The sequence below is a fragment of the Cucurbita pepo genome, chromosome 2 (genome assembly GCF_057944985.1).
Source record: "Cucurbita pepo subsp. pepo isolate OVF chromosome 2, ASM5794498v1, whole genome shotgun sequence".
In the NCBI taxonomy this organism is placed as follows: Eukaryota; Viridiplantae; Streptophyta; class Magnoliopsida; order Cucurbitales; family Cucurbitaceae; genus Cucurbita; species Cucurbita pepo.
In genome coordinates, this window is record NC_141799.1 from 10,471,157 (window position 1) to 10,612,390 (window position 141,234).

The 141,234-nt window shown below is 37.5% G+C and overlaps 12 protein-coding genes, 2 long non-coding RNA genes and 1 pseudogene across 19 annotated transcripts; 6 read left to right on the plus strand and 9 right to left on the minus strand.

Moving 5' to 3' along the window:
• Positions 1-693: 693 nt before the first annotated feature.
• On the plus strand, positions 694-2,019 carry LOC111787966 (peroxiredoxin Q, chloroplastic). The gene is made up of 4 exons (XM_023668083.2): positions 694-1,026; positions 1,103-1,240; positions 1,306-1,395; positions 1,634-2,019. The coding sequence occupies exons 1-4, from the start codon at positions 835-837 to the stop codon at positions 1,850-1,852; spliced, it is 639 nt and encodes a 212-aa protein (XP_023523851.2). The 5' UTR covers positions 694-834; the 3' UTR covers positions 1,853-2,019.
• A 13,530-nt stretch (positions 2,020-15,549) lies between these two features.
• Positions 15,550-26,960, plus strand: LOC111787932 (uncharacterized). Of its 3 annotated transcripts, XM_087121431.1 has the most exons (10): positions 15,551-15,808; positions 15,994-16,891; positions 17,043-17,356; positions 20,514-21,647; positions 21,739-21,894; positions 22,021-22,474; positions 22,579-22,649; positions 22,779-22,901; positions 26,352-26,679; positions 26,710-26,960. In XM_087121431.1, the coding sequence occupies exons 2-10, from the start codon at positions 16,012-16,014 to the stop codon at positions 26,715-26,717; spliced, it is 3,468 nt and encodes a 1,155-aa protein (XP_086977557.1). In that variant the 5' UTR covers positions 15,551-15,808; positions 15,994-16,011; the 3' UTR covers positions 26,718-26,960. The 3 variants fall into 3 exon arrangements, with proteins under 3 accessions (XP_086977559.1, XP_086977557.1, XP_086977558.1); XM_087121433.1 differs by lacking the exon at positions 26,710-26,960 and adding an exon at positions 26,046-26,106 and having other exon boundaries at positions 15,550-16,891; positions 26,352-26,490; XM_087121432.1 differs by having other exon boundaries at positions 15,551-16,891; positions 17,235-17,356.
• Positions 26,961-29,487: 2,527 nt separating this feature from the next.
• On the plus strand, positions 29,488-55,448 carry LOC111787936 (plastid division protein CDP1, chloroplastic). The gene is made up of 12 exons (XM_023668039.2): positions 29,488-30,105; positions 33,099-33,212; positions 39,336-39,473; positions 39,842-39,946; positions 40,046-40,168; positions 44,293-44,661; positions 44,850-44,945; positions 45,072-45,197; positions 46,759-46,824; positions 46,925-47,677; positions 49,549-49,739; positions 55,143-55,448. The coding sequence occupies exons 1-12, from the start codon at positions 29,749-29,751 to the stop codon at positions 55,225-55,227; spliced, it is 2,523 nt and encodes an 840-aa protein (XP_023523807.2). The 5' UTR covers positions 29,488-29,748; the 3' UTR covers positions 55,228-55,448.
• A 1,965-nt stretch (positions 55,449-57,413) lies between these two features.
• On the minus strand, positions 57,414-62,816 carry LOC111787953 (alpha/beta-Hydrolases superfamily protein). The gene is made up of 7 exons (XM_087121438.1): positions 62,437-62,816; positions 60,827-61,158; positions 58,670-58,781; positions 58,472-58,565; positions 58,204-58,381; positions 58,049-58,118; positions 57,414-57,966 (listed from the first exon to the last, which is right to left on the minus strand). The coding sequence occupies exons 1-7, from the start codon at positions 62,662-62,664 to the stop codon at positions 57,655-57,657; spliced, it is 1,326 nt and encodes a 441-aa protein (XP_086977564.1). The 5' UTR covers positions 62,665-62,816; the 3' UTR covers positions 57,414-57,654.
• Positions 62,817-64,278: 1,462 nt separating this feature from the next.
• LOC111787964 (Class I peptide chain release factor) lies at positions 64,279-69,266 on the plus strand. The gene is made up of 6 exons (XM_023668078.2): positions 64,279-64,868; positions 64,959-65,034; positions 65,137-65,267; positions 65,389-65,459; positions 66,570-66,651; positions 69,009-69,266. Exons 1-6 carry the CDS (start codon positions 64,536-64,538, stop codon positions 69,027-69,029), a joined length of 714 nt encoding a protein of 237 aa, XP_023523846.2. The 5' UTR covers positions 64,279-64,535; the 3' UTR covers positions 69,030-69,266.
• A 1,160-nt stretch (positions 69,267-70,426) lies between these two features.
• LOC111786678 (chlorophyll a-b binding protein CP26, chloroplastic) lies at positions 70,427-72,063 on the minus strand. Its single transcript, XM_023666906.2, has 6 exons — positions 71,769-72,063; positions 71,455-71,539; positions 71,319-71,369; positions 71,120-71,240; positions 70,899-71,033; positions 70,427-70,828 (listed from the first exon to the last, which is right to left on the minus strand). The coding sequence occupies exons 1-6, from the start codon at positions 71,989-71,991 to the stop codon at positions 70,568-70,570; spliced, it is 876 nt and encodes a 291-aa protein (XP_023522674.2). The 5' UTR covers positions 71,992-72,063; the 3' UTR covers positions 70,427-70,567.
• A 673-nt stretch (positions 72,064-72,736) lies between these two features.
• On the minus strand, positions 72,737-73,270 carry LOC111788423 (pectinesterase inhibitor pseudogene; annotated as a pseudogene).
• A 2,226-nt stretch (positions 73,271-75,496) lies between these two features.
• Positions 75,497-85,204, minus strand: LOC111787942 (CLP protease regulatory subunit CLPX3, mitochondrial). 3 transcript variants are annotated; one of them, XM_023668046.2, is made up of 15 exons: positions 84,007-85,168; positions 83,570-83,631; positions 83,372-83,472; positions 83,177-83,256; positions 80,998-81,048; positions 80,036-80,110; positions 79,875-79,952; positions 78,084-78,140; positions 77,382-77,452; positions 77,193-77,292; positions 76,930-77,034; positions 76,489-76,551; positions 76,255-76,377; positions 76,014-76,172; positions 75,497-75,841 (listed from the first exon to the last, which is right to left on the minus strand). In XM_023668046.2, exons 1-15 carry the CDS (start codon positions 84,916-84,918, stop codon positions 75,773-75,775), a joined length of 2,106 nt encoding a protein of 701 aa, XP_023523814.2. In that variant the 5' UTR covers positions 84,919-85,168; the 3' UTR covers positions 75,497-75,772. The 3 variants fall into 3 exon arrangements, 2 of the variants coding, with proteins under 2 accessions (XP_023523814.2, XP_086977622.1); XR_015419917.1 differs by lacking the exon at positions 75,497-75,841 and having other exon boundaries at positions 76,033-76,172; positions 76,255-76,358; positions 84,007-85,198; XM_087121496.1 differs by lacking the exons at positions 75,497-75,841; positions 76,014-76,172; positions 76,255-76,377 and having other exon boundaries at positions 76,490-76,626; positions 84,007-85,204.
• A 14,727-nt stretch (positions 85,205-99,931) lies between these two features.
• On the minus strand, positions 99,932-103,012 carry LOC147793642 (uncharacterized). Its single transcript, XM_087121371.1, has 3 exons — positions 101,738-103,012; positions 101,470-101,599; positions 99,932-100,251 (listed from the first exon to the last, which is right to left on the minus strand). Exons 1-3 carry the CDS (start codon positions 103,010-103,012, stop codon positions 99,932-99,934), a joined length of 1,725 nt encoding a protein of 574 aa, XP_086977497.1.
• A 5,941-nt stretch (positions 103,013-108,953) lies between these two features.
• Positions 108,954-110,849, minus strand: LOC111787959 (protein BEARSKIN2-like). Its single transcript, XM_023668072.2, has 3 exons — positions 110,581-110,849; positions 109,853-110,130; positions 108,954-109,773 (listed from the first exon to the last, which is right to left on the minus strand). The coding sequence occupies exons 1-3, from the start codon at positions 110,744-110,746 to the stop codon at positions 109,174-109,176; spliced, it is 1,044 nt and encodes a 347-aa protein (XP_023523840.2). The 5' UTR covers positions 110,747-110,849; the 3' UTR covers positions 108,954-109,173.
• A 6,788-nt stretch (positions 110,850-117,637) lies between these two features.
• On the minus strand, positions 117,638-118,381 carry LOC111787970 (22.0 kDa class IV heat shock protein-like). The gene has a single exon (XM_023668087.2). The coding sequence runs from the start codon at positions 118,299-118,301 to the stop codon at positions 117,747-117,749; it is 555 nt and encodes a 184-aa protein (XP_023523855.2). The 5' UTR covers positions 118,302-118,381; the 3' UTR covers positions 117,638-117,746.
• Positions 118,382-120,129: 1,748 nt separating this feature from the next.
• Positions 120,130-122,422, minus strand: LOC111787955 (Galactosyltransferase family protein). Its single transcript, XM_023668066.2, has 9 exons — positions 122,284-122,422; positions 121,993-122,187; positions 121,845-121,909; positions 121,586-121,755; positions 121,245-121,502; positions 120,946-121,033; positions 120,662-120,787; positions 120,478-120,587; positions 120,130-120,409 (listed from the first exon to the last, which is right to left on the minus strand). The coding sequence occupies exons 1-9, from the start codon at positions 122,338-122,340 to the stop codon at positions 120,261-120,263; spliced, it is 1,218 nt and encodes a 405-aa protein (XP_023523834.1). The 5' UTR covers positions 122,341-122,422; the 3' UTR covers positions 120,130-120,260.
• Positions 121,683-124,054, plus strand: LOC111787973 (uncharacterized). The gene is made up of 2 exons (XR_002814073.2): positions 121,683-121,824; positions 122,019-124,054. It is a non-coding gene; the product is annotated as an uncharacterized LOC111787973 (long non-coding RNA).
• A 7,452-nt stretch (positions 124,055-131,506) lies between these two features.
• Positions 131,507-134,182, plus strand: LOC147793643 (uncharacterized). The gene is made up of 3 exons (XR_015420062.1): positions 131,507-131,565; positions 131,914-132,104; positions 134,024-134,182. It is a non-coding gene; the product is annotated as an uncharacterized LOC147793643 (long non-coding RNA).
• A 2,154-nt stretch (positions 134,183-136,336) lies between these two features.
• LOC111787962 (uncharacterized) lies at positions 136,337-139,375 on the minus strand. 2 transcript variants are annotated; one of them, XM_087120940.1, is made up of 6 exons: positions 139,144-139,375; positions 138,946-139,078; positions 138,673-138,829; positions 138,490-138,526; positions 137,900-138,200; positions 136,337-137,814 (listed from the first exon to the last, which is right to left on the minus strand). In XM_087120940.1, exons 1-6 carry the CDS (start codon positions 139,306-139,308, stop codon positions 137,774-137,776), a joined length of 834 nt encoding a protein of 277 aa, XP_086977066.1. In that variant the 5' UTR covers positions 139,309-139,375; the 3' UTR covers positions 136,337-137,773. The 2 variants fall into 2 exon arrangements, with proteins under 2 accessions (XP_086977066.1, XP_023523843.2); XM_023668075.2 differs by having other exon boundaries at positions 138,673-138,853; positions 139,144-139,374.
• Between the last annotated feature and the right edge of the window lie 1,859 nt (positions 139,376-141,234).

A 141,234-nucleotide genomic window follows, 5' to 3' on the forward strand; every position in this document is an offset into this window, starting at 1 on the left:
AAGTTGGCCAAGAATTATTCATCTTCTAACCAACTCTTGGTTGGAATCAATTCGTTAAGTTGGCTTTCTTTGTGAAAGTTTGAAAAGATACTAAAAGAACCTCTAGCTTTGCAAAAATTAAGTCATGTTAACGCTTATCAAACACACTTCCAAGCTTGTAAGGGGTGTATTCATATGATCACATAAATCGACTAACTTAAACTACCAAATTCAAACTATTAAGATTGAGTTGAGTTAAAAAAATAAAATTAGATCGGTTTGCAAGTTGACATATTTTAGTTGGATCAATCCACCCACTCCCGCTAACACAAAATAAGGTTACAAATCCAATCCAATAACTTTTTTTAATTATTATAAATATTGAAAATATTTAATGTTCGTAATCAATACTAATAATAAATGTCATGACACGTGAATGTTTAATATTTTAATTTTATAAAATATAGTTATTAATATAATGTATTAATAATAAGTATGTTTTTTAATAGTTTTAAAAAAATTCCTCTCCCAATGTGAAAATCGACCCAACCAACCAAAATTTTTGAATGGGTGAATCAACCTAACCGTACACGGGTGGGTCCGGTGGACGACCGTGGAATCCAAAAGGGACCCGATCCAGCTATCTATACTCCCCACTCCGCCTCCACCCATCATTATTTTCAGCAATTTTCAATAAAAAAAAAAAAAAAAAAAAAAAAAAAGACTCCAAGCTTCTGGCCGTGTCTACGCAGCTGCCATGTGTAGCGTCTTCTTCATCCACCGCCAAGATAAGATGCAATAGGCAGAAACAGGGGATTTTGAGAGCACATTTTCTCAGAATTTGACCCTTCAAAAATGGCTTCTCTCCCTAACCCAGTAGCACATTTTCTTGTCCCCTCTCTATCTCCCAAAACCCCATCTTCCATTAAACTCCCATTTCTCCCCAAATCCTCCAATTCCCAGTTTCTGGGACCCCAAATTTGTGTTCGCATTTCCCCTACCTCTGTTCCTTCTTCTTCCTCCTTCAAATTCGCCATCTCTTCTAAGGTACATCGCTCTCCTTTGTGGATTTTTGGTTCATCATTTGGTTTTTGTGCTTAGATTTTGGGTGTTTGTTGGGTAGGTGAATAAGGGCCAAGCCCCTCCTGCGTTCACCCTGAAAGACCAGGACGGGCGGAATGTGAGCCTCTCTAAATTCAAAGGGAAGCCTGTGGTTGTCTACTTCTACCCTGCCGATGAGACTCCTGGCTGCACCAAGCAGGTACCATTCCTCTTCTCTAAAATGGGATTTCCCTTTCCTTAATCCAAAACCAACAAATTCTGCAGGCTTGTGCTTTCAGAGATTCTTATGACAAGTTCAAGAAAGCAGGAGCTGAGGTTGTCGGCATTAGCGGCGATGATTCATCTTCACACAAGGTAATTACACAACCCCTTTTCGAAATTTGAACAGCTCAAGTAGATATGGTTTCTTTGGGCTTTTTCGGACTTCCCCTTTAGGCTTTAAAACAGCTATGGAAAGGTTTTCACGCCCTTACAAAGGTGTTTCGTTCTCCTCTCTAACCAATGTGGAAAGGTTTTCACGCCCTTACAAAGGTGTTTCGTTCTCCTCTCTAACCAATGTGGGATTCTCACATTGACACGGTTGAAAATGTAGGCTTTTGCAAAGAAATACAGACTTCCATTTACATTGCTGAGTGATGAGGGTAACAAAGTGAGGAAAGAATGGGGAGTTCCTACCGATCTTTTTGGAACATTGCCTGGAAGACAGACTTATGTTCTTGATAAGAATGGGATTGTGCAGCTCATTTATAATAACCAATTCCAACCCGAAAAGCATATTGGCGAGACCCTCAAATTACTTCAAAGCCTTTAAATCTATGTATTCCTTGTAGAATTAGGAACGTGCTATTTATTGGGATCGGACGATAATCTTGTTCTTGTTGAGATCAATTGAAATGGTTGTGTATCGAAGAACTCTCGATAGATTATTGTTGGTACTCTTTGTTCCGGTTTCTTTTATTATTATTGTTTGTTGAACAAGTCGTGTAAAGTTAATTGTTTAATGAACTTGATATGGAATTACTACGTAGGAGTAATATTCGGATTATTTTGTTGATCGAATATCCCAAGGCAAGAACACTTGATTGGAATCACTCCAAACAAGATCAATCATGTCTAGCTTGAATTATGTTGATCAAATATCTTAGGCAAGAACACTTGTTTGAGATTCGAATCTAGCTTGAATGATTTTTCTTGATCAAATATCTTTAAGGCAAGAACACTGGTTTGAAATTCGAATTACTCCAAGCTTGAATGATTTTTGTTGATCAAATATCTCAAGTCAAGAACTTTCAGATTTGAATATCTCCTTCGTTCTACCCCATTTTTCAAGAAACTTAGTAATTGACTTAAAGAAAGTAAAAATGCTCTAGCCTCAAAATAAAACTCTCGACCTTCCATTTATATAGCTTTAAATCCATTTATATAGCTTCAAAATTAAACTCGGGACCTTTTAACCTTCTACTAGAATTGAGAAAGATATAGAAACAATCATAAATATTCACTTTTTGTTTACGTTGGAGGCTTGGTTGTGTTGGGTAACATAGGAAGTAAGCTCTCTTAAAGTAATATTTGATTTATGATAATTTTGAACAAGTCACTCCAAATCCAAATCCAAGTCTTCGAACATGTATACAAAGTATACAAAATACATAATGTAATTCTTACGTATAAATAAAATGTAAACTTTTGACAATTGTTTTACCAGTGCTATAAGTTAAAAAAACATCGAAGTCAATTGTTTGTTCAATATGCTCGTAGCTAACATTATTCATTGGAAGCATGTCATAAAAAAGTTCTAGAAGGTTTGTGAAACTAGCATCTAACCAATCATTAAAAGTTTTAAGTACATACAATGCAACCATGGTAATATCTCAATATATTTTGTACAATGTAGTATTTGCCTTTTGGATATTGTGAGAATTTTTTTTATCTTTTCTTGATGCAAAAATATCGTTGTTGTCCTCTTTTCTGATATATGTGCTCTTATATAAGTTGGTTGCTTCCAACATAAGAGCATCATCGATGTCTTTTTCAACCTTATCCTCCTCACGTCCTTCTCCATGATGATACCAAAATATTATATGTAAGGTCCATTCGTGTTCATGTACGTTTTGAATATCATAATTTCTAATATTCCTATCTTTTTTACATGGACATAAAAATTTATTTGCATATGCCTTTCTTTGCTTCACTTCTTGTAGCACATGCCCTATGGCCTTCACACCATAATGGTGGGACCTACCCTTTCATAAAATATTAACTTTGGTCTCTAATTTTAGTACGTAGAGTTGAATGTGTAGTATTTCTCCATATCCCGTGCATGTGCACAAGTTAGTGTACACTCATGTATACGTACCCCCTGACATTAAGCTCTACACATGGCTCATGCATGCACACATAGACCTACTAGGCGAGCTTGTGTACGTTCATCTTGGACTTGCCTATGGGCTAGCATACACTCACGTTGTTGGAAGCATGGAAGGAAAAAAGTATGCATAATATCATGGTATACATAATATCGTAGTGTACTCATCCGTATGAATCATAATAGGGAAGTATCTCGATGCACATGACAAGTCTCATAGTTTCAAATCATGGTGCACACTTATAATACAAATCATACCTCCATTCTTTTTCACGGTATAACGTTCCTATGAGACATGCATACATATACTGATATATCTTTTGTGGTTAACATACATAGCTTCTCAATGTCTCATAGATATAGTGTGAACATGCTAACATAATATACATGACTTGACATATGGAGGTTCATGCATCATCAAAACACTCATATCATAACATTGTTCATATCATAGCATAACTTATATCATATCGTAAATCATCACATAACATAACATATATCATACATCATACATCATAAAAGTATAACATATATCATTCATCCAAAAAATATTTGACTTTCACCTTAGAGACCTACATTCAATTCCCGACAATAGAAACCTTGTATCATTTTGAAAGATATTTGGATTTTATTATTAATCTATCTACTTTGTATTTTGGATATCTATATAACCAACCAGACGTTTAGAGGCATTAAGAACAAAGAAACATCCATTGTCGTCTCGCGGTTATAGGATATTTGAATTTTATCCTTAATCCATTTCGTTTATATTTTTTATATCTCTATAATCATCGAGAAGTTTAGAGGCATTGTAGACAAGGAAACATCCATTGTCATCCAGCAGTTAGGATATCTGGTTTTCATCCAGGATAATTGAACGGTTCAATTCCCTGCCATTTATATTTTGGATATATGTATAACCATCGAGGGACATCTGTATAATAATCGAGAAGTTCAGAGGTGTTAATGACAAAGAAACATTCATTGTCGTCCAATGGTTAGGATATTTGGCTTTCACTTAGGAGACTTGGGTTCAATTCCTCGCAATGGAAAATTTGGTACCATTTTAAAGGAAATTTCAATTTTATCTTTAATCCTTATCGCTTATATTTTAGATATCTAATTAACCATCGAGAAGTATAGAGGTGTTGATGACAAAGAAACATCCATTGTCGTCCAGCGGATAGGATATCTGGCTTTCACCCAAGAGACCCGGGTTCAATTCCCGGCAATGGAAAAACTTGGTAACATTGTACCATCTTAGAATATATGGGTTTTATCTTTAATACATATCGTCTATATTTTGGATCGATGTATAACCATCGAGAAGTTTAGAAGTGTTGATTGTCCGGTTAGGATATTTGACTTTTACCCATTAGACCCGAGTTCAGTTCTCGGCAATGGAAAATTTGGTACTATTCTATCATTTTATAGGATATTTGAATTTTATCTTTAATCCATATCGTTTATATTTTTGGATGTCTGTATAACCATCGAGAAGTTTAAAGGTGTTGATGCCAAAATAACATCCATTATCGTCCTTCCCTTAGGATATCTCGCTTTCACCCAAGAGACCCGGGTTCATATCTGTATAACAATTGAGAAGTTTAGAGGTGTTAATGGTACAAAAATATCCATTGTTGTATAGTGGTTAAGATATTTGCCTTTCATTTAGTAGACTTGGGTTCAATTCTTGGCAATGAAAAACTTGGTGCCATTTTATAGGATATTTGAATTTTATTTTTTAATTCATATCGTTTATATTTTGGATATCTGTATAACCATTGAGAAGTTTAGAGGTGTTGATAACAAAAAAACATCCATTGTCGTCCAGCGGTTAGGATATCTAGCTTTCACCTAAGAGACTTGGGTTCAATTCTTGGCAATGAAAAGCTTGGTACCATCCTACCATTTTATTAGGATATTTGAATTTTATTTTTAATCCATATCGTTTATATTTTGGATATTTATATAACCATCGAGAAGTTTAGAGGTGTTGATGACAAAAAAACATTCATTGTCATCTAGCGGTTAGGATATCTGGCTTTCACCCCGGAGACCTGGGTTCAATTCATGGCAATGGAAAGCTTTATATAACCATGAGAAGTTTAGAGGTGTTGAGGACAAAAAAAACATCCATTGTCGTCCAGCGGTTAGGATATCTAGCTTTCACCAAGGAGACTTGGGTTCAATTCTCGATAATGGAAAATATAGCTTTCACGAGAAGTTTAGATGTCTTAATGATAAAGAAACATCATTGTCGCATTTAGGATCTCTCCTTCACCTAGGAGACTGGAAAACTTGATACCATTTTATAGAATAGTTGAATTTTATCTTTAATCCTTTATATTTTGGATTTTATCTGGTACCATTTGAATGAGTCATATTGTACCATTCATAGGATATGAAAAGAAAACTTGTTACCATTTGGTAGGATATTTAAATTTTATCGTTAATTCATATCGTTTTTATTTTAAATATCTGTATAACCATCGAGAAGTTTAGAGACATTGAAGGCAAAGAAACATCCATTGTCGATTTTTATTTCAATTTTGAATTTCGTAGGTCTAGCAAAAAGATATACAATAGTATCTTTGCATTGTGTTTGGCTCAATCCTTTTAGTAAAAGATTGGAACTAGTTTAGTTTAATTGAAAGTTCATTAAAAGAATGAAGGGTAATCACTAGATTACAAAATATCTACGGGCCTCAATTCGAATTTGATTGTCTTCCATACTTCACAAGCAGCAGCTAGTTCAGGACGCCATTTACTAGCCTCATGAATAATTCCATTATCCTCAAGAGAAAGGTCACATCCCTCATTACGAGCTTGTACACATGCTTCTGGTCGGTTAGCTACGACACCTAGTGCATTACCCCAAGGGTGCCCCAAAGTTCCTCCGCCGAATTGTAGTTTAGAATCATCTAAAAAAATCTTGGTAAGTAGGCATATGCCAAATGTGAATACCACCAGAAGCCACTGGCAGAACACCTGGTAAAGAAACCCAATCTTGAGTGAAATAAATACTGCGGCTTTGATATTTTTCAACAAAATCATCACGTTGTAAATCAACAAAGCCTAAAGTAATCTCTCTTTCCTCTTCAAGTTTACCTACTACGGTACCAGCGTGAATATGGTCTTCACCAGACAGAAGTAACACTTTAGCTAGTACACGGAAGTGCATACCATGATTCTTCTGTCTATCAATAACGGCATGCATTGCACGGTGAATGTGAAAAAGTAGACCATTATCTCAGCAATGATGAGACAAGCTAGTATTTGCAGTGAATCCACCTGTTAAGTAGTCATGCATTACGATAGGAACTCCCAATTCTCAAGCAAACATAGCCATTTTCATCATTTCTTCGCATGTACCCGCAGTAGCATTCCCTTGATTTCACTTGTTTCAGCCTATGATTTATAAATGGCTTCTGAACAAAATAGGAAACCGTCTCTCCAACGCATAAATTGTTGGAAATTCATGTTTTCATCATCTTTGGTAAAATCAAGTCCACCACGTAGACATTCATAAACTCTTAGCGGATAATCCCAATTTTGGTTTAATAGTACATCCAAATAGAGGGCGATCATACTTGTTCAATTTATCTCTTTCAACTAGGATACTATGAGGCGGACCTTCGAAAGTTTTAATATAAGCAGTAGGGATTCACAAATCCTCCATACGTAGAGCACGCAAAGCCTTGAATCCAAATACATCACCCACAATGGAAGTAAACATGTTAGTAACAGAACCTTATTCGAAAAGGTCTAGGGGATAAGCTACATAAGCAATATATTGATTTTCTTCTCCACAAATGGGCTTGATTCCATTGCATCGTCCTTTGTAATGATCAAGACTGGTAAGTCCATCGATCCACACAATTTCCCATATACCAGTAGAAGATTCAATAGCTACAGCGGGCCCTACTTCCTCGAATGGAACTCCCGGTTGAGGAGTTACTCGGTATGCTGCCAAGATATCAGTATCTTTGGTCTCATATTCAGGAGTATAGTAAGTCAATTTATAATTTTTAACATAACTTTGAATCCAACACTTGCTTTAGTCTCTATTTGTAGTGACACAAGTCCCTCCTACACATCATGAATTAAGAACTCTCGCAACAACAACTTCTATGTATGATGCAACTCAATTCTTTTTTGAAAAAAAGTTTGTAATTTAATATTTTGCTCAAAATATTGAAAAAAGAAATTATTGTTGACATTGATATATGTTGTATATGTAAATCCTAAATATGAAAATATGCGGAATTTTGATGGAAGAAGAAAAGAAAGAAAGAAAGGGTATAGGTAGAAAAAAGAAAAAAACTAATAGATTAGACCTAAATGGATATGCTAGATAAGAAATAAGGACCAATGAAATGAAAAAATGGCTCATAAATAGAGTGCACGTTCGAATTCCATAGATAATGACAATATAGATGGTAATGTATATAATGATAGACAAATTAAATACTTTCTAATGGGATAAGTCAACAACGGGATTTGATTCCAGTTGACCGTACCAACGAAATAGAATGCGAACTCTCATGCCATTTTTTATTGAAAATTGACTCATTCAAATGGGATAAGATAGTTGTAAGCGGAGGAGAAGTGATTTTTGAAGAGAATAAGTGATGGGATTGTGGGAAAAGTAATAAAGAAGCTAGACTTGATACCCTCGAATGGGATGCTAACCATACAAAATGAAGCAAATATGACAAACGTGAAAGAATTTGAGGAAGAGGTGGTAGCAGAAGAAGTGGAAGTTAGTATATCTTCCGGTGAGTCATTTGAAGCAAATTCTTCAACATTTGAAGAAATCACACCAAAAGGGAGGAACAAAATTGCAACATTATGGATGAAAGATTATTTGAGCAAGGAGAATTTTCTGAAGATCCGACTACCTTTGAAGAAGCTGTTCTATTAACCCAACAATTTAGTTATTTTAACCTCAACTACAGATCCGACTACCTTTGAAGAAACTGTCAAAGTTCAAAATAGAGAGCTGCAATAGACTTGGAGATAAAAGTCATCGAAAGAAATGAGACTTGAGAGTTGACAAATTTGGTTAAAGGAATGAAGAACAGTAAAGTGAGTTTTCAAAACTAAACTCAACGAAGTATTAACAAGTACAAGGATAGGTTGGTGGCAAAAGGGTACGTACAACAATATTATATAGACTGTACCGGGGTGCTTGCACCTGTGGCTAGGTGGGATACTATTCAAATGCAACAAAAATGAAGTAGTTAACAAGTACAAGGATAGGTTGGTGGTAAAAGCGTACGTACAACAGCATGATATAGACTATATCGGGGTGCTTGCACATGTGGCTAGGTGGGATACTATTCGAATGATAATTACTTACGTAGCTCGAAATAGTTGGAGCATGTATCAACTTAACATGAAAAGTGCTTTCTTGTATGGAGAGTTAAATGAAACAGTGTTTGTTGAGCAACTACAAGGTTATGAGGAAAAAGAGGTGAAGAGTACAAGGTGTACAAATTGAAGAAGATATTATATGGCCTTAAACAAGCCGAGCATGCATGGTACAATACAAATAGAAGATGGAGGTAAAATTTTGATGGTTAGTCTACATGTTAACGATCAAATTTTTACTGGCAATGATGAGAGCATGTTTGTTAAGTGTTAAGAACGAGAAACACAAGTAGGATCGAAAGTATGATCTTCATTAATGTTCATGACTAGGATACAAGTCGCCAACTGAATCCTAGAAATAAGATAAAATATACTGCTAACCAAATTTTGAAAATAAAATAAAAACATATTATTGACAAAATTGGATAAAATATAGTATTAACCAACTCCTAAAAATAAGTGAAAAAATATTAACGCTAAGATATATTCCATAACTAATTACACTTATACCACAAAATATATTCCTCAAATATCTTTATATCTTAATACTCCCCTTCAAGTTGGAGAGTGTATGCCAATCACACCTAACCTTTTAGAAAATCAAATTGTTGTCGTCTGTCGTCCCCAAGCTTGAGTGAAAACATCTCCCAATTTCATTTTAGCGAAACATAACACAGTTTGATGATTCCAGCTTGTAACTTTTCTCGAACTATATGGCAATCTATTTCAATGTGCTTTGTATATTGGTGAAAAACTGGATTGGCTGCTATATGTAATAATGTTGTTTGATTATCATACTACAATAATGCGGATAGCGGAATTTTCAAGTTTTGAAGAATGTATCTCACCAAGTTAACTCTAAACAAGTATTTGCCATAGCTTGATACTCGGCTTTTGCTAATGATCTGGACACATTGGTTTGCTCTTTAGACTCCCAAAAAATAAATTGAATTTCCAAGGAAAATGCATAACCCAGAAATAGACTGTTTGAAAGTTGGACAATCACCCCAGTCAAAATCGCAATATGCTTGTAGTCTCAAGTTGTTTTTAGATGGTAATAGAAGTCCTTAGCAAGGAGTACGTTTGATGTATCTCAGAACTCGAAGAGCTTCCTCTCAATGTAGTTTTCTTGGTTCATGCATAAATTGACCGTCTGTATTTACTTGGATCATTCAACTTCTCTCATTCTCTTAAAGAAAGTCTCAGATTTTGCTCCATAGGAAATTTTTCTGGAGCGCTTCTATAAAATCTGTGTCTCGAAGAATATCTAGAGCATACTTCCTTTGAGACATAAAAATTCCTTTTCTAGATCGAGAAAATTCAGTGCATAGGAAATATTTCAAATTTTCTAAATCTTTGATAATGAATTTCTCGAGTAAACTAGTCTTGAGATGTTGAATTTCTTTGAGATCATTGTTTTTCAACAAAATATCATCAACATAGTAAATAAAGAGTGTAACAACCCAGTTCCACCACTAGCAGATATTGTCCTCTTTGGGCTTTCCCTCAAGGCTTTAAAACGCGTCTACTAGGGGAAGGTTTCCACCCATTATAAATGGTGGTTTGTTCTCCTCCCCAACCAATGTGGGACATCACAATCCACCCCCATTTGGGGCCCAGCGTCCTTACTGGCACATCGCCTCGTGTCTACCCCCCTTCGAGGAACAGCGAGACTCATGCCTAACCCCTTCGGGGAACAGCGAGAAGGCTGGCACATCGTCCGATGTCTGGCTCTGATACCATTTGTAACAACCCGAATCCACCGCTAGCCGATGTTGTCCTCTTTGGGCTTCCCCTCAAGGCTTTAAAATCCGTCTACTAGGAGAAGGTTTCTACACCATTATAAATGGTGGTTTGTTCTCCTTCCCAACTAATGTGGGACATCACAAAGAGTAATCTGTTTTGGACTGAGTATAGCTTGCATTTTGTATAGTGGTAGAGAAAACGAAAAACCAATTGCGAGAAGCCTGGTTTAACCCATAAAGAGATTTATGTAGCCGACATACTGTATTCTCCCATGTCGGTGAAGACCTAGTGGTAAAGACATGTAAACATTCTCGTCTAGATTACTATGGAGAAACGCATTTTGAGCATCCAACTGATGAGTGAACCATTTTCGAGCAGCAGCAATAGTGAGTAAGCAACAAAGTGTAGTAAGTTTCGTTGAAGGAGAAAATGTCTTTTTATAATCAATACCTTCAACCTGAGTGTATCCCTTTGATACCAACCGAGCTTTATAAAGTTCAACAAAACTATCAGAGTTGTATTTAATCTTATACACCCAACGACAACCAATAATTTTATGACCAGGTAGTAGAGGAACGAGACACCAAGTATAATTACATTCCAAAACAAGCAGCTAATCAACGACTTCTCTGTCTCCTACTCTCCTCTCTCACCGAGAAGCCATTGTTGTTGTCGTTGGTCTCTCCACTGCACGTGACGTTTGGCTCACGTTGGAAACTACGTTCAACCATCATTCGAAAGCTCATGAACTAAGACTCAAGGATGACTTGGAGCTAATGAAACGTGGCACAAAACTTGTTTCTGAGTATGCCCGTACCCTCAAAACAATTTGTGACCAACTTCATGCCATTGGCAGACCCGTCGAGGACATTGGTAAAGTGTACTGGTTCCTTCATGGACTCGGTACTGATTTTTTTTAACTTTTTCTACTGCTCAAATAACTCTCACCCCTCTCCCCTGTTCTGTAGATTTGGTCTCTAGAGCTGAAAGTCTTGAGTTGTTCCAACGCTCCCTTGAGTCTTCTGACTCTACGCCTACAATATTCGCAGCCACTAATCGTGGTCGCACCCATGGAAGTCACCCTGCTTCCTTTAGCGACCAACGAGGTTGTTCTCATTTTCACAAAAATAATTCTTTCAACCGAGGACAAACCCACTTGGGTTAGGGTCGTCGTCTACCTCGTTGCCAAATATGCCGCACAGAGGGCCATTATTCTAACCACTGCAACCAACGATAAATTCGGCCTGATTCTGCTCATGCTCATCTTGCTGAAGCATTCAACACGTCATTGTTGGACTCGAGGCAACTGATTGGTTTTTGGATACTAGGGTTCGACCCATATGACCGTCTATCCATCTATTTTGGATTAGACTAAAAATTACACGAGTACGGACTCTGTAATCGTAGGAAACGGTGCATCCCCTACCATTACCCACATTGGTACTCTTCCTCCTGTTCCAAATATTCATTTATGAGATGTATTGGTTGTCCCTCATCTCACTAAAAATTTTCTTTCAATTAGTAAATTAACATATCTGTTACATTTACTAATAATCTTCTTACTATCCAGAATCGTGAAACCATGAAGGGTGGTGGCAATTGGTAAAAGGGATAGAGGACTATATGTGCTGGAGCGCGACAACTCTACCTTTATTTCTGTTCTTCGAAACAAATCTTTACATGCTTCATATGATTTATGGCATGCTCCCATAGGTCATGTGAATTATTCTATTACTTCTTTTTAAATAAAAAAAGGTATCTTTCTCTTGCATCTTTATTGCCTTATCCATAGTACTTGTCAGCTTGTGAAAAGTCATCAATTGTCTTATTCCCGTGATGAATGTAGGTCGTCTCATGTGTTATATCTTATTCATTGTGATCTTTGAGATCTTTCCCCTGTCAAATCCAATTCGGGTTTCTTTACCATGTTATTTTTATTGATGATTATTTTCGATTCACTTGGCTTTACCCATTAAAATTTAAAATATGATTTCTTTGATATTTTTCTTCAATTTTAAAAATTTATGGAAATCAATATTCTGCTTGTATCAAGGTTTTTCAAAGCGATGGAGGTGTCGAATATACTAGCACTTGTTTCAAAACTCACTTATTTCTGGCATCCACCATCAACTCTCTTGTTCATATACACCCGCTCAAAATGGTCGTACTGAGAGAAAACATCGTCATGTGACTGAAACTGGCTCGACCCTTCTCTTTCACTCCAATCTTTCTCCTCGTTTCTGGGTTGACGCCTTCAACATTGCAATTTATATTATCAACCGGTTGCCTACTCCACTTCTTGTAGGTAAGTCACCTCTTGAACTCCTTTATGGCTACTCTCCGCATTATGACAATTTTCATCCATTTGGTTGTCGTTTTTATCCTCGCTTGCATGATTATATGCCTAACAAGCTTTCTCCCCGCATTATTCCTAGCATTTTTTTGGGTTATAGTCCTGCTCATAAAGGGTTTCGTTGTCTTGATCCCACCACCACTAAGCTATACATCACCCGCCACGCTCAATTTGCTGAAACTCACTTTCCTGTTGTCCCTAGCTCCAAGGCCCAACCTCTTTCCTATCTTCATATTTCAAATTTCTTGGAACCGCATCTTTACCATATTGATTCATCCCTCCTACCACTACTTCACTGCACATTTCTCGATCTAGCTCATTCCCATGTAATATTTGTTTGACCTTGTGGATGAGAGTCTGTGCAGGTTGATACTTCTCTTCCAGGTTCCTCTTTGCCACCCTCGACTTCTGATTCGGCCTCTATTGAACCTACTGTTGATTCCTCCTCTTCTTTTGGCTCTCATCCTATGATCACAGAGCCAAAGTTGGTATCTTCAAGACTCGCCATCCAACAAATCTTGGTATTTTATTCTCATCTGACCTTCTTTTTGCTCTTCTTGCATCCACTGAGCCAAAAGAATTCAAATCTGAGGCTAAGAATCATGCTTGGTTGCTGCTATGGGTGAAGAAATTCGAGCTTTAGAACAAAATGACACTTGGATTTGGTTCCTCACCTTGCCAACACCAACATTGTAGGTTATAAATGGGTGTTTCACATTAAATATTTATCTAATGGATCTGTTAAGCATTTCAAGGCTCGTCTTGTTACCAAAAGTTATACTCAGGTTTTCTAGTCTTGACTACACTAACACTTTCAGTCTGGTTATCAAAGCTACCACTGTTCGTGTTGTGCTTTCTATTGCGGTCACAAATAAATGGTCTCTTTAGCAACTTGATGTGAAGAATGTTTTCCTCAATGACACTCTTATTGAACATGTTCATATGGAACAACCCTGGGTATATTGATCCTCGATTTCCCACTCATATCTGTCTATTAAAGAAAGCCCTCTATGGCTTAGAGCATGCTCCTTACGCCTGGTTTCAATGCTTGTTCACACTTGGTTTTTCTTGCAGTCGCGCTGACTCGTCCCTTTTGTCTTTCATCAGCAATATAACCTTATCTTTCTGCTTATTTATGTTGATGACATTATTGTTAACAACAACAATTCATCTCTTATTGACAACTTTACTCGCAAGTTTATTCTGAGTTTGCTACCAAGGATTTGGGTTCTCTCCATTACTTTCTTGATCTTGAAGCTTCCCCACTCCTGATGATCTTTTTCTTAGTCAATTAAAATATGTTTGGGATATTCTTACTCGTGCTCAGTTGCTCAATAGCAAACCAGTCCACACCCCCATGGTTGTTTCTCAACACCTGACTCCTGATGATTCTCCTTTCTCTGATCCTACTCTCTATCGATCTCTTGTTGATGCCTTTCAATACTTGACCATTACGCGTCCAGATATTGCCCATGCTATCAATTCTATCAGTCAATTTTTGCATACCTCTGCTGCAGATCACTTTCTTGCTGTCAAACCTATTCTTCGCTATGTCAAGGGAACACTCCACTTTGGTCTTACCTTTCATGTATCCATTGTTCATAGTGCGCTACTTATTCGAATGTTGATTGGGGCTGCTTGTCCCGATACTCGTTGTTCTACATCCGGCTATTCTATTTATCTTGGTAATAATCTCGATTCTTGGAGTGCCAAAAAGCAATCTACTGTCTCATGCTCCAGCTGTGAATCTGTGTATCGTTCTCTTGCCACGACTGCTACTGAACTTCTTATGTAACAACAAAAGTGCTATTTTTTTTTAGCTCTAATCCCGTTTCTCCCAAGCGGGCCTAACATGTTGAACTAGATTATCATTTCCTTCGGGGACTTGTTATCGCTGGCAAACTTCGCACACAGTATGTACCTTCCCATCTCCAAGTTGCTGACATCTTCACAAAAAATGTTTCTCGACCTCTCTTTGAATTTTTCAGATCCAAATTTCACGTTCGTTCAAATCTGACGTTTAGGTTGGGGAGGGGGGGATGTTAATGATATTTAGACTTGAATTATGGTTTACGACATGTATCATATTTCACACTGGCAAATATTGCTATTACAGCTTATCATAGGTGTCATATTTGCTCTCTTATTATAGATTAATATCTTGTGTCTATTTATTATTCTTTCTATTTATTGTTCTCTATATCATTTGTAATTTAATATAATTCTCTATTATGCAAACGATTATAAATAGAGAACTTTCTGAAAATAAAATTTATTTTATATTTTAAAATTTGATTTTATGCATATTTTATTCTTTAAAATTATAAAATTGAGGTTAAACTAAAAAAAAAAAAAAAAAAAAAAAAAAAAAAAAAAAAAAAAACTTCAAATCCACGTACAACCGTTATTAAGAGATAAAAATAAATCTTACAATTGTAGGTACTTCCACTCCTTATAAACTAATTTGTAAAAAAAAAGAATAAAAACCAAAAAAATAAATGACAAAATTAAGAATATAATTACAAATTTATTAGGAATATTTTGTTTAATGTCTGAATATTCTAATTAGATGTCTTCGTGTTAGTCTCCTTGTCATTATTATGTCATAATAAAATGGAAATATTAAATCTAAAAATTTAAAACTGGAGACAAATAATAAACAATAAAATACATTAACAAAATTGTTCATACCGTGTTTGCCCAGGATGTATTACTTTTTCACGGTTTCACAGATCCGGTGGCTACACGGAAGTCCGAGCCTCTTTGTTTACTGATCCGGCGGTGGCAGAGAAGCCTTCTTCGCATCTGCGGTTGTAATTCAATCGATTCTATGAGCGATTCTGCTTCTACACAATAGTCGCCCTTCCTCGAACGCGGAATTCTAGTATCCTTTGTCTTTGTCGTCGTAATCGTTATGTAATTTCCAGGTATACCCACGTGGAACGAGATTAATCTTGTTTGGCCTTTGTTGGAACACTGTTTTTTATTTTTTTAAAAAGTAAAATCTTGCATTCTGGCTTTTGGAATTGTTCTTTGTAATCTGGAAATTGAGTTAGGGTTTGTGGTGTTTGTTTAAACCTTTTCTGTTGGAAATTCTGGGCACTTTGGGTAGTTCGGCATTGAAATAGGTATGAAGGGGCAGTCTAACCGCCTCCAGAATATGGACCCTCCTGATGATTGGGTTAATGGTTCGTGGACTGTGGATTGCATCTGTGGCGTCAATTTTGATGATGGGGAAGAAATGGTTAATTGCGATGAATGTGGCGTTTGGGTGCACACAAGGTGTTCGCGTTACGTGAAGGGAGATGATATTTTTGTTTGCGACAAATGTAAGAGGAAGAACGAGAGGAATGACTGTGAGGAGACCGAGGTTGCGCAGTTATTGGTTGAACTTCCTACCAAAACCATGAGCATGGAGAGTACATATGTCTGTAATGGCCCATCCCAACGTCCGTTTAGGCTTTGGACAGACATACCGATTGAGGAAAGAGTTCATGTTCATGGCGTTCCAGGTGGTGACCCTGCTTTATTCAGCGGGTTGTCATCGTTATTTACTCCACAGCTGTGGAACTGCACTGGGTATGTTCCAAAGAAATTTAATTTTCAGTACCGGGAGTTCCCCTGTTGGGATGAGGACCAGAGCGATAATACAAATAATGGGAAAAATGAGAATCCTGCTGACAAAGGTGCTGGTGTTCTTTTTTCTTTGTCTAAGGACAATGTATTGGCTACCCCTGTGGCAGCTTTGATTGGTGTGAGAAGCAAATCTGGGGATGTTTTATGTGACAGGAATGGGCTTTTGAGTGGAAAACATGGTGTAAGTGAAGATTTGGATAGGTGTCCTGACAATGGTGTGAGGGAGAGAAGCTTTCTTCGACCTCTGCTACATTCTGGTAAGTGCAAAACGGAAGACTACTTGGTATCAAAAGATCAATCTGGGAAGATGAAGTCTACGCCCTCTGATAAGGTGACAAACTTGAAAAAGAGAATTGATCATGCTTCTAAGATCGGTAATTCATCTTCATACTTCTGAATTGATATCTTAAATTATTATGTGGGAAGTGTGTGCAATTTTCACATCAGGGACAAATTTTTTTTTTTCTCACTCTCTTTTATTATAACTGGTGTTTACATCGATGAATGATGAAAAACAATTGGCAGACAGAGATCAGAAGCATGCGAGGGGCAATAGTGAAAATCCTAGGAACAAGAGTTCAAGGGAAATGGTGGATCGAGAATTATCAAATGCATATCATGTAGCAAATAAAAATAATGATAACCATAGAGACAGTTGTGAGCTCTCTCCTGGTGTCGTATCTTCTGAGATATCTAAAAACAACAGCGCCATTGCAGTTGGACCGAAGGACGAAAATGGAGTGCAAGTTTCTCTGACGGTTGAGAATTCCACCAAAATTGAGGATGATGGACCGCCCCTCTTTGCAAAGAAAGATGTTGGAAACATTGTCGTGAAACAGGTACGTCGGTCTTTTCTATAAGTATTTATATTGCATTTCCTGGTTTTATTTTGGAAGCATAGCATTAGTGGCATATGTGTTCTTCCACATGAGGCACAAACTTCAAATTAAATCTTCTTTTGCTTATAAGTAATTTTTTACCAAAAGGATGGTTGGAAATTTGCTGTAAGCATCTCATGCGACTCTTTTAAACGAAAGATACTCTAAAGTGATTCTCTCGGAATGAGCTCAAATGTTGTTAAAAATTGAATAAAATTCAATGATGAGTTCTACTGGTGGAAGCAAATTTCAATAAGACTTTTTTTAGAAAAATTTAATCTAACTAATTTATTATTATTATTTTTAATAAGAAACTAGAGACTTTCATTCAAGGAGGCAAAAGAGCCAAAACAAAATAATCTAAGGGACAAAGGGATGAGACATCCTCTCTCCCAAAGTTGAAAGAAGATGCCTTATATGAGAGTACTCTCAAGATTCTATCCTTCCAAAGAAGCCACAAAATAACCCTAACAAGATTCCTTCAAAGCACTTTAGCTTTTCCCTTCCAAAACCATCCCGACAAAACTTCACCAAACCACACCTCCAAACACTGAGACACCCTGCAACAAAAAAAATCTTGCCAAAGAAATTATTGACTGAATTATTGTCTTCTTAAGTTTTTAGGTTGGTTGGTGATTAAACATGGTATCCAAGTAGGAGATGTTGAGTTCAAACCGTGATGTCATTTCCTCCTCAATTAATGTTGATTTTCACTTGTTGAGCCTCTGAATTTATTTTCAAGCTCATAAGTGAAAGAGAGAGTTTACATGTTGATAAATTAAATTTACTATACCCATCAAGTTAAGTTTTTGGATTGATTGGGGATTTAACACCTTTGATATTCTTCCGCCACCATAAGTTGATCAAAGATAAACTTCCAATTTTGTTGGTATGTTTGAACAATAATGTGCTTACCCAACATATAAGGCCTCCATGATAGTGGTCATAAGCTCCCTTTCATAGGCTATTTTATTCCGATGCAAAGGTGGAAGAGCATAGCTAAAAAATGCTTTAGGTCGTGACTCTTGTATCAAGATGACTCCCACCCCAAACTCTATACATCAGCTTCCACAACAATCTCCTTTTAGAAATCAGGCAACTGAAGCACATGAATGGAAACCATTACCTTTTTCAAATAAAGAAAGCCTTTGTGCTTCTTCTTTCCAGGCAAAACGATCCTTCTTCAATGGTTGCGTCAGGGGAAAGCAATGGTACCATAGTTCTTCACGAACTAGCTGCAATAGCCTATCAATCCCAAGAAGCCCCTTAATTCTTTCAAATTCTGAGGCAAAGGTAATTTTTCCATAGCAGACACCTTGGATGGATCAACAGGAACCCCTGAGCCAAGACAATATGCCCCAAATATTTGATTTGTTGCAATGCAGATTGACACTTCTTTTGATTAGCAATCAACTGATGCTCTTGAAGTACGGATAAAACTTTTGTCAAGTGTTTCACACACTCGTTCATCGAAGAATTGTGCATCAAAATTTCGTAAGAAAACACCGTACAGTACATTTTTTTTTTTTTTTTTTTTTTTTAAATAGGGACATAATACCAATTTCATCCATGCTTGAAAGGTTGTTAGTGCATTTCTCAACCCAAAAGGCATCACTAAGAAGTCTTAATGACCCTCCTAAGTTCGAAAAGCTGACTTCAAGAAATTTTCTGCTATCAACCCAACTTCAGATCAATCTTCAATTATGTACATGAAGTTCTTCTAGCAAATCATCAATCATTGGAATCAGAAATTTGTTCAGTAATGTGACTTTATTCCAAGCCCTATAATCCACTTCCGACTTCCATCTTTTTTTGTTTACTAATAAAATTGGGCTAGAAAATGTACTATTACTCAGTTGAATTATCCCAGCCACCTACATTTCCTCAACTAACCTTTCAATCATCTTTTTGGAATTGGGTTATCTATGGGGATGAACATTGCCTAGAGCAGTTGAACCCGACACCAATTCAATTCCATGATCCTTTTTCTCTCACGAGCAGTTGTCTCGGGAATGGCTGAAATACTGAAGCATAAGCTTGAAGCACTGGCCGTAGGTACACGTGACCATGGTTCTTCAACACCCAACTTCCATAACACATTTAGTTGTACAAGAAACCCTTGTTTTTCTAACTTTAACGATTTCATCAAGAATTTTAATGTTACCTGCAAATGCACCAACGTGGGATCCCCATTTTAGAAGGATATTATTTGTAAGATTTACCTAGCATGAAAATTTTTTTCTTCAGATTTTAATGATTCATTGTGATATCCCCCAACGTTGCAAGCCAAAAAAATTGGCAAAAGTCCCTACGCTGTAGTTGTTTCTCCCATTGTCAACACCACTTGCTTACAGATCTTATTTCCACGCACGGAAGCCTCAGTTCCTAGCATCACACTGTATCCCTCTGTTTCACCCCAAGGTTGTGGAATAAAATTTTGTTTCTCCACCATCGAATGCAAAGCCGATTTTGCTACCTTATCCTTTTCTTCATCTTCAATTTCTTTATCAGTCATCCCCAAATTTTACATAGCCACTTCCTTGACACCCTCTTCCTCAAAATCGTGGATCACGATCACCTGTATTTTTTTTTTTTTCTTGCAGCGATGCTCAGGTGTAAAGTGTTCTTCCTAATGAAATCATAGCCCTTCCACTCGACGGCTTTGACGCTTGGACTCTGTTAAGCTTGAACGGTGGTGTTTCTGATCTTCCTATCCCTCCCTGTTTAAATCTGACACCCAGATAGATTTGGTTAATGGAAATTGTACATCATGGAAACAGCCCCATACTTAATGGACTTTACACTAACATCGTGGCTTGGGCTTCCATACTTTGGATTCAAGGCAACTTTCTTCTGAATGCTGTAGCTTTTCTTCAATTTTATGGACCATCTACATTTGTAACATCAACCCAATAGGTGGCCCAATCCGTATCTCCATTTTGATATCCTCATGCAAGCGGTTGATGAATTTACCCTCTAGAATATGTCATCCAGCAAGGTCAACACATGCTGAATACTTCAAGAATGTGTTGGGGGGGGGGGGGGGGGGTGGGATCGTGTTCTTTCTGTGTTTCTTTTCAATCTTTGGCAACTCTTAATCTTACTTATTCAACTGCAGGGAGGTGGTACAGCTCTTGACCATTCGGATGATGGAGGATTTTCTAGGACCATTGTCAAGCCTTCTGTTGGAAGCTTAGCTAGCACTAAACTTGAAAGCAAGGATGATAAGATTCATGATGATGTTAATTGCGGCAATTCAATTGATTCATCCCATACAGATGCCAAATTCAAAATAGATAAGCAACTTGATGTATCTGGAGGAGCCTTAAACTTCCAGGCTTCGGCACATTCGGATGCTACAGAGATGCAGAAACGTAATGATCGTATGCCTGAAAGTAATAAGGTGAATTCTGGTAGTGTATCGTGCGGTTTGCAAGTGGGTAGCCATAAGGCAGAAAAAAGTTTTGAAGGTGCTAGCAATTATCATCTTGAAGAGGCTGATGAACAACGTAGTAATCCATGTGTATTTAAACAGGAGTGGGATTGTCCAGAAGGCAGCACAACAGTACATATTAATTCTTTGAAACCTCAAAATGTCTCTGAATTTGGTGATGAAAAGCCATCAAAATCTAGTGGAATGGCTTTACACCAACATGTATTACCTAGTCAACACAAAACGACACTATGTGTTGGAAAATCTTCCCCTGCATCGTCAAATGTTATAATTTCTAAACCATCCATGTCCAATGATTTAACACCTGAAGATTCTGAAAACCTAGAAGGTACTGCTGCCAAACATGAGGCAGTGTCCGGAAGTTGTGGTGGTAGTAGGAAAGAATATTCTTCAAATGGCGTTGACAGAGTTGAAGAAAGGGATAAACTGCCTAGGAGAAGAATTAAAGAGCATCCAAAAGAGTGCTTAAATGCCGCTGCCAATTCATTATACTCAGTTAGGGACTTGCAAGATCCTATTTCAAAAAGAAACACATTGCACGTAAAAGATTCTGTTGTGCTCTCAACGGTTAAGACACCTTTGGCACATAATGCACCAGATAGTCCAGGCTACAGTGAGTCCATTGAGTCGCATCTCAATCATAAGGGTTTAACTTCACAGAACAAGGTTTCAAACTCATGTTTACCACAAAGAGGTGACAAGCCTAACCATCCTCCATCTAAGGTCAATCAGCGTCATGCAACAGCGATGTGTCCTCCATCAACTACAAATCCACCTGCTGTGCTGAGTGATGAAGAGGTTTTTAAAAATTTTCATTTTCTTCTCGTGAATTGTGTTAATAGGCTTTTGATATAATTTTTGCATATATAACTTTTGTGGCTTTTGGCAGCTTGCCTTTCTTTTGCATCAGGAGCTCAATAGCTCACCTAGAGTACCTCGTGTGCCACGATTGCGTCAGACAGGCAGCTCACCACAGTTGGGTTCTTCAAATGCAACAAGCTTGCTAATAAAACGCAGTTCTTCTAGGGGAAGAGACTATGCATCGGTAAAATATATGTCAATATCTCACTCCTATGAATATTATGTGTACCATTTAGAGCTCTATTTTTAGATATGCAGATGTGTTGGTTCTAAGAGTTTTCTGTAAAATATTTGTGGTTATATTTTGTAGGCTTCTAGAATGAAAAACAGAGATGCCTTGAGAGACACATTTCGGAGTTCCCGTGAGCCTGATGACGATGTTAAAAGAACTGATGAAATTCTGTCTTCCCCTGATCAAAGAAGGCAAGAGACGAGTAATCCTGCAGAAGCATCTAAGAAGGAAGAGAGTGGATCTCCTACAAGATTGAATGCACATAAAAGAGGTCTTCTTTCAACTTATGCTACAAATACTGCAAGTAATTCCGCAGAAGCATCTAAGAGGGAAGAAAATGGATCTCCTTCAAGATTGAATTCTCTTAAAAAAGGTCTTTCAGCCTATGCTACAAATACTGCAAGTAGTGGCCCATCTTCATCAATGGAAGCAAATGATCATAATAATTCATCCATACATCATTCACCAAGGAACACATCTGATGATGACACAGGCACGGTTGGAGAAGGCCCTGTTCATCCAACTTTACCTGGTACGTGTCAACTGAACTATAAGTATGAAAATTTTCTTATAAAATTTACTAATTTTAAAATTTTGAACATCTTTGCCTTGCGTTCTCATCTTATTTCTATGTAGGCTTAATCAATGAAATTATGAGCCAAGGAAGGCGTATGACCTATGAAGAACTATGTAATGCTGTTTTGCCTGTACGGTTTCTTCTGATGTGCAGATTTTTTTTTTTTAATATTTATATGTATGCCTCTCGATTCACTTTTTGTTTGATGTATTATAGAATATTCATTTTTCCTTTTTCGGTGCAATTGCTTTCTTTGCAGCACTGGCATAACCTGAGGAAGCACAACGGAGAGCGCTATGCTTATTCGAGTCATTCACAAGCTGTTCTTGATTGTTTGAGGAACCGACATGAGTGGGCTAGACTGGTTGACCGTGGTCCAAAGGTATGCCTGTGATTTGTATTTGAGCCATTGCTGTGTCTGCAACAGTGTTTCAATAAGAAAAGTTTACAATCCTCTAGTTTTATAAATGGGAATAGAATGGTATGATGCTACATGTCTCAACTTCAAGAACCTTCGCAGAAATGCTGAGCTTACATATTTTTTTTAAACAAAAACAACTCTTCATAATTTACACTGATTAAATTAAATGATTACAAAGATTCACTTTAGGCTTACCACCCTCAAATACTAACCATGGCATAGAAAAAAATTCATTTGCTGAAAAAGTAACGAAATTAGCAAAAACTACCCAAACTTATAATTATGTTATTTTCTAAGAAACTGAACTTGCGAGAGAGTTGATTACGTCGAGCGACTAATTCCTTCTTTTTTCCTAATAAACTGAACATATATTGATGAAAGAAGCCCTTACAAAAAGGATAATGAGATATTCCCACAGAATCAAAGGGTTACAGAAAATGATTCCATATTCCTTAAGATGTGCACAAGATCATAATCACAATATCTCTAAATAGGGTGCACCCCGTGGAAGAAAACATTTTTACAAGGTCCCAAAAATCCTCCAGAATAATCTCTGCCCCTTTAAGAACTGTTTGGTTTCTCTCAAACCATAGTCACAAAAGATTATCGCACATTGGACCAAAAGAACAAGCACTTGGCCCTCGAAAGGGAACCATCCAACAACTGAGAAAGAACGACTTCACATACTTTTGAGAAGCACCTGTTTGAGGCATAGGAATGAAGGAGCTTAGACTGACTAGTAACTGTGGTAGGGCAATGGAAAAAAGGTTATGATTGCTCTCCAAATTACTTTTATTTGTGTTTTTGAGGTACATGAGGGCAATGGAAGGGGTATGATCATCTCCCATATGCATCCTAGACAAGCACCTTCATTATTGTCCTCACCATTTCCGCATTTAAGTTGCTGTGAATGTGTGATCGTGGTGACATACGCTGTTGAAGAAGAAGAAAAAGAAGAAAAGGAGAGAAAGAGTTGGAAGAGGAGAATAAAAGAAGAAAAGAAAAAAGGCTCTTACATTTTCTAGGACCAAATGAGCGCTAGCTGCACTTTACATTCCTCCCCCTATTTTATCCTTTTTTTTAAATAAAAAAATCTCTTAGTTTTCAAAATTACTTGAGTTAATTTTTATTTAAATACTAAATTGTTTGGTTTAATATTTCGTGTTTTAAAAATCGAGAATTTCTAAATCTATAATGGATATAGACATTTTATTATTATTTTATTGAGTGCGCCAGTTGGAAAATACATTCTCATTGCTTCTCACCTTGAGGCAGTTTAGAGACTTGTTGCCCCTTGGGGTGCATGTTGTGCTTTGAAAACACTTTCTTCAGACTTGATGTGTACCAGTCATAGGAAACTGCGGAAACCAGTAGAATAGGGAGCTTCTTTTCGATTGGATTACAAGAGTTCAATTTTTCTTGAATAAAGATCCAAAGGAACGTTTTCACCTTTTTAGGGACCTTGATCTGGTATCACATTTTTCAAGGAATGATATCTATATACAAAGCATCTCATTGGTGTTCTGTTTCTAATTTGTTTGCTAATTATTCTTCTAGTAATATTTGTATGAATTGGGATGAGATTATTTTCCTCACTAGGTTTTAAGCTCAAGTTTGCTCATGTTGTTTTTTACCTTCACTTTTGTATTCATTATTTCTATGAGAAGTTTGTATCTTATTCAAAACTAAAAATGAAAAAAAAAAAAGAAATCTTTCGTTTGAGGTGTGGAGTGAGAGAGCTCACTGTCAAGTAACCACTGCTATGGAGTGTTCACTGTCTAGAATCCGCTTGGAAAACTTTTTTGATTAAGCTACATTATTAAGCCTTTGGAAGGTAGATTTGAGAGGGCAACTAACGATCCTGTCATCCTCTTGCTTCTCTCTATTACCCATCTTGGCTACATACCATTTCTTTATCCAAAAGCAATATTTAGCTATTAAACCCCACGTGCTTGTGTAGCAGAAAAAGGTCCATTGTGATGTGGAATCCACTTTTTAGCTTCTTCCTTCTGAGTTCACAATTTCCATAGCAAGGTTTTTCTTCTTTTTAGCATTATTCATGTTAGTGGAAGAAGCAGGAGTTCTTGTCATCCTCATTGGAGCATTTTGACTTGGTTTCCATTTCCTCTCTTCTTTCAAAATCACGACAGCCATTTGGGCTTTAGGATCCTTCTTTCAACTTCCGTTAATGAGTTCCATAGCCCACTCCTTTTCGTCGAGCCCCTTGGCCTTCTCTCTGAGCCATTTAGACTTGCTTTTTTGTTTCCACCATCTCTCTTTTTTCAGCTTCGCATCAATGATCTATAATTTGGGTCCTCCTTAACCTCCTCTAAAGAGAGCCCTTCAGCTAATAGAAGTTGAAGGATATTTTCCTTTGACCTTTATCTAAAAGCCAGGCCAATTCAAGGATCTTGGAAAGAAACTCCTGGTACTAACCCAGAAATGGACGATTCATCAGATATTGTACTTTTAGTCTTTCCAATGTGTTTAATATTCCAAGATGGGCAAGCCAAATGCAATTCTCACTTTTCTTGAGCTTTTTGTTTAACCAAGTGTCAAATTGTTTTTTTTTTTTTTTTGTTCTTTTTTGGCAACCACCCATTCAAAGACAGAATGAAGCCCCCTTTGGTTGAGCATCAGAAGAATCTTTCCTTTTTGTGAAATTGGAACCAAAGAAATAACATTATCTTTTTGTACTATAGAAGTTCCTCTCTCTGTAGCTACTCACGAGAAAGAGTGGAACTTCTAGAGTAGCTGCCCACGATGCTACCTTCTCTTCTTTTTCGTGATTTATTCTCAGCAGTCTTTGCTCTAGTTGCTATTCTCTTTCTGTGATTCCTTATAGGCTAGGGTTTTCCTTCCCCTCCCCCATATACAGAAAAAATGGTGAAGTCTGTATGTTAGTATAAAAGTTGAGTCTAATTAACAGTGGGTGGGTGGTATGTTGCTCGTGAGATTAGCATACTCGTGGTTTGAAACAACAAACCTATTTACCAAATGTAGCCTCAACCTTGCAACTCCAACGTACTAAAACGCTTCAAGCCTGTTCTTGTTCATTTTTTCTCCATTCTACTTTCACATTGAAGGTAGATCAATTGTGATTAGGTGGTTCACGGAGATCCAAAGGAATAACTTTCTGAATATCTACGAGACCTCAAATAAATTTGTAAGTGCTAACCTTGTATTGAAATTAAGTTGACTCGGTTCACATGAAAATCAGCTTGCTTTGGGAATTTATATTGCTTGTATGGGTGTTGAATTAGGTTCTGATATGTAGATCAGGGAAGTCTTATAATCTTATATTTGAAAAATCGTTTAGGTGCTGCTGTTTAGTTGCCATTCATAACAGAAAGCTTTATTCAGTTAACTACTCCAACTGTTATCTAATTCTGAGACATTTTTGAATGCCAGACAAATTCAAGTAGGAAAAGGCGGAAATTCGATGTTGAAGAATCTGAGGATAGCGAATACGGTAAAGGTAGACCTGTAAAGGTTGTTGAAAATAAAGGCCTCGAGTCTCATAAAGAAGAGTTTCCAAAACGCAAGAGGAACACTCGAAAACGAAGATTAGCTCTTCAAGGGAAAGGTATAAAGGATATTAGGAAAAGACGCAAGACAGAGATGTTTACTGATGACGATGTCGGGCTGCTTTCCGATTCAAGTGATGGAAGCATGTTAAGTGAGGACGAGCTGCAGGATGTTGATGAATGTTCAGAAAGAAGAGAAGGTTCAGGTTCAGGTTCAGGTTCAGGTTCAGGTTCAAGTTCAGATGAGTAGTTTGCACGGTATTCGTTATCCAGATTGTGGATGTAATTTATTGTATCCTAGTTAGAACATGCCAAATTCAAGGAAGTAGGGTGCAGCCTTTGTCACATAGCTTCTGTAGTGTATAACTTTTATCATAGTTAGGTACATCTTAGATTAGATTTGTGAATGTTGTAACTTGTGCATATATGTATTGAGATCTAACATTGTACGTGTATTAAATTTATTGAAGTATCAGCCTATTCCTCTTCCAAATTTGGTCATCAAATAATAGGTTACATCTAAGTTTGAGTTTTATTTTCAATTTATCCTTTTAATTGCTTTTAATAATTTTCTATATTTTTAGATTGAAGTCTATTTAGTTTCTAAACATTAAAAAGCCGAAGATGGATCCAACAAGATCAACAAGTCAAGAGTTGATCTAACCATTAATGTACACTGGAGAGTAAGTTGTCCAAATGCCTATATTTTCTATGTCACATTTCATTAGAAGTTACTTGTGAACAAATTAGCACGCCTACCTACACAAGTGAAGTAATGTCATCAAAGAGAATGACTTCGATGATTGGTGACAATATAATTTGTACACATCTTCTATTATTCATTACTTTAATGAATTGAAGCAACAAAAAGATGAATATCCTATCATTACAAGTGAAGTAGTGACACTTTCAAGACATCTATGGATGACAAGTTTCGTGTGAAGTAGTTTCCTTGTTTGATCTCGATTGACGTAGTGTCCATTGCGACAACTAAAATAAGTATTGTGGAAGAAAAAATGATAGAGATGTAGAAGCAGATCAACACATGGTCAAAAGTCACAACAAAGAGAAGATCGTTGTGGAGGAAGATCAATGGCAACATTGAATTATGAGTCCAATAACATCAAGACATGATCATGAATTCGATAAAAGCTCAGTACATTGGACTTATTCATACCTCCTCCTTGTATTCCAAATTGTCTACTAAGAGGATCATGTGTGAACACTGGCACTCGAGGAATTTGAGACAATTGGTAGTTGGAAGCAATCCGAAAGAGAGTTCCTATTTCCCTTCTACACCACAAGATACATCGTTAGCATATTTATACTCACCATCACCAACAATGGACAATGAAAAAGTGAACCCATCGTCAACATGCAAAGATTCTCTCACTGAACTATTAGTGGTTGATATGTGCATTTAAGGTATGCAATGGATTATGTACAATGTTCAAGATATAACGTCTCATATATTTGAAGAACTAAAAAATCATTTACACGTCATAGAGCGAAGTCTAGCAAGTCAAGGAGACAAATAAATTCTAAAAAAAAAAAAAAAAAAAAAAAGTGAAATTATTAAAAGAGGTGGAAAAGGTTGATGATCCCAAATATTGTAAGGGTCATCAATTTATGAGTCATCTAGTAGAAAGATGTTTCGTTCTAGAAAAGATAATTATAAAGTTAGCCAAAGAAGAGAAACTTGAGCTAGAATTGGATGAAATAACTTAGTCAAATCATGTGACGATAACAACTCTACATGCACTAAAGAACGCTCTAATTTGCATCATGATAAATGACTGTGTCTAGTCCGATTTGAAACCTTTGAACCTATAGTTGTTTGGTTTGAACATAAGGTCTCAGAACCTATAGTTGTTTTGTTTGGTTTGGAATTCATTAAAATGACATTGTTATTAATAGTAAAGCGGAAAATAGATAATGTGAATTTAAATAAAATAAAAATAACGTTATGATCTAACCTAAGGACTACTAAAACCAGCATGAATGTAATTGTCCTAACTCTAATTTCATAGTCTTGAGTGACACAAGACTTGAGTATTTAAGAAATACCTAGTAAATAACCCCACTGTCGGGGTCGAAAAATATAATTACATGCAATACGGTGGAATCTATCATTTCATAAAAACATCATGGCATGGTTCTAGACTTCGCTTTACAGTCCAGACAAGTTTGGATGTGTAATACTTCTCTACATACGACGCACACACTCGCACGTGGACTTATCAGGCAGGCCTGTACACGTACCCTCTAGGCCTACCTCATCACGCTAGCGTATGCTCACACTACCTGACTTCCTCATGACTTGTCATATCATAACGAGCCTACAAGATATGTATTCATAATACTTGTCAAATCTTTCATCCTGAACCTATCTGACTTCCTCATGACTTGTTTGCATGAAGTGAACGTGTTAACATAGTTTACATAGCGTGGAATAGGAAGTTTATGCATCATACACGCATCATTGAATTATAATATAGTTTTACAACATGATATAATCATATACATATTGTATAATATGACAGAATTATTTCTAACATGTCATAGCATAATTTATAACATGACATAGCATAACATCACATAACACATGCTAAAAATTAGAATCCAGATACATCCCGGGATCAGAAAGCATGCATCATTATACATCGAAACTCTTTTAAGACGATAAAAATTAAATCGCAATTAATTACAAATGACCTATAAAAAGCTTATTTTTGGATATTTTAGAAATTTAAAATATTTAATATGATTATTGTGAATGTTAAAATTATTTCTAAACAGATTCATAATTATTGAAAATGTTTATATAAATAATTTTTATAATACAAACTTAATTTTGAGTAATTTAAAATATGTTTAAATTTTAATATAATAAAAATAATTTGACCAACCTTAAAATCGAATCGCTTGCGACAGTTAAACAAGAATAATGATAATAATAATAAAAAAAAAAACGTGAGCGATAAAAAAGAAAAAAAGCAAAAAAGAAAAGAAATGAGTAGATACCAAAAGAAAAAGAACAAATAAACTGAAAAGAGAAAGGGTTGCAGAAAAGCGAAAGGGAAATTTCCACAGTGAAGAACAGAGCAGATCAGCTATAATGAACACAATGCAGTGTTGGGGCTCTAATCTATTCCCAATTGATGCGAAAGGCATATGTTTCTTACAATTTCCCTCACCATAGACATATTCAACTGCGAGATTATGAGCTTTGATTCGTCCGTAAGCATTGTTTTGGCTGTGTGACAGATGCAGATTGAATTATGGCTTTATCCTGTGCTTTTCCCACAATTCCTTCTTCCTTTTGCTTTCTTTGCTTGTTTCATTCCAACAAATCGAGCAATGGGTTTCATCAAGAGACCAAGATTTGCAAGGGATTTGGCGGAGTGACAGCCCCTGCGAGCTCTGGCGGAATTCGAGGTGGTGATGGGGATTTCATTGGTTCGTGTTCGAGGCAAGCGGCTGGTTTTCTTATCACTCGCCAGAGCTCTTGGAATTGGAGATTGAATGCTGTTAGCATTGACTCGGCAACCAACTCCCGAGCTCGTATCTCCACTCTTCACGACAAAGGCCACAATGGCGCCGCCGCCACACTTGAATTCCACGTTACTTGTTACCAGGTGATTCTCTAGGCATCTCGCCTGCCCTCTCTTTGGCTTAATGATCTCACTGCTTATTTTACGTTGATGCATAACAAAGGCTTTTGAGCTTTGTTATGATCTATCCTGTTTGCATTGATGACGCGGCCCTGCTTGAAAATATTGGAAGCATAAATGTAGGAATTTGGTTCAACTTTTTTGTCTGGTTAATTTGTCACGCTGCCTGTTTTTCATCTTTATTTTTTGTTTTTGATGCAGTGAGTTAGTTTAATAGTTTTGGTTGAATTCCTTTAGTTTTTCAAATTTTGTTGTCAAATTCTTTATAAATAGAGGGCTAGTCTCTTCTATTGAACAATTCGAAATCCTTTGGGTTATATTTCTATGAGAATTATCTCGTTTATTATTTAGGCTAAATCAGTTTCCTTTTCAGTATAGTGTTTAGCAACGAATGCTAGATGGTGATGGATACATCCTTTGATCTTTTGTTGTTTGGCCGTAGTTTTAGTTTTTGGAGATTGTTGGAGGATAAATTTCTGTTCATCACACTAATCATACTTAACTCACAGTTCACATTGAAATCCAAACGATTCCTACAAGTATTTTTTTTTAAGAAAAGTCCAGATTTGCTACTTACCTTTCGGTCGATGTTCGGGGCCTCGATTCTCGAACTTTCGGTACTCGGATTACTCCAATTTGATAGCTTTGTTAGGGTGTCTAATTTCTAGAACCATCAAGAATTTCATGAGAACGGGTCTCGAAGGGGGTTAATTTTGAGAACCAAGAGGAAATATGAAGTTGAGCTGAAATCGGTCACTTCAATGTCTTCTTCCTCATAAAGCAAATAGACGAGCGCACCATCTGAAAATCAGCCTCTCCAACTCATTTCAAAGTGTTTCTTCCCTTGATTTCTTCATGGAACTTAAAGATGGTACATCAAGGAAGAGAAGGGGACAAACATCTTACCTTTTCGTGCAATGTAGCTCAAGTTATAGGCCTTCATAGTCGATAGAAAATCTGTTTCCTCGCCGAAGTAAACCGACTGGAATTTCTTATTGGTTGGAATGATTTGGATACTTTCAGGCCACAATTTCTTCACACTTCTTCCTTATATTCCCCTCAAGCTTACAAATTTATTTTGAAGGGATGACTTCACGTGATCGTGGCTAATTTTGGAGTCAAAACCTCGGTTTGCAAGTCAACCAAGACGCAGAAACTCGATCCTCTTGGGCAGCTTGATCTAGGCCTCATTAGGTTTCGTTTTCTTCATAAAAAACGTTCAACTTAATCCCCTAAGACTAATGAAATGCTTAATTTTGAACCAGAGGAACCATAGGTAAGAAATTCAAATTTACCCCCAAATCTTACCTGAAAAACGATTTCCTTCGATTGGCATGCTCTTGAGGTTGTTCTTCAACGTCTCCTATGCAAATACTCCTTGAGGGTGTAGGAACTGAATGGGATAGGTTAGAAATGCAGAATTCGTGTGTAACCTCGGATTGGGAATTCAAGTTTTTTCTTAAACTCGTTAATGAAAGACTGTATAGGGTAAACATGTTAGAGACACTTTCACCCCTCGATTTCTTCACCAAAGTTGTCGGCAATCTTCTTTAGAAGGTGTAGAACAAGTTCATAGGGAAATAGTGGATTATAGCTTCCGAATTTAGAAGAAATCCAAGAGGGAGAGATCCAAAAACAAAACTCTTAAACTTGTGATTGGAGGCTTGCCAACTCATGTTTCTTGCTCCAAATGACCCCCCATACTTCATAATTTATAGAGGGAGCTTAAACCGACATTGAAACATTTAGAACCGCCTCAAATTTGAAGTTCAATTTTCTAAAATTTTTGACGGAAATATCTTCTTCGATCAAGGGCTCGTTGACCTTCATTTTGAATGGCAGCCGTTGGATATGATGATTTCTGTGTCTTCTAGAACATATCAAAATTCGGGGAAGATCAACGGTTGGATTTTGAGATATCCTCGATTTTATGCAGGCTGCCCTTACGGTTGTAAATCTGGTATTTTTGAACAATGTCATTTTCGTAAATATTTCAAAGTTCAGGGGTATTTTAGTAATTTGCCACTTTTTAAAAATTATTTCGTTATTCTTTTCAGAAAAATACAAACTTTTTCTAAAGTTTTTTTGGTTGTTTCCCCTGAAATTCCTTCTTGGTAAGGAATTAAAAATCCGGAAAGTTCCTTAAAAGTTATAAAAATGGCATTTTTGCCATTTATACTTACTTTTTCCTTTCCAATCCTTTTCCAAAGACCTTAAGTCCTCGTGAAACCTTCTTAGGGCATTGAATTTACCTCCTTGGGTCTCTTAGATTCTCCATAGGTCATTTAGTCTTCTCGTGGGTTAACTTAACTTATTCAGGGCATTACAATAATAAACCACATTGTGTTAGCTTAATGGTCAACAAAGACCATAAAAATAATAAAAGGCTTATAGGGAATAGATTCAAGCCACGATGACTACTTACCTAGGATTTAATATTCTATGAGGTTTCTTGTCAACAAATTCTAGATGCTATTCAGTCGTCCTTTGGGAATATTTGAGGTGTGTGCAAGTTAGCTTAGACACTCACAAGTATAAAAATAAGTCTTGAAAAATATGAAAGAAAACTTTACCATCCTTAATTCATTGGTTGAATGATACAAGGATTGATAAGTGAAAACTAGCTTCTCTTGCAATCACTAAACGTAATGGGTGATCTTGAGTTAGCAAATAGAACATCTCTCAAGGTCTGGACCTTTCAAACGATAGGGCGACTTGTATCTTTCTTTTTTTCTTTTTTTTTTTTGTAAATATCTCATCCTTGCTCTTTGCTATATTGCTCACTCTTAACCGTGTTTTGATAAACTGATGAATTATGTTTGATATGTGCCTTTTTATTTTCTTTAGTCTTACAAGTTTATGTTTTAATGACTTGAACAAGCCGTGATTACATTGTCAGCTCACCTTTTTATGATATATTTTCAATTAGTTATATGATACAAACGTTCATTGTGCAGCTTATTGGTGTCCCAGAAAAATCGGAAAAAGATGAGATTGTTAAATCGGTGATGGAATTAAGAAATGTTGAAATCGAAGAAGGTTACTCCGTTGATGCCATTGCATCTCGCCAGGTTGGGACTTTATGTTGACTGGTTGAAGTACATGTTGATTCTTTTCTTTGCCAACATTTGGTTTAGAGTTGAACGGTTTTCTAGTTATCATGGCTAGTAGTTTCATATGAATGAAAACACTTTTGAATATTTGCTAGACTTATATCTGCCGTATTCACAAGAAGGTGGATGCTAGGTCTGTGGGATATCATTGACATTAGCCTTATGTACAAGATATTGTTAGGATTTTATCTGAGTGATTGAGAAGTTTCTTGCTTTCAATGATTTTGGAATATCAATCGGCTTTTATTGGCAGGTCGTCAAATTTTGGATGCCTCCCCTTCACTCAATGAGCTCTTAGATGTTTGATTGAAAAAGAAGAAAAAAAGGGGTGGTCATTGAACTTGATATGGAGAAAGCTTTTGATAAATTTGATTGGGACTTTCTAGATGAAATTTTGAAAGTTAAGTGTTCTGGCTTAAAATGGAGAAGTTGGATTAGAAGTTGTACCGTGGAGATTTTTCTCTATCATCATTAGTGGAAAGGCAATCCTCTTTTACCTTTCCTTTTCATCTTGGTAGCCAATTGCCTTAGTGAATTATTAATGTATGGTGCATCAAAGAATTTGGTTAGAGGCTTCTAATGGGTAGGGATAGCCTTCATATAAACTGTTTGCAATTGCTTGTGACACAATTTTTTCTCCTCCCAAAGAGGAAAACAATAAGCTAAATTATAAAAAAATATGTTTGAACTTTGCATTTTGTTTAGTTGCAATGTTACCATTGACCATCCATAAATGTATTGAAACTACTATTGAAGTAGAAAATTCGTTAGGATGTTGGGCAAAAAGTTGATAGAATGAAATACGTTCTTTTAGACTTAATACAAGCTAATGTTCTAGTCACCAGACGTTGTTCTAGGTTACCACCAAGAGACACCAAGTTGATTCTCTGTCCAACATTCTAATGGATTTCTATTGCAAGTGTATATTTAAACGTTTATGAAAGATCTAGAATGCTGTTACAACTTTTGAAAAAAGGAGGAGTATTTTTTAAACAAAAGGCAAATTTCACTGGTGTTTTTTTTTAATAACTTTATCCAATCTTTTTAACTTGGTTTACCTCTTTGAAGAAGCATCTAGGCTGAACATCAATTGTCAAAATTCTGAATTTGTAAGGGTGAATTGTGATGAGTCTTGGTTGGAACACGGGGCTGGAAAGTCTTATTGTGGGGTGGGAAATTTCTCTAACACCTATCTGGGGCTTCCTCTTTATGAAAATTTTAATTCCTCTTGGCATGCAATTTTTTTTTTTTCTTTAGTAAAAAGCAATTTGACTGATGTATGATATTTACAAAAGGATGGTAAATCCACATGATGATTACAAAAGGCATTCCCAATTTGATAAAAAGGATGCATAACTATGTGAAACGTAGACAATTTACATCAAGAAATTGATTAATAAACAACGTGATAAAATAACCCATAAAATGTGAGCTATTTGTACAAGAACACCCTTTGGTTTTTTTCCTTCCATAATGCCCAAAAGAAGGCACGGATTATATACATCCACAACATAGCCTTCACATCCCTCTAGGGGTGTCCCGTCTGAATAATGGTGAGAAAGACCTCCACATCACAAGGGATTGTCAAATACCTTCCAAATTGAGAAAGTAGAAAGAAAACTTCTAAATTGGCTGCATTTCTTTATTTCTAAAGGTGGTAGACTATCATTAATGTAACTCTTTCCATTGCCCAATTATTATGTCTCTCTTCAAATTGCTGAGCAGATTCCTCTTTCTTTCTCTCTTATACGTTGGTTTGGATGTTCCTTGGTTGAACTATTGCAATTTCCAGTACACTTGTTTTTTCATAAGAAATTTAGGGAGGATTTTGGGACCATTCGTTTGTAAGTTTTGATCCTCCCTTGGTTGGTACTTTTAATGTGCCGTTTGGCCTTCCTCGAGAGGAAGAAAAAAATGTTCATGTTACTGCTGGTTTTGATTAGAAGAGATGAATTGTTGTTTGGAGATGGTAAGAGAATTTCTCTTAAAACAGGGGGAGTTGAAGCATTCTACACCTATTTCTTCTACTCAGATTCAGGAAGTTGTTTCGTCACAGGATGTTATGGTGAAAACCAAGCAAAAATTAAAAAGTTATGTGGAAGTGATCAGGCAGGATTCTAGCTTTCTTCAAAGTTATGATCGTTTGAAAGCAGTGCCTATTGTGATTTCCTTAGGTTTTTTCTTTTTTGGGTGAGGAAAGAGAGAAAAGAGGTGGTTTTGTACTTTAAATCCATTTTGGTGGTTTCTAGGATGCTTGCTCACTACTCTTGGAAGGATTTGTAGATCACATTACAAAGTTATTTCCAGTCCGAAATTTCAATTAATCCATTTCTGGATGACAAGACTTTGATAAAGATTGATGGTGATTTCTTTGATTTGAATTTGATGGAAAGTGGGGTCTTTTTTGGTGATCTTCATTTGAAAATTGACCGTTGGAAGCATTCTGATACAATGCCACTACAAATGTACACACATTACACTCATGGCAAAAAAAAGCAGCCATGTATGGAGTCCACTGACGATGACATGTAAAAGAAGAATAATTGAAGGTTGACGAATTCAAACTATCTTTTGTTGTTGGTTGAATTTTTCTTCGTGCATTTTTTCAGTTTCCGTATTGTAAGAAGTCCACTCTCATTTATATTTTTAGTTATTTCCTTTGTTTTAGAAGGATGATCCTTCATGGTTGGGTCATTGTTCCATTGGTGTAACAAGTAATGTTGGTCATTGTTCCCAGGTCTCCACTTTCATAGTTATTTATTTTGTTTTAGGAGAATAATCCTCCATGATTGAGTCATGGTTTTATTGATGTATCAATGATTGTTATACAACTTGTATAATTAGTCATAAACATCAATGAAGAGGGTAGCAAAAGATTCTCAATTTAGTCTGGAGTACTTTTAACTTAGAGGTTTCCCTCTATTTGAGCCTTACAACTCAAATTAGGTCTAAAGAAGAGTTCTACCTCTTCACCCACACAAACACCTTCTACCTCCACTTATGAGAGACCCATAACTCGATCTTGGACTTGGACCTATAACAAATTCCCATCTAGAATTTATAGGGAGGATGGATCTCTATGAAGAATTTACCTTTGATATATTGGAAATAACCATTCTTTGAAGCTATAGGGCAACATTTTGGTGGTTGATCTGTATTTCCTCCCAAACACTTAACTTTATTGATTGCTTGGCTGCTGTAATTGAAGTTGAGGAAAACATTTGTGGCTTCATCCCAGCAGAAATTGATGTCAAGGATAGAAATATAAATTTTTTTCCCTCCGTTTTTTGTTGATATAGTTTCTACCCTCCAAGCAAGATATTTTTTTCCCTCCCTAGTGCAGGTACACCCAATCTCTCTCTCTCATCGCTAGAGATTATCCTCTCAAATACAATATTTGACACTACTTCAGGAAAAACAGAATGAAACAAAGGCAGAAAAAGTCATCCCGATTTCGGTGACCCTCACACCAACAACCATCAAAATTCTGGCACCATGGTTGAAAGAACACCACATGTACTTCATTGCAGTCTCATCACGGGAAAAAAAAAAAAAAAAAAAATCCACTACAGCCAAGAAACAGTGCAAACTGATTGGGGAGATTGCTGGCCTCCTCTCAAACATCAATTATGATAAATCCAGCAATTCCTAATCGGGTGGCCAAAACCTTTTCCGATTATCATCTCTTGGAATGTCAAAGGCTCGAGAGACTAGTAGAAGAGAGCCCTCATCAAAACCTTCCTCCTCAAATCAAATTTGATCATTCTTCCAGAAATAAAATTGAATTCTATTGATTGTTAAATCCCTTTGGAGTGCTAGACATAATGGTTGGAAATCTTTGGATGCCTCCGCAACATCGGGGGATCTTAATGATGTGGAATGACCCAGCTATGATCATCTCTGAAGTCACTGAAGGTCCACCATAACCACACATATTCCTTTGGCTAACGGTTACATTCTTTTGGATATCAAGGATCTATGGCCCCTGTAGATACCAAGAAAGACCCCTCTATTGGTAGGAATTACTGGACCTCTCTGCCTTTTCACAAGAAATTGGCATTTGGCCGGTGATTTCAGTATCTTCCAATGGGCACATGGAAAATCAACAGAAAAGTCACCAAAGGCATGAAACATTTTATTAATTTCATAAGAAAAGATAAACTCATTGATCATCCCCTTAGTAATGGTCTTTATACTCGGTCGAACAATAGATCCCCACCCACCTCGACAAATCAATGATGCTCATCGATTGATTTCTGGCTACTGAATGTCTCCTAGAAAAATTTGGTAATGCTGGTGTCTGAAGACTAAATAGAGGTACATTGGATGATTATCCATTGTACTTTCCATGGGCCCCTCGCTCTTTCTTTTTGAGAATATGGTTGGATCACATTGAATTTTTGCCCACGATAGAATACTGGTGGAAGAACACACCTTTCTGTGGCAGGTCGGGACATAGATTCATTAGTTCAACACGCACGTAAGAAGCTCATGAAAGTTGAACTCATTTTGTTGGCAGCAAAGGAAGAGCAATCTTGGAGACAAAAGTTCAAAAAAAGATAACTTGAAGAGGGTGACATAAACTCCAGATTTTTCCATCACATCATGGCCTCAAAGAAACAAAATAGTACCACATGAAAATTCTATCGACACAAAGACGAAGTTAAGTTAACGAAGATGAGATTGTCTCAGAATTCATGTCCTTTTACATATCATTATGTACAAAGGACGATATCTTCACCAAAGTTCCCCACGATCTTGATTGGAGCCTTGTTTGTGCAGTGTGCATATAGTTATAATTTATGGATTCTTATAAAAAAAAAAAAAAAATTTATGGATAAAGATTCTCAATATCGTTGGATGACACCTTACTTTTCCTAGGGAGGTAAAAGAATTATTGGATGTGATTTTAACGTATCACCCCTTCAAGAATGAAAAACTATGCCATGGACAAATCTCGTCGTAGCTTTCTTTTGGAATCTATAGAAAGAAAGAAATCAAAGAGTAATCATGGAGAAGACACCGACTTATACTAGACTCTTCGACAATGTCATTTACCATATCATTTCTTGGTGTAAATTGTTTGATATTTTTACTTCCTATAGTCATGCATCCCTCATTATAAATTGGGAAGGTCTTTTGTAAGCATTATTGATAACACATCTTTTTTGTAAATTTCAAATATAATGAAATTGTCTCTTATATATATATATATATATAAAAGACTTCATTGGATGAGTTTCTCTTGTTTGTAAATTCCATAGCATCAATGAAATTGTTTCCTTTCTAAAAAGGAAAATAGAACTTTTGAAATCTTCTTTGAGGAAAGATGAAGAGATTTGTTATGGAATGCTCTCTTTTTACTCTCATCATAGGAATTTTGGTTTATTGACAATGCGACCCTCATTGATCTTCCTCTTTCTAATGATTCTTGGTCTAGCTTTTTGGAAAATTTCTTTATTCTGTCTTTGATGGACTGATTTTTAGTAGCAGCCCCTGCCTTGAATATTGTCGAGATCCTCAGCCACCCTCCTACAGAGAATGCAATATAGCGGCCCAATCAAACTGGATAGCTTCCTCAATACTCAATCAAGTTGACTCTTTTGTGGATAACCTGGCACACATAAAGTTTAAATTTTTTGGAGATATGTTTTAGGAATTCCTATAGATGGCCGTATAGAAAAATGTGGAATGCACCTCCTTAGATGGCACGAAGTGAGGGACGTTTGGGGAGTACTGATTGAAAGAAGAATTACAAAATCCATCCTCATTCAACTTTTATTCCTACCAAATTTTTCTCTCTCATCGAGACATGTGGAGTTACCAGAAATCCCTTCTTTTTTAGAGAAGAATTGTATATGAAAGGTGGAGGATAATATTATAACTTATGAAAGAACAGGGAAATTTTTGAAACAAATGACAAAGTTTAGGAGCTTTTTTTTTAATAATTTAGTCTTTATTTTTTCACCTGCTAGTCCTTTTATAATTGAGGGGCCATATTAAGTTGTACTTCATCATTTTATAAAACAGGAGAAAAGCGTTCTCTTCATATTTATATAATGTTATTTTGGGATATTGCAGGATCTTTTAATGGATGTGAGAGATAAGCTTCTGTTTGAACCACATTATGCTGGTAATATGAAGGAAAACATCCCACCTAAGTCTTCCATTCGAATTCCTTGGGCTTGGTTGCCAGGTGCTCTTTGCCTTCTTCAAGAGGTAGTTCAACATGCATAGTACTCACCTTTTCGGGAAATTCATGTTATACCCTTTTAATTTAATTTTATTTTTTTTATAACATTTCGTAGCTTAAACATTTCCAGGTTCAGTTGTTAAATTATAGCTTGCATTTAGAGTAATTTTATTTTTGCGCCTAAAGTTTGATTCTCTTGTTTCTTAAGCATGCAACCTCTTTTTAATATTTCTTATGCTAATGTTGGTTGAATTTTTAAAAAGCTGAAGCACTTTCTTGTTGATTTTAGTATGAAGGGAGTTCTATCTTTTCCTTTTATTCATCTTGGAGTGAGACGAATTGAAACAGATGAAAGATGAGTAATGTAATTTTTATTTCTTCCCTATTTGTGTAGGTTGGACAAGCAAAAATAGTGCTCGACATTGGAAAGACAGTTATTCAATGTCCATTGGCTAAGCCTTATATGCACGATATACTGCTTTCCATGGTATTAGCAGAGGTATGTTGTTATGGACAGTAGGCCAAGACTCCTGGAACACCCCATTCTTATTTTAGTCTTGTTATACTTCCTATTCTTATATTAGGTGCTTTCTTGAAGTGTGCAATTGCAAAGATTGGTTTTGAGAAGAACACGGTGTCTCAAGGTTTTGAAGCTCTGGCACGTGCTCAATATCTACTAAGAGGTCAAACATCTCTTCGGAAACTAAAATTGTTATCTCAGGTGAAAGTCCAGTTCTTTTATTATGTCAATTTTTTATTCTAATAAACTGTTAGGAAATTTAATGCTCCACCTATTATGCATGTAGACTCTTGAACCTTGACTTGGCCGACCACCGTTTTTTCTCTGTGATGGTATATTTTCTTTTCCCCTTGGGGGTTTCTAGCTTGTGTATATAATATCTAGAGTGTTTTTGAGAAGAAATCCAACTTTTGTTGAATTAGTGAACAGTTCTGAAGTACAATACATAGCAATAAAATTTGATAATTTTGAAAACGAATAGGGATTTCGAGCAATGTAAAGGTCACTCTCACTCTTCAGTTTTCTTTCATTTATGGTCTCTCTCCTTTGTTGCTCAGTGTGTAAGAATTAGTTTTCACTTTGGATTATGGATTTATCATTCGAGTATTTGTTAAGTTTAGAACAAGTATTCTTGTATATAGATTAAAAATGGTATGTTCATTATTGAAGAAAAGGGGAGGAATATTCAGCTTCTTCTCTATCTATCCATAATTAGTATTTTTTGTATTTGGAATAATAGTTTTGTTATTGTAGAAAAGAGGTAGATCGTTTGCGAGAATAAGTACCTTTTTAATTTCATATTTGAACCGTGTTTTTAGATTGAAAATGATAGGTGCATTACTGAGGAAGGTTAAATTGACATTACTTTGAGTTGGTTACCTACTAATGCTTTGCTCACCCAAGGCTCCCAATAGGCCAATACTAACATTTTCGTGGTCTGTACAAGATATTGTTAAAGAATGCAAAAGAATTTTTTTTAAGAGAACTTTTTCATTGATAAGTGAAAAGTTACAATAGTAAAACCCAAGTTAAGTCTATTTATCCGAAATGAACTAAGTAACAAAATTTCAAAAGACCATCAACCTCCCACCCACAACAACCAACTCAACCTAGATTACAAAAGGACTCCCATGAGTACATATTTCAAATAAAGAACTATTGCATAAATATAAAGCAAGAATGCGCCATGAAGCTGACACTTGTTTCATGAAAGAAAATCTCTTTTTCCGTAATATGCTTTTATCTTACAAAATTATCGAACTTTTTTCCTTCCAAATGTCTCATAAAAAGTCTTTATTGAATCAATCCACAATACATTCTTTTGCCTACCTTCTGCATCCATTTCATTCTGGTAGAGAAAATAAATATTTTAGCTTACTGATATAAATTGTGAGGCCCCTAATTATAGAAGTGTATGTTAGGAGGGCAAAGATGGAAATATTCACTTCATCAGTTAATGCCCGTTGTTAGTATTTATATTTTGGATGGTACTTTTGTCGAGGCTCATGTTTTGTTGTTAGTTTGTCATACCAGTCTGGATATGAAAAGGGAGAGACCCACCCTCTCGAAAGGTTGTTGAAACTTGGAATCTCATTCTTTATTGATTAACTATATCATTGTAAGAAGGATCCTTACAAAGTTGTATAAGAGAAATCATCCCGGGTAAGATGAGGAGCATGTCACAATGCATACTTGAAGAACGAATGGAGAGTTGGAGAAAAGTATGTAATCAGTTTGTGATAAGATCCCAGAGCTAGAAAAATTTATGGGCGAAAATGAATAGAAATATTAGGAGGCTCTTCCCAAGTATGGAGGACCACCGACAGACAACAAATGATAATTAAAAGGTTTTAGCTACTGAAGTATGAATACAATTCTCTACATAAAGAGGGACCTAGGACAAAAAATAGACACTTGAGGCAGAATGGGGATCATACATGAATTCAAAAGGGTTGATGTATTAGTGCTTGACGGAGACCAGCTGAATGATTGACTCTTTTGAGCAAAGTGACGTTTTGATATACATCAGTTATCAGAGGCAGAGAAGGAGACAGTAACAACAATCAATTTTATTGGAGTTGCACTTCATTGGTTCCATTGGGCTGAGAGAAGGAACCCATTTGAAGACTAGAGAGACCTGAAGAGAAGGTTATTGAACCGCTTCTGGCCGTCGCAAGAGGCTCCGTATGTTCTTGCTTCCTAGCCAATCGACAAGAGAGCACAATTGCTGACTTTTGGGCATGTTTTGATGCATTGTTTGGGCCTTTTTACCATTTTTCCAAGGAAGTAATGGAGGAAATGTTTCTAAAGGGTTGGAGGATGAAATTTGTACTGAAGTAGTATGCTTCAAACCCCTACGCTTAGAGGCCATGATGAAGGTGACAAAGGATAAGAACATGCCCATATGGCCAAATTTGGGATGGGCTCAAGTAAGTTACTTAAACCAAACAATTCTAGTACTACGTTGATGAGTAGCACAAAGAACATGCAAAAATAAACTTTAATGATGGTGATTGTTGTGCGTTCCATTCTCACGATAACATTGGCTAGCCCTCAACCTACCCAGTATAGGCAACTGTCTTACAAGTGCCTAACTGATACACAACTGTAGTCACAAAAAAAGAAAGGTGTTACCAATGCAATGAGAAGTTCTTTGTAGGTAAAAAATGTGAAAGCAAGGAATTGAGATTTCTAGTTGCGAGTGACGAAATAGCATCTGAGGAATTGTGCTGAGTAGAAGGAAATTTGGATAGAGATTTATTTGACAACGGAATGGAAGGTGAAGGTTAGAGGAACAAGGTGGTGGAGTTTTCTACCCTGGGAATGGTGAAGGTGAGAGGAACAATCAAGCATGAAGAAGTCGTCATCCTTGTAGACTGTGGGGCTACCAATAACTTAATCTTTGACAGTGGTCGAGAAACTCAAGTTACTACTAACTTTGAGGTGATCATGGGCACAAGAACCGCGGTAAGGGGGAAAGGAATATATAAGGGAATGAAATAAAAAAAAAAAATTGAGTTTGAGATGCCAAGAGTGAAATTTGTAAAAATAATTTTAAAATTACAAAGCCTCTTAAATACAAAATTGGCATTTAGGACAATTACAGGAGTTAAAACGAATGCCTAGAAATAGCTGAAACTAAGGGTAATCCTGAGACTCCTGATTTGCGTTGTCACCATGGCTAGCAAGAATGCTTTTGTCACTCCCTTCGTACATTTAGGTTATTCGGAAAAAAAAAGCATGAAGCCTGGGTGAATGTTAGAATACTCAATAAGTAGTCTCTTTGGTGTGGTTGGAGCTGCAATCATTTGTAAAATTATGATACTGAATACATGTGGATCTTGACAAATTTACAAGAATGTGTTTTGATACATATGGGGCATTAACAGAAATCATAGCTACATTCTAACTCATTTATACTAACGTGTTTTGGTACATACGAGACGTTTAACTGAAATCATGGCAACATTCAGTCTAACTCATTTACACTAATGTGTTCGGTATAGTTGAACAATTGACTTATCCAAGACTACCAACTATGGTGCCTATGAGGGTCAATCCTGTAAAGTCAAACTCCATTGGAGATTAGTTGGCGATCCTCCAGTGGTGCTAGGTCCCTCCCAACATAGTACCTCATGAACAGTGTTATGTGCCATTATGGTGACTATGCGGGTCAATTCTGTAAGGTCAGCCACCATGGGAAGTTAGCCGTGACCTTCTATACATACCGATTAAACCTCAAACACGATGTGCTGACAATGTAAATACCTTAGTTGTACTGTCCTTTATTGTTGTATTACATTCTTTATTTCAGTTATTCTTATACACATACGGATTAAGCCTTAAACACGATGTGCTGACAATAGATCCTAATAGTGCAATGGAGTCGATGGACTGGTTCACTTGAACTTACAAACAACATTTTAAAACAACCTCAGATAGCATTATTAGCATTTACGAAAATTCATGAAAACTTGGCTGTCTTTTCTAAAAATTTGAAAAACCTGCAATTAGTTTTTATTTTATCTTATTGAAATATTTTTCATATTTCTCATATGAAAAATGTGTGGTAGGATTGTAACCAGGAAATTTTCAAGATGTTTTGGGATGTAAAACAATTTAGGGATGTCATGTTCTTACCATTTTAGTTTTATTATGCATTCCAAGTTTTTGTTTCCCCTCTATATTGTTTTTGTTACTTCATGATTAAAATGTTACATTTTCTAAATTTTATAGATGGTTGATCTGCTATGTCATTTGGTTTTTAACATTTTTCCTATAAAAAAACAACCAAAACAAAGACTTTTTGCTTGTCCTGGTTTCAGATTGAAGAATCTTTGGAGGAACTTGCACCTGCTTGCACACTGGAGTTGTTGGGAATGCCAAGCTTACCCACCAATACTGAACGGAGAGCTGGAGCAATTGCAGCGTTACGTGAATTGCTGAGACAAGGTCTTGATGTGGAAACATCGTGTCAGGTTCAAGATTGGCCGTGCTTCTTAAGCCAAGCTCTTGGTAGGCTAATGACAGCAGAATTGGTTGATCTTCTTCCATGGGATGAATTAGCTCTTATAAGAAAGAACAAGAAATCAATTGAGTCACAGAATCAAAGGGTTGTGGTTGATTTTAATTGCTTCTATATGGCTTTCAAAGCTCATCTTGCCCTTGGGTTTTCAAGCAGGCAGACAGACTTGGTAATTTCATTTGAGCATCTGATCAACCCATAGCTTAATAGTGAAGTTCTGTTTATTTGCACATATGCATACCACTTTTCTCAAAATATTTTTGCATTAAGATGATTGAATAACAGTCATTAAAAACATAAGAGCGGATTTCTATATTTCCTTTAATCACTACTATTGTTTATGCTATTCTTTTGTAGATTGAAAAAGCAAAAACTATTTGTGAATGTCTGATAGCATCAGAGGGAGTCGATCTGAAACTTGAGGAGGCTTTTTGTGCTTTTCTTCTTGGTCAGGTAAATTGTCTTTAATATTACATGTGCACTTCGATAAAATAATTCCATGTTATTTACCTGTCTGAAACTGCTGAAATTTGATTATTTAGACTAAAGTCATTCAAATGTTGGATATTATGTTTCCAGTGCAGTGATTCTGAGGTTTTTGAAAAGCTTCATCAGTCTACTTTGAATTCAAAACCAACTATGCCTACTCGATTGTCAAATTCAGGAATGGAGAAAAAGAATGCCGAGAACACATATCAATCATTGGTAAATTTTCTCTTTTTGTCCATTTGATTTAGTTGAATTTTAGGAAGAAGTTAAACTATTGTATTTCTTATATATTTTGAATCAAATATATAAAAACTAAAAAAATCATGTTAAAAAAATGGAGAGAGAAAGGGGAGAAGAGAGGGATAGGTAGAGGTGTGGTGAGGAAGAGAGAAGAGAGAGTAGTTGTAGGGTTCACAACGGGCGGAGTTAATAAATCAATGGTCATCTTCCTCTCGAATGCGATAAGGAGGGATGTTACTCCTTCCTTGCGTTCTCCCCTTCTAGCGAGGACTTGCATTGGCAACTCCGGAAGGTGAGGAATAAAACCTCTTTTCTCTCTAAAAACTCTCAGGAAACCCCCCTCCCTTCTCCATTCTCGCGAAGAAATGAATAGACAAAGCTCAGCATGGCTCTCACGCGCATCCTTCATCTCCACACCCACCGAATATCATGCGTAAGGGGACCAAAAGGACAAGGTGCAGGTTTGCCACTCTGTTATGAGAGCACACCTTTGCTCTCGCACAAATTCCTCCATTTTCCTTCTTTCCTTCATGTGCAAGGAACTGAAAATGTTCGACGCTGCATTCATTGGCATATCTGATGCACAAATATCACAATTTAGCAAATACCTTGTAAGTTCAAATGCACAGACTTCCAACGCTTAAATACCACATGCCGAGTTTACGAATAATAAGCTTGAATGGATGCCCTTTTGGATGCATAGACATTTCGTTGAGGGTTTCAATAGGTTAGTTTCAAGTACCAAATAACTTGTTTTCGCAAGTTATCAGCGATCCATCCTTGATGAGAGCTGAAATCATTCTGAAGATGTTGGCTGGATCAGGGAATCGTATTTGAGTTACGAGACTTGAAACACATGAACATAATGATGAAGAGGAAAACAAAAGCAAGATGAGAGACAAATTGCTACCATCTGAGGGTCGAGATTTGTTAACTGAATATGATAATATGATACTGTGTTTGGATTTCCTGAAAGGCTTCAACCAAAAGGGGGGCTGATCACCATATTGTGTTGAAGATCGATTTCCCTTCAAACCATGAGGACTATTTATGAAGGTTTATCAAACCATATGGATGATTTATGAGATGTCTTCAAACCATGAGGGCACAATTCTAACTTCTAAATCTTTAGGGACTAAATTTGAACTTTCTCCAAACCATGAGGACCAAATACAATTAACCTACAAGGAAACATTCCCAAATATAAAGCCCTAGTTTACAGCTTGATTTTCTACACTTGTCAATAGTTTGCTTGTCTATGACCAATGCACTCGAAACCTCATATTTTTCTATGTGTATACACTTGAGTTGGAAATAGAAGTGCTACAGTTAAGCTATTCTTATAAATCGTTCGTTTCAAACTTGATGTGGTTGAAATACGAACTTTGGGAACTTTGACATACATAATATTTGATAGTAGCGTGGAGGCATATTCACTTTTCTGTTATTGTGCAATTCGTGTCCAGGATACTCCTTGATCTGCTTTTCTTGATGTTTATAATATTTTTATTTCTAAAAGGCTGTTGAACTTGAACAGGAAATATGGCTAAAGGATACTGTCCTTGGTGTCTTTAAAGATACGCGGGATTGCTCTCTGACGTTGGTGAGATTCATATCATTAGATCAGATGAATTAACACTTCTCTTAATCAGAAAGTATACTGAACATGGTAGTGGAAACTTCGTTTTTCTATGTTTGTGCAGACTAGATTTTTCCGCAGCGAGAAGAAAACGGAAGCAAAGAAGAAAATTAACCATTCTCATCAGAGTATAGTTCACACAAATAACAGGCCCATATCCTCTTCTTCTGTATCAGAGTGGAGGGATGTTGAGGACTCCTTTCCTAATTTGAGTACCTCACAAAATCTTGGGAACATGGTTAGACGGTTAACACCTACTAACTTGCCAAGTCAATTAGGAACGGACAAAAAAACAATTGATGCCAACTCATCATCAGTTCAATTGAAAAGGGACCTTCGCATAAACAAATGGAAAATTTCAGAATTATGGCTGGTCAGGGGCAGTCTTGTCAAGAACATGAAAGTTCTTTTTGTAGTTGGATGTATCAGTTTTGCTTGCTTCAGGCTAACGAGCATGATGATAAAGATGAATCTTGTTCCTACATGGACCCCACATAAAACAAGCCTGAATACCAGCTCTCTTTTCAGCGATGAGGCTTTGTCTACAGATAATGTTATAGCTCCAAATATGAAGAGGATTTCAAATCTTAGTAGTCTTAAAAAGCTATTGTTGAAGTTAATGAGGAAGGGGAGGATTTTATCAGGCAGAAGTGATGTACCATTATTATCTGCAATTACAGCTCCACTCAAGCTGATGTCGATTGAAGAAGCTGAAGCACTTGTGAACCAATGGCAAAAGATCAAAGCTGAAGCTTTGGGACCTAACTATGAAATATATAGACTTCCTGAAATTCTCGATGGAACAATGCTTTTCCAGGTAAAGAGCATTGAAATTTGAGCTGCTTTCATCACAATCTAAGGATCAATATTTCTTGTACATGAGAAACTGAAACTTTACTAACTACATACGTAGTCAAGAAAAAGACTAATATCAACCATTGAAGTCAGCTAACAATGAAAAAAAATACTAAATATCTGTGAAGAAAAATAAAAGTAATAAGGAAAACGCTTTTTGGAATAGCAACAGACGTCAATGTGAGAAAACTGTTACAGTATGTGTGAACATTGCAGCTTGGTAGTCTTTTATCCTTAACTATAAGTTTACTATTGTTGGTTTAGGGCTTCCATGTACGCCTATATTTTATTAGGAACTCTTTCAGATCTATTTTTCAGAGTTTGTGTAGTCTTTAGGTTTTGACTCTGTGAATTTTGATTAGATTTTGTGTTTCTACACCCGTGACTGACCAATGGTCCTCCAAGAGCTTGCAGTGATATCTAATGTGGTTAATATGAGGACTCAATCCATCTATGGTTCATCGGATTGTCACTAAAAATGTCTCTCTATGGCAATCTCTAGGAGAAAGTGTATATGGAGCAACCACTTAGGTTTGTTGCTCATGGGGAGAATTATAAAGTGTGTTGCCTTTGAATTAGTTCATTTCAATATTTGGGGTCCTTTCTCAGTTTATAACTACTCTCATGTGACTTGATTTTATTTGATGAAGATTTGTTCTTGGTTACTTCCTGACCTTTGTAATTTTCATACTAAATGAGAAGTCCGTTTAATGTTTCCCTTCCCGTTCTGAGAAGCGAATATGCTGGTAGGTATTTTTCTAAAGCACTTAGGTCGTACTTGTGTAAGCATGAAATTCTTCGTCTATCATCTTGTGTCAATACTCCATCCCAAAATAGAGTTCTTGAACGAAAGAATAGACGATTCCTTGAAACGGCAAGAGCATTATCCTTTCACATGCATGTTCCAAAGCAGTTTTGGGTTGATGCAATTTCATTGCTTGCTTCTTGATTAATCACGTCTTCAATTGTTCTTTAGGATGACATTCCTTATCATATTCTATTTCAAATAAAACCTTTGTTCCCTAGTTTGTCAAAAATATTTGGTTGTACTTATTTTGTTCGAGATGTACGCCCTAATCTTACAAAATTAGACTGCAAATATTTGTAGCGTTTTATTATACTATTCTCATGTTTAGAAAAAGTATAGGTTTTATTGTTCTAGTTTGGATAGAAATCTTGTAAAACATTCCTTTAGGGGCCTTCCCCTCAACAACTACCAATGGTGAGATTCATAGTCAATAATACCATCAGATGAAGGCTTGAAAAACATTCCTTTAGGTGCCTAACTATACATCCTCCAAAAATTGAATGTGTCTTTCATCTTCTTGCTCAACCTTGACAAAGCCTTCACCAACTATCTTTGCTTCCAGTTCGAATTTCTAAATGAATGGCCACGAGCTCTTGCCACTCTTCTGACTTCTTTTTTAGTGAACTGTCTTTACTCTGTTCTCATTTTTTTTTTTTTTTTCCGTTTAACTTTGCATCTTAGAACTTCAGACTCGAGAAGGAATCTCCAAACCCATTTTGCAACCTAGATTGTGTTTCTTTATATGTTTCAGGCTGAGGTCTTCCTTTTCAATTAGCAGCTGGGACTATGCTCCATTTTTGTCGATGAAGTTCTGCCTCTCCCCCATTAGTGTCCCAGAAAAAATAATTTTCTTATGTTTAAATATCGATAGTATATGTATTTAGCCTTATTAATGAAAATAACATCTGCGTGCATATGAAAAAGAGGCGTGTGGAAAAGTTGCTAATTTTTTTAAATAAGATTTATTGGCAATGTCTTTTGTTGATGGGTGTTTAATATAGTGTTACTTTCTTTTTGGTTTACAGTGGCAAGCTCTAGCTGATGCTGCAAAAGCTAAATCATGCTATTGGAAATTTGTTTTGCTGCAATCGTCTGTCCTACGAGCTCAACCTTTGTCAGATAAGTTTGGAGCAACGACGTTAGAAATTGAGGTTCATCTAGAGGAGGCAGCTGAGCTTGTCAATGAAGCTGAACCAAAGAACCCAAACTATTATAGGTACATTCTTATGCTACGCGATTAGACTTTTTGTTTCATTTTTTCAACAAGAAACTAAATTTTCATTGGTAATAGGGAAGAGAAACAAGGTAAAAAGCAAAAAGAATCTCAGTCACTATTTTTTCTTCGGTGAGTGGAGAGACGAAACACTCTTTTTTTTTTTTTTTTTTTTGAAAAAAACACTTTTCTATTACTTCTTTGTTTTATGTCTTTTTCTGCATCTTCACAATAGAAAAACCAATCTATTTATAAGCATTCACATGCTCTTCTAAAACTGAAATAATAAGAACTAATTATAGCCATAAAAACGTCATTATCTCCTATAACAACTCTTGGCCTTTCATCTACAAGACTCTTGACTTTTCATTCTTCCTCTAGCTTCTGGATTTAAAACCCACTAAAGAAAATAACATTTAATGTTTATTCAACAAAACTCTCTCATAAACTTAAATGCTTCTACCATCCGTCATGCCAATCATCTTCTTGTATTTGTCGAAAAGTACTTTCGGTAGCGGTTTTGTAAAAATATCCGCAACTTGATCCTGACTTGCCACATGCAGCAATTCCACACTTCCTTCACATAATCTCGGATAAAGTGAAAACGAACGTCAATATCTTTGCTTCTTTCATGGTTCACTGGGTTATTTGCCAACTCAATTGCTGATTTGTTGTCAACTTGAATCACGGTTGCACCCAGTTGTTTTAGCTCCATCTTGCTCAACAAATTTCTAAGCCATATCGCGTGACATACACACTAAGATGCTGCCACATATTCAGCTTCACACGTCGAGAGCGTCACGGTCGGTTGTTTCTTTAAAAGCCAAGTAAATGTTGTGTTGCCCATAAAGAATACATAACCCGATGTACTTTTTCGGTCGTCTGTTTCCGCACCAATCGCTATCAGAGTAACCAACCAACTTGTAATCTTCTGCTTTCGAGTAGAACAACCCAAGTGACATTGTTCCTTGGATGTACCGTAGCACTCGCTTCAACGCCTTCCAATGTGAATAAATTGGCTCCTCCATGAACCGACTTATAATGTCGACATTTAATGAAAGATCTGGCCTTGTGCATGTAAGATAGTGAAGGCTTCCTACCAAACCCCAGTACCTATTTCCATCTACTCGTTCTCCTTCATCGTACGTTGAGAGTTTTGCACCTGGTTCCATTGGTATTGATGCCGGATTGCAATTTTTCATCTTGTACTTCTTCAAAATCTCTTTTGCATATGTCTCCTGTGATATAAAAATACTCGTCTCTCCTTGTTTAACCTTCAAACCAAGAAAAAACTTCAACAAGCCCAAATCTGTCATCTCAAATTCTTGTGTCATTGTGCCCTTAAACTCTTCTATCATCTCATGATTGTTACCCAAAAAAATGAGGTCATCGACATAAAGAGCAACAAATATCACATTACCTCCACTCTTCTTTGTGTAAAGTGCATGCCCGTAGGGACATTGCTTGTACCCGTTCTCCTTGAAATATGTATCGATACGAGTATTCCATGCTCGCAGTGCTTGCTTCAACCTGTAGAGTGCCTTCTTCAATTTTAGTACCTTCTTCTCTTCTCCAATTTTCATGTACCCAGGTGGTTGTTCAAGGTAGACTTCTTCTTCAAGCACACCATTCAAGAATGCTGACTTGACATCCATTTGAAAAATCGGTCATTTGAATTGAGCCATTTGGGAAATGAGCAATCGGATTGTCTCCATTCTTGCAACGGGAGCAAACACTTCGTCATAGTCAATTCTCGACTTTTGTTTGTATCCCTTCGCAACAAGTCACGCCTTGTACCGTCTATCTTGCCTTGAGCATTCATCTTTTTCTTCAACACCCACTTCACACCAATGGGCTGACTTCCTGTAATTTTGTTAACTCCCATGTATTGTTGCGATCAATCACTTTAATCTCCTCATCCATGGCAGTTTGCCACTTCTTGTCTCACACCGTCTCTTCAAAACTGATATTTTCAGCAAATGAGGTACACCTTGTATGTCTTCTGGCAGATGCTGAAAATCTCAGCTTTGAAGAGGCGGTGCGAAACAAGAAGTGGCAAACTGCCATGGATGAGGAGATCAAAGTGATTCATCACAACAATACATGGGAGTTAACAGAATTACCAGAAAGAAATCAGCCCATTGGTGTGAAGTGAGCGTTCATGAAAAAGATGAATGTTCAAGGCAAGATAGAGCGATACAAGACACGACTTGTTGCGAAGGGATACAAGCAAAAGGCGGGAATCGACTATGACGAAGTGTTTGCTCCCGTTGCAAGAATGGAGACAATCCAATTTCTCATTTCCCAAGCGGCTCAATTCAAATGGCCGATTTTTCAAATGGATGTCAAGTCGACATTCTTGAATGGTGTACTTGAAGAAGAAGTATACATCGAACAACCACCCTGGTACATGAAAATTGGAGAAGAGAAGAAGGTACTAAAATTGAAGAAGGCGCTTTACAGGTTGAAGCAAGCACCTCGAGCATGGAATACTCGTATCGATATATATTTCAAGGAGAACGGGTACATGCAATGTCCCTACGAGCATGCACTTTACACAAAGAAGAATGGAGGTAATGTGATATTTGTTGCTCTTTATGTCGATGACCTCATTTTTTTGGGTAACAATGATGAGATGATTGAAGAGTTTAAGGGCACAATGACACGAGAATTTGAGATGACAGATTTGGGCTTGTTGAAGTTTTTCTTTGGTTTGGAGGTTAAACAAAGAGAGACGGGTATTTTTATATCACAGGAGACATATGCAAAAAGATTTTGAAGAAGTACAAGATGACAAATTGCAACCCAAAGTATCAATACCAATGGATTCAAGTGCAAAACTCTCAAAGTACGATGAAGGAGAACGAGTAGATGCAAATAGGTACTGTAGTTTGGTAGGAAGCCTTCGCTATCATGCACAAGGCCAAGGCTAGATCTTTCACTAAGTATCGGCATTATAAGTCAGTTCATGGAGGTGCCGATTTATTCACATTGGAAGGCGTTGAAGCGAGTCCCTACGGCACATCCAAGGAATGGTGTCACTTGGGTTGTTCTACTCGAAAGTAGAAGATTACAAGTTGGTTGGTTACTCTGACAGCGATTGTGCGGAGACATAGACGATCGAAAAAGTACATCGGGTTATGTATTCTTTATGGGCAACACAACATTTTCTTGGCTTTCAAAGAAATAACCGATCGTGACGTGTGAAGCTGAATATGTGGCAGCATCTTGGTGTGTATGTCACGCAGTATGGCTTAGAAATTTGTTGAGCAAGATGGAGCTAAAGCAACTAGGTGCAACCGTGATTCAAGTTGACCACAAATCAGTAATTGAGTTGGCAAATATCCCAGTGAACCAACACATTGACCTTCGTTTTCACTTTATCCGAGATCATGAAGGAAGGAAGTGTGGAATTGCTGCATGTGGCAAGTCAGGATCAAGTTGCGGGTATTTTTACAAAACCGCTACCGAAAGTACTTTTTGACAAATACAGGAAGATGATTGGCATGACGGATGGTAGAAGCATTTAAGTTTATGGGGGAGTTTTGTTGAATAAACATTGAATGTTATTTTCTTTAGTGGGGTTTAAATTTAGAAGCTAGTGGAAATGTGATAGGCCAAGAGTTGTTATAGGAGATAATGACGTTTTTATGGCTATAATTAGTTTTTATTATCAGTTTTAGAATTGGATGTGAATGTTTATAAATAGATTGTAGAGAAAAATACATAAAACAGAGATGTAATAGAAAAGTGTTTTTTCATAAAAATAGAGTGTTTTGTCTCTCCACTCACAGAAGAAAAGTAGTGTGACTGAAATTCTTTTTGAGAGGCGTTAAACTTAGCTAGGTTGAACTTCTCGCTCCAAATATGAATTTATGTATGTTCTTGAACCAAACTTCATAAATAGTAGTTTTAATAGCATTGACCCATAATAATCGTGCCACTGGATATTGAATTGTTGGAAAAAGAGATACCAACAATTGAACACATAAGAACAGTTAAAGATGTGACTTTGATCCTCGAAAGCCTTAAAACAGAGAGCACAAATTGAGGGCTGTAACAAAAAACAAGACAGCTTCTTTTGTAAAAATTCTACTGCATTCTGCCCTTTATATAGCATAATCCACACTAAAACATTGACCTTCTTGGGGCTTTTTGTCTTTCAAATTGCAAGAAGATGTAGGAAAATGATTGGTCATATATTTAACAGAATAAAAGCCTGAAAGGGGCAATTTTCCAAAGATTCTCGTCCTCCCTTACAATTCTTTGAATTCATCATCCTTCAAATTGCAACAAGGTATGATCTTCCAAGAACAATTTGCAGCATCCCATCATTCTGTAACCGGACAACCAGGTGTAGAAACCACATTAAAAGGCAAGGAAACCTTAACTCTAGAGTAGAATTCCAACATCACTCATCATGCCAAACTTGAATTTGATTACCATTACCAATTCTGGAAAGACAGATGTTCGGCCAATTTACAAAGATTAGAAATGTTGACCCAAGGGTTGTGGTAACAAATATTTCTCTTACCAATAGTATGCCTTCGGAAAGAATCAAGAACATGGATACTTGCAATTACCTACTGGCAGAGGGTGGATGACTCATGGAAAATCTCCATCCCTATTTTGCAAGAAGAGCAGAATTTTCTCATGAAAAGAAAAAAAAGGAAGAGCTGAATTCTTGGCCTTCAAACCACAATTCAGAGTCCACCATCTGTCATTATTTTTAGAACCAGATTTTATCTGACAAGACGTTTCGGCTTGCCATCTTCGTTGCCCGCCCATACAAAATCTTATATGTTTCTCAATCATAGGAATACAAAAAGTGTCAAAATAAATTTGTCAAGTTAGACCTGGAAAAAATGGAACTGGATAAGGTTAATCTTCCTTTTCTAGAAAGCTTGCCAGTTTCTTCATCACCTTTTCAGAAAAGGTTAGGCATTTATAATTTTGAAATTTGGCGTATGAAACCCTTTTGGATGAATAGCTGCATCAGTTGAGAGAATAAAGGGTTTTTGGCTTTTGATCGACTGAAAACGTGCATGTGATCTTAAGTAAAAAGGTTTTCGAATGGAAAAAACTCAGTCTGGAAATGTTGTGTTGTTGAAAAGTAGAGATAAAAATAGTAAAGAGAAGGGGATTCAAACATGTTTTTGCCCCATTGAATGGAATTGCAACCTTCACTTGTCATCTCTTTTAATTGATATAGTTGATTGGTTTTAACTTTTATAGGCCTCAGGTAATAGTGACAATCATTCCACCTTGGTTGGATTCGTTTTCAATTTTCACTTTTTTTTCTGCTGTGTTTTATAGGTCTATCTGAACGACTAGCAATATTCATGTTTTCATTGTTTTCTCTTTTTCTGTCACTAAAAACTCTTGTTCATCCTTGGTCGCTTGCAGCAACTATAAAGTTCGTTACGTGGTAAAGAGGCAGCAGGATGGTTCTTGGAAGTTCTATGAAAGTGACATTCTAGTACCAACTTAGTAGGGACATTCATTGGTTAAGACACAAATAGAGGAATTTTTGCTCATTTGGTCTCGGGAGAAAATAAAAACGAAAAAGATGTAAAGTTCTACTCAGATAAATGTGCAGTAACACTGTGCCCAGAGGGGTTCTAATATTTTATGGATCTATGCCTCTGGAGTTTCTGGTTGTAAAGTATTTGATTCATTGGTCGTTAATAACATTCATGATTACTTGACTCAGTATTTTGTACACATTTGGTTTGACATGAAATGATGGAAGAACTTTATATCAACTTTTTCTCCATTTGTATAGAACAATTTTTTTTTTTTTTTTTTTTTTAGAGACAATTTCATTGATAAGTGAAATTTACGAGAGGGATATATAATCCATGATTACAAAAGACCTTCCCAATTTGCAACGAGGGAGGTATAACTGTAGGAAGTAAAAATATCAGACCGTTTACACCAAGATATAATTTGGTAAACAACATTGTCGAAAAGTTTTGTGTAGGTCTGTGTCGTTTCTGCAAATATTCTCTTATTTTTTTCTTTCTACATATTCCAAAAGAAAGTCATGATGAGGTTTTCCCATAATAGGGCTTTTGCGTTCTTAAAAGGGTGGTACGTTAAGCCATATCCAAAAATCCTTTACCTTAGGAAATGTGAGATGTCTTCTGAATATATTAAGAATTGTGTATATGTGCATTGCATAAACAAGTGACTTTGTGATTCGATTTCTTTCTTACATAGTGGACACCAATTTAGAGAGAATGATGTAAGGCATTCTTTTTTTTGAAGATTTTCACTTGTGCTGATGGCTTTATGCTTATTGTTAACTTATGACGATGATATAGAGCAAAAATATGGAGATTATATGTTAAATTATTAACTTTGAATTAAGCGTATTGTTAAATTATGTGTTGGTTTAAAAATATGACTAAACTATAAATTTTTCTATGAACTTAGCTTTAGTAATGTAAACGAATATTGTTGAAATTTTTTTTTGGTAAAGTTCAAAATTGGGTTCTGATAATGTGTATTTGCATTCTTCTTATAATATTTTCTTTTTTTTAAAAGAACCTTCACATTGTGTCTTTTCTTCATGAACTAAATTCATATATTTGAAAGGAGAACTAAATTGAAATCAAATGGAAATAAATAATATTTTAGCCATGGATCCAAATTACAATTAAAGTATGCTTGTGATGCAAATACTTTTATCTCAATTAAAACAAGAAATCAACCATAACAATTTAAAGATCCTATTTTATAAATTCTATAAATAAATTATTATGCAAACTTACAATTCTACGGACCAAAATAAATATTACAGGTAAAGCTTCATGGTTAATCTCACGATGATCTAACATACATCATATATGGCGGACATTAGACATAGAGTCATGCATTTCTTTAAGCTTTTCATTCACAATCAAGTTAATTACGTAGGCGCAACACCTCATGTGTGATATTTCTCATTATCAACTGTAATAGAGAAAACCTTATGGATCCCTCGTTCCAATAAACAACTCTCAATAATCTTGTTAATAATGTCTTTCCTATGGTTAGCAACTTGGCAAAATTAAGAATTTTTTTTATGAAATTCAATTCGAAATCAATAAAGTGTGTAGTGATTACCATATAGTTAATGTTTTGCAACAATGTTCATACATAAGTGGTGAGACAAACCCTCTTGGAATAATTGACTAAAAAGTATTTCTTTTTATATTTTTTTATTTGAGATAGAGTTAAAATATATTTCTAGCCACACATAGGATCAAACTTACCTAGGACATGCAGTACTATAAAACAATCTCGCACACCCATCTTCTACAAATTTAAATGACAACTCGTCCATAATTATAATTTTCGTACCTGATACTCTTTGACTAAATAATCACTCAACTTACTAAATAATCACTCAACTTATCATTTAACCATTATAATAAAATATTTTAGGGGCTGTAATGTGAAGTCTATTAAGGCCCAAACACTCACCAACCATTAAATAAATAAGGGCGCAAGGCATCGCTTTACTCCCTTTCTTTTACTCCTAATGAGGTATAAAAAAAAACTTAATTCATGGAACGTTTTGGGCTTATTTTCTATAATTTTCCAAACATAATAAAACAACCCTATTTACCCATTAGACAACCATGCAAAGCCGAAGGAACCATACTACATTTGCCCATATACAAACATGCAAAGCCAAAGGTACTATATTACAGGCAATCATCTATTTAGTCAGAATATGTGGTACAAAAGACATAATCATTGGCAATTGTTTGACCTAAGAATTGCGAATTTTTCCCTTTACAACAATTAAATAATATCAAACTATGACTGACATTTTGAATGATAAACCAACTTGGTTGCAGAAAAAGCTGGGATTTGGCTATACAAACAGAGATATACCTATATGATCTTGTGGACGCGGAAAAACTTGTTATAAAGCATGAAGCTGAGCCAGCCATGGAAGGAGCTTTTCATGCACTAATTCAGGCCTATCATCATGAGGGCAATGTCCTACGCCTTTCAACACACAAAGACTGACATTTGGAGCTTCCATAGATAACTTGGAGAAGTACTTCCCAACAGGACCATCAAGTGGCGTGAATGGATCTTCATCTCCCCATAAAATCAAAACAGGCACGGAAATTTTTGGCATTAGTTGCACAGGGCTCGGCCCTGGTGGCCCCGTTATGATCGAAACGAATGCATCAAGTGCCCCTTCGTCATTGGCTGGTTCTAATATTATCTATATTTATCAGTTCAAACAAGATTAGAATAACATTACTCAGAGGAAGAAGAGAGGTAAGTTGGGAAGAAAGAAAGCCTACATCTATCAGAACTTCATCCACATTTTCCTTGTTTCCATATACGGACGACAAAATGTTCCTCAAGCTATCTCTGCAGAGAAATATTATACCTTCTCTAATTTTATCCTCTATTTAGCAACATGAAAAGGAAGAGTTGACTATAAGTAAACCAATACCTCTTCTTCACACGCTCAAACAGAGCTGAAGCAATTCTCCGTTGGTTCAATAAGAAATCGACCAGCCAAAGCAAAGGTAATAATAGTTTGATCCTCCAATCGTCAACAATTGCTTTATTGTTCATGCCACCAGCACAGTTTAAGAGCACAAGTCCTCGAACTAGATTGCGACTAGAATCTGATCTCATAGGAAAACATATCTATATCACCTTCACAAATTGAGACTACTTTCTAAAGACTTGTATTTGTAAATGTTGGCTTCACACACCTGAAGCAGCAATCACACAAGCAAGGCTTCCCACTGAGTTACCCACTAGCACAGTTGGTCTCTTAATGATGTCTTTCACAAAATCCAATATCAACTGTCAGCAAAGAAAGGGGCAACATTAGCGAGTTCCCGTTGATCAATAACTGGTCATTAACTAATACAACTAAATTCCAAATTGAAGCTTCCATTTAAACATACATCAGCCCATGTTTCCATGGTATATGCAAAGCCGGCAGGCTTATCAGATGCACCAAAGCCAAGAAGGTCGATGGCATAGACAGTTGAGTATTGAGACAATGCGCTAAAATTCCTGAAGAAATCTCCAAATAAAACATCAGGACCTGGGGACATGCATGTCAAGAACAACAAATCTCTGAATAAAGGCATGCTGACTGTTTGATGTATGAGCCAGAAGATCACTGGACTTCTCTGTGAATAAAGCGATCCAATGACAATCCACTACACGGACGAAAGGTTTTCACTCGTATAGCACAACAAATCGCCAGAGTTTATTGGACTATGGGGAGAGTAAGAACAAAATCTTAAGGAAAAAGGATAACTCCAGAAATTATTAAAAAAAAAAAAAAAAAAGTGAGAATGTGTAAAGAAAACTTTTAAATAAATTAAGAGAGAAAAAGAAAAGACCATAAAAAGATTTGGAATCTGAAAGTAGGGCTAACTATAATTTGATGATACTAAGTATTAGTTAATCAATGATTCACAATCCAACAATCAAAATTTAAATTAATTATGTAACATTATCAATAACTAATTTAGTCAATTTAGTCAGAAATGGTTACCCACGTTCTTGTTTCAGTTCAACAATCCATGGGTTACCAAGAGAGAAAACATATAGAATGCACAACATTCCATCTGCTGGCTTCCTTTTATCTCTTTCTCTAGACCCAATTCACAAGTGAGTTCTCTTTTCTTCATTTTTTTATTTGTTCTATAAGGTTTCATTTTATGTTGGATGGTGTTTCTCTCGAAAATATGGAGTTATGTAGTTGTAGCTTGGGCAAGAAGTTCTTCCCTTTCCTTCTTTTGAACAATTCTTTCAAACAATGAGTTTTTCAAGATAGAAGCTTAGTCTGGAAGCCGTTTCTTCTTCATCTTTATTCATCTTAGATAACTCTTTTGGCTTGAAAAACTTGAGTTGACTTCATGCACTATCTGCTAAATGCTCGCTTCTTCATGCCAAATATGATTTTGGGATTAGCATGTTAGTATAAAAAAAAAAAAAAAAGGAACGAATCTTTTTGGTCAGGTTCTTGAATGCATCTCCATCAATACTTTGGGCAATGCACATGAGGAATGTTGTACTGGTTCCTGTTGGTATTAGTAAACGATCTCCCACACAGCCCACCACTAAACGGAAGACCACCCCCCTTGGCCCCACTACTTAAGACATAAGAGAAAGGAGAAAAAAGCGAAGACTTGGTCTCCAAACAAGACAAAAATCAGGCGAGACATGGCACTTTCAGAAAACGGATAGGAGAGGAGTTAACAAACACAAGACACATTGCGGTGGGGGCAAAACCCAACTAACCCCACCAAAGGGCATGCCTAAAGGGAATGATGAAGAATACAACATGTCACCAGAACAAGATAACCCCCTCCCTCCACCCAATCTCATCATGGAAGGATAAAGAACAAAAGGACAACGTACTTGGTTTGCCATCCCAACAGAATTTCCCTTGATAAATGAATGATATAGACCCTCAGCGATTGGACACTCCTATTGCACCTCTACGATCAAAGAAGGGAACGCAACCACCATAGATGGAGGACCAAAAGTACCCAACACCGGCTGTTTAAAAGAAACATTGACTGTTCTTAAAGGCTTATTCGAACAACGAACTTCCAGCAACTAGCCACAACAACCTCACTCAGACTACTGTCCGAGCAACAAATTTAAAGAGCCTCACTCCTCATTTAACAAAGGCTCCAAATTCAACATCCAAATTCTTTGTCGCCAAGACTCATTTTCTGAGTAATTAACGATTGAAGGATTGGACCCCACATCCTCCTCGCCTAGAAACGAAAATGAAGGATTGAATTCCCATTCTGATCTAGCTCAAAGAATCTGTCAGCTTCTGGAACACAATCACCACCAACAACCTGTTCTTGACTCATCTGCCAACCCAAAAATTAGACCACTTGGTCCATTAGGGACAAACCCCTTAATAACTTTTTTCTTTTCTTTTATCGATGTACAAATGGTCCCCTTCAGAATGATTAAATTGGGTGCCACTACTTAAAGCAATCCTTTAATATTGAGTGCCAGATATGTGAGAAATATATAACATCTATTTAATGTTTAAAAGTAAATAAGTTGGAGAGAAAAATATGAACCTGCGCCAATGAGGAATAGAAGCTCCAAATCCATGAACTAAAAGGACGACAGGAGGATCTACACTTGATTGACGTTGCTGTTGAGAAGGTTGATAATGTGAAACGAAATAGTTTATGGAGTACTGGTTCCATTGCCACTTGTTGGATCTCTCCCGTATTTCTTGCACCTCCAGAGCAGCCCCAACGCCCACAGATGCTGAGGACGTTGCAGAAATCACTGCTGCACTAGCAGATGGATTCTTACTGAGACCAAAAAACCTACCAGCTCTGTTGCTGTATCTGACAAAACGGTTCCTCTTTTTTTGAATTATTTGCTGCAAATTCACATGCACCTGCAACCAAACGAAGCCTGAATGTGGTCCCGTTACTCTTATCCCCATTTATATGAACAAATTTTATCTGTGCTGCTTGCTACTCGCTAGTTTATTTGTTCATTTATTGTTATTGTTATTATTCAGAGGACAATGGCTGTGGGGAGGTTTTGATATGAGAGTTATTAAAAATAACCTTATTTAGAATAGATAAAGATTTTTTACCCAATCCTTAAAGAATAAAAAAAAAAACTGAAATTCTGCTATCATCTACAAGTAAAATGACTTTTAACCCTTAAAAGTTGCAAAATAACATACTTTTCTCAACCCCAAAGGAAAACCTTATATCCTCCGACTTGAAAAAGAAGAAAACTAGGATTTTGCATGTGTCATTGAGGGTGAAAATTACATTTTAATTCTCCTCTTCAAACTCTAGTGTTACCATCATGTTGGATTTTCTTCTTCTCCATCTCTCACACATCTCTCCCAATCAATCTATGCAAAAAAATCCATGATATCACTTGTGAGAGGAAAAACCATTGCTGAAGATGGATTGAAACTTGAAAAAAAAAAAAAAAAAAAAATTGAAATTATTGCAGAAGACAGAGTTTGCGAGAGATATGAATAACATTCAGTGGATTGTGAACTGAAATTCTGGCCGATACGTGTGCAGAAAGTCGGGTCGTTACATAAACTGGATTCAAGAGGCATCTTTCTTTTACATCAAAAATTGCATTTAGAAGTTGGTTGGGAGTTCTTTTTCATCTTAGAGATCATTTAGGAGTGTGAGTTTCTCTGCATTATTGGTATGGATAAATTTTTGTAACTATCTTGAATAGTTGGATTGAACGTAATGTAACTCCTAATTCTATGATCATGAGTTAAGTTCATTATTTCAAGATTGACTCAAATATACTAGAAGATATTATGATGAAGTCTCTACCAAATGTTTCCGAGTTTGCATATCAGGTAATAGTCCACCTAAAAGCCCGTTCAGCTGAAGGGGATGATGTAATGTAACACTTCTCTTGTACTATTTTTCCTCTCACTGTTGTCTAGTATAATATTTCCCTTTCTTTAATATGTTTTCTCACCCAGCTCCACTATGCTGACCACTGATCCGTTCTCCCCCCTCTCTGCCTCTCATTCTCTCTAAGTAGCCTAATTCCTTCAACTATTCGGAAACGGGATAGCACACTTAGCAGGAGGGACCAAAGAACGAACACAAAAGGGAATAAGAACAGTTCATTAAGCGTAAGAACCTACAAAATTCATGAAAGACATGGACAATGTACTCACCTGAGCGCGTCGAACTGATTCCGGCGAAGCAGGTGAAGTATCGAGAACTCCGAAACTCGACTGAGAGAGGGAAACTCCGGCGGGGAAGTTGGAAGGTTGTTTAAAGAGGGGCCTGTGGATTACAATGGAGGTGGAGGTGGAGCTTGAATGAGCGTGAGAAGCATCGATGGAGCCGAACTGAGAGAGAAAGGAATGAGCGGAGACGGTTCCCAGCGTTGCAGCAAACATCGGAATGTTGAGAGTTGAGAATCGGCGTGGAGCGAAGGGGATGGCGATTAGGCATGCATTCAGATTGGATTTCACAGTGCTGCTTTGCTGCAAACCAAATGGGATCGATCATTTTTTGGGTGACCCAAACACATACACGTATCTTTTCTTTTTTTTTTTTTCATAGTTTTGTTTCCATTATCGTTCACATGAACTTTATTTATTTATTTATTTATTTATTTATTTAATAGTAATATGTATTTTTGCCCGTTACATATCAGCCTAGCTTTAGCCCGTTACATATGGGGATCTCAACCGAGCAACTTTAGTCGTTACGTATCGTCGTTCCGCCTCACAATTTTAAAAACCAGTCTTATAAGGAATCCTCTTGATTTTAAAACCACTATCTTACGAGGAATGTTTCATTCCGCTCACTAACCGATATGGGAACCCAACTTTAGTCGTTCCCCTTTCCAATCGATGTGAGAGCCCAGCTTTAGCTCGTTACATAAGTCGTGTCATAATCATGTACATAAATCATTTTAAATGTCATAATTAGGTGTTAAACAAGGTTTCATGTCATTTGCAGTTATAGAATCATAACATCCCTTAAATTGTTTATTAGGACAATTTTGTCATTTTTCATCGTAACTTTGGTTTATGTCTTAATCGTGCATTTTCATTCATAACCTTATAAATTGGTCTGACGTAGATTTTGAGTCATTTGGGTTCATTTAGACCATAAAACATCAAAGGACATATCAGAGACATTTTGGTCATTTTACCTGTTAGTCTATGCTTTAAACATGTTCGTATGTCCTTCAGATTCAACGTGTATCATTATCATTATTCCATGATATTAAGCCATAATTCAAATTTTCGTGCATACTAGATGTCATTAGGTGGGACATTTTCTTCGTTTGAATTAAGATGACGCGCCAAAATTCTTACCTCTAATGTCTGAAAAATAATGTCCTCCAACCTCCTATGGTGGTCTTTTGAGGTTCATGAAACATGGAGTTGAAGGAGCAAACTTGCAAAAAACCACAAAGACGTTTGAGCTTTGGACAAGGAGAATTTGGAGCAATTCTCATTAACGTGTAAGTTTTTTTTTAACGATTTAGGGAAATTCAAACTTAAGTCTTTATTTTCAACGTCCTTAAATATTATTCCTTTAGGTTTGTTGAAATAAGAGGAATCTTTACAAAGGAGTCGAGAGCTAAGGAAGTCTAAAACGTTTTACTCAATAAGAGGGTAATTCTGCACAAAGGTTGACCCAAAATTCGTAGCCTTTAACCTTTAAATTTGAGCACCACACACAAACTCTCGATCTTGGGCGCCGTTTGCCTACAATATATCATGAACACAAGCCATCATGAGATCGACATTGCCAATAGGCTCTTTACGAGACAACTAAAATACTTTCAGTTCAAAGGTTGATTCCAAATTTATATAACCATATTTTGAAAACCTAAAATTCATGACTAAGAATTCAAATATTTACTCCCGTTAGTTTCCAAAACCTAAAAAGCTAGAACTATTGTGCCTAAATCTTGTTTGCTCAAGCTTTCTAAGTTTATTGTCTCTCAATAAATTTCAACCAATTTCTAACTATTTATGTACTAATTTCCGTTATCAGGGTGTTTCTCGCCCAAATTCTGCGATTCTTTCATTTTGATCGAAAACCTACACAGAAGCTGCAACAGGCAAAATCAATCGGGAGTCCATAGCAGCATATCTCATAGCAGGAAGCCATGATTTTCCATAACAATGACTTCAAGCCACAACTTGTTCATAACCATGATTAAAAACGACCCAATTTTGAAAACCACATTATCGTTGTGAAAAACAAAAAAACCCAATTGGAGAAATTCGTTTTGTGAATTGTGAAAATGGCAACCGCAAATATGCTCTGGAAATCCGCCAAGATTCTTAGTATTCCTGTTCCAATAGCAAGCAACGGTAGATGGGGAAGGATTGGCTGTACATTTCGAATTCACCAATTCGAGGGCTCTTTCTTCTCCAACTCACTGCGTTCCAATTGCAGCTCTAGCAGCGCAAATTCAGTATGGAAAGGAAAAGAGTATTTGATTTTGTCCGACGAAGAGCTGATGAGACAGTGCGAAATGGACACGTTTAAGGCCTCAGGTCCCGGTGGTCAGCACCGCAACAAGCGCGAGTCCGCTGTCCGTTTGAAGCACATTCCCACCGGTATCACTGCTCAGGTTTATATTTGTCTGATAAATATAATCAAGTTCAATTATATACTTCAGCTTCTTAGCTCTCAAGTTAATCTTTGGCCCTTTATTTCCAAGGCTGTCGAGGATCGATCACAGCATAAGAATCGAGCGAGTGCTTTAGCTCGCCTACGCGCTCAATTGGCCCTAAAAGGTGGCTGGATTGTACATGCTTGTTTGTTTTTTAATTTCATTTTCCGTAAGGTTGGTTCTCCTGATGAATGATATATGCCATGCGTTGTTGTATTGAGCTCAGTCAGGAACCCTGTGGATCTTGAAGATTATTCGCCTCCGCCAGAGCTTCTCCAAATTCTCCCTCTGAAGTCCACTATCAGGCCACCGGGATGTGGCCCTCAAATTGGTCCTAACAATTCTAAATTTCTTCCGGTTACTCTCTATTTTCTTTCTGTCTATGTTTTTGTTTACATGTGGGTGTGTGTTTATAATTTGATTTTCTTGATATAAGAGAAGGATATGAAGGTGATAACCCAAATTACCTGTTTGGCAGGGCATGCAAGCTTTATTGGATCTAATTTACACACTTGATGGTTCTATATCAGACACAGCTAAGTATATAGGGTATGTTTGCTATTCATTCATGTGTTGGCCTTTGTTTCTTATTACTTTATTTCCACCATAACTAAGCATCCACAGTCGAATGTAGAGAATGGGAGTCGTTCAATTCTGTGAGGAGATTGGGATTTTATCAAGAAACTGAGAGAGCTGATGTATGGATGTTTGTGGTTGATAGGAAGATGAGTGGAAGGGAGTTCATTGCGAGGTTTATGATTTTTATAGGAATGAACAAGAATGATAATTTTATCAAGGGCATGAGGGAAAGGAGTTTAGACCTCCGGAAGGTGTTGGAGGATATTTTTCTCACGAAGTGTCTTGTTGGAGGCAAAGTCTTGCCTTAGGATTTGATGTAATAGCCCAAGTTTACCACTAGCAGATATTGTCCTCTTTGGGCTTTCCCTTTTAGACTTCCCCTCAAGGTTTTTAAAACGCGTCTTCTAGGGAGAGATTTCCACACTCTTGAAAGGGTGTTTCGTTCTCCTCGCCTACTAAGGAAGTGAACCAAATTTGGTTTTTGAGAGAGCTTTTGGAGTTTGATTACTGGTTCTGATGGTTGTTCATCATTTTCTATTAACATACTTCGGATTATATTAAAACTAATTGAGAGTTATTTGTGAGTTTGACAAGGTAGATGTCAACTTGACCAACGATGAAAACTATATTCATTTCATACCCAAAGGACTTAACTTATTGGAATAGCAACTGTAGAACAATTAATCCTTATTTTATGGGAATGTCAGCTTGTTTATGTATTGAATATTTTCTCATTGACATTCCATGAGCGAATAAATCACATAATAGTTACACAAATTTGGCACTATTTTTAGCTGTCAACATAGATGATATTAAAAGATGATCCGTAGTTAAGATATAAACCTGGTTTCCACTATTTCAAAAAGAGATAAACGTGTGACAGTATTAACATTAATAGCAAAGTAATAGATATGTACGAGACATTAAGCATATGTAGTCCGATTAATTGATGCAGGTGGAACAGTTGAATTACAATTTAGATAAATAGTTAAAAGATAAATTTTATGTTTCCCGTTTCTAATATGTTAATGATATAGATTAGCTGCACGCTAATAGTTTTATTAATTTTGAATATTTTAGGTTAACCACTGGTGCTGTATCAAGGTTAATCCTATCCGACGATTCTCTTAGAATGGCTGTAAATGATATCAGGATATCCAAGGTAACACCATCCTATTTTTGAGAAACTATGTCACATCTCTGCATAATTATTTAATTTCCTTTTATGAAAGTCGGTTTCTTATCGAAAACATTATTTCCTTACTAAATTGTGCTTGAGAAGTCAAATTCTTGGAATATTTAGTGTGTTCGTGTTCCTTCCAATTTATCGGATGTTCTCGAAGGGACAATCTGTTTTCATGTTTTGAAATGTTAAGGTAGATGTCAGCTTGTTGAGAGAGCCAGCTTGGTACTCTAATTTTAATTTGTAAACATCACAATACATAGCTAATTAATTATGTGGCATCCACTTCAAAACTCAATATAGAAGTGGTAACTTATTTTGCTTCTGTAAGTCGTCCTGCACCTCTGGTTCTAACCCTACATGCCAGACTAGAGAAAGGTGGTAGTTGTCTTTTGCAAAACTTTTGGCTGCTTGGCTCAAATTAAATGTCTACAAGTGTTATTGTTCTATTAGTATAGTTATATTTTCCGTAAATATATTAGTTGTCTTGTCCTTTTTTGTCTTTTTACTTTCTCCGACTTAGGTTAACCTCGTATATAAATCTCTTAGTGAATGGAATAGAATATTCTAATTCGCTCGAACTTTTAGCATTTACATGATATCAGAGAATTACATCAATTAGTTACTAAAAGAATCTAAGCCAAAAGGACTTTAGACCCCCCCATGCTCTCCACTCTATCCTCCTTTCCAACCCCAATCCTTCATTAAGATCAGTTTGTAAGTATGGTGTTGAGTAGTACTTCTGCCATGAAAGAGAGAAGTTGTTGTGTCAATAGTAAGTACTTCACAGCCTATGGTTCAAAGATGATAAGTTTTTTATCAAAGAATGAAGAGCAATCTGTCTATACATACCCTTATTTGTTGGTTTGAAAGTTCACTTGATGATCTTTTGCAACTTCCGATGTCGATGCATTTCTTAAAACAATTCCGAGACAGCAGTGGTACAATCCGTCAGTTGAAACTTTGAGTGCATTATCTGGCCTCCTTCTGGAGGAAGAAAGCTTTTGCAAGCTCCAGTGGGTTTTATCAAGAAAGGATGACTTATTTTCTAGGAGATGATTAAGGACTTTCTTGTGTATTATGAAGTTAGCATCAATATTTCGAATCAGACAGCAGCTAAAAAAATCAAGTGTCCTACCAATAGATATGCATGTGTGCGATGAAGTTCTCATATGGAAAGCAAACAATAAAGCTGTCTCTAAACTGTTACTAGCTTCTACAAGATCTTCACCTCTTTGTGGAAATGAATTTTTGGTTGCAAAAGAAAAGGAAGTGGCTAGTGTTGATTGGAGTTCTTTTATGGTAATATCACGTTTAAATCCCCATGATGATTGAAATGATATCAAAAAGGCAATTGAAAAAAAAAAAAAAAAAAAAAAAAAAAACTAGGCTACTTTTGTGATAAATCCGTTCATGGCTGATGAGGCTCTTTGCAAATGGAAGATGGCATACGTTTAGGTGGTTATTGGGACATAAGGAAAATTGATGAATTGAAATCCTTTTCATATCAAGTTTGAATATTGGTCTTTCAAGAAGCATAGGAAGTCAGAATTTAGGATGGGTTATGGATGAACTTTCATGATACCAATTGATAATTCGGTGACGATTCATGATAATAGTCGAAAGGTTGATTCCCAAACATTACTCATTGTGCTATTAGTAGCCTTCCCACTTATTATCTCTCTCTCTCTTTCTGTGTTCATTATTCCAAGCAAAGTGTACAAAATAGTAGAGAGGCTCTACAAGAAATTTCTCTGACAAGGGAGCAAACTGGGTTGAGTTTTCACCTTGTTATATGGGAAAAGCTTCTCCATCCCATTGAACAATGTCGTCTAGGGTTGTTTCCCTTTGATGGAAAAGAAAAAAGCTTTGACAGCAAAGTGGACTTAGAGATATTATCATGAGAGATGCCCTATGGAGGAAGCTTATATGGTGTAAGTATGGGACACTCTCTGCCTCTCCCCGTCCCTCGATCATTTCTGCCACAAGACCATGGCAAGGCCCATACTTTGTTTGGGAACGACCTTTGGTTATCGAATATATGATTAGCTAGCAAGTTTCCTCCTCTATAGACTCGCTAGGCGAAAATTGGTTACTGTAAAGGAGACCTGAGAACCGGACAGAAGCCTTTGGAACCTTCACTTTGGTAGAAATCTCAAAGATGAAGATGCTTGTGAATGGCCGGAATTGATTAATATGCAGCAGCAGTTTACTCTTTTTCTTGGCAATGAATGGCCAACCCAGATGGGTTTTATACATCAAAATCTCTATTGACATATTTTTCATATTTTTGAATAGGGTATCATAAATATAATAATGAATTTTGAGATTTACAGGGTATGAAGCCACTGAAGTAGAAAAGGGGAAGCTCAAGGACTGTATCGGGTGGTGGGTACTCCATGAAGCAACTTCATTTCCGGAGATTCATCGTTGAGTTGAGTTAAAAAGATGTAAGTTTGTTGTATTTATATTGATAGGTTAGATGTGATTTGATGATAAATGAGGAAATATGAAATTTTTATGAGAGGACAAAGATGATGGTGTGTATGTAATTAAAGCATCAATCAATCTGCCGAAACACATTCCTATTACTACACACTATCTTAAAGTGTGGAGAAAACTCCTGTTTCTTGCAAATCTCAAGTTTTTGGTGCTTTCCAGACCTGGAACATTAATTTTTTACCATGCTAAAGTTTATAGATCATTATCCTGAACATTCAATTCACTGAACCAGATACACATTTTTTTACTTCTCTACAGATATTTGGTGTTCGACTAGAAGTTCTTGTGCTCTCAACTTGCTTGACCTATTGGCTATTTTTGGAAATTTTCATAGCCATTTTTTCGTAAAATCTAGACCTCGGCATTTCAAACCTTGCCTCCACCTGTAACCTCTCAAAATCATCATCTAGCAGATATTGTCCTCTTTGAACTTTTTCTTTCGGGTTTTCCCTTAAGGTTTTTTAAATGTGTCTGTCATGGGGGAGGTTTCAACACCTTTATAAAGAATGCTTTTCCAATCGATATGGGATCTCACAATCTACCTCCTTCGAGGCCTAGTGGTGTGCCAACAATGATACTAAGCCCCGAATGAGGTGGACACCAGGTGGTGTGCCAGCAAGGACGCTGGGCGTGAAAGGAGGGTGGATTTTGAGATCCTACATCGATTGGGAAGGAACGAATGCTAGCGAGGATGCTGGTCCCAAAGGGGGTGGATTGTGAGATCTCGCATCGATTGGAGAGAGGAACGAAACATTTTTTTTATAAGGGTGTGAAAATTTCTCCCTAACAAACATGTTTTTCAAAAGGGGAATCTCGATAGGAAAAACTTAGAGAGAACAATATCTACTAGAGGCGGACTTGGACTTGGGTTGTTACGTTACTTCCCGTGTATCTCCTGAAAATCTCTCTCTCCTTCATTAATAATTAAACAATATCATTTCATCCCTATACTTTAAGTTTTATTACATTTTTCATCTATCTTCTTTTAAATATTTAACTTTAAACTGTATATATTCTAAGGTTAGTTCATAAAACAAGTTTGTATGGTTCATATTAGTTTTTTCTTCATAATTCTAGAAAAGTATTTACATGATATCTTTTATTGTATGAAAAATATGGTTATTATTCAATTGAACGACTAATTTAAGAATCATGAAAAGTACATAGGCTACTTAAATGTATATATTAAGGTTGAATTGCGTGGAAAATAGAGGAATTATGCACCAACCCACAGTTTACACACACAATTAAGTTGACAGAAAATTTGATATCAAACTCTTGTTCATAGCTCTTTTAAATGCACTGAGAGTGAGTGGTCAGAGGCTACAAATAGTCTCAATACAAATTTACAAACACATTCAACACTTCCATTCAATACTCAAACTTGCAGTGTTCAAAGAGTTGGAACTCTCTCTGCATTCCCAGAAATGACTGTGAGCAAATTGTTTGCAAAAGGATCGCTCAAATGCTTCGCCAAATTCTCCACCGGCCCTTCTCCGGTCACGTAGGCCTGGAAGTAAAACCCCAGCATTGCAAACATTGCCAATCTTCCATTCTTGATCTCCTTCACCTTCAAGATCGCTGCCTGGTCCGGGTCGTCTGCCAGCCCCAACGGGTCGAACGGACCGCCCGGGTGGAGCTTGTCCTCAAAGTTCTACACAAAACCATCATTCAGCTCAAATACTTCATACCCTTTTCATAATTTTTCATCATTCAGAACGTACCAAGCCATTGATGATTCTGTAGTACTCTGCACCACCGACAAGAACAACCTCTGCAGCGACCGCGACAATGAGGTTGATCGGAATGTTGTTTCCAAAGTAATTCAATGTGTTTCCATCAAGAAGCAGAGCTCCAGTCTGCAACATCCCATATTGGATCAGAATTGACCAGTTTTAGCTTAAAAGCACTTCCAAACAGAGATTATTAGTGCAGAGAATTGGACCTTGAACCACACAGCCTCAGGGCCGCAGTTGGCACCGAATTTGTTGAAGGCCTCAGGGATGATGAACCCAGCAGCTCCAAGCATGGCCCATCGTGCGTGGATCAACTCAAATGCTTGGTATCTGCCAATAAACAAACCCACTAAGCTCTTCTTTACTACTTCCAACTCAATTCTAAATTAATTCAGAATTTTTATTTACTTGCTGAAGTCCTCTGGCTTCTTGCTGAGTCCGAAGGGGTCGTAACCGTAGCTGTAATTGTAATCGGCCTAATTAAATGATTATCAAACGAAGCTTAAGAAAATTATAAGAAAGAGGATAAGAAATTAAGTCATACTCTCCGGGGACTTCTCCGTTCAGGTATTCGGGGATCTCGGATCGGTCCAATAACCCGTCGGGGAGGAAAATCCTCCTGTCGGGACCTAATTAATTAATAGCGATGAATACACTCGAGATCAGCTCAAGAAAATATGTATAAGCGTGTGAATTATCACTATTTCAAAGCTTTATGACTAGAAATACGACAAAATTTTGTAAACAAAATTAATGAAAGAAAATCAATTGAGTGTTTCTCATTTTTAACATGGTATCAGAGCCATGGAAAGAGGGAGAAGGGTACTTTTGTTTCTGGTTCTTAACGGTTGGACTTACCATACCACTTGGCGAGCTCGTCATTGGCTGGAGAGACAGCGGAGGGCTTGGGCTTGGGAGCGGGGGCTGGCTTCTTCCCGAAAAGGGCCACGATCTTGGAGGTGACCGGGCTAGAAGCAGAGGACGGTGACCTGGCGGAGGCGCCGGAGAAGCTGAGGGGATTTCTCAGCATTTCAGAGACACCGAGAGAGGCGGCGGCGGTGGAGGGTGCCAAGGAGGCCATGGGAGGAGAGAGTGAGAAGGCGAGAGGAAGGAAGAATGAATGGATGCAAAAATGTTGTAAATGGTGAAGATCAGGTGGGGAGAACGTAGGCGCTATATGGTTGGTTTGGTGGATGTGGACATGCCACGTGGGATTGAGGTTTGTGGTTGGCTATGGGAGTGGGTGAAGCTGAGAAATCCAATGCAGTGTTTTGATTGGTGGAGGATGGTGACGTGGCAGATGTGGTCTTTAAGGTGCTCTCTCCGATTGCATGATTTGGATAACGTGAGCTATCCTAACAAAGGAGGCCATTTTGGAATTCAGCTGCCAACTCGCCGGGTTAACTCATCCAGTTTTTTTTTTTTTTTTTTTTTTTAAATAAAATATATATATTCAATTTATAATTGTGTTCAATGTATCAATTAACTTGTGACACCTAAGTACACGATTATAAAGCTTACGATGTTTTTACCTACCGTTTTGATTCTTTGGAACAACTCGATGAATTTAGCAGAGGAGGCCTATAACTCATTAAAAGGGAAATTATGTGCAGCTTTTGACTCACGAGCTAGAACCTTTAAAATTGGAGAGCAGTAAGAGCTATCAAGTGACCCTAGATTAGTCAGATTCATATTAGATTTAGGTTTAAAATGTGTAGGAGTGATGTCCAAATTTATAGGATTCAAAACAGACATATTATTGATTCATGGCATTCCAAGTACAGAGGTTTGTGGTATAAAATGAAGAAAAGTTGAAGAAAAAAGAGTTAGGCATGCCCAAGAAGAAGATCAGCTATAACCAAGATGAGACTACAAATATCTTCCACAACCTTCCCGTTGTCAGACAGCGCCGATGGGTCCTTCGGCGGCTGCGTGAAGCTGTCCAGACAGTCGTCGACGTCTGATATGGCTGCAGCCGCTGTAATGTTGACCAAACCGTAGTCACCAAAATCCAAGGAGTTCTTCCCATCCACCATGTCTTCGGCAGCATCGTCGAAGTGTTCAGCACAGGCGTCATAGCGCTCCTTAAGCTTAGGATCGACTGCCTTGGACGCCAGGGACTGGGCGAGGGCACGACTTTGAGAAGCCTTGTCTTCGCCAAGGTTGAGGGTGAAGTTGGCCAGCTCTTTTAGGTCTGTGGTGCCAGCAGATTTTAACACGTTTAAGCAAAAAGAAGGGTTTCTAGTTTTCTTGCAGATGGTGGAAACGATATCCGTTTGGGAAGCTACATGCACCATCCCATTGAAGAACATAACTGAAAGGACAATGGAAGAGACGGCAAGAAAACTAGAAGATGCCATTTTTGAGGGTTTACATATTTATACACTCACAAATATTCTTTTTAATAGCTTTTAGTTAAAATTTAAAGTAAAATGCTATTAAAAGAAAAAGGAACAAAAATAGACGGAATAAGTTAAGCTTTTTTTCTCTCCAAACCCAATCACAAACTTGGCTTGGTTATTATGCACACTTTTTTAGTCCATACATGAGAGTCTTCTTAGTAAGATTATGACCGTCTCCATTTAAAATAATAATATTTATTTTACAAAAAAAAAAAAAAAAAAAATCAAGTTTATTAATGTAATATTGAACAGTACTCTGTCTACCCACCAAAAGCTCATATTCAATAAATAACCAACAATGCTAACCTAGACAAATATTTGTTTTGCCAATATTTTTTTGTTGGCACCACTAAAAGTAGTCCTTGCCATCATTGTGTGGTTAAATGTGAGTCAATAAACTCGACTTGGTTAAAATCATGGGATGTTGAGAAGTTAGTTATCATGGAACATTTGGGGGCAATCACCAAATAACCTAAACCAACCTCAACGGGCAGATTTCCTACAAATTTGTTAGAGGCAATCATGAGATAACTCAGTAGGGGATTTTCTGAGTCGGATAGAGGCAATCATAAGATAACACAGACCAACCTCAACAACAGAACTTTCAAAATATTTGCAACCTTGATAAAGTTAACTATGAAGGGTAAGTCTTTGTTTGGACAATGACACATGATTAGATTTTTTCAAGAGCTTGAGGAATTTTTGGATGCGCTAGTACTCGCGCTATTGGATGGTATAGTAATCTCATGGTGTACAACGATGCCTCGGGGAAAGGGCTAAGGGTTGTGTGTTGGTGTTGATGGCAAAGTGATTGTATTTGCCTCCTAATAGCTTAAGAAATATGAGCGTAACTATCTGACTCTCAATTTGAAGTTAGCAACTATGGTGTTCGCGTTAAAAATATGGTGACATTACATGTACGGTGAAAAGGTAAAGGTATTTACTAGTCATAAGAGCCTCAAGTATCTTATTTACGCAGAAAGAGTTGAAGATGGGACAAACGAGATAGTTGGAGTTCGTAAAGGATTATGATACCAAGATCCTTTATCATCCATGTAAAGCTAACATAGTGGCCGATGTGTTGAGTAGAAAGACAACTCACTCTTCTGGCATGTCATTTTCAATGCTCCAAATCTCTAAAAATTTCACTAGATAGTCATAATCCACATCATTTTGATTTTAGTATGGGTGAAATACCTTCCATAAAGGAAAGAATATTGAGGTATAATATATCTCAACAGAATCCTCCTAAATCCAAGCTTATCGAACTAAGCTTATCCAACTAGGCATTCGTCAATGACCAAAGTAGGTTCATTTCTCTATCTCGTTTCTTGCCTGTTTTTCTCCATCTAATTGCTGCTGTATCTCTCTGTTTCGTGTTCCGTCCCCAAATTATTACTGATTGTTGATGCTGTTGGTTGTGCTTTTACTATTCTTAATATAAGCGATGCTCCATCTTGGAATTGGGTTTCGATCTATCTCTGGAGGTTATGAATGTTGATAAATGGATGGATGATGGCATGCTTAAGTGGTGATCTTCCACCACTTCAGCCTTTGTATTGGATGTTATGTCTATTGTTTCTAGTTTGACTGTGGAGTCTTCTACTGCCTGCTCACTATTTGGCAGTTGTTAAGAACATGGTGTTATCATGAGACTCTTCAAAGATTTGAGGTCTAAGTTTGCCTAATTAGGACATAGATCTTGAACAAAACAAGTACAAAAAAAACACCAACACTTTTTCAAACACATGTTTTGTCTATATGGGTGTTAATAGGGATTTGGACAACTTCCTAGTACTAATTGAAGCTCAAACCTACAAGATACCTGCACCTACTATACCTACTACATTGTGAAGATGTTCATCCTATTATCTTCTTCTTTAACATTTCTCCTAGACGCATATATTGAACAGAAACTTGAAAACCCAAGTTGAGGGGACAATAACATTTCTCATAATCTGCTAGGGGGAAAGGTAAAGGGTTACTCCTGCTGGATCAGAGGAGTCAGTTGAGATTGGCGCCAAGTTGTTTTGGTTAGTGGGACAACACAACTTGGCGTATTATCTTAAGCCTAATAGACAAACATTAGTTCATGGCTCACTTTCTAGTATCACATCAATGATTAAGCAATTGTGTGTGCGTAACACTAATAGACTGTGAATCAAATTGAAAGATCAAAGTAAATAGACAAAATCAAAATTCAAAGACTACCTTTATAATTTAATGCATTTTAGAGATTTGTTTAGACATAGATGATGTTATAGCCTAAATGATGAATGCCTTTTTTCCTTCATCTTCCCTAATACAATGAACTGAACCTGAGGTATGCAGTGTTAGAATGGGGTAATTACACCATATATTATGAATGTATTTTATTGTTTTTTCCCCCAGAAAAACCATAAACCAAAAAAGGGAAAACAAATGTATTTTATAAGAACTATCGTTGTTATCTTGACGTTTTTATATACTCACGGCTCTTGATGGCAGCTCTGTCTCACCTTCCGGCAACTCAATCACCTCCAAATTATCCTACAAACAAATTGTACCATGAGTAAGCCCTTAGATTCATAAGAAGGGCCAAGAGGCTATTATTTTAGGAACAATTAGAAGGGTGAAGGGTAGAATTGAAAAGGGTGTTTGACTTCTTTTTAGAGCAAATCATTTGCCTCAAAATGAAAGCCATATCTGAAAGAAACTGTACCTGTGATTCTTTCAACTTGGTCTCAGCCAGGTAGCGCTCCAACGCTCCATCCCCACGAAGAATTTTCCCTCCATAACTAGCCAAATTTACCGAGCCAACAGACTCTTCATCAACAACAACGGCATCTACTCTATCGTCTCCAGTCTTAACATCTGGAATCTGACATTTGAAAATAAAAATGAGATTACAACAAGGGTATTATAGGACCCCATTGCTACACTGATGATTTCAGCCTCAATACCTCATACATGGCTTCAGTAAGAATGGTTTCAAGTATGGCTCTTAATCCTCTGGCACCAGTATTCTTGTTCATTGCTTTCTGGGCAATCCGTCTCAGCGCTTTCTCTGTGTAATGCAGTTTCACCTGGGAATTTAATGCGGTTCAACTAAGAAGGTCTACTCCACAGTGACAGGAGAGATGCAAAGGGAGAGGGCTTGGTGTAGAAATTGGCTACATCAGAAAGTAAATACTCACTTTATTCATGCTAAACAACTTCTTGTACTGCTTACCAAGAGCGTTCTTCGGTTCAGTGAGGACCTGTTAACAACAGCAGGTCCAAGGAAACTTTCGTACTCATTTTGGTTATAGAAAGAAAACGTCAAAGAGAATCAACTGCATGCATAACGTGCACATTTCATTATTAAGATGAACTATCTATCGGCATCCATGTATGACCAGAAAAATATGCAACACGATGTTTGCTAACTCATGGAAAACGGATTGAGACAGGCAATGGAAGCTTAGGACTATCTTATCTCAATACAGATGCAATGAGGACAATTCAGACAAAATTTCAAATGAACGTAATTGCTAACTAAATAACAAGTTTATTGATATTGAAAGTAGCTACAATCTCTAATAAAATTATCCCTTCGATGTAGTGTCTAGATGAACAACTTTAAACTATTATGATACCTGTACAAGCTGGTCTTCAGTTAAGGCTGATAAGCTAACAAGAATTGGAAAACGCCCAATAAACTCGGGTATGAGGCCATATGCTATAAGATCAGAACTCTCAACCTGAAAAGCACCAAATACAACGTTTACATGAACTTCAAAGGGATTCTGACCATTTTATCATCTCAAAAATAAAGTAATATGCATTGATTATAAATTCAAAACATGTGAAATAAATAAATCAATGCAGAAATTTAATGCCAAAGGGATTTTCTTGTCACCGTTTCCAATAATGATGATGTAACTGCAGCACTTGTTACCCCGCCCATTCTCATGTTAGCACGAACAGGTGCTCCAAAACCAATAGAAGAGTCTTGCCGTCTGATCAGTAACAAAAACCATTTTAGTATTGAGAAAGCACCCATGAACACAGATAAAATGAGAGTAATGGAAAATATTTAATAAACTACCTATCAGAGATTGTCTTTTCTAGATCTACGAACGCTCCACCACATATAAACAAAATATCTTTTGTATCTATCTGCAGATTTTTTCAACTCGGTTAAGAGATAATATCTCAAAGCAATAACCAACATCAAACCCCAGAAAGGGGTTACATGAACCGTAAGTTTAAAAGGTTAGGAACGGGTAAGACGTCTAAGGAAACGATTTATGGTAAAGGGTAACATAACTTCCAGTCCGACAGTACTAAATACAGCAGAGGGAGCCTAGCTGTCCAACCCAAACCAAAAACCTCTAGCAATCAGTGAAATTTCTTCTATCCTATTATATAAAATTATATGTAAAAAAACGAATCCTTCAAGTAACAAACTATGATGACAAGACAAAACATTCAAATTTCTTTAAAGAAGTGAAAGATGCAAATCTTGTTTAGGTAGTTTCCTGGCCAAAAAAAAAAAAAAAAAGGTAGATTGTAATTCTTGAGGTATACATATCCTAGATTGGTCAGGCTCCCAACATTTTAACCATGGCAAACCACAAGGCATCCATTGCCCCAATACCCTTTCTAGGGGCTTTTGGATCTGACAAACTTAAGGTGAGGCTATCCCTTTTTTGAAACCAAACCCACTCAAGTTTGATCAAGGACTTGAGCATTCACCCACACTACAATACACAGTAACATTTGAGAGTGTTTTTTGAGTATATATTACCTGAATGTTATCACCCCGAGGATGCTTCCTTGCCCCCTTCTCAGGAACATTTACTATCTAGACAAAAATTCATACGTGGAATTTAGGATGAAGAAAAAATATAAAGCTAAAACAAGTACAATATGATCCATATTCTTTTTTCTTTTTTCTTTTTTCCATTTTTGGAAATTTAATTACCATTAATCACAGAGATAACAGAACAGAAAACTTAGAATCAACAAGACCAGAAGGGTAGAAATAACCAATGAATCATTTAGATGGAAAAACATGTGGACGGGCTACTCCAATGAGTCTAATAGAGATGCATGAATCTCATTTTCTTATTTGATCATTTGGGTCTTAATGGCAACATAAACAAATTCCAATATTCCATAGTCCTACCGAGTCTCACTAAGCAAGAAGCTATATTAATTTGTTGAAAACTTCCATTAGAAAAGGATTTGGAAAATATAAATTTAACTTTCAGCAGATGTGAAACTATGATATTACTGTATATAAGGTGGAATTTAGAGAACACGCCGTACATACAAATCTGTAATTCTACCACAACATCCTAGAGACATTCCCACTGAACTTGGAAGTATGTAGACTCTAACGAATGTTAGAGGCATTCCTGATCTTTTTGGATTCTACAGAGTTCCTATGGAGAGTAAGGAACCACCTATTCAATTTGGATGGAAAAGTTTTCTGAAATCCATCCAAGATGGTTTGGAAGGTCTTTTCCCTCCCTTTTCGTATATTCATTCAATCAATGAAAATATAGTTTCTTCGGGAAAACAAAAAAATAGACGTTCCTAATTTTGATCTATGCCCTAGGAAGCAAACTACACTAGCCCTCTCATGAGAAAGGGAACACAAGGTCCAAATTAAAGCTCCAAATCCCTATATTGCCACCCATTATTTTAAGTTGTATAGAAAACAGATGCAACGAGGTAACAGAACCTCTTGCCACGATGAATAATATTGTCAAAAAAGAAGTGGAAGAGATCCTAGCTGAGGAATAGGCAAGCCGAAAAGAGATATGCATGAGTTCCTTGTACAGTGGAAGGGGCTCGCTAATGCAGAGATCGATGGGGAACGCGTTGAAGACCTAAAGTCAGTTGCTATTCACACTGTTGAGTTCGAGTAGAGTTGGTTGACGAAGGGGAAGGATGACACAATCATGCTTGTCTAGGGCATGTTGCCCATGGCTGCATGCCCATTCTAAACCCTCTTACTTACTTTCACGGTATACCTATCATTCTAGCGTACATATTGATTTTCCTTGTAATTTTGTAAGCGTATGACTCCTCACCCATTTTGATATTTATACATGGGTAAGGCAATTTGCATCATAATGTATTATAAGGGGTTATGACTAGTTGACAAATTTTCACAACCGAGGTATCAATGTTATTGTCCCTTATCGCTTGCTAGCTTATACTATTTTCTTTTTCAAAATGTTGCCCAAAACTTTCTCTAATTTCGTTTTTTAAAACCACTTTTCAAGAACAGGACAGAAGTTAAATCACAGGCCATTTGTACCACCAGTGACCCAAGTTTTAGTTGGCTAACTTACTTGAGAGTGAGAGCAAGTGTCGCATTGTAAGTCTCGATAGGGTTCAATTGTGACAACAAGCATCTCTAGCTAAATTTTGTGTATCAAATAGTTAACTAATGCCAATACGAAACGATGAAGTACTCGAAAAAGAACAACGAAGTGACAACCAATATGGCATAACAATTTTTTCTTTAACACGTTAAATTGGGAAAAGTAATGCATTGGAAAAGACAAAAGTTTTATGGACTCACGGTTCCTTCTAGCATCTTCAATAATGCCTGTTGAACGCCCTCACCAGAAACATCTCTGCTAATATTTAGACTCTCAGCCTGAGAAATAATAACCAGGTTTACGTTGATATAGTATATCACTATAAAGAAAAGAGATTGACTCAACGAAGAATCATGAAAACCTTCTTTGTTATCTTGTCAACTTCATCAATGTAAATCATCCCTTGCTGAGCTGCTTGTACATTGAATTCTGCTGCCTAAATTAATATAAAATGTACGTCAATTTTAGCTGTTCAGTTAAGAAGTAAGATCTGGATGATTATAAAGAAAACTGGCAGTTCAATGGGGTAAGAGAATAGATAAGCAAGGACCAGATGTCTAGCACTGAGACTGTAATCAAGTCATTCGATCAGTTTAACAAAAACAGGCAAAGAAATGTCACAAATCTATTTCTATATGCGAGAAACTGTATATGATCTTTTGAAATAAAAATAGAAAATATTTTTGCATTAAGTTTTAACCAGCATTGAAATCAAGAGCACCGACACACTTAAACAATCGTAAAACAACATTGATAAAGGCACGAGATTGACTAACGTGAAGCAAATATTTGCCTAATAGAAAGGTGATCACAAAATCCAAATTATTGGTAGTTTCCTATTTAACTACAAATAGAGATATCATTTGGGTATTAGCTTTTTCTCCACAATAACATTTCCCACTTGGGCTGAATTATCTTCATTAATACACCATACTAGCTCTTTGCTAATAGAATGAGATGATGAAAAGATGGTTTGGCCAATTTTTTATTCCTTCATCTTTACAGGGATAGAACAATTTCTTGATCGCAAAGTTTATGAATTAATAAACACCCTTCTTAGAAACTAGCACTCTTTCACCAGTTAATTGTCAAGCATCATATTGATTACATTCTATGGTAAGTTGAACAGCATATATGTTTTTGAAAAATTAAACGATAAAATAATAAAAAGAAAGAAAGAAAAACCAACCATTTTGCAGAAATACGAAACAAATAAATGTACTATTCAAGGCAGAGATGAATGACGTCAAAATTTATACATGACTTGATAAAATCACTTAGATACGAAGTCTTTTTTTAAAGGAAATAAAACATGAAGCTTACAGCAAGTAGCTTGTACAAAATTGATTCAACGTCTTCTCCAACATAACCAGCCTGCAAAATGTTAAAGCATCCTCTCGTAATTATTCAATAACAAACCTTTATTATTTTGGGAAGAAACTAAGATTGTATTGTTAAATAGAAATTAATTATTCGCACTAGTGTTGGAGGCTTGGAGCACATGAAAAATGAGGCAAATTAAAGCAATGTGTCTCTTGCTATCTATAACCAAATTAAAGGATTGCTTCACTCTTATTATCTCACCTCCCTTTTGAGAAAAAAACAACCAAAATGATAAGGCACCCTTTAAAGAAAGCTTTATTATAGAGAAGATGAATGTTTAGACTATCAAGAGAATAAATTCCAAAATATAAGGACTCAACGCTCAAAAGATAATTTTAATTATAGAAAATATGACCAGGAAAATAAAGAGAAGAAATTCCAACAAGGTCTTATCACTCTAACACCAACGATAAGTAAAGAATTTAATTCAATCCCAAGAAACTTCCACATCTTCATACTCATATTTGTAAATCATAACCCTGTTCTATCAGATAACCATCACATTCCCTAACCACATAGTTGAATTTTTCAGATAAAGGAGCAAGTGCAGAAATATACTAATAAAAAACCTCATAGAATGTATATGCATAAGCAGATTAACAACCTAGAGGAGAGAAGAATTATTGCCGAAGGCCCACCAAGGAAGTTACGAAAAGGCCTCCCAGTTGTGAGAGGAATTGAGAAACTTAAGAGAATTCTTATCAACTAAGTTAGAGGAGAAAGACCCTGGAAACCTATCAGAATGACAACTACTAATCCCATTAGGGCATAAGTGTTTCTCAAAAGAAAATATGAAGTAGCCTACAATGGCTATACATTTTCATATTTATATTTGTTTATTTTAAAAGAAAAATAAATAAATTTAAAATAATTTAACTATTATATTTGAATTAAATCCCTAAATAACGCTTTCATCAGCCAGTTACCCCAGAGTAGCAACACATACATCTCCCAAAGGATTTTATGATTGCTTCCACGTAGGGTAGGAAAAAGTAAAGGTATAGAAGACCTTCTACCAATGAAGGAAGAAAGTTCAAGAACTCGGAAGGATTCCCATAACCTCCAAGCAAGGGATATGACGTAAAGAAACGATCGACGGTCTCCATTATTTTCTAAGAATGAGTGGATATATTGAAATTTTTTAGGGATAAACGGTGAAGCTATTGAAATAGACATCGGTGTCTTCTCTTCCTCCAAACAAACCATGTAACCCCAAAACAATCTGGCTTTAGGCACCTCAGGCAACAACCAAGACATATCTCTTCACAAAAGGATCAGAGCACATCAAATTGAATTAGAAGCCCATAAATTGTGATGCGAAGAGAAGTGGACTAATACTGGAAGGTATATTGATGCCATTTGAGCCACAGTACCCAATACCTTAACCATACAGTTCTCTTTTCTTTCTCATTAAATTTCAGCACAAAGTCTACTTCCATTTTGTTTGAAGAATTTCTAAAACTTGTGTTTAAGGTAGGGTCAAGTTTGGTTAATATGTTTTTTTGTTTTTTTAACTCGATACTCCGGACCTAGTAAAGCTACTGGAAATGTCCGATTTTTGAGATAAAAATGTGAAGTTTCCTAACATTTTAAAATCATAATTTCCACCTTCAAATATGGTTTAAAGTAGCGAATCATCAAGTATGGGTACAATAAAGAAATAATATCACAAAGTTAGGACTTAGGGTTTCTCCATCTGATATGAAACCTCTCTCCCATTCTTTACCCTTCAGTTACTGCCCTCTTACCTTGTTGAGTTTCAACCTAAGGACTACCCAACCATCCCAAGAACTGTGCTGCAATTGAGCTACCCCTGGTGTCAATAAAATAAAATACTGTATCAGCAAAGCTGTAAAATGCCGAGAACATTCCTAGCCCCAAAAAACTATGAATTTTTATCAGTGAGGGAAGGCTTGAGTTTAGCTCTCATGAAGAAATGACTCCATTAAGAACTTATGAAGTTGAGGAAGTCCTAAATAGGCAACCTTATTCAAAAAGGAAAAGGAGCATAAGAAGATGGTTAGAACATGCCAGAAATTCATGGTGAACAAATGATCATCATATTTTTATAGTTTTCTACAAATCATTCAGAGGAAAAAATGGAAAGAAAGAAATTCACCTGTGTTAAAGTTGTAGCATCAGTAATGACAAATGGCACATTGACGAATCGAGCTAAAGTCTTTGCAAGTAACGTCTTCCCTATTTTAGGATTTGCAAATTAGAACAGAACTCTTACACATTGTTGATGCTTACTATCATGCCAATGACAACTAGTGTCAGTACAATGAAACTTGATAAGTGTAAGAGGTCATACCAGAGCCTGTTGGACCCATCAGGAGAACATTGCTCTTTTCAAGCTCCACGTTATCATCATCATCTATCATGTCTTGGGTTTCTGATTCAGTTCCTGGCGCGCTACATGAATCCACAACAACAGTAGCAGCTAGTTACTAATGGACACGGACTGAAGGGCAAGATAATTCTTAATGCAAAAGTTGAAGGAAAAACCAACCATTTTTTCAAGGAAGCATGATATATTCGTTTGTAATGGTTATGTACTGCCACAGAAAGTACCTGTGAAAGATAATGAAAGCTATCTTTGAAATTTTACAACAGTTCATAAACTAACAATGCAACAAATCAGAGCACGCTGATATAACTTCTCGCTTGTTGCAACAATCACCTAAATTTTGGATAAAAAGTATGTCTTCAGCACTGCATATCATAGTTTACACTCACTCACTCCTGGTAATCAACGTGCTAGATGGTGGTCAAACTTCAAAGACCAAGAAACTGAAGATATGTAAAAAGAAATTAAAATATGACAAGCAAGATAGCTAGTTTATGAAAGCAACATCACTTGTGAGGCTTTAAACTAAATATGTCCGTTCTTATGCAACCACCAATAACATGCATGCTAATGACAAGTTCATCAGATCATATGCAAACCTTCTTGGCTTTTTCTTGGCCAATAACAAATTTGTCCAAGCCCTTGCAAATCTCTTTAGGAGTGGGTAGATCCTTCCCCAAATTCGATCCTCCCCACTCACTCTTCTTCCCATCACCAGCGCCATTTCCACCCGAACCCGAGATGCTTCCACCAGGACCTGTAGCACGAATGAAGTTCACACCAGGCGCATACGGCGGACCTGGAGGAGAATGCACCGCCAGCCCATTAACGGGAGGCGGTCCAGGAGGCCAATTCTCAGGCGGTTCTCCACCATACAATCTTGCAGTTTCGAAAAACGTGACTCTCAACCTACTACTATTCACATAATTTTCATCTGGAGAACCGGCGATAGCATTTCCTTTACCATCTTTGGTAGTAATTCTTCTTTCTAAGGAATTCTTCGGTTTGGAATTCAAATTGCCGATCGCGATGAAACTGCCCTGTAGAGGAGCGATCTTGTAAGGGCGGAAATAGTAAGCGGTCTTGCAATTGGGACACAAATTAACAGCTTCGTAAGCTTCTTTTCGGTTCGAAGGAGCATCGGAAGAAGATGGAAGAGAAGAAGAAGGGGGATTAAGGGTTGGAAAATGACGGTTGGAGAAGAGAATATCCATATGCTTAGAGCAACGTGGACAATTAGCCTCGGCCCGAATCTTACGGATTGGAGTACTTGTGTTGTAGGACTGTGAATGGAAATCATCAGAACCAGACCCGCCGTTGTCCCATTTATAACGCTCCTGAACGCCGATAAACGATTCCCGGCGGCGATAACTCGAAGCATGAAGATAATTGAGATGGGTCGAAATGGGGCAAATCTGGGTCAAACGGTGACTGTGATTGGAGAAACAGAGCAGCCTTATTGCCCTCAATTTCTTCCATTTGAAAATCGCAGTTCCACCACTTCCAGACATGTACAAATTCGTGTATAATTCAAACGGATAAAGAAATAAGATAGTTCGTCAAGAATCCAGAAGAAATTCAATACAGTACAAGCTCTAAATCTAGAGAACAGAAAGAGAAAGCGAGAGAGAGAGAGAGAGAGAGAAGTAGAGGAAAAAGTGCGCCTAAAATGAAAGAAAACAAACTTCGCGTTAATTTATTGAGAGAGAGAGAAAGGTGAGGAATATTTTAAGATTGAGAGGATGAGAAGGAATGTGGGATTAGAAAACAGCTTCAATCTTTTTTCTCCATGATTTCTGTCTGAATTTTGTACTTTTTTCGTCGAATCTAATAATGAACTGTAACTCTAATTTCTATTAATCCCATCAATCCTAATGTTTCAAATATTGAAAAGTTCCAAACCCATTTCGGATTTTATTTCAAATTTCCATTTGAAACAAAGACTTTCGAGAATCAAAAACAAAAACCCCATTAGAAATCCCACTAATAATCCAAAGACTTTTTTGCATATTATGGCATCGATTCAAATCCTACCTTATTTGAACCAATTAGTTGCGGCAGTGCTTGAACAATGCAGTGTGTCAACTCAATCACCTCAAGCAACTCCAAGGCTTCCTCATTTCTGTTGGTCACTCGCAAACACAGTTGTTGGCCTTCAAGCTGGTCCGCTTCTGTAATGATCACAGCTTATGCTTCTCAGCGCGATCCTAAAGCGGCATTTCTTTTTTGTTTTTACCATGGTCCGCTGAGGAACTGATCGACCCAACCATTTTATCAATCCCCATGTTCTAAAATCTTGCTCTGAGGTTATGGAATCCAATGGAACCCCGTTGTTCAAACGGCCATTGATGACGAGACTCTGTTCGGATATTGGGGTTGCAAAACAGATGTTCGATGAAATGCTTGAGAGAAGTGTAGTGTTTTGGAGGGGCGTGATTTGTGGGTATGCGAGGGTTGGGAAGATTGATAGTGCAATAGCGTTGTTTGGAAGTATGCTGGAGAGGGATGTGGCTGCTTGGAATGATGCTCTGATTGCTGGATTGTTCTGAGAATGGTGTATTTGGCGGAAAGGAGCATGGAATCAAGCCGAATAAGATCACAGTAGCATCTGCAGTATCAGCTTGTGGACATACTGGTATTTCAATATGTTCATCTTGGGTATTTCTCTTCAGATTCGAGGCCATCCTTTGCAATTAGTGATCTAATATTTCAATATGTTCATTTAAGGAGATTACTCTACAAGATTGATGAAGAAACTTGGCTGGAAAATGTGACCCATAATGTGTTAGATAAAAGCAGGAGGTTTCCTTATTTAGCCGTTTTAATTAGTTGATTGAACCATTTGACGTGGTAAAACGGATTACCAACTTTGATTGAATATCTTACTTTCACCCTTTGACGTGGTAAAATACCAACTTTTTTAAGGCCACAGCATAGATTTAGTTAGGATAAGTTGAATAACCGACTTTAATTACCGGCATAAAGGTGGCATTTGAAAGTAGTGGCACAGATTTAGTTGGTCAACTTATTAAGGTGGCCATTGGAAAGAGGTGGCCCAGATTTAGTTCGCGGGATAAATTAATTATTTAAACAGGTGACGAATCTGAGAAAAAAACATCACTTTTTTTTAAGTAAAGTCAAATTCCAATTCTCCCTCCATATTTCCTTGCGTCAGAATCGGTGGTATATCATTGCGGAGGAGCTAACTTTATCAACAGTCAAGTTGAATAGCTCAAGTGGTTAGAGCGTCGACCTAACAACACACAGGTCTCTTAGGTTCAAGTAGAAGAAAATGCAAAGCGCGAAAATACACACATCGTGGTTATGGCCCTAGAGATGTAGAGATCCTGAAAAAAAAAAGGAGTCGACCCGCAATCCGCAATCGAGACACTTTCGGTGGGAGCATCAGCGAGACAGAAATTGAGGCGCACGCGCGGGAAAGATGGTGATCAAAAAAAGGAGTCGACTGATGGTGGGGCCTCTCTTCATGGTTAGTGCATCGATCTTATCCGACGTCCCCAGTTTCGCTTCTAAATCCACAGAGGTGAGGGTAATCGATGACGGCGTAACTGCTCCTCTGGTGAGCGTCAAACCCGATGAAGAGCTCCAGCTGGGGAGCCAATTCAACTAAAGGAGGAGCGAGTGTTCGTTCAGATTCGTGGGACAGTGAAATTCGGCGACGGCTCTGTCGTCGAGATCCCCTACCCAAGGTTATTGTTATCTCTCTCTTGCTTGCTTATATAACGTCTCTTTCTAAAATCTCTCTCTCCTCGTTTTCTAAAACCTTCTTTTAAAACCGAGGCTAAAGGCTCGATCATACGTCGCGTGGCCGTAGGCGACGCAAGAACAAATTGGCTTAGGCTCACTTGTTGTTGGAAAGTGAGTGCCGCACAATCGCTAGTCCGCTGCCTTCAAAAGTGCGATTGTGTCAAGTGTCTCACGTTCTTCTCTTGACTCGCCACTCTCCCTTAATTTCTTCTTGAACAGACAGTAAAGGAGAATTTCTTAATCTTTCTTTCTTCAACACTTGATGAATAAGGAGAAGGCAATCGGTGAGACCGAGTTGTAGAGGTAACTGCTCCTCTGGTGAGCGTCGAACCCGAGGAAGAGCTCCAGCTGGGCGTAGCAAAGGCACCAGCTGGAGAGCCAATTCAACTGAAGGAGGAGTGAGTGTTCGCTCAGATTGGCGAGAGGGATGAGCAGCATGAGCACCGGCGATGGGTCCTCGACACAGGGACAACAAACCATATGACAGGGGCTAGATCTGCGTTCTCCGAGCTTGACTATGGAATTCGCGGGACAGTGAAATTCGGCGACGGCTCTATCGTCGAGATCAAAGGGCGCGGCACCATCCTGTTCATCAGCAAGCGAGGCGAGCACCGCAAGCTGACCAGCGTCTACTTCATCCCGAGGCTCAAGGCTAACCTTGTGAGCCTGGGTCAACTCGATGAGGCTGGCTGCTTCATTTCCATCGATTGCGGGCTACTCAAAATCTGTGATGATCGACGACGGCTGCTCACGCAAGTTCGGCGCACAACAAACCGTCTTTACATCCTGGAGTTGGAGATAGAGCAACCCGTCAGCCTCTCAGCCAAGACCGAAGAGGTATCTTGGAGGTGGCACGCAAGGTACGGGCACTTAAACTTTCCTGCTCTACAGAAATTACACAAGGAGGAGATGGTGCACGGTTTGCCGGCAATCAAAGGCGTGAACAAGCTGTGCTACGGGTGCCTCATCGACAAACAGTGGCGCACCCCATTTCCGTCTCAGGCATCCTACCGCGTGGTGAACCATTGGAGCTCGTGAACGGCGATATCTGTGGGCCCATCAAGCCGGCGACCCCAGGCGGTAAGACCCTCTTTCTCCTACTGGTCGATGACAAAAGCTGCTTCATGTGGCTGATCCTGCTGCAAGCGAAAAGTGAGGCGGCAGAGGCGGTTAAGCGCATTCAAGCGCGAGCGGAGGCCGAATGCGGGAAGAAGATGCGAGTGCTGCACACAGACCGAGGTGGAGAATTCACCTCGACAAGTTTTGGTAAGTACTGCGACGAGTTCGGCATACAACGGCACCTAACGGTGCCCTACTCCCCCCAACAGAACGGAGTGGTGGAGCGCCAAAATCAGACCATCGTCGGGATAACAAGGTCTTTGCTGATGACGGTTGGGATGCCTGGGAGATTCTGGGAGAGGCGGTAATTGTTAGGATCGCACAACAACGCACACGCTCGATCTAGATGAACACAAAGAACAGGATAGAGAAAATTGCAAGGAGAACTCTGGCTAAAAGGATTTTTTATTGATGACTTCAGGTATGTACAACAAGAGAGAGGACAGAGAATAGAAAGTACATTTTCAAAGCTCTACCAGACGAGATATATATATGGTTTAGTTTACTATATATAGCTTTACCAGATTTAGCCATCTACTATATATAGCTATTTACCATATATAGCTTTATCGGATATAGCTTTACCATATATAGCTTTACTATATATAGCTTTACCAAATATAGTTTTACCGGATATAACCGTTGACCAAGCTATAAATAAGGAGCAGGCTCCATAACCTAACAATTCTCCCACTTGGAGACTGATCCAGTCAACTAAGAATTTCATTCTCAAACGATCACTGCACCATACCAATTAAGGCTTTGCATAACCTAAATTTTCCAACATCAACACATTTTGTCAACATGTCCGCTGGATTCTTTGCGCCTCTATCTTCTCCAAACACATATCGCCTTCTTCCACTAACCTGCGAGTGAAGTGGTATCGTCTTCTAATGTGTTTTGTCCTTGAATGATAGACTGGGTTTTTCACCAACTGTATGACACTCTGACTATCTGTATAAAGGATCTTCTTGCACTGCTTCCTATCTAATTCTTCTAGATAGTCTGTCATCCATATCATCTCCTTTCCAGCTTCAACTATTGCCACGTACTCTGCTTCAGTAGAAGAAAGAGCAACGCATTTCTGAAGCTTGGACATCCAACTCACTACTGTTCCATCTATAGTGTAGATATATCCAGATGTGCTCTTACTAGAGTCTACATCTCCACTCAGATCAGCATCCACAAAACCTTGCAAAACTACTTTGCCATTGCCATAACAAAGTGAAGTATTGGATGTACCTCTCAGATATCTTAGAAGCCACTTCACAGCTTCCCAATGTTCTTTCCTTGGATTTGCCATGTACTTGCTAACAACTCCCATTACATGTGTTATGTCAGGTCTAGTGCAGACCATAGCATACATCAAACTCCCAACTGCAGAAGCGTACGGAACTGATGTCATGTGCTCACGTTCCTCAACTGTCTTGGGAGATTGCCCCTTTGACAGTTTAATATGATTTGCCAAGGGGGTAGTCCTGGGTTTAGCATCATTCATCTTGAATTTGGACAACACCTTCTCAATGTACTACTCTTGGGATAGATTTAATGTACCAGCAGATCTATCTCGAGAAATCCTCATCCCAAGAATATGCTTCGCTGCGCCCAAATCTTTCATCTCAAATACTGAAGACAAGCTTGCCTTCAAGTGGTTTATCTCCCTCATACTTGATTCAGCAATTAGTATATCATCCACATACAGGAGTAGAAACACATAAGAATCAGTGGATTCTTTGAGGTAGCAACACTGATCCTTTTCACTCCTGTGGAAACCACTCTTGCACATGAAGAAGTCAAACTTCTTGTACCATTGTCTCGGTGCTTGTTTCAGTCCATACAAGCTCTTATTGAGCTTACACACCATGTGCTCCTTGCCTGGAGCTGCAAACCCTTCTGGTTGTTGCATATAGATCTCCTTATCTAGATCTCCATGTAAAAACGCCGTTTTTACATCCATTTACTCAAGGTGCAAATTCTCCGATGCAACAATACTCAGCAGAATTCGGATTGTAGTTAATTTCACAACTGGAGAAAAGATCTCAGCATAATCAATGCCTTTTCTTTGTGAATATCCTTTAACTACTAACCGAGCCTTAAACCTCCTTCTGCCATTTGGTTCAACCTTGATTTTGAACACCCATTTGTTCAACAGAGTTCTCTTTCCTGTAGGCAGCTCAATCAGCACCCACGTATTATTCCTTTCAAGTGAGCTCATCTCATCATCCATGGCTTGCTCCCACTTTGTTGAATCTTCCACTTGTAGGGCCTCATCAAATCGAAACGTCGGATTTCCGAACTTCTCCAGATCCGAGAGTGTGAGGCCTTCACAAACCAAATCAATACCAAAAATGGAGTTAGGGGGAGGAAGAGACTCGAGAATGGAGGAAAAATGAGGGAAAAAAGACGTCGAAACGACGTTATGAGGAGAGAGAAAAGTTGCCGGAAAAATGCGCAGGCAACCAGGTGAAGAAGACGAAGTCTGACCCGAGGGCCGGATCTTGCAACCCGAACCAAACCCAATCACCTTAGGTCAGCCCAGTACCCAACGGTTCCCGCGACCCAGTCACTTCAGCCAAAAACGCGTAAGCCCAGTTACAGCCCAGCCCACCTGCACTTTTCCTTCAGCCTGGGCCGGCCTGTCACCTCGAACGTCCCGCCACCTGCGAACAACCCAAAATCCGCGAGCGATTCAATAACCTGCGCCTCGACCCGAGACCGCTACACACGCGTCGCCCTCTAGTTGTGCCATGTGGCACGTCTGCAGTGCGGCTCCCCTCAGCTCCGGCGGCTTAATCGGCTCGGCAGCGGCTTCTCGGCTCCAGTGGCTTATTCGGCTCGAGAAACCTATTTTCAGCCCATTTTTCATCGTTTCGACCCTCTCGGACTTGGCTTCGGCCCTGTTTAAGGTAAAATAGATTATTTTAAGATCGTATTTCACAAATTCAAGTTGGAAATTAATTATGTTTGTGAAATACTAACGAAGGAGATGAATGAACCAATAGGAACCAACCACCAACGGAAGCGTAGAACATTCACAAGGAGCTAGGAGCTTACGTTTATATTCTAGGGAGTACTTCGGCTAAGGCATACCAAGTAAGTGGCTTACCCGTCGTAGGTTACGCGTTATTTGTTGTATGTTGGCACATGCCTGTGGATTTGCACGTGTGATTAAGTTGTATGCTAGATTATTGTGCTTAAGTACGTAGTCATGTGAACGTGAATGTATGCTATGTATGCTATTTAGTCTGATGTGATGTGTAATGCATGTGATGATATATTGTTCTTGAATGGTTATGGCATGATTGTATGGAATGTTTGAATGTAAACAGCATGAATTGTATGACATGAAATACGGTAAACTGTCTGGAATCATAACCCCGATAGGAATATGTATGAAATGTAAATTGAAAATGAAAATGACATGAAGCATGGAACGTGACAGGGGGTTATGTTCATTAATGATAAATGTAGAAATAGTGGGGACCTCATGCATTATATGTGTTCATGCATCTGTGGAGATACCCCTATCCCATCACGAGGGTGCGGACGCATACATCCAATGGCAGGACAACGATCGTTATGCTTTGCATAACACTGCCATGACGGTTACTAGTTTTAACGGGTCCCGGCATAAGGGGCTCCCAGAGTATGCCCACCGAATAATGAAAGTGTAGTGAGCCCATACTCGCACGTATGGGCTGTGTGTAGAGTATATGGTACACGTCCACAATTACCCGTTAGGACAGCACCGTAGGGGAAACGAAACAAAACGAAAGATAGGTCCCATCATTTCATTGCATGTGATTGTTGCATAACCCTGATAGGGTGTCACTTACTGAGTATTCTAGAAATACTCAAGCCTCGTGCTACTTTACTTTTTCAGATAAGGGCAAAGCACCCATGTGACATCGACGGCGGCATTGTACACCTCGAGACCGTGGCACATGCATAGGGCAGTTATTTTTCCATTTCATAGTCTAGGTTGAATTCGGTTTGCATCATTAGTATAGGTTGAATTGTATTTGCATAATAAACCATAGGGTAGTATAAGACATTACTTCAGTTTCGTTCCTTTTCCTTTATTTCAATAATGTTCTTTTCCTTTCTTTCCCTTGTAATCATTTTCTCTTTCACGAGGTAATAAAAGACGAGTGTAAGTCGCATTTATGAACAGCGCCCATTTAATGTAAATTATGCATTTCAAGGTATAGTAATGATCTTAGATTAAATAGGTAAAATTTAGGGTCGCTACACCTGGTACAACAAGAAGCCAGTGGTACACCATCTCCGAGTATTCGGTTGCGTTGCATACATGAAGGTAGCGCGTCCCCACCTCGCCAAGCTCGATCCCAGGGGGTTGAAAGTCGTCTTCATCGGCTACGAACCCGGGAGCAAGGCGTACAGACTCTATGATCCTGCGAGGAGGCGAGCTCACATGTCTCGCGACGTCATCTTCGACAAAAGCACCTTCTGGCAATGGAACGACGTGATCAAGGCAGACCACAACCCAAATCAATTCACGATGGAGTACCTCGTCACCGAGCCGCAAGAAGGAGGAGCCCAGCATCAGGAACCGTCACCACCGCCAGCAGTGCACCCCCTGAACCAATGGAGTTCGCAACACCACGGACTGCGGATTCGAGGCTGGATGTCGATCACAATGATGATTTGGTGACCAGGTACCGGAGGATGGAAGACCTAGTCTAGCACCGCGCGAACTCGAACAAGAGATGGCCGAACTGCATGCCATCAGCGTAGATGAACCGAACACCTTCATCGAAGTAGAAAGGAACCCGTGCTGGCTGAAGGCAATGTAGGAGGAGATGACATCCATCACCGAGAACCAGACGTGGAGTCTAGAGGATATGCCGCTGGGACACCGAGCCATAGGGCTCAAATGGGTCTTCAAACTGAAGCGCAACGAAAAGGGAGAAATTGTGAAGCACAAGGCCCGTCTGGTTGCAAAGGGCTACGTCCAGAAGTAAGGTGTGGACTTCAAAGAGGTATTTGCGCCGGTGGCATGGTTAGAATCCATCCGCTTTTTGCTGGCAATCGCAACACATTGCTCTTGGGAGGTCCACCACATGGACGTGAAGTCCGCTTTCCTTAACAGAGAGCTGAAGGAGACCGTCTACGTCTGACAACCACCTGGCTTCCTAGACAACGACAACCCCGGTAAGATACTGCGCCTACACAAGGCACTCTACGGGCTTCGACAAGCACCACAAGCCTGGAACGTGAAGCTCGACAGTACCCAACTGTCACTGAAGTTCAAGTGCTGTGCCTCTGAGCATGACATGTACATGCACGGCCACGACGAGTAGTGACTGATTGTGGGAGTGTACGATGACGACCTCATAATCACATGAGGCGACATGGAAGTCCTTGGAAGATTCAAGAGGGAGATGTCAAAGAACTTCAAGATGAGCGATCTCGGCGTACTCAGCTACTACCTCGACATCGAAGTGCAACAGAGTACTGCCGGCATCACCATCTGTCAAAGTGCGTACGCAATGAAGCTATTGGATACTGCTGGGCTAGCAGACAGCAACCCTACAAGGACGCCAATGGAGGCCCTACTCCAGCTAAGGAAGGCCGGCACTACGACGGCAGTCGACTCCACCAATTACCACAGCATTGTTGGGAGTCTGCGCTATCTGGTAAACACTCGCCCTGATCTTGCGTATTCCATTGGATACGTGAGTAGATTTATGGAAGCAACTAGGGAGGAGCATCTAGTGGCTGTCAAGCGTATCCTGCGCTATGTAGCCGAAACCAGAGGCTGTAAGATACTGTGTAGGGAGAGAAAAGGAGAAGCTTGAGCTGGTCGGCTACAGTGATAGTGACATGGCCGGTGACGGTTGATGATCGTAAGAGCACCAGCGGGATGATTTACTTCCTCTAAGGCGGCGCAATCTGCTGGCAATCAACTAAGCAAAAGGTAGTTGCTTTATCTTCTTGCGAAGCAGCGTACATTGCCGCTTCGACGGCAGCAACACAGAGGGTCTGGCTTGCGTGACTGATGGAGGAATTCATCGGAAAAGAAGTCGATCCACCAATGCTTTATGTGGACAACAAAGCTACGATCTCCCTGATCAAAAATTCGATTTTACACGACAGAAGCAAGCACATAGAGATCAGGTTCCATTACATTCGGGAGTGTGCAGTTCGAGGGTTTATCAAGATTGACTTCATCCAAACAGAGGAACAACTTGGAGACATCTTCACCAAGTCTCTGGCACGGGTAAGATTTAAGGAACTACGTTCAAAGATCGGAGTTCAAATAATAAGGTAGATATACCACAGGTTTTAGGAGGAGATTGTTAGAGAAAAGCCTGAGGTTTCCTTATTTAGTTTACACGTTTTAATTAGTTGATTGAATATCTTGACCTTGACAAACAGGTGGAATGGTACCAAATTTTTAGTAGGCCATCTTGAAGGAAGTGACACAGATTTAGTTGGCCACTCTTGGGACATTTTTAGGATAAGTTTAATTATTTAAATAGGTGAATCTGTTGAGAAATAAAACATCACATCTTCTTAATTTAAGCAAACTCAAATTGCAATTCTCTCTCTCTTTGTTATTTTTAGGGCGTTTTTATTTTCTTCCAACAACTTTCTTCTCTTCCGGTCAAACGATTTCCTATCACACAAATTATGAAAAAGGATTTCCTTTGCCGATTGTCAAAAAACAACATATTGGAATCTTGAGGGCTCTTTCCAAGAACGGTAAAAAAGTGAACGGCCTATTTTGAACGCTCATATTTCAGTCTATGTTGAAGTAAAATTCAAGAAAAAAATATCAGGATGTAGTTTGAATTACGATCTATAACTTTGCTGAAGAAACTTATCGATTTGGATCCTAGATTAAAAGATATGAAAAAGAGAAAAGCGATAGAAACTTATCGAAAATCGGATTGTGTTTTGCACAGTAGGAGAGAAAAAAGAAATATCCAGCGAGCCAAGTGTCAACTGGCAACAGGGCCTCTGTGTGTACGCACGCTGAGTGGAACAACGCATCAGTGGTGGAGTGATGTGGCTCCATCTATCTTGTGACACAAGGCCTGATCCGAGCCACAAACCCGCGTACCGACCAACTTTGATCCGCGACCCACCAAATCAGCCAACCCTGGTCCAACCCGACCGATCGAACCATGCGTGCCACGTGTCACGGTCCTACTTTTTTTACCGCGCGGCATCGTGATCTTGACACGCTCACGACCAGCCTTAAGGGGAATTAAGCCCCATATATAATTTTCGCCCTAGCTTTGTGGCTTCATCGGATCCTAAGCGAGATTCGTCTTCGTCAATCAAACATTGCTTGTGTAGAATCCAAGCTTGTTTGACCACACACATTGCCTGCGCGTGCATGTTCAATCATCTGCGACACAACCGACTAGCCTCTACACTAGGTCAGGTCATTCGGCTCGACTTTGCCTCTACTCAGGGCCAAGATCTCTTAATGCAGCATCACGTCTCATCTCGTCATCTCGATTCCCATCGACATGGTCCATACATCTTGACATCATCCCGAGTCTTAGGGTGTCTTCGGCCATCACAACTTGCTTGCTCATGCCATCGAGAATGGGCTCGTGTGTCATTCATCTCATCGAAACGTCTCGAACATCTGTCCATCTGGATTCTATCGAGGCACTAGCCCTCCCGTGCCAGTGCCATGTCATTTACGTATACCATATCGAGTAGCAGATCCAGTATGCGAGGGCCCTCATCTCGGGCGCAATATCGGCACCCCCGTGCCGCCTGGTACTGTCCTTGAAAAATATATTTCAAAGAAAGTCACCTTTGACACTCGTCTCGGCACACTCACCCACAGTGACACAAGTATGTGTCACAGGATAGTTCACTGAGGCCACAGGCCAGGGGGGTGGAGAGTTGACACCATGGTACCCGTATAGTACATTTTAAGCCATTTTTAATCCATCAAGCATAGACATGATTTTGGCAAACGGTCATATGGTGCCATGCAGTGTCCGATTGACACCAAATTTGGCGAACATTCATATTTCGTATGGATAGACTTAACTCCAGAATCGTATGCTCAAATTCCTTCCGGAACCTCGACTTTTGAGGTTAAGACTAGGACCCTACCCGGCCCTTCAACAAGCCTATTTTTGCCCCTCTTGTCTATTTGATGTCTCTATCATGCTTATGTCTCAACTTGTCTTCAATGCCCACTTTGTGTGGTGTATTAGATGATGCACCATCCTCCCTGGTCGCATCATGGCACTCGTCTAGGCCCTCGTGTGGTCGAATGGGCGCCACTTGAGGGTCGTCGCTTCTCTTGTCGCAACGTGAGGGTCACAACCTACTTTCTTCTACTTAGGTTGTGATATCACGCGTCAACGTAAGGAAATTCGGGATTTCAATGTGCGCCTCCGTATCCGAACCCATGCACTCATCAGCAGCTGACCAATTCGGCACGCCATGTGGCAGCTCCAGAACGCGCATCCTCTTCCCTAAAGCGCGTCCGTACGCGCGAGTGGCCTTGCGCATGGAGTGTCTTTCCGGCATGTGCTACGTGCATGAGGGTCAGTTTTTGTCCCGTTCGACTTCTGTTTTCGCACTTTTCATCTTGATTCCAACTCTAACCATTTTTATGTGAATTAGGGCCTAATTGAGAAAAATCAATATTTTCGAACACCCTATTTGCATAAAAATTCTAAGCAAAAGGGCACGCGTCAACCATGTAAGTCACCGTATGAATTTTTAGGAAGCAATACTTGTAGGGATCCCTTGGAATGCATGCATGCTAGTATATTTAACTAAGGTGGTAGCTTACCATGAATGAATTTAGGTAATTTGAATATTATGAGTATGGATGTGATATGAGAATTATCTAAGTGTATGTGTATAATTCATTATGAAAGGAGGATGAGAATTTGTGAACTTTGCACTCTGGGAGATTGATGAATGTTATTGCCTTATTAAACATGTATGTGTTATTTTGGATGAATTATGTATGATGATACTAGATGATGGTTGTGTGCACACTCAGTTATTTTCCATGACTCATTATGATGATAAAGTGTAGGGATTTAGGGTTAGAGTGACAAGTCATTGAGTCTAGACCTAACCTTTCCCTAGGAACCTAAGAGACCACCACAACAAATGAACCATCTTAGGAGTGTTTTTAGACTGCTAGTTGTGTGAACGGAATTTTATAGCTTCGTGGGTGACTAGGGGTTCCTGATCAGTACCCACTACTCCTAGCTGTTTTTCATGGGAAACGGGAGCCCACGTCGTACAACCCATTAGCTGCATAGGATAAGGGAGGGGTAGCCCTTTTAAGATGAGGGGGGCTACTGTGGACCTAAATGGTTGTAGCTCACCCCTAGATACCAAGTAGTCTCATAAACCATGCATGAGGTAGCTCCTCGTAGGTCACAAGTCATTCACAGCTTGACATAAGAAACTCCTAGGGTTTAAATGAAAGGACGGAGAACTAGAATATCCACAGGAGGATAAGACCAAAACTAGATGTCCTAGAGCCAATGAGAAGTCCGTGAGAATCTATGAAGCCTAGGGTGCAATTAAAGCCTACAAGTAAGTGGCTTACTAAGTATAATTTTTATACTCATCCCCGTTTTCCTATCTATTTTTAGGTGTTCGCTGACTGCCGATCGAGGTAGAGGAGCGTTCGAAAGTTGTGCGGTCCAAAAAAGAATTGTTGCAAGGGTGCAATTACGTTTGAGAATAAATATTTCTAGAGAATTTAACAAATGAATGATGGAAATTGGATAAATGGTTTGCTTGTTGGGCAGTAAAATTAGAGAGAGAAGTAGAAGAAATTGGATGAGAAGTGTCGAGAAGAAGCAGGAGAATCCTCGATGTTTTTGTTCCAATAAAATCCTGAAGCTTCCACACCATCTTCACGAACTCTCCAGAACCCAGAAGAACAATGCCCAAATACATTCCACTTATAAAGTACTCTTCATCATCCCCCGACTTCACCCATCCACCAAAAATGGAACCATCCAAAGCAAAGAACTGCGTACTTTTCATCTTCACTCTTCAGAGTGGACTGGAAGGAGACGCCGGAGAGGCACGTGATCATGCTGGATGTGCCTGGGCTTAGCAAGGGCGAGCTGAACATCGAGTTGGACGACGAAAACAGGGTTATCAAAGTGATGGGAGAGAGGAAAAGGGAGGAGCAATGTTAAGAATGAGATAGAAAATAGAATTGGGAAGGTCTATATTATCATTGATATTGATATCTTTAAATAGGATACAAGCTAGTACAAATGAGGAAAATATAAAATAATTAAATACTGAGAATAAAATAAAATATACGGTAAATCAAATCATAAATAAAGAATATTAAATCATAAATAAAGAATATTAAGATATAATATCTAAGATATATTCTATAAATAATATATACTCTAGATATTTTATCCAATTCTCCCCCTCAAGTTGGAGAGTGTATGTCAATCACACCCAACTTGTCTTTCAAAAAATCAAATTGATGTCTTCCCAAAGCTTTAGTGAAAATATCTGCCAATTGCATTTTAGTCGAAACATAACACGGTTTGATGATTCCAGCTTGTAATTTTTCTCGAACTATATGACAATCTATTTCAATGTGTTTCGTACGTTCGTGAAAAACTGGATTGGCTGCTATGTGTAATGCTGCTTGATTATCACAGTACAATAATGTTGGTTCGGACAGTGAAACTTTCAAGTCTTGGATAATGTATCTTAACCAAGTTAACTCTAAACAAGTATTTGCTATAGCTCGATACTCGGCTTCTACTGATGATCTGAATACATTGGTTTGTTTTTTTGACTTTCAAGAAATAATTGAATTTTCAAGGAAAATGCAGAACCCAGAAATAGACCGTCTGGAAGTTCGACAACCACCCCAGTCTGAATCGCAATATGTTTGTAATCTCAAGTTATTTTCAGATGGTAGTAGAAGTCCTTGACCAGGAGTACCTTTGATGTATCTCAGAACTCGAAGAGCTGCCTCCCAATGTGGTTTTCTTGGTTCATGCATAAATTGACTAAGCATACGAATTGAATACACTATGTCAGGCCTAGTAATGGTTAAATATATTAATCTGCCAACCAACCGTCTGTATTTACTTGGATCATTCAACTTTTCTCCTTCTGTTGAAGAAAGTTTTAGATTTTGCTCCATAGGAAATTTTTCTGGACGTGCTCCTGTAAGACCTGTGTCTTGAAGAATGTTTAGAGCATACTTCCTTTGAGACATAAAGATTCATTTTCTAGACCTAGGAAATATTTCAAATTCCCTAACTCTTTGATAAGAAATTTCTCGAGTAAACTAGTCTTGAGATGTTGAATTTCTTTGAGATCATTGTCTGTCAACATAATATCATCTACATAGATAAGAGCTGCAGTGAAAGAAGTACCTTTACTCTTAGTAAATAAAGAGTAATCTGCTTTGGACTGAGTGTAGCATGCATTTTGAATAGTGGTAGAGAATATGGAGAACCAATTGCGAGAAGCCTGTTTTAAACCATAAAGAGATTTATGGAGCCGACATACTGTATTCTCCCCCTGTTGGCGAATACCTGGTGGTAAAGACATATAGACTTCCTCGCCTAGATTACCATGGAGAAAGGCATTTTGAACATCCAATTGACGAGTGAACTATTTTCGAGCAGCGGCAATAGTGAGTAAGCAACGAACTATAGTAAGTTTCGCTGTAGGATAAAATGTCTCTTTGTAATCAAAACCTTCAACCTGAGTGTATCCCTTTGCTACAAGTCGAGCTTTATAACGTTCAACAGAACCATCAGAGTTGTGTTTAATCTTGTACACCCAACGACAGCCAATAGGTTCATGGCCAGGTGGTAGAGGAACGAGAGACCAAGTCTGATTACGTTCCAAAGCTGCAATTTCATTATTCATAGCCTGCTGCCATAATGGATTGCCAACTGCCTCATCATAGGTTTTAGGTTCTATCTGGGCTGTAATAAGAGCTAGAAAAGCACGTTGAGTAGGAGAAAAACGAGAGAATGAAAGGTAATGATGAAGGGGATACCTGGTGCCAGTGTTGGGACTTGAGCTAGAGGTTAAATGATTGGCTCCAGAAGACATCTCATAATCATTATAATAAGCTGGAGGTTGTTTGGTACGAGTAGAACGTCGGAGTGGAACTGATGTATCAAGTGGGATAAGATTAGATTTGGTGGGTGAATCTGATGAATCTGGAACTGATGAATTTGGAGAAGGAATAGGAGGTGGAGGAGATGACGAAGGGATAGAAGGATCATAATGGATGTTTGAGTAGGGTGGATTATGAAATGGTAAAATGGGAGTTGAATGAGCTAATGTCAAAGTTTGTGAAGCTGATGAAAAAGGAAAATCATCTTCACAAAATTTAACATCACGACTAATAAAGAATTTTTTAGACTGCATGTCATACAACTTGTAACCTTTGTGACCACAAGGATATCCTATGAAAACACAAGGAATTGCCTGAGGTTCAAATTTTTTCTTAGGATGTACTACAGTTGCATAACACTTACAACCAAAAACTTTAAGATGGTGAAATGTAGGTGGTCGTTTGTAGAGTGCTTCAAAGGGTGTCTTGTTAGATAACAATGGTGATGGTGTTCTATTTATAAGATAAACAGCCGTTAAAATGCATTCTCCCCAAAAATTAAGTGGAACCTGTGACTGAAAAAGAAGAGACCTAGCTACATTTAGGATATGACGATGCTTACGTTCTACGACTCCATTTTGTTGTGGAGTATAGACACAAGTGCACTGAAATTCAATGCCACAAGAAGTAAAAAATGGTTGCAAAGATAGGAACTCAGTCCCATTGTTTGATCTAACTATCTTGATAGTAGTATGAAATTGAGTTTGAACGAATTTAACAAAGTTTACTAACAAATGGTGTACCTCTGATTTGTGTTGCATAAGAAAAACTCAAGTACATCGAGTAAAATCATCAACAACAGTGAGAAAAAAACGCAAACCAGAATGGGTTGGAATTTTATGTGGTCCCCAAACATCACAATGTATCAAATCAAAGGCAGAATGTGTTGTTATTGAACTTTTTGGGAAAGACAACCTAGTTTGTTTTGCTAATGGGCAAATACTACAATTATGAGAAAGAGTAGCATTATTAAGATGCAATTGATCAGCTAGAAATTTAAAACGAGAAGGAGAAGGATGACCTAGGCGTAAATGCCACAAATCAAATGACTGAGATACTTGATTTGCTGAAGACTTGATTGGAGATGAAGAAATATGATAGAGACCTCCGAATTGTTTACCCAAGCCAATCATCTTCCCCGTAGCCAAGTCCTGCATAACACAAGAATCAGGATAAAAGGTCACATAACATTTCAAGTCATTGGTAAGTTTGCTGATGGACATTAGGTTTAAGTTGAATGAATGCACACATAAAACATTGTTTAATTTAAGGTTAGAATTAAAAGAAACATTGTCGGTATGTGACACATGTGTTGTCCCTCCATTAGGCAAATTTATTGTAGATATGGTGGTAGCCTTTGGTTCAGTCATAACAGAAGCTTTGGATACTATATGATCTGTAGCTTCACTATCGAGATTCCATGGATTAGAACTCGTAGAGTTAATAGATAATGCAGATACTGGAAACAAACCTGCAACATTGATGTTATTATCAGAATTACCAAAAGGACGATGATTGAGTGCAGATAAGGTTTGTACAATCTGTTGTAATTGCCTAGAAGAAAAATTTGGGATGGAATTAGGTGACTGTTCTTCTGTATTCAACTGAAAAATATCGGCCATATTTGCAGATGATCGATATCCTTGATTGTTGTGTTGATTGATTTGTACTGCCCTTCTAGAATTATTTTTCTGTTGACATCGATATTCTATATGTCCCCTTCTATCACAAAGTTTACAGTGAAACTTAAGGAATCGACACTCATCAATTGTATGACCACTTTTATTGCAGTATTCACATGATTTATCCTTCGCGAGTTTTGAATATGTTGTTTTCTTCTGCACTGCTGATGCAATCGAGAAATTCTCAATAGGTTCAGAAGTTACCTGACGCTGCATCTCTTCTTGTACAAGTAATGAATAGGCTTGCCTCACATTAGGTAATGGAGTCATCATCAATATGTTAGATCTTACCGTTTTATAAGATTCATTGAGTCCCATAAGTAGTTGCATCAACTTGTTTTCTTCGAGTTGATCAATATGTATTTGACGTTGATTACAGGTAAATGGTGTGCGGTATGCTTCCAATTCATCCCAGAGTGCTTTGAGCTTGGTGAAATATACTGACAGTGTCATGGTTCCCTGTGACATCATTCCTATAGACCTTTGTATCTGAAAAATTGCTGGACCATTCTTTTGTGAGAATTGATCGTGAAGATCAACCCACACTTGATGAGCTGTCTTGGCGTGAATAATATTCTCAGCGATATCTGCTTCAACTGAATTAGTTAACCAAGATATTATCATACTGTTGCACTGATTCCATAGTTCAAAGTCGATTGAATTTGCATCTTGAGATGGTTCTTCAATTGTGCCATCAATGAAGCCAATTTTCTTTTTGGCAATTAGAGCATCCATAACTGATTTACTCCATGATTGATAATTTGTTCCATTTAATTTGATTGAAACAAGTGAATATCCTAGCTGATCAGAGTGGTGAATATAATAAGGATGTGTTGAATCAACATCCGAATTTTTGAAGCTGGATCTGGCTGATTCCGCCATAGAGAAAATTTTGATATTTAAGAATACCAAGATCGGTGCTCTGATATTGGGGAGATCTATATTATCATTGATATTGATATCCTTTAAATAGGATACAAACTAGTACAAATGAGAAAAATATAAAATAATTAAATATTGAGAGTAAAATAAAATATACTGTAAATCAAATAATAAATAAAGAATATTAAGATATATTCTATAAATAATATATACTCTAGATATTATATTCAATAAGCAAAAACAGAGCGATCACTGGCACCGAATCGAGAGAAGTTATGGGAAATTCTGGAGGCAGTTTCGGCTGCCCAAAAATGCGGATATGGAGTCTGTTAGAGCTCGGCTGGAAAATGGGGTTCTCACGGTGACGTTGTCCAAGGTCTCCCCGGAGAAGGTTAAGGATCCCAAAGTGGTCGGCATTGAAGAACCGCGGGCGGAGCTGACCAAGTCGGGCGGAGCCAAGCAGGAGCTCTGACAAGCCAATTTTCTTTTCTTCAGTTATGTGTGATGTTTTGAGTTGAAAGTGATGTATGTGTAAACAAAGAAGCACGTTTGAGTTGTGTTGAGTAATTATGAACATCATCTTTGGGAAAGGAAAATAATGGCATCTGCAGTGGTGAATCAAAAATGGTTTAATGTTCCTTGGTAGGCGACACGTGTCAAGAAATGTGGAGGCGAACACATCAGACATTACACTAGGACACGTGTCGAACAGAGTGGAAGGGCTGGCGCTAGTACAGACACGTGTCAACAAATGAAAAATTGAAGGAATTCCAGCACGCGCCTCTGGATTTGAACACATGCCCTTAGAGTCAAAAATATCCAACCATCTTGCGACACGTGGTCCACCCCAGAGTGCGCGTGGATCACCTCCTATCTGCTCATGAGGAGCGTGAGGTGGTTTTTCTTGCCCATTTCGGCTCCTATTCAATTGTTTTTTTTATTGTGACTTGAATTTTGGGAAGACACGCATCATCCATGTAAGTAGTCAATTAGATTTTTTCAAGCAATACTTGTAGGGATCACTAAGACGCGCTAGCATGCCTTAGATGGTTAGAATATGCATGATTAGAACTTTAGAAGGACGATTTGGATGAGATGCTAGGTTAATTATAATAAATTACTAAAATGCTCCTAGAATGAGAATTTAAGTGGCATGTTTGTTGTGTAAAGAAAGGAGGATGAGTGATTTAGATTATGTTTATCTATGCTTCGAGTGACTGATTGATGTTATCTTTAAATTTGCATGAATGTTTAGATTATGTTTTCTATATTTTAGGTTATTGATAGGAATAACTCCTTATCAAAGCATGCATGAATGAACCAAGTTAAGACTAAGGCGCTAGAGCTAGAGCGATTTTTTCGTTCACCTAAGTTGATACTTTTTCAGTAGACCAAGCAACCTAGGATCGCCACCTGTAACAAGAGGTCTATACCTGAGTGCACCCAGAGACTGAATTAGTCCCGAGAAGCTAACCTCGAACATTCTAGGAATGTCATATGAGATTTAAACCACCTAGACGCCTCTAGGAACCTAGTAAACATTTATGGTACTTAATAAAAATTTAAAAGAACTTACAAGATCATGAGCAACATGGATGATATCAATTTGAGGAGTTATTATTGTGTGTAAAAGCATGTCAAGAGCCTGTAAACCAGCCTCGAGAGGGGACAAGATACTGCAAAAATAGTTGACTTAAGGAGCTACTATCGTGTAGAAGCGAGTCTAGAGCTCGTAAACCATTCGTGAGGGGGGATGAGGGACTACATAAGTAGTTAACTTAAGGAGCTACTATTGTGTGTAGAAGCAGGTCCATAGCCTGAAACCAACCTCAAGAGGGGATGAGAGGCTGCATAAATAGTTTAGCTAATGATAGGTACCGTTATTGTGTGTTAAAACAATCTGGAATTCCTTAAAAGTAGGCTTGAACTTCTTAGAGGCGAGGGAAATGTTAGGATCGATACCAGTTGTTAGGATCGCACAACAACGCACACGCTCGATCTAGATGAACACAAAGAAAAAGGATAGAGAAAAGTTGCAAGGAGAACTCTGGCTAAAAGGATTTTGTATTGATGACTTCAGGTATGTACAACAAGAGAGAGTACAGAGAATAGAAAAGTACGTTTTCAAAGCTGTACCGGACCAGATATATATATGGTATAGTTTACTATATATAGCTTTACCAGATTTAGCCATCTACTATATATAGCTATTTACCATATATAGCTTTACCGGATATAGCTTTACCGGATATAGCTTTACCATATATAGCTTTACTATATATAGCTTTACTAAATATAGCTTTACCGGATATAACCATTGACCAAGCTATAAATAAGTATCAGGCTCCATAAGCCTAACAATTCTACCACTTGGAGACTGATCTAGTCAACCAAGAATTTCACTCTCAAACGACCATGAGCATCTTCACTGCACCATACCAATTGAGGTTTTGCACAACCTTAATATTCCAACATCAACACATTTTGTCAACATGTTTGCTGGATTCTTTGCACCCTCTATCTTCTCAAAACACATCACCATCTTCAACTAACCTCCGAGTGAAATGGTATCGCCTTCTGTGTTTTGAATGATAGACCGAGTTCCTCGCCAACAGCATGAGTCTTAGGAGTTTCTTGAGTATCTGCTACAACATCACTATGTGAATCTTTTAGCAACTCAACCTCAACTCCCACTTGCTTCCCTCTGGTTTCTCAGCAAGAGTCTCAGGAGTTTCATGAGTATCCGCTACAACATCACTCTGTGAATCTTTGAGCAACTCAACCTCAACTCCCACTTGCTTCACCTCTGGTTTCTCAGCAAGAGTCTCAGGAGTTTCATGAGTATCCGCTACAACATCACTTTGTGAATCTTTGAGCAACCCAACCTCAACTCCCACTTGCTTCACCTCTGGTTTCTCAGCAAGAGTCTCAGGAGTTTCATGAGTATTCGCTACAACATCACTCTGTGAATCTTTGAGCAACCCAACATCAACTCCCACTTGCTTCACCTCTGGTGTTTCAGCAAGAGTCTTCCGGCCCATGCAACCTCCTCTGGAGTTTCAGTGACGCTTCCAGCCGACGCAACCTCCTCTAGAGTTTCAGCGATGCTTCCGGCCGACGCAACCCCCTCTAGAGCTTTAGCGACGCTTCCGGCCGACGCAACCCCCTCTAGAGCTTTAGCGACGCTTCCGAACGACGCAACCCCCTTTGGAGCTTCAGCGACACTTCCGGACGACGCAACCCCCTCTGGAGCTTCAGCGACGCTTCCAGACGACGCAACCCCCTCTGGAGCTTCAGCGACGCTTCCGGACGACGCAACCCCCTCTGGAGCTTCAGCGACGCTTCCGGACGACGCAACCCCCTCTGGAGCTTCAGCGACGCTTCCGGACGACGCAACCCCCTCTGGAGCTTGAGCGACGCTTCCGGACGACGCAACCCCCTCTGGAGCTTCAGCGACGCTTCCAGACGACGCAACCCCCTCTGGAGCTTCAGCGACGCTTCCAGACGACGCAACCCCCTCTGGAGCTTCAGCGACGCTTCCGGACGACGCAACCCCCTCTGGAGCTTCAGCGACGCTTCCGGACGACGCAACCCCCTCTGGAGCTTCAGCGACGCTTCCGGACGACGCAACCCCCTCTAGAGCTTCAGCGACGCTTCCGGTCGACGCAACCCCTCTGGAGCTTCAGCGACGCTTCCGGTCGACGCAACCCCCTCTGGAGCTTCAGCGACGCTTCCGGTCGACGCAACCCCCTCTGGAGCTTTAGCGACGCTTCCGGACGACGCAATCCCCTCTGGAGCTTCAGCGACGCTTCCGGGCGACGCTTCTTCCGGTACTTTTCTTCAATCCTTTAACAGTTTTTGTGAATCTAACTCGTTTATGTTTGCTCATAACGAAGTTCTCACAAGGACTCATAACAATTTCCGCATCAAATACACCTTGTTCATAGCCGACGGTTTTTCGTACATATTCGACAGCGTCTTCAACAGACCTGACGTTGTCTTCTCCTTGATAATGTTGAACGCCACGTTTCTGGATAGCGTCAACTGGATCAGCCCCAAGGCTTCTCGATCCTTGAGCTTCCACTGTTTCGTGGTCATGGTATCTGGCTTCACCCCCAACAGAGGTTCGTGAAGATCTTTCTGGTACAGATAATCTTCAATCTGCATCTTCCAGAAACCGAAATCGGATCCATCGAACTTCTCAATTCCAATCTTTGAACTTTTCATCTTCACAGATCGTGGTGAATTTCGCCTTGCTCTGACTTCCGCCTAGCTCTGACTTCCGCCTGGCTCTGACTTCCGCCTGGCTCTAATACCAGTTGTTAGGATCGATACCAGTTGTTAGGATCGCACAACAACGCACACGCTCGATCTAGATGAACACAAAGAAAAAGGATAGAGAAAAGTTGCAAGGAGAACTCTGGCTAAAAGAATTTTGTATTGATGACTTCAGGTATGTACAACAAGAGAGAGTACAGAGAATAGAAAAGTACGTTTTCAAAGCTGTACCGGACCAGATATATATGGTATAGTTTACTATATATAGCTTTACCAGATTTAGCCATCTACTATATATAGCTATTTACCATATATAGCTTTACCGGATATAGCTTTACCATATATAGCTTTACTATATATAGCTTTACTAAATATAGTTTTACCGGATATAACCATTGACCAAGCTAATAAATAAGTATCAGGCTCCATAAGCCTAACAGGAAATACTTGTGGTAACTTATTAGGTTAAGGATGCAACGAGAGTTTACAAGTAGATATTGCTTACTAAGTATTTTTACACTCACCCCTTTTCCTTTTTTTTTTCTTTTTTTCTTTAGGTGTTCACAAACTACCGGTCACGGTGGGGGAGTATCCGAGAGTTGCATAGTCACATAGGGATTTGTCCCATAGCGTGAGTTCATCTTTATATTTTGAGTCTTTTATATTTCGTTTTGTAATTATATCCTGAACCACAATTTGTAATAAACTTGAATAACATCATCTTGTAATTACATTTCATTTTTCTTTTAATGTGTTTTAATTTGATTTAAAATTACCGTTGCTTTTGACTTGTCTTTTAGTCATGGTCCGAGATTTGAAGTCTCGAAAATCAGACCGTGACAAAGAATTAGAAGTTAATTTCAGATAGCTGACGACCTAGTTATGTTGTTTCTAGCATAAAAAAGAATCAATTTAGAACCTACAAGTGAGTTAATTACTGAATATTTTTATACGTGCTCATATTACTTTCCTTTTTCACATGGATCGCAATGCAACGAGTCGATGGCTAGAGAAATGGGGAGCCTTGTGACTATAGGAGAACAATAGATTCAAGTCATGTTTTGATTTTCATGTATTTTTGTCTCCTATATGTTGATTCTTGTCTTTGTATTAGAGTCTCCGTGTAAACCATTTGTAAACAAAATTACTTTTAGTAAAATTTAATTTATATATGTATGTAACTTCGACATTTTATTTTCATTATCCCCACGAACCAATACAAGTCTTTCCAATATGGTTTGTCCCCACTCACATGCAGTCACCCAACTTAGAATTGCTCTAAGAAAAACACATTTAATTATCAAGTTCCTATAAGAGCCACCGAAAAGGACTTGCACCTTGGTGACGATATAGGTAGTAATTTTCATTTTTTTCAAGTCGTTCTCATTCAGATGTGGTCTTTGTTCATTCATGTACCCCTCTTTTACTCAAGCGTCACACGCCCACCACTTTCTGCCTTGGTTCATCCCCGAACCACATCTTTGTGGGAGGTATCGTTTTAATACCATTTATAATGCCCCACACTCAGAATTCGGAATCTGAATCCTCGACATGAGTTGTTACTTAAATTAGTTCGATCTAAATGAATGAACAACTTAAAATGATATAAGAAATTAAAACTAAGAACATATTATGAAACAAAAAGTGTTGGGAAGAATGCTCTCATAATCTCTCGCTATGCATTTCGATGTTACAATTACAGCCAGAGACGCAAATAATATTATTGAAAATGTTGAACCAACAATTTTGCACAATCAATCAAACCTAAAATCAAACGCAACAAATAAAAATCCATCCCACCTACATGCATGTCTTCTTCTATATTGTTCCAATTCATATCATCACATATACATACCCATACATAAATCAACAACATTTTTCACTTACTTAGCGTACCCCCAAAAGTCCATCTCCCCTCGAAGCGAAAGCTGATTGATTTGGCTCACCGACGACGACCCATTTTCATCCTCGAACCTCACATCCTTAGACGAATCCTCATTCCCTAAATGGGATGTAACGAGCCGATCCAACATGGCCCATGGCTCGGTCATCCCATCACCCGGTTGGTCGGTCTCTGGGTTTGACATCAATTGCTTGACCATCAGCGGCGTGTCGGGTGGCAGCGAGGACAGCGACGGGTAGTCGTAAGCAGCGGCTGCGCTGCCGAGGGGCTTGTGGTTGAGGGTGGAAATGTTGGGGTGAAAGAGGGGATGGGAGAAATGGGATGATGGGGCTGTGGTTGGCATGTAGTGTAGGGCTAGGTCGGATTTGTTGAGCTCGAATGTGGGGTGTGGGGCGTAGTTTTGTTGTGGTTGGCGTAGTTGGTTGTGCATGAAGGTGCGTGATGTAGCGATGGAGGCTGATGAGTGTGCGTTGTTTAGGTGGTGGTCGGCGGAGTTGGCACTTGACCCTCCTTCCCCTTCTCTTGTTACTTTGAAAAGATTCTTCTTCTTGAAAACCCTACAAACCACCCACCCGTCCTCCTGCCACATGTACACCCTACGTAAGTGACTCTCGATAATAATTACAACAAAGAATCAAGAGAGCGTTACGGGTACTCACAGAGTTATTGGAGTGAGGGTCATCAGCATCTTCGAGACGATATTCATGCATGATCCAATCAGTTTTTTGGCCATGAGGAGCTCGCCCACGATAGAACACTAGGGTTTTGCGCATTCCAATCTTCTTATAAGAATTCCTAATGCACTTGTCTCGTCCAGTCGCCTTCCAAAACCCAGCATTCGTCGCTCTATTCGTTCTCGATCCTGTTGGGTACTTCCTATCCTTATGGCTGAAAAAATACCATTCGTTTTGTGGCGTCGACCCTATTCTGCATTTCTCTGTTCATACCAATATCCAAATTCAACACTCGTATACTTTAACACCATAATTTGGTCAAACTTTTCTTTAATGTAAACCGAGAATTGTAAGTTCATATCTCGAATTTGATCGAGATCGAGTTCTTTTTCGAAAGAAGTCAAAAAAAAAAAAAGTAAAAAAAAAATGCATAGGTAAATGGGAAGATTTGAGATGCACAAATTACAAGGAAATTATTAGGATATAGCCAATATAATTTTCAATTAATGAAAATTGAGTTAAAAAAATGAACTCGTGAGCTGCAGCAGCAGTTTCGTTACGTTGCTGCCAAGAATTAATACCATCATAAATATACTAAAAAGAAAAGAAAAAAAATGTCACCTTCTCGTAATTTTCATTCGCTCGATTAACGTCTTAGAAAATTAGAAGATTTGAATCTCTCGTCTCAAAATTTTAAGACATGTAGTTATTACCTTGCAAGTCCCATGGTTCGATCTTGTTCAAGTCGACCTCACGGACGACGTCCATGTCAAACTTTTGAAACGAGACCTTCTTCTTCAAGTAGTAGTGAAGTAGCTCTTCATCGGTAGGATGGAACCGAAAGCCTGGAGGAACGCCGGTACCGCCCGAGGAGGCCATTTAGGTGGCGTAATGATAAGTATGGTTGGATTGAAATATAGGGTTGGAGAGATTGTAGAAGAAGATGATGAAAGGGTATAAATATGGAAGGAGAGTCAAAAGAGGAGAGGTTATAATGGAAAAGAGAGGCGTTGACGGGCGGAGACTACGGCGGCGGAGATGGTTAAAGTTATCGTAAAAAGGAAGCATAAGGAATGAGGGGATGGTTTTTCTCATTTGCTAGCTGTAGTTTACTACACAACCAACTCTATTTTATGTCATATCTCTTCACCACCTCCACTTTTGGAGCGTGTGTCTCCAAACCTTTTAATTAACTACCCGTTAACTTAATTATAATTCAATTAGTCGGGTCGGGGGTGACCAAAATTTCACATGGATTAGAAAGCGAAGGAAGTGATAAGATTCATGTGACATCTGCGTAAATGAGACGTATATGAATGAATTGAAACCATATTTGAATGAGAGTGATCCTAAAGATATCAACTAGGTGCTTTTTCAGTGGCTCAATACATGCTTTTCTTTGTTGGGTGATTTTGTAGGAATTTTCCTGGAATGCATCTAAGTAAAGACAAAGCATGTTAGAAGGACTGATGTTGGTCGGTGGGGATAGTCTTTATTCTTAAGAGGTAAGAAGTAGATAATGTGATCATGTCGTAGGAGATGTAGGGAAGTATCGGAATCATTAGCTGCCAAATCTGGATTTTGAATCCTTATCTCAATCTTGAACATGGGTCGTTATAATAACTGAAAAACAATACATCGAGAGTACACACGAGCCGGCTTAAAATTTTGGGTTTGCAAATTTATAAATGGGTTTTATGTTTGGGACATAAATTCGGAGGTAATCTGTGACACAAGAAAACTGAAGGAGAAGGGCATATGAAGCAAAATGTAAATGACAGAGAGTAGACACACGCGCCGGGTTGAGAGTTGGGATTGATTTAAAGTATATATTAATATTAGGGTTTGCAATTTGGAATTAAAAATATGAATAAACGATCCCGAGAGAGGAAAATAATGAGAATAATAAAATAAAAGGATATTAGATTACTCCCAAAGCAATGTTGGTATTATTATATAATATGAAATTGGAATATTCCGCATTATTTTAATATATAGTTTTAATAATAATTCATTTATTAAAAATGTAACGGAGAAAAGGGCAGTGAAAGGAGGGAGCAATAATATTGAAGTGGCTAGGGTTTAGCCCTCTCGCATGTGACATACCCTTCAGCTTATGACCTCGATTTTGCCACTCTTTGATTCAATTCTACGCCTTATCTCTCCCGCCGTCCCTTCCTCGCTCGTGCCCTCGCCTTCCTCCTTTTTGTCAACTCTCCCTACGCGTTTACACATCCATTTGACGTGACCCATCTTAGTTTACGTGATATTTATTGAGGTACATAAATGAATCGAAACTATATCTGAATGACAATGATTTTGAAGATACGACTAAGAGAAAAGCTACTTCTTGTACCAACATGATGCACGTTCTTTGATTTTTTAAAACTTGTTACCCAGAACTTCTCGATCGGTGTCTTCTTATATAGCAACGAACAAATAAAACCTCATCTCATACAGATTAAAAGTGTGGATGCTATGATTTGATTTATGGTGTATAACAATCATGATAAACACATCTGAATGAGAGTAATCCTGAAGATAAAATGACTAAGAAAAAATGTGTTAGATGAACACGACTCTCCACAATGATATGATCATAAGCTCTCATGGCTTTGCTTTGGGCTTTCCAAAAGACCTAATATTATTTGATTATAAACTCATGATCATTCCCTAAATTAGTGGATGAACTTCATAGTTAAACATGTTTTACTTGAATCAATTCTATATTAGGTGATGTATGCAAGTGAAGAGAAAGCATGCATGCTAAAACTACTCGTATTGGTCATGTGATCATGTTGTAGGGGATTCAAATGATCGCACTAATGAATATTTAAACTCTACGACGTATATAAACAGTTACTAATCTATCTGTAGTCCATAACTTAAAAAATGAAATCGAATTGGCTCAAAATTGGATTAAAGTTTGTAAGGGATGGAGTGATATTAGAATAGGATTGGTGGTGTGGAAAGGGCAGGAAGTAGATTAGAAACGTAAGATGATGAAGTTGTTTTTCCATTTAAATTGTGAGAAATTTAGAGGATGAAAGAATATGATAAAAGGAAGGAATGGTTGAAAATTTGAATGACGTAAATATGAGAGCTTCAACCCAACAACGGAATCGAGGAGGATACATAATGATGATGAAAAATGGAATTAAAATTGACGCAAAGAATGTCAACAATTCCAACTTCCTACGTATCATCAACTAATCCTTCATTTTACACAACCCAATATATATATATATATATATATACACATATACACATACATGTATTCATATATATTGGGACGACTATCTTTCTAAAAAATGTTTTGAAACACGAACTATCATGGAGCCGGATGCTTATTTATAGCTTGGTCAACTGTTATATATATTTGGTAAATAGCTATATATAGTAGATAATTAAATGATATAGTAGATGGTTAAATTTGGTAAAGCTATATATAGTAAACTGAACTATATATATATATATATATATCACGTACGAGAAGTGTGAGAACATCTCACACTTCTCTGTAATTCTCTATTACTGTACATACGTGAAGTTATCAATAAAAACAAATTCTTTTAGTCAGAGTTCTCCTTGCACTTTTCTCTATCTTATTCTTTGTGTTCATCTAGATCGAGCGTGTGCGTTGTTGTGCGATCCTAACACTATCATGAAGACGGTAAAGAGATAAGTTAAAAATGTGGTAAAATTTTTCGTTTTTGAAAACCGAACGGGTTTGATGACATTAAAAACACAAAGAACATGCCTATATACATTTATATTAAATTAAGTTAAAGCTTACAAAATACACGTAACAAATAATCTATTTGTGGGCTCAGAATCATGCAAAAATCTAAAGTGTTTTGTGAGGGTTTTATTTGTTCTTTTCATTCATTAACCCATCTAAGGCTTGCTAGTTCTCTTCAACCTTCTCTCTTTGTTCGAGTTGATACCATTTGTTGGGTTTTATGTCCTAAAACTCATAGTTTGTAAACAAAAACATATTCTATTTTCAATAAAGATATTATTGATGTTTATTCAGTAAAGATTGTTATTGAATAAAGTGAATTTTACGATTATTAATCTAAATCCAATAAACTAAGAACACTCTGACTATAGTATGATTACTTGAACTATATGTAGAGACATAAGAGTGGATCAAGTTCAAGTATATAGTCAAAATGATCTATAGTACAGGGATAAGGCTGAGTACCTTATTTTGGGGACACTATGGATGCGGCCCACTTTTGTATATGACATAAACAATGTGATCACTAAATTGTACATGCGGAGACATGTGAGTGGGGGCGTCCTATGCAATGAGTATTGCATAAGATCAGACCATGAAGAAAATCACTCTCACTTTATAATGTCGTTTACTGTTGAGACTGATTGTCTTTTCATTCGATGACCTAGGTAACTCAATCTTAATCCTCAGCTAACCATGAACTCCTATTTATTCGAAATTATCCTTTGATTTGCATGGGTGAGAGTGGCTCGAGTTCGCCGACTCAATAGGCCTCCCATTTCAGGGGTAAGACTGGGTGAATGGCTGGGGACGTGGGGTGCAAGATAGAATTCGCTCCTACCCACTATTAGGGATAGAAGAGAGGTAGTTTCCTTAAGTACTGACTCCAAGTCTTGAACAAGGGGCCCCACCCTCTCATTCGCCTGAGAGGGATTCGGTTTACTGGTTGGACCACAAACCAATTGTTCGTTAGAGGATCGGTGGGACATAAGGAACAAGAAGTAACTTCAGGGGTAAAACGGTAAATTGACCTAGCTCTAGTTACGAACAACCTATGAAGGATGGACTTACTAATCATGGTTATATCAAATGGACCGAAATATATCTATAGTGAGGGGAGTGCAACTAAGGCTATAGTGGAGTGTTCTAGTAGTTAACGAATGTTGGTTTAAGTTTAACCGGTTAATCTTGGATCGTTGGAGCCCATGATCTATAGGTCCATTAGGTCCCTCTGCTAGCTCATATCAGACTAAACCATAGATCAGTGTGACGAGTGAGTTCGAATTCAAATTAGGGAATATGCGTTACATATATACGATATATTTAACCACATTTTTGTTTTATTTACAAATTAAACAAAAAGAAACAATCTGAGATATTTAAATAAAATTTAAATATTTTAATCAAATAGGTGTGAAATTGATTGGAATTGACATTTAAATTAATATTAAATATTAATTAAATAGTTTAATTAATCATTTAATATTACTCTAATTTGAAATTAATTGTTGAATTAAAACGAAGAAAGTCAGAATATTGGCTTTATTTAATGGAAAAATCCACGTTTGAGTTAGTGGAATTTTGAGGTGTCAAAATTTGGTTCAACCAAAGTTGCATGTTTGTCAAATAAAACCCACAAATTTAAGTGGAATTTTGAGTGTCAAATTTTGGTTAACTCAAACTTACATGCTTGCCGGGTAATCCCAAACATTTGAGTGTCAAAATTTGGTGATCTTAAATTTGCATGAACATGCAAATATGACTCTATAAATAGAGTGATCGAGGTACATGGAACTTCTTCCTTGAAAAAACCTCGAGGAAAACTCTCACAAACTCTCTCTTCATATATACTAAATCCCTTCTAAGTTTAGTCACTCACCGGATTCCACAATCCCGTTCTAAGGTCGGAGAATAGTGAAGAAGACACTAGTGGTGGTTCGAAATCGGTTCGTGAGGGAAAAGGAATTTAAACTACAAAAGATTAGTACTCAAACACCTCGAGTTTTAATACTTATAAACATGCTAGTTATTTACTATAATTGATATTCTAAGAGTGCCTAAGATCCAAATTGCTTCCGCATGTGTTATATTAACACCATCAGTAATTTGTACCGTCAGGGTTTGGACAAGTTTTAAAACGAATTGGTCAACTCTTTATTCTATGCCTCGTTATGTTATCCTTTTCGATCCTGGTGTGGAGCGACTTCACCAAGCTAACACGAGTAGCTCCTGATCGTAGTAGTTTCTTTTCGGATGACAACCCCCAAGGTAGCATGCTTAAATGGTGATTCCTTTCCTTTCTGCTAGCACCTCATTCTTTTCTTTTTCTCCACCAATCTTTGACATGACTATTAAAAAGAGAAAAAAAAAAAAAAAGATTTATTTAAAATATTTCATAAATGATGCTATGGACTCAAACGTTTGTACTAAAGTTTTTAAAAATAATATAGCATAAAATAAATAACGTGAATTTAAAGTAAATAAAGCAATGTCTGAGTTAACCTAAAGGCTACAAACAACATGAATGCATCTAGTCTAGCTTTAGCCTAATGGCCATCACCCAACGACGTCATTCGTACAAAGGTACTTTATATTTACTTGAAAAATAAGAGTAGCATGTAACTTTAGAATTTTAAGAAATATTGAGTAAGCAATCCTACTACTGAAGTCACGAAATGCAGTCTATCCTTTTATAAAACATGATGACATTGCCTTGTTCTCAACTTCGAGTATGGCAAGAATTGGATGTCTAGTACTTTTTTACACACGGCCCTAATACGCGCACATGGGTCCAAGGCAGGCTCGTATACATACCCCTTGAACTTGGCCTTGAACTAGCATACACTCATACTGTCAGAATGCCTCAAAGGGAAGAAAATGCACACAGTAGTATGGTGTACACAATACCACATCGTAAAATCACAGTGTACGAATCTATAATATTTATAGCGGATAAGCATTTTGATGCACGAAAACATACAAAAAGCATAAATTCCCTATGAGGCATGGTTCGACAAGAGAACTCGCACCTCCTACGAGGCATGGTTCGACAAAAAGCATTTTGGACACTCGCACCTCCTACGAGGCATGGTTCGACAAGAGAACTTACTTCGAGTACCTAAAATTCTTCGATTGTACAACACATGTTAAGACTGCAAAACCACATAGCAAAAAGCTTGATGACATAAGCCAAAAGATGGTGTACTTTGGCGTAGAGGTGAGAATAAGGCATAAGGCACACATGTTGTATGATGCCACAACATGAGAAAATTCATGAAAATAGAGATATCGTATTCGTATAAGAGAAGAAGTGGGATTGGTGCAGCGTTGGCAATCACAAGCAGACTGTTACAGAGTTCACTACCTCAGGAAGAAGAGGGACACCAACAAACTTTGAAAGTGCACCGACAATGACACCAACAAGTCCACACATGTCATCACCGGTGACACCGAAAGACGTGATGAATTCTCTAGAACAAGAGAGCTTAGGTGAGAGCATACGAGGATCCACAACAGAGGGTGTACCAAAGATGTTTCATTATCTTGATTCTCTTGCTGAAATTTATGCGGATACACTTGAAGAAGAATTGAATCTCGACGAGTTAGTGTTGCTCGTGGACGAGGAGCCAACAACTTATCGTGAGGTAGCAAATGAGACAATGTGGTAAAAGGCTATGCAAAAATATCTTGAAGCCATCGAGGAGAAGAATAAGATGTGGGCACTGACTAATTTACCGCCCGAACATAAGCTCATCAATTTGAAGTGAGTGTTTAAGTTGAAGAATAAAAGTGAACGAAATGTCATCAAACATAAAGCAAAACTCGTGGTGAAGGGATACGTGCAACGACAAGAAGTTGATTTTGAGAAGGTTTTCGCGCCTGTGGCTAGACTGGACACTGTAAGGTTGATTCTTGCCCTCGTAGCTGGGTAGGAAGTCCAAGTGATCACTTGGACGTCAAATTTTTTTTGTTTTTTTTATAAAGATTTTTCCCTCAAATTGTTACTTTCCTTGTTTTGGTTGTTTTAATATATATTTGCATAACACAAACTTGGTTCTTTATTTTACACGCACGACACTGCATTCAAACTTTCAACTCAAAACATCACACATAACTAAAGAAAACAAATTTGAGTTCTCAAAGCTCTTGCTTGGCCCCGCCCAACTTCCCCTGCTCCGCCCGCGGTTCTTCAATGCTGACAACCTTGGGATCCTTAACCTTCTCCGGGGAGACCTTGGACAACGTCACCGTGAGAACCCCATTCTCCAGCCGAGCTCTAACAGACTCCATATCCACATTTCTGGGCAGCCCAAACTGCCTCCAGAATTTGCCATAACTTCTCTCGACTCGGTGCCAGTGATCGTGATCGCTCTGTTTTTCCTCCTCTCTTTTCCTCTCTCCCATCACTTTGATGACCCTGTTTTCGTCGTCCAACTCGATCTTCACCTCGTCCTTGCTAAGCCCAGGCACATCCAGCATGATCACGTGGCTCTCCGGCGTCTCCTTCCAGTCCACTCTGGTGGGCTGGAGTGCGTGCTGCAGAGCATCTCTGTTTTGGTTTTGGAAGCTAAAAGGGGTTTGCTCCAGAATCCCAAATGGGTCGAAGAATGGAAGCAGAGAGGCTGTGGATGAGGTCAGGAGAAGAAGAGTGAACATCAGAAGTGCTGGTTTCTTTGCTTTGGATATTTCCATTTTGGGTGGTGTTGGAGGATGGATGATGAAAGAGTAATTTATTTATAAGTGGAAGAGAGGGAAAGAGGGATGTATTTGGGCATTGTTCTTGGGGGTTCTAGAGCATTCTTGCACTTTCAGGATTTGATTGAGGATTCTCCTGCATCTTCTCGACACTTCTCCTCCAATTTCTTCTACTACTCTCTCTAAATTTTACAGCTCAAAATGCAAACTTATTCAAACTCACTTTTTTAGAACACTTTTTTTTTTTTTTTTCTTTTCTTTTTTCACTTGTTCCCTTCTTCAATTCTTCAATCCACCCCTCGTGATCAGCCTCCTCAACTTCGCCCTGTACCTATCTTTCTCTTTAGAACTTCCAGTTAAAGTTGGATTTTACATGCTTATACAAAAATATTTAATTCCTCTCTCCAACAAATTTTTGATCTCACAAAAATTTTCTAAATTTGTCATCTTCTACCAATTTTACTAAAAAATATCCTATGCTAAAAAAAAAAAAAAAAAAAAAAATCTAAAAATATCCTACGCTATAATTATTTTCAATAATGATTTAGTTTTGCATAAATTTAAGTTGGATAGATATTAAATAACTTTTCCAAAAAAAAAAAAAAAACATTTTAAAATTAAAATAGAGATTATTGCGGGATTCATTAGAAATGATACCTTAATACTATTTAGAATTTAGAATCGACCTTAGAATCAAGTTGGGCTTAAAACTATGGGTGAACTCATTCTTGAGATACCTATAAGCTTATTAGATGAGATTGTATACTGCATGAATAACACATATTTTATGGCAGTTAACTATGTGTTTTTATATTTGTAACCACCCTAGATTTTTTATATTTTAAAGTCGTTACTACTGTGTACATGACGGAATCATTTTGTGCAAAAATAATAATTTGAAACTTTATCTTAAAATATTACCATGGACTTACGTGTTCGAAATATTTTTAAAACAATGTAACAAAATACTAAATAATAAATAAACATTAAAAAAAAAAACCTATCCTTACCGAAGTCTAGGGAAATAAATACAAATATTCTATGAATGTGTCATGGTCTCGATTTGTGATGTCGTCGTTAGTTGTACTTGAGTGTTTTGCTTTAATATGAAATAAAAGTAGCACGTGGCTTGAGTATTTTGAAAAATACTCTGGGGTTAGATGCAAACACATACAATTATAAATGAGACCTAATCTTCCGGTTTGTATTCCTTTGGGCAACTATCCTAAGCCGGTAATTGATTCTGTATTTACTATTCTACACACGATCCTCATGTGCAATCATCGCCCCACCAGTCGGTTCACACACCTTCTAGGCTCCTTTTTCTTGGTTAGGCTAGCATTCTCTGGAGTTGTTGTTGGACATACGGTAGGAATAGTGACCATCTCAGCATTATGATCAGCATAATTAGGTCTAAAACACAACTGATAGTTCTATCGATCATAAACTTGATAATTGGAAAATTGTTTAAGAAAATAAATTTAATATTTAATATTTTTAATAAAAGAAAAAAGAATAATTTAGATATTATCTAAAAAATTCCATTTTATATATTATACATCATATTTGCACCCATTTATTGCAAAATGAAGGACGGGTACCATTTCAATTTGAGGCATTTTAATTTAATATCATTAAATTACTTTTAAAATATTTAGGTGAGTTATTACTCATTTAATGCATAATAATATTTTTAATAAACAAATGTTAATAATATTTTAGTTTGCTTTTATATATATATATATATATATGAAATGAATAAAAATAAAATAATATTAAGAAGCAAAAACAAGAAATAATAAACAAAAAGAAAAGAGAGTAAATATATCCGAGAGTAAATAGATGCTCATTGATTGATGCAAAGTACAAAAGTGATGACTTTGGCATTCTGAATGGGAAGTTCATCGTTGTTATTATAAGTGGACAAGCATGGAGTGAAAACGGATAACAATGACATTAAACGTCAACGTTCCAAATAGCTGCATTGCCTTCTCCACATAACTTATGGACCTCCTTCATTTTATCTACCGATTCACAAATCCCACTACACGACCAATCAAAAGTTGCCACGCACACATTCCCCCCATTCGATTTTGGTTCGCAATCTATTCACCCAAACAAACTCATAATTAGATTGATATTATGATTGAAGTAGATAGATATAACGTCTTACCTGGAGGTGTCCCGCAACACATGGAACGATCATCCACGTGTTCCACTTCTAACCCAATGAACCAAGCTCCCAACGACACGTCTTCATTCGCATACCTATGTAATATTGGACTAACCCGAAAATAAAATAAAATTGGTGTTAGCATGAAAACAAAAAAACGGAACCTGAGATTGAATTGACTTACAAATTAAGGGAAATGTAAGCAGCAAGGTCTTTAGAAATGACGTAGATTTGACCAGTGGCATGCCGGAAATACTCGTTCCCTTCTTCTCCGAATTTCCAATACTCGGGCTCGTGATACTTTAGTCCCCTGTTCATTTCCATTATCTTCCATATATTAATCCACTCCCCTAATTTAACTTTTTTTAAGTTTTCATTAAGTAAAAAAAAAAAAAAAAAAAAAAAAAAATATATATATATATATATATATATATATATATATATTTGATGTAAATAATAGTAACTCACTTTTGAAAGAGAACTGGGCCTGACTTCATGCAGCCCATGTAAATCCTGGGCTTGGACCGATGCCGTTCGAGGGCCGACACCAACGCACCTACGCACAAAACCGCCATTTTCAATTTTCAATTTTCAAGTTTATATTTAATATTGATTTTTTAAATTTGAAAAGTATTTCATAAATTTGTAATTTTTTTAAGTTATTTAGAATATTAAATTTGTAATTTTAGGTCGTTAGGAAGTCGACGACTTTTTTTTTTTTTTTTTTTTTTTTTTTTTTTTTTTTTTTTTTTTTTTTTTTTACTTACCCAAATTCACATGAACATCGTCGTCAACCTTGACGTAGAACTCCGCCGCCCACAGCGACGCGGCGGTGGTGAAATACAGCCGTGTCTTCGTCGATAGTTGATGGTAATCTTCCACATGTCTCAGCCGCAGAAAGTCACCGTGCACCTCCTCCTCCTCGTCTATGGCTCTGTCCAATGCTCCACCAGGTCTTCCACTCTTTCCTATGACGAATCGGATCACTATCCCCTTCTCTTTCTCTAGTTTCTTCAGCGAGTCTCCTGCGCCGGTTATCAATTGCTCAATCTGATGCCGATTTCTGTGTGAGTTTCGTATTTGAGTTAGGGTTTTGGTTTTTACGGACCTCGAGGCATCCATGTCTCTCGAATCGAGTCTCGGCGTTTCTTGCTGCTGAAAGCCGTGTTGATTCCGATCACCACGAACGCCTTCTCCGGCGGAGTTCTTTGATTTCTCCCGTTCGTTCGAGATAGAGCCATTTCCATCTCCCAATTTTCGAACGTTTTCTCCAGAGATCTGGTGAAATAAAGCTTCACAACACAACCACAAAGAGGAAGAGAATGGAACAGAACAGAAAAAATTTCGGTAAGATCGATTGGCCTTACTGAAGAGATTGATGTGTTTTAGTAACTTCCACCATAATGTCCTGATCACTTGATTCTACTAATTTCTGCCGAAAAACAAAAATTGAAAGAATCACATTACGTTACGATTTTGCATTGTGTAATACAAGTACAAATTAGGAAAACTAACTCGTTTGTGGTCACAATCTTGTACAGCTTCAAGATTTTCGAGATGGTTGAGAAACTGAGGGTCTCTAGTATGAATACTGGTGCGGGCAGTGAAGAGCGAGCCAGCAAGAAAGCTCGCAAAACAAAGAAACAAGGTGAGTTTACCAGTCATTGGCTTTCCCCTCATTTTTCTGCCTTCCTGCTTCCTGTTTGGAACCTAAAAACATTCAGCCACAACCAAAATCACAAACTACACATACACATTGCTTGCATATATGTTTCTGCAATGGATACTCAGAATTTATTTATATACATAGATAGATAGAGCATAGTATTGGGGGATGATCTGATCACTTGTGCATGCGTGCATGATTTAGGAAGCAATTAAAACAGCTTCTGGGTTGTGGTGGGATGTTTGAACATATCATATGGAGGAGAGATGGAGGAGGATGTTTAAGATGGTTGAAAATTGTTCTGAATTGGTTGAGTGAGGAGAGAAACACAAAAGGGGGAATGCCTACAAATTGAATTAAATTTGAAGTAAATGCGATTAGGCGAAGAAGCATTAGGATGGAAGTATCTTTAAATGTTTAGAAAGTAAAAAGCGTTGAAATTTGCCCAAAACTGGAAAGGAATTAGGTATACCTTGGAATGATGGGGGGGATTGAATTTAGGTGTTAATTGGAATATTGAAGTTTTGAGTTTGGGAATTGAATGATTGAAGATTATAAGAGGAGAAGAGTGGAGGGAAGATGGAAGATCTAATATCTAAGAAGAGGGTGGAATTGGGATTGAGGCATAGAGTGTAGAGAGGTAGTTAAGTCATGTGCTGTGTGTGCCCCAACAAACTGTCTGCTAAACAACCTTAACCTTTGATGAACTTCTATGCCAATTCCTCTGTTTTTTCGACTTTTGCTTTTTGGCTGCACCAACTTAGGAATTGAAATGCGCAGGACCTTAGGTATGAAATGATGATATGGTTTAACATTATTCTACTTCTTTCTAAACCTTTAAAATTATATATTTTTTACATCTTGAATTTGTTATTGTTTTCGTATTGAATTGTTTGAAGGATAATTGATTTGATTTTGAATGTGTGTTCATGTAGTATAAGCTTGCATTGTGAGTTCTGCATATGAATTTTAATTTAAAATGTTTAAATGAAGAAAGAATGTCAAACTCACCTAAATGTAGGGGCAATTGAGTATTTTCATAATTGAATTTCCCACTATTTTTCGTAATTGAATTTGGGATCTTAAATTATTTACTAGTTGACAAATTTTCCAAAATTTTGCAAGAAATGAATTAATTTAAAGTTTAATTATTGATTTTTTTAGATTATTAATTATTGAATTCGTACCTTTAAAAAAGAGTGTGTATGTGTGTGTGTGTGTTTGGGGCTGAAATGCAAGTGGGTAGCAAATGCTTGGCGTGCTGCTCCGTTCTATTTGTTTTATTTTTCTTTAAAATGCCTTGTTGTTTCCTTGCACATAAACATGGTCTTTTCTTTTCTTTTTTTTTTTTTTTTTTTTTTTTTCCTTTTTCAAAATAAGGTTTTGAATGTAAATACAAACAAATTAATACTGAAGTTTTGATTACTGTTTTGAATAGATCATCTAGATTGTAGATTAGTTACTAGTCATAGTTAATTAATGGCTTATAATATGATTGAGATGGTTATAATCATTTTTTAATATTTTAACATGCTTGTAATTATTTAAAATAGATGCTTATGGAATGAAAATTGTATTTAAAAGGATAAAATCAAATATTGAAATCATGTTTTGAAATAATTTTAGTTTTTTTTTTTTTTTGTTTGTGACCATTAGTTTGATGCTCATTCTAAAACTTGATTGTCGATAATTAGAGTGACATGAATGGTATATAAAGATTAAAGATGCAGTCCTTCTCGTCCATTTTGCAAAATAAAGTCATCTGTGCCCTCCCCACTCCCTTTATGGAATTAGGACCTTACTTCTTTGATCAAATATCTGTATATACACGAAATAATTTGAGGAGTTCAACATTTGTATTCATAGACATCCTAGTTTCGAATGGAATAAATGGTAGTCCTGTTTTGATTCTCTGAGTTAAATAATGATTGTAAAGTTGTATTTGCGTTCAATAGATAAAATTTCTTAGAGGAACTTGTGTGGTTAGCAGTTAGGCGAGTTGAGTCCGTAGGTTCTCGTATCTGGTAGGGAGTAACAATGGAAGAGCTGTTCCTTCAAAAACAACCTGAGAAAATGAAAAATGCTAACGGGTTGGGGTTGGGTTTGATCCGTTCTTTAACCCGCTGGTGGAAATAGAATTGGGATCGAAAGTGCAATATTCATTGATGCTCATAACGAAAATAGGATGCAAACTGCCAACTAATACCTATAAAAATAAGGAAAATATAAACTAATTAAATCTTGAGAATAAAATAAAATACACTTCTGAAAGAAAAAATATTATATCTATGTTTCATAACTAATTATTATAATATATTATTTAAATATTATATCTTAATAAATTGACATGATCTTCAAACCCTTTGTGGTACACTTGTGTTTCGACCTTTTTCTCTCAAAGCACAATGTGAATTGTAAGGACATCGGAAAGTACAATAAATTTTCTCGCAAATATTAAAATTAACCAAACATTTAAAAAGATGAGAACAAATACATGTACTATTCAAAAGCATCGTTTGTGTTTTAATACAAAACCAAGTACCAAGGTATGGGATACAAAACAAACTGCAACCAAAATACCAAAAACATTAATGCCTAGAATGACCTTCCATTTGTTTGTTTCATAGTGTCAGAATCAACACTCTCACCCTCAAGTAGTTAGTTAACTAGAATTTGGGTAGAATTTGGGTTGCGGTTGGCATGTGCGACTTAAACCCAAGCCTTTGGCCCCACTCTACACCATTTTTTTTTAGAATATGTAGAGAAAATTTTAGAAAGCACTTGGAAATCGATTTTAAGAAAATAATGTTACAAGCTAAAAGCAAATAAGGAAGAACCACAATTTTGATAGTATATAACTCTAGGTGGAAAAATTGAAAACTAGTCATATCTTCCTATAGTACATTTTGAGACATTTTAGTCTTGGTAGGTGTAAACATGATTTTGGTGAATGATCATGCATCCCATATTAAAATAACTAGAATAACAACTACCTAACTAACTTGAAAACGAGTAAAAAGAGTTTGGAATGGGCATGCAGCCATAAACAACATGTCCTGGAAGCATGATCGGGACATCCGACACGCGACAACAGGCAACATGCTCTCGACAAGCATGACTGTGACATCCTCGCCCATTTAATTGGTTGACGCCTATGTCAACTAAATCTTCATGAACTCAATGACGTAGAATGAGGCTGACTTCAGGTCTTTCGATGCATTTCCAATTGATCTCAGCATTAAGGAGTCTCTTCCAACCTATCAAAAACTATTGAAATTTTCTTATAAGTTTGTCCACTCTTCGTGTCTTCTTAGCCAGAATCTCTTCTACTTCATTCACGGTGGAATTATTCTTCATGGCATGAGGGTGTCGTCTCATTGTGCTTGGTGTCTTCTTGATCGAGATAGTAACGTTTCAAGTTACTGACGTAGACAACCGAACTGGTCCACATCCATGGGAGTAATTAGATCCTATATTATGTCTTCACGACCTTTTGAATGACTTCAGTTAGTCTATAGTATTTCCGCACCATTCGTGGTTTTTGTTGCTTAGAAAGCAAAGTTGATCTGATCTCAGCTTGATTAGAACTCTTTGTGCATATTGAAATTGTTGAGTTCTTCTTTGTGGCATGAGATTGTCGTCTCATTGTGCTTGGTGTTTTCTTGATCGAGATAGTAATGTTTCAAGTTACTGACGTAGACAATCGGATTGGTCCACATCCATGGGAGCAATTAGATCATACATGATGCTTTTTCGACCTTTTGAATGACTTCGACTAGTCCATAGTATTTTCACACCATTCGTGGTTATTATTGCTTTGAAATTGAAATTGATCTGATCTCAACTTGATTAGTACTCTTTGTCCACATTGAAATTGTTGTGCCTTACATTTTTGATCGACCCTTCTTTTCATTCGTCTGGATGTTCTTCCTGAGTAACCTCGAGTTACTTTAGAGTTTTGTGTTCATCCTTCACTCAAGGTGTTGGCTTGAGGTCTCTCCCCATCGTTTGGGTGATCATTGACACGAGCTTTGGCAGGTTTAAATAAGCTTAACCTTCAACAAGTTATTTAGGTGCTTGTGAAGTTTAGTTAGTTTGGATTAAGTCATATGACATATATTTGTGGTAGACAATTGGGCACAATTATATAGAAAAGATATTGTTGATTGCATGAAATGTTTATGTTGATAGAGTCGGATCGGAACCCACGCTTCACATCTAAATTCTAACGCAATCTTCAGAAAATGTGAGTTCTCCAAGTTGAATTTTAGTACTTTTTCTACAACAAACAGACGGAATGTTTGAGTCAAACATCAGAAGAAATGTTTTGTGCCTACATGTTGAATTTCTCAAGTGGTTAAACTTCTAAGGTGTACTTCATAGGATTCACCTATAGTAATAGTTCTCTAGCAACTATTGACATAGTATAATTCAATGCTCTTTATGGGTAACGGTGCATGTCCTTAGTAAATTGGTATGAAGTGATGAACGCAAGCTAATAGGAACAAGTTGGTCCTAGCCACCAATGAGGTCGTACAAAGGATCAAAGCAAGGATGCACACGACTCAAGTAGACAGAGGAACTACGCCAACAAAAGGCATAGGGGATTGGAGTTTGAGGTAGGTGAAAGGGCATTGTTAAAGGTGACCTCATGAAAGACATACTAAGGTTCGGATGAAAGGGCAAGCTAAGTCCATGCTTCATCAGATCCTTCGATATTCTAGATCGGATCAAACTAGTGACATACAAGTCAACCCTACCACAGTCCCTTTATGTAGTATATAACATATGTCACATATCCATTGACTAACTTGATATAGTATATAACATAGTTGGTCCTACCACGTTTTAGACCATGAACCTCTCTAGATAGATAAGGATCTAAGTTATTCCAAGATTAAAATATTTTTAAGGACGAAAGTTTTTAGATGTATATGATGTAACAACACTTACAAAAGTGATAAAATAAAACAAAATGAGTTAAATAATCAATTGTTTTTTTTTTTTTCTTTTGAAAAAAAGATAACTGATCTCTCCATCTCCCTAAAATACCTCAACCAACCTATTCTCAAAGACCGATGTTGCATAAGTATTTTGAATGGTTCACACTTTGACAGACTTTTTTTTTTTTTAATCATTCACATCAGAGCTAAAACAAAGAAGTTCAATCATAAGATACCGGAATCAAAGTATGACACTTAGAACTTTGAATAGAATAATTTTAAACATCATATATTTTAATTCAAATTATTTTTATTAATTTTATATTATATTACTATATTATTATATATATATTTTTTGAATATTTGAAATTTTTTTTTGGGTCTACCCTCCATTTCTCGCATTGATGGTCCACCTTCAATAGTCCACCTTTCATCTCTCTTTTACCCTAAAATAAATAACAAAATATTTTAATGGTCATATTAAATTCTATTTTTGTCACTTTTCTTCCCTATTTAAACTCATCTTCTTCCCCTATATTTTCAAACTTTAGAGGGCTACTCTCTTCAAGCTTCCAAGTTTATTCCTCTCATCATGTTTATTCCTCTCATCATCATTTTTGTAGAGAGTTCTTGTATTCTTACAAAATTTAGATACTTGTACCGATTTGATCCTTAGCCAAGTCGTAGAAAGGATTGAGTTTGTTCTTGATCTCGTAAAAAGAGCGGTGTAGCATTGGGCTCTGATACTATGAAAAAGTTGAAAAAGGTTTATTCAAATTTTCAAGAGGCGCTTGGTGAGTGAGTGGAGTGGAGTAGGTCGAGTTTGGCCGAACCCCTGTAGTTTCCTATCTAATCTCGAAATTGTTATTGTGATTTATTGCATGTATTAAGTTTTTCATAATTATTTATTGTTATTTCAAATTAGCCTCTTCTATTTATTTTTTTTTAAAAATGTTTCATAATTAGAAAAATTAATCCCTTAAATACTTTTATGGTTAAAACCCTATTCACCCGTAAAGTTGCCATACCGATCCAACGATTGGTATTAGAACGAGTTGCTCCTAAAGATTTTTTATAGAAATTTTATTGTTAGAGCTTATGGAAAACCTACATGTTAATAACGTTAATAACTGTTTTGTGAAGGACAATCAATCTCTAGGCTTCCTTATTTTGATGTAACAAATTATACTTATTGGAAAACTAGAATGAGAATTTATTTGCAATCAATTGATTATTAGTTAAATGTTTGGAAAGGCCCTTACGTTTCAATAAAAATTGTTAATAATAGTGAGGAGCTTAATAGAGGATGAATTTGATATGAAAATGTTCTTTTAATACTAGTGCTATAAATTGTTTTATTGTGCCCTAAGTAATGATGAATTTAACAAAGGATCCATGTGTTCTTCGAAAAACTCTTGAAGTAACTTATGAGGGAACGAATCAAGTTAAAGAAACAAAGCATATTAGTTCATAATTATGAACTATTTAAAATGGATGCAAATGAATCTGTATGTGATATGTGTACTAGATTTATTAATATTTTAAATGTTTTGAAAAATTTTGGAAAAATATATTCTACCTCCGAAAATGTATAGGTCTCTACCTAAAGGTTGGGGAGCAAAAGTAATGTCGGTTCAAGAGGCAAAGGATCTCACAAAGCTTCCTTTGGCTGAATTTGTTGGTTCTTTCATGACACATGAGATTTTCATGAAGGTGCACATGGAATGATGATCTAAGAGGCAAAGGATCTCACAAAACTTCTTTTGGATGAACTTGTTGGTTCTCTTATGACATATGAGATTATTGCACATGAGCTTTGTGGTGAACTTGTTAGTTCTCTCATGACATATGAGATTATTGCACATGAGCTTTGTGGTGAACTTGTTAGTTCTCTCATGACATATGAGATTATTGCACATGAGCTTTGTGGTGAACTTGTTAGTTCTCTCATGACATATGAGATTATTGCACATGGGAGAGGAATCCTGAAAAGTATAGCCCTAAAGTCCATTACATTGGAAGTTGACTCGGAAGATGAGGAAGCCCTTGTTGAAGATGAAAAACTTCATCAAAAGAAAAAACAATTTAAGAAACATTTCACTGTAAAGAGTCGTAAAGAGTTTGATGAAATTTTTATGGTTTAAAACAAGCTCTTTAGGGTGAAATGTTTCTTAAATTGCTTCTTCTTCTCGATGAAATTTTTATACTTGTGTGTGAAGTAGGCAACATCATCTTGATCGTCAGAGTCAACTTCCAATGTGATGGACTTTAGGGCTATATTTTTCTTCTTTTTTTGATTCCTCTTCCATGTGCTCCTCCATGCTTCATGGTAATCTCATGTGTCATGAGAGAACTAACAAGTTCATCGAAGCATCTCATGTGTCGTGAGAGAACCAACAAGTTTATCAAGGAAGTTTTCTGAGATTCTTTGCCTCTTGAATCATTGTCTCTTTTGCTTTCCAACTTAGAGACCTAAAAATTTTCTTACATTTTCGGGAGTAGAATATACTTTTCTAAATTTTTTAAAAATATTTAGAATATTAGTAAATCTACTGAACCTATCAACTATATATTTATTTGCATCTATTTTAAATAAAATAGAACTAACATGTTAATCTTTGTTTTTTTAACTTGATTTGTTCCCTTATGAGTTACTTTAAGAGTTTTCCAAATTTTATATGATAAAAAACACATAGATACTCTATTAAATTCATGTTACTTATAGCACAATAAAGACAATTTATAACACTAACATTAAAATAGCATTTTTTTTTCATATCACGTCTATGGAATTCATCCTCTATTTTAAGCTTCTCAATATTATTGGAATGCAAGGGCCTTTACTAACATTTAACCATAATTGATAATCGATTGCTGCAAATAAATTCTCATTCTAACTTTACAAGAAGTATAATTTGTTCCATAAAAATAAGGAGGCCTAGAGGTTAATTGTCCTTCACAAAAACAATTATTAATACGTAGGTTTGCCATAATCTCTAACAATTAGTTTATTATAAAAAATCTTTAAGAGCAACTCGCTTTGATACCAATGGTTGGATCGGTATGACAACCTAAAGAAGTAAATAAAGTTTTAAAGTATTTGTCATTATTATTATTATTATTTATTATTATTATTATTATTATTATTATTATTTTTTTTTTTTTTTGAAGATGACAATTAATATAATAAAATAATTCACAAGAAATAACAATAGAAAAAAATAATTTCATCTTTTCATTACAACAAACATATATTTTTATTTGAGTAAATAGTATTTATTAAATACTTTATAAAATTTAATAACCTATAGTTTGAAGTCTAAAATGAGTTATTTAGGTCAATTATAAATATGAACCTATTAATTTCTAGAATAATCAAAATCATACGAAACTAACTAAATATGTTTTTTAATTTTAGGAATTTTAAATACGGGAAGAAGAGATAAAATAGATATGTCAAGATGTTCCTTTATCCTCGATAATTGGATTATACAGTGGCTGATCTGGCCATCATTTTGCTTTAGTTGATGTAGAGGAGCATTTTTAGACTAGTTCCAAGAATTAACTTTGGCTTAGGTTAATCAAGTATATGGCTCCATTATCGGTTTGGTTGGAAAAACTGCTTTATATATGATAACACGTATCTAATGGCCTCTGCACATGTCATATGTGTGATATGCTTTGATATGTGATGTTATGTTATATTACGCTATATGATATGACAAATAATATTATGGTATAAACGAAATGTCATGTTATATAACAATAAACTATGTTAGGTTATGTCTTGTTATGCTATGCTATACATGTCATGATATGTTTTGAACTAATGAAATCTATGATGCACAGCCTCCCTATGCCATATTTTGGAAACTATGTCATGTATGAAATGATGTATAAGAATTATGTACGCATAATTACCGGATTTAATATGTTATGAAAGAATGTTATGAAAGAATGGAGGTTGTCTTGCATCATTTGTTATGCCATGATGGAAAGTATTGAGATCTCATGCATAATTGTGTGTTCACATGCATTAGGATACTTCCTCGTCATGCTATGTCAGTTAGGATGTGTACTTTCGAAAGGATACGTACGTTCGATATTTATGTTTGCCATGATATCATGTGGGCCTTTCCCTTCATGGCGTCTGACGACATGTCAAAATATTTAGCCCAACGAAGCCAGACCTAGGGGATATGTATATGAGCCTGCCTAGTGGGTCCATGTGCACGTACATGAGTCGTGTGTGGGAAAGTACCACATACCAATCAAACTTGAAAGAGCTCAAGGTCTTGCTATGTTGTTTTAAATGATAGGTCCCACCATGTTGCTTGTTTTGCATTTCACGACCGCAACTTTAAGGTCACTTACTAGATATTTCTTAAAATACTCTAGCCATGTGCTACTCTTATATTTCAGGTTAACACAAGACACTCCTGTATGGATGATCGTGAAGACCATGAAACTGATGTTAGGGTAATTACATTTCATCCTATTTATTAGTCTTAGGTTAGATTAGAGCAATGCGTTGTTTACTCATTTTTGGACAATTTTTTTTTTTATTGATTTAAGAATTTTATTTTTAATATGTAAGTCCATGACATTGTTTATGAAATATTTAAAATGAATGTTTCCGCATAAAAAGGTCACAACATGCATATGATAGCGACTATATTTCGATAGAAAAATAAGGTTGTTACACAGTGATTATGAGTTTGCTCTAGTAAGAAAACGAGTTTTTCATCGACTTTGGATGACCATATCTCACACTACAGTGTATCATAAATTAAGATGTCACCCTCTAGCTCTTTCTTGATGTTTCAGCTACAAGATTCATGAAGGGATTGAGTGTTGAAGCACCTTGGATGGGGCTGGGATACATCATCGCGTCTTCTTCCTCTACAGGAGGAAGAAGACAATGATGTGTTAGCCCCAATCTACAGGAGGAAGAAGACAATTTGGAAAAGTCGAATGCCACAAGCTTGAGAAACGGGACCTTGAATATCGGATAAGAGGTAAGTAGCCCATCTATATTTTTTCTTAAGAAATACCGGTAGGAATCATTTGGTATTCAAGATAAGCCTTAAGTTAAGTAAGAACTAGGGGTTCACGAAAGAATTTGGCTAAGACCCGTGAGTTGAGGCCTCAAACCGAGTGATTTGCTCGAGATTCAAGTAATGTCAAAACAACCATCTAAGCAAAATCGCTCATGAAAATTTAATGCTATGCATAATAGTTGAGCTACTTCTTTTCGCTGCTTCATTTCTCTCTGACAATTCATTGGTTTAGGGAGAGACCAAAAGTCCATGCAATCTTTCATTTGTATCCTGGCATGTTAAGGTTATGTATGAGATTTGGTGTTCATTGGACAAGGATAAATAGCTCAACCAAGTAATGGTGCAAAATGACCAAAATGTTCCTAGGCCATAATAGCTACGGTTCACAGCCTTGATGACCTTTGAACGACTTGAAACTTTATACACTACCTTAAATCATGTTTATTAAGGTACGAATAAATTTGGAGGACTATTGTATCTCGTTAGGAGCTGGAACCATGGTTTAAATAAAAATTACCATATTTCTCCTACTGTCTAAGACTAAGAATTTTAAGAATTTAAGTATCTCCTTTGGTCATGGTCTTATGAATTCATAACATGAATGAAGCTAAGGAAAGGCTTAAATTTACCTTACCGCTATACATGCACCATGCATAGGGTATGATCATAACCTCTTAGCACATGGTGTACTATGCGACTATACCCTAAGTGATCATAACCTCTTAGCACATGGTGTACTATGAAGCCCTATTTCTTTTTTTTAGGTGGGATGTTCTGTGTCATGGTCATACGTGTCTAAGGTATGTTGTCTGTGGCTGCATGTCAGATGTCTTGGTCATACTTATCCATGACGTATTGTACATGGTCATATCTTGTTCGAAACCCCTTTTACTTGTTTTCATGTGTAAGTAGGTCTTTACTATTCTTGACATGTCAATATGGGGTGTATGACCATTCACCAAAATATGTCTACCCTCAGTAGGTTAAAATGTCCCAAAATGTACTATAGGGAGATGTGACTAGTTGTCAATTCTTCCTACTTGGGTTATATGCTATCAAAGTTGTAGTTGTTGCTTATTTGCTTTTAGCTTGTAACATTGTTATCTTACAAATTGTTTTTAACGCATTTCCTCGCTCACGTTTTTTAAAACATGTTCTCTCAAATATAATCGAGGCTCGATCATACGCCCATATTGTTTGAGAATTACGATTTTCATACGACTGACTTGTTCGCCAGGTTAGAACAAGTGTTGTAGAATCGTTGTCTCATTGTTGCAAGAGTGCGATTGTGATAAGTAGTATCAGAGCCTGATTGGCTCCTTGAATCATAGTAATCAAACATGTCCGCTGCAAAACAACTAGGTAGCCTAGGCTGACCAGTTGATAAAGATTGACGTAAAGTTCCTGATGGAATGAGGTTTTTGGAGTCTCACATGAACGAGATTATTGCTAAATTTGATAGGATAGATGAAATTGTAGGCCATCTTGAGGCAATGCTATTCCACGAATTAATGGTTAGGGTCGACCCTAGAAGATAAGGCCATAAGTGCGATTGTGACACCCTACACTATGTCTCATGAGCAAGATGCCATGATGAGCTTCATCCTTCCCTCACCTAGTTAAGATGCTCTGTGTTGTAGAAGGATGTCATGATCATCTTTTGCTCCAATCATGTGACCATGTCGGTCTTTCATGGGAGTGATCTAAGAGCCACTTTAGGGGTAACTTCCAAGTCGACCACATGAACCAAGTTAAGCTATGTGTTAGGTCCCTAGATACGTAAGAAGTTATAACATCCTAGCTTAAGAACACAATTAAGAGTCTCTGAGTAGGCTAATTACTAAGTTTATGTACTCCATGTTTTCCATGTTTTTCAGATAATTAGGAGCTGGTTGGGACGAAATGGACTTTGGAGCAAGAGCCATAAATTAACCATGGAGCCTCCAACTTTATTTTGTTTTAAAATGTTTTTGTGTTTATTTCTTATTTTATATTTAAAACTGTGTTGGTAGGAGCTCTACTTAATATAAAGTAAATAGTTGTCTATACTTATGTTTTGAATGTCTCGTTTTTATTTTGCAAAATTTTTTACCATATTTCAACGAGTTACAATCTGTATTTCGAGTCCTCAAGAATCGAGTTGTGACAATGAATCCCAGAGCCCGTCATAAAAGCTATATATCTTAAAGCCTTTCATAAGAGCCACGTGTCTTAAAGTCATGTCATAAGGGCCACGTATTTCAAAGCCCTTCATAAGGGCCACGTATTTGAGAACCTGTCATAAGAGTCATGTATCTCAGATTCCGATATAGGGGTCTCATACCTCAGAGTCCATTACAAAGGCCAAGTTGATGGCCATGTTATACTCATTCCAACCTACATTTCTTTTTTTTTTAAGAATTTGAAGATTCCTATTGTCCGTCCTTCGAGCCAGCTATTTTCACCTGTGTTATTCTTTTGACTTAGTTTAGTGTATATCGAGGAATTTTAGAGAATTTGAAATTCTTGAAAGCCAAAATCAAGCTCGGGGAGTCGATGAACAAGTAAGTAACCACATGAGCATGTTTAGAAGCCTATTAAGCTAGTTTCATGATAGCTAAGCCTAAGCCTAGAAAACTTAATAGTTTATGGTTAGCACAATACTTAGTTTCACCGCTTCTGTCGTGCATAATTGTGAACTCTAATAGAGCTAAATATATTTATAAGTTTTCTAGCATGTCTTGATTGTACCGATCGCTACTTTTACGAATTCTATTGAGTCGTTGAAATTCATGCAACTACTCCCCCAGCTCCTAGAATTCAACCACTCTCTCACTCCTAAACACCTCAAATCAATTTCATTCATCTCCCTCCTAACTCATTTTCCTCGATCAATCGCAAGCTTCAAGCTCTATACCAAGAGAAATCGATGCCTAAAGAATCACCATCATTAAGGATTTTCTACCTTGTTCTTACTTTTAACTTCTTTGAGTTTAGGGTTTAGGGATTTTCTACCTTGTTCTCACTTTTAATCACCGTCATTAAGGAATCACCGTCATAAAGGGTGATCAACTAAGAAAAGCTTAGGGATGTTTGCTTAGGCCAAAACTTTGAATGACCTTACTTTTGAAACTGTATACCGTCAATATTGGATGGAGTTGATTGGTGCATAAATAGCACGTACTCTGTGATTCTATTACGTGTTATTATTTATGCTATGATGCTCAAATGAATCTTGTGATGCATGTACTTCCTTTTTATTAACTACGATTCCTTATGTTAATATGGTGATTTTATGCATTGTGAGACATCATGTTGTGTCATCTATCAATGAATATGTACTTCTCATAAAATATTTTTCATCATAAGCATGAAAGTATTACGTGGATTATCTCATTAAATCATAATTTTTAATGTAGTACCTCATTCATGTAGTATGTCGTATGATTATAGATTACTTCTATATTTTTCATGGATTTTCGACAACGTGAGTGTGCACTAGCCCATAGTCCGGCCTAAGGGGTACGTTGAAAAGCTTACTTAGAAGGTTCATGTCCCCATGCGTGAATGTGTGTAGAAAATACTTTGAATCCAACCCGAAAATCCAAAAGAGAAACAAAACCCTGTAGTTTTTGCTTTCAGTTTGAAAAATTAGAGTGGGAGATAATATTGGAGAAGAGAGTTATGAGTGGTGGGAAGAACAACTTTTTCTCTTTTATCTTTAAAGTAAAAAAGGAGAGGGTCGCAAATCCCATCTCGTTAGTAGTTCAAGAACACGAATATCTATAATCATATAATATTGTCCATTTTGAAAAGCTCTCATGATTTTGTTTTTGGTTTTCCCACCGAAGATGTATTTCTCAGTTATAAATCCATATCATTCTCTAAATTAGGCAATCTGGACTCCTTTCCAACGATCTTCAACAATTCATGATGACTTAAACACAAAATGCTTTTCGACCATAAAACACACTACTGATGACTAGTTAAAGAAACAAAAGCTTAACAATTCTTCTTCTAGAAGTCAAAGAAACAAAAGCTTAACAATTCTTCTTCTAGAAATGTTCCTCGTACAAAGACTAAATCATATATCAAGAATGAACTTATAATACAATACGTAATTATTTCTAACGGTTTATCAATCTTTCAATATATGAGTACCACATCCAATGATTCCAACGTCACGCGTGTTATTAAACGAACTCAAGAGAGAAAGAAAGAAGCAATTAATATTGAGGTACGTAGGTTATTCATCAAGCAGCTGCAAAGGAGCAAGCTGATGAAGAACTGAATCTTAGTAGAAGTGCTGATATGAAAGAAAGGTACCCAACATCTAATTACATTACAAACCATAAAAAAAAAAGACATGAAAAGGGAAAAAAAAAACAAAAAAAAGGCTCTTCTTTTAGCGACATAATTAATTAAAACACAGTGTTTCCAAGGTCCACCCGAAGCCCTCGAACACGCAGACACATAAAACACAGCAGAATTGGAGAGCAAGAAATGAAGAAAGACATGAAGTTGGCCTATGTCCTAACCATGGTTGGTTGCTTGGTTGGTTGCTTGGGTTAGAAGATGAAGAAGAAGAAGAAGAAGAAGAAGAAGAAGCCAAAGGGAACCCAAATATCTCCCAATGGCTCACATGCAAAATGCTTATTTTGAGAGCTCCATATCCATTAATGGATCATCTCAAAATCATGGATGATGCTTTAAACCCTAATCCTAAATTTCTAATTAAAACAACAAAATAATGTTAAACCAACAGCAATATTTGTGCTTTGGTTAACCAAAAATTAAACCAGGTTGTAACTCCCATAAGTTCAACAACCATTGTTTCTTAATTTTAATTACAACAAACTAATATGGTAGCTTAAGAGTTAATTAATCCCCTTACCCCAAGAGGAATATGTCAAAACTAATAATACTAATTCTAAAACTTGGTGATTTGTCCTAATGTTTGAAGATAAAATGGTGATTTGTCCTAATGTTTGAAGATAAAAGGTGGGGCATCCCTTGCACCACCAATTCTTTAAAATCTGAATTTCTTCTCATATTACTTTTTACTCCTACTTCAAATTTAATTACAGATGATGATAATGAAGATCAAAAGTTGGGAAAAATATATTAGCTTTTTTGTTGTTCTAAGTGATGGAAGAAATGGGTGTGCTGTTTTGGAATGAAATTTACAATTTTGATGCAAACCCAACAAGTGTTTGTGTTTTGAAAAAGGTGATTGTTGTAATGTCCTTAAGAGCCACTCCTACGGCTCATCAACTTACAACAAAAAGGGGGGATCACCCCTTTGTAGCTTGCACTAAAACCATGCTATTGGCACATTTTCGCCAACTCTTAAGGCCAAATCCCTTGTTGGCCAAAGTTGGGTTTTTTTTATTTTTTTCTAATGACCCCATCATCACAAAATGAAATGAACAAATGAAAATGCATGATTTTGCTCCTAACTTTGGAGGTGAGTTTTGGGGGTTGGTTTGGTTTGGTTCGGTTCGATTCTATTCTATTCAGCCCCGACGAGGGGCATGTGTGTTGGTTGGTGTTAGAGTGAGTGAAATAAAGAGAGAGATTGAAGAGATGGAACCATGGTTAGGGCGTAGGCGCAGGAAAGAGTGTTGAGAGATGAGGGTTTTGTCTCTCTAGCGATGTGGGATTGGTGTAGTTAGAGCCATTGTCACGCCTGTGGCACAGCAGTCAAAAATATTAGTATGTCTATTTCAATAATGAGTTTATAAGTAAAGAATATAATATATAAGAGCTACTACCTGACGGCAGGGTGGGTGGCGTGGGCGGGAGAGACATAGGAGGACCACCATAGTGCTGTGGGAACGTAGTTGCAGTTGAATTAATCCCAGCCGAGTACTGAAACAGATGGTGAGGGTACTGAACCCCATAACCCTGTTGACCAGAACCAGCACTGAACCCATTGGCTCCGCCGCCGCCGCCAATTCCTTCCCCAAACTGGAAATACGGGTAGAACGCCGCCGCACCACTCATTAAGCCGCCGGGACCAGTACTATACATAGGATACTGAGCAGTTGCGCCGCCGTACACATTGTAATAGCTCTAAATCAAAATTAAAAAAAAAAAGAAAAATTAATATTCCAAACTGGTCGGCTACAATTTCATGATTATAATGCATGAATCAATGTATAACAAAACCCATACGAAAAAAAAAAAAAATTGGTCAGTTACAATATTAATTGCAAAAACAGAAAGTGTCCCATAAAACGACAAGACAAGAAAACTTTCACTTTTGAACCCTTTGACTAGATTGGTACACAGAATCTTTTACTTTTCACCCTTCCCTAAAGAAGTATTAACCAAGGTAGAAAAGAGAAGTGTGAGTACAAACCGTAGGGTAATTGTAGTCGGGTGAATAGGAAGAGTACCTAAAACAAGAGCAATGAGGAGGTAATTAAATGAATAGTTACAGTGGCAATGCATGCAGTAAAAAAAAAAGGAATTAATGGTTGTATGTAGTAATAAAGTAAAGCGAAGAGAGAGAATATATGTATATATATTAATATAAATTTACCCATAGAGATTGTAAGGGATCCCTTGGTGGACAGCATAATGAGGGAAAGTTGGTGTTGAATGAAAAGCTGATCCAACATTCCCTCCAAATCCACTCTGGAAACAGCTCAATACCCTAAAGTTTCTTCCACCACCGCCACCTCCGCCGCCGCCGCCGCCTGGCAATTCCCATTTCTTTTTGTCTTTTAAAAGAAATTAAAAAGAAATGAATGATTAAAAAATTGTGGGTTTGGTGGAAATGATGATAGATTTGGTAGATCTGAGTTATAGTTACCGTGGTTGGGTGTTGAGGGTTTGGATCTTTGAAGCCCAAGAGAAGCGAGGTTGCAATTAGCCCTCCGCCCATCGATGACCGGAGCAGCATCGACGCAAGCCCTCATAGCGGCTTCGGGGTCCCGGAAAGTGACCTGAATTGAAGAGTTTGTTAAAAGAGTTGTTGTCGTTAAAAGAGTAAAGAAAAGAAGAAGCGTACAAATCCATAGCCTTTGGATCGACCGGTGGCCTTGTCGGTAATAACAACGGCTTCCAAGATATCCCCAAACTGTTGGAAGTATTTGTTCATGGTGTCCTTGTGGGTCTCCCAAGCCAAGCCACCCACGAAGACCTTGGTGTAAGTGGTGTCTCCAAACTGACTCATGCTCTTCTTTGGGTTTTCAGATTAGATCTCACAACAACAAATGGAGGGGTGAGGGGTGAGGGGTGAGAGAGAGAAGAAGAAGAAGAAGAAGAAGAAGAAGAAGAAGAGAGATACACAATTAGGTAAATAGAGAGTGAAATGGGTATTGGATTTTCTTTCTTTTTTTTTTTTTTTTTTTTTTGAAAGGTTAAAGTGGAAAAAAGGAAGGAAAAGAGAGGGTGTTAAGTAATAGGGACATGAAATAATATACACCCAATAGAGCCCACCTTCGAGGACCAACAACACCACCTCTTTCTCTTTCTCTTCCTTTTTCTTTTCTCTTTTTTCCATTCTTTTTATGTTTCCCCAATTACCCTAAATTCAACAATTTCTAATCCAATTTTTACTTTTTTTTTTTATTTTATTTTAAATATTGGTAAATTATATATTATCGAGTAAAGGATGTAATTTTAACCTGTTATAGGGTTTTTTTTTTTTTGGATAAGAGGAGGGGAATTCACGCGCGGTGATGGGGCGCGTGGAGGGATGAGGGTATAATTGAGAAAGGAGGAGGGGGAATGTGAGCACGCGCCATGATGGACGTGGTTGTGTCAGATGGGAGAGGGTGTATTATTATGTCCCTCATCGCTGTCCTTTCGACTATTTTAAGGGGGTGGGGTTTTGGGGGGAGAAAGAGAATATGTAAGTACCCTTGGCTTTGCTTTTAATTACGTCAAATGCCATTTCATTCTCCTACCTTAGCTGTGTGTCAAACATAGTGGCTGGTACCCAACGGAACGGTAACGGTAGAAAGCTCAAAGCTCAACAGAGTCGAGCCTCCGGCCGTGTGTGTATATAAATTGTCCACTTTGATCGGAAGCTCTCGTGTATTTTTTTTTTCCTTTTTTATACTTAAAAGCCCTTGTACGAATAGAGATATTAACACTCTTAGTTAATATGAAATTTTGAACACACTCAAGTTCCGGCAATACTTCCCCCGAACAAATGACTACATTGGCTTAAACTCAAATAGTCATGTCTTCAACCGTTTGTTTAGCTTCCACGAGATCTTACTCTTATCAACGCTAGCTAGCTCTTCTTCTTTCTTAGAGAAACATTTATTCTACGAAGAAAAAAAAAAACTATCGTATTCAATGTTGAGTGTGTACACTTTCGGCCCAATGTAACTTTAGGACCAAAATAATTTAGATATGGACGAAATGGGGTAGAATGTTTAGAACTAGATTTTCTAATGTGTTCGTACAAATTCAAGAGTGTTGAATTGTGATTGAGAAATATGAACATTTAGAGACACAAATAATTAAGATAAAGAAGACTAAATGCATGAAAGTTATGCCACAAAACATGTCACAATTGGATGGATATTCAAGCATCTACGAATGTCTAAGTCCTAGTGGAAGGATCTATGCATCTAAGCAATTTCTTTAAAACAAGAAGGAAAAAAACAAACAACAGGCTTCCTTTTTTGAAGTTATGTTACTTGTGTTATGATATGCTTATGAACTATTTGAGCGTTGGAAGAAGGTTCTTTACTCATCCTTACAGTACTTTCGGTTCATGTTTTCGATCAAATTTCTTCATGGAATTATCGAAGGATCTTCCTTAGATGAACACATCAAAGTTCAGTTTTTGATTCGCAAGAAAAAGGCTCGAATTTGAGGGAGAACATTCAAGAATTTTACCTCATGGTTCCTCGTGGTTTGTGATGCTTCGACCTCTTAGACCTCTCTATCCTTCCAAGAAAATGTCCTTGCGTCTAGATCTTGGCCGAGGGTGATTTCCCATAGTGGTTCGGTGAGTTTTTTTAGCAACCCTTAATTCTTTTACTCTACAAGTTCTCTCAAACTTTCTTTCTAACTATTTTCTCTTTTGCAAGTGTTCTGTGGAGACTACTCACGACTCCTATAATCGGCTGAATGGCAAAAT

Excerpts from the sequence above, each read along its gene's own strand:
- LOC111787966 (XM_023668083.2), top strand. The coding sequence starts at position 835 with ATGGCTTCTCTCCCTAACCCAGTAGCACATTTTCTTGTCCCCTCTCTA. Across the intron at positions 1,241-1,305 it reads CTCCTGGCTGCACCAAGCAG|GCTTGTGCTTTCAGAGATTC; the intron begins GTACCATTCCTC and ends CAAATTCTGCAG. Across the intron at positions 1,396-1,633 it reads ATGATTCATCTTCACACAAG|GCTTTTGCAAAGAAATACAG; the intron begins GTAATTACACAA and ends TTGAAAATGTAG.
- LOC111787932 (XM_087121431.1), top strand. The coding sequence starts at position 16,012 with ATGAAGGGGCAGTCTAACCGCCTCCAGAATATGGACCCTCCTGATGAT. Across the intron at positions 21,648-21,738 it reads CTGTGCTGAGTGATGAAGAG|CTTGCCTTTCTTTTGCATCA; the intron begins GTTTTTAAAAAT and ends GGCTTTTGGCAG. Across the intron at positions 22,650-22,778 it reads TATGTAATGCTGTTTTGCCT|CACTGGCATAACCTGAGGAA; the intron begins GTACGGTTTCTT and ends CTTTCTTTGCAG.
- LOC111787936 (XM_023668039.2), top strand. The coding sequence starts at position 29,749 with ATGGCTTTATCCTGTGCTTTTCCCACAATTCCTTCTTCCTTTTGCTTT. Across the intron at positions 33,213-39,335 it reads ATGCCATTGCATCTCGCCAG|GATCTTTTAATGGATGTGAG; the intron begins GTTGGGACTTTA and ends GGGATATTGCAG. Across the intron at positions 49,740-55,142 it reads AAGAACCCAAACTATTATAG|CAACTATAAAGTTCGTTACG; the intron begins GTACATTCTTAT and ends GGTCGCTTGCAG.
- LOC111787953 (XM_087121438.1), bottom strand. The coding sequence starts at position 62,664 with ATGTTTGCTGCAACGCTGGGAACCGTCTCCGCTCATTCCTTTCTCTCT. Across the intron at positions 61,159-62,436 it reads AATCAGTTCGACGCGCTCAG|GTGCATGTGAATTTGCAGCA; the intron begins GTGAGTACATTG and ends GTTTGGTTGCAG. Across the intron at positions 58,782-60,826 it reads TCTATTCCTCATTGGCGCAG|GAATTTTAGCGCATTGTCTC; the intron begins GTTCATATTTTT and ends AGATTTCTTCAG.
- LOC111787964 (XM_023668078.2), top strand. The coding sequence starts at position 64,536 with ATGGCAACCGCAAATATGCTCTGGAAATCCGCCAAGATTCTTAGTATT. Across the intron at positions 65,035-65,136 it reads CGCTCAATTGGCCCTAAAAG|TCAGGAACCCTGTGGATCTT; the intron begins GTGGCTGGATTG and ends TATTGAGCTCAG. Across the intron at positions 65,460-66,569 it reads GACACAGCTAAGTATATAGG|GTTAACCACTGGTGCTGTAT; the intron begins GTATGTTTGCTA and ends TGAATATTTTAG.
- LOC111786678 (XM_023666906.2), bottom strand. The coding sequence starts at position 71,991 with ATGGCCTCCTTGGCACCCTCCACCGCCGCCGCCTCTCTCGGTGTCTCT. Across the intron at positions 71,540-71,768 it reads CGAGCTCGCCAAGTGGTATG|GTCCCGACAGGAGGATTTTC; the intron begins GTAAGTCCAACC and ends TTAATTAATTAG. Across the intron at positions 71,034-71,119 it reads CTGAGGCTGTGTGGTTCAAG|ACTGGAGCTCTGCTTCTTGA; the intron begins GTCCAATTCTCT and ends GGGATGTTGCAG.
- LOC111787942 (XM_023668046.2), bottom strand. The coding sequence starts at position 84,918 with ATGTCTGGAAGTGGTGGAACTGCGATTTTCAAATGGAAGAAATTGAGG. Across the intron at positions 80,111-80,997 it reads TTTTGTACAAGCTACTTGCT|GCAGCAGAATTCAATGTACA; the intron begins GTAAGCTTCATG and ends ATATTAATTTAG. Across the intron at positions 76,552-76,929 it reads CTGAAGACCAGCTTGTACAG|GTCCTCACTGAACCGAAGAA; the intron begins GTATCATAATAG and ends TGTTGTTAACAG.
- LOC147793642 (XM_087121371.1), bottom strand. The coding sequence starts at position 103,012 with ATGGCGGAATCAGCCAGATCCAGCTTCAAAAATTCGGATGTTGATTCA. Across the intron at positions 101,600-101,737 it reads ATGTGTCACATACCGACAAT|GACTTGGCTACGGGGAAGAT; the intron begins GTTTCTTTTAAT and ends TGTGTTATGCAG. Across the intron at positions 100,252-101,469 it reads TTTGTGGCATTTACGCCTAG|CCCAGATAGAACCTAAAACC; the intron begins GTCATCCTTCTC and ends CTCTTATTACAG.
- LOC111787959 (XM_023668072.2), bottom strand. The coding sequence starts at position 110,746 with ATGGCCTCCTCGGGCGGTACCGGCGTTCCTCCAGGCTTTCGGTTCCAT. Across the intron at positions 110,131-110,580 it reads CGAACCATGGGACTTGCAAG|AGAAATGCAGAATAGGGTCG; the intron begins GTAATAACTACA and ends TGGTATGAACAG. Across the intron at positions 109,774-109,852 it reads ACCCTCACTCCAATAACTCT|GAGGACGGGTGGGTGGTTTG; the intron begins GTGAGTACCCGT and ends TACATGTGGCAG.
- LOC111787970 (XM_023668087.2), bottom strand. The coding sequence starts at position 118,301 with ATGGAAATATCCAAAGCAAAGAAACCAGCACTTCTGATGTTCACTCTT.
- LOC111787955 (XM_023668066.2), bottom strand. The coding sequence starts at position 122,340 with ATGCACGCATGCACAAGTGATCAGATCATCCCCCAATACTATGCTCTA. Across the intron at positions 120,588-120,661 it reads GCTTACATTTCCCTTAATTT|TCCAATATTACATAGGTATG; the intron begins GTAAGTCAATTC and ends TTTTCGGGTTAG. Across the intron at positions 120,410-120,477 it reads GTGTTGCGGGACACCTCCAG|ATTGCGAACCAAAATCGAAT; the intron begins GTAAGACGTTAT and ends TTGGGTGAATAG.
- LOC111787962 (XM_023668075.2), bottom strand. The coding sequence starts at position 139,308 with ATGAGTCAGTTTGGAGACACCACTTACACCAAGGTCTTCGTGGGTGGC. Across the intron at positions 138,854-138,945 it reads ACCCTCAACACCCAACCACG|ACAAAAAGAAATGGGAATTG; the intron begins GTAACTATAACT and ends TTCTTTTAAAAG. Across the intron at positions 137,815-137,899 it reads GCCACCCACCCTGCCGTCAG|GCGTGACAATGGCTCTAACT; the intron begins GTAGTAGCTCTT and ends GCTGTGCCACAG.